Source organism: Sinohyriopsis cumingii, chromosome 2 (assembly GCF_028554795.1).
Source record: "Sinohyriopsis cumingii isolate HCF-2022 chromosome 2, ASM2855479v2, whole genome shotgun sequence".
NCBI classification, from domain to species: Eukaryota; Metazoa; Mollusca; class Bivalvia; order Unionida; family Unionidae; genus Sinohyriopsis; species Sinohyriopsis cumingii.
The window spans coordinates 146,222,219-146,349,063 of record NC_142962.1 but is presented as its reverse complement, the minus strand read 5'-3'; the positions used below and the strand labels follow the sequence as shown (position 1 = coordinate 146,349,063).

The 126,845-nt window shown below is 36.8% G+C and overlaps 1 protein-coding gene across 1 annotated transcript; it reads right to left on the bottom strand.

Annotated features, from left to right (window-relative positions):
• Nucleotides 1–5,495: 5,495 nt before the first annotated feature.
• On the bottom strand, nucleotides 5,496–96,585 carry LOC149806025 (uncharacterized). Its single transcript, XM_089950874.1, has 14 exons — nucleotides 96,405–96,585; nucleotides 92,063–92,449; nucleotides 90,426–90,584; nucleotides 81,403–81,594; nucleotides 68,087–68,232; nucleotides 62,801–62,978; nucleotides 57,752–57,890; nucleotides 49,693–49,857; nucleotides 47,603–47,696; nucleotides 43,109–43,297; nucleotides 31,541–31,610; nucleotides 22,700–22,846; nucleotides 21,720–21,776; nucleotides 5,496–18,950 (listed from the first exon to the last, which is right to left on the bottom strand). Exons 1-14 carry the CDS (start codon nucleotides 96,424–96,426, stop codon nucleotides 18,595–18,597), a joined length of 2,301 nt encoding a protein of 766 aa, XP_089807000.1. The 5' UTR covers nucleotides 96,427–96,585; the 3' UTR covers nucleotides 5,496–18,594.
• Nucleotides 96,586–126,845: the final 30,260 nt, after the last annotated feature.

Genomic DNA, 126,845 nt, shown 5'->3' with positions numbered 1-126,845 from the left:
GGAGGAGAAAAAAAAAGAAGAAAAAAGGGTGTAGGTGAGAAAATAAGAAGTTGGTGGAGGAATAGAAGAAATTAGAAGCAGAAGAAGAAAACCCAAAGGCCCTTTTCAGGGCCAGGCATATTTCTCGAAAAGAGATAGCCTTTCCATTGCCTACCCCTTTTTTTAAAATTTAAATTTAAAAAAAAAAAATCCCATGTTCAATTCCCTTGTCGCTAAACAGTCCCACGATTTTTCTCCATATTCAATTCCCTTGTCGCTCAACAGTCCCACGATTTATTCCCATGTTAATTTCCCTTGTCGCTATATGTTCCCACGATTTTTCTCCATGTTAAATTTCCATTGTCGCTATATGTTCCCAAGGGCGTTTTTAATGCTAATTCCCATTGTCGCTCTAGTATCCCCATTCACTACTTACGTGATTCTAATTAAAAGTGTGGCTAACACAGAACTGGCAATAGGTAATACCCATTTGTATAACTGGGTTGAATTTGACTTATTATGAGTTTCATGATGTACCAACTGTGGCTTGGTCTCCCATTCCGGGTCCCTCTGCTCTCTTCCCTCTCCAGATTATTAAAGATGAGTGTGTGGGCCGATTGCCACTCATCTCTAACAATCAGGTGCCCCGAAGAGCGTGTAAGCACGGAACCGTGGTGGCGCTATGAATGGGTTGGCATTCCCAATAAGCGTCCTATAGCAGGTGCAGACTACAACGATGGGCTTGTGTGTACCTATTTCCGCCCATCGTATGTCCTGTGAAGAATCAATGCTCTTTGAATCGGACAAATTAATCACCAAACTTTGTGTGCTTAAATGCGAATGTGGCTCTATTTTCTACGCTCCCGTCAACAAGAATAAATTGGGAGAAGGATTGGAGTAGACGATGTGTGTAGTGCTAGACCCGGAAGGTGCGGACATTGACCAGGTGCATACGGAGTTCTCAAAACAGCCCTTTTCAGGGCTAACCATATCTCTAGAAAAGAGAGATCAATTTGCCTTTTAAAAAAAATGTTAGTGTGTCTGTGTGTGAGTGATTATGCCTTGCCATAACAAAAAATCTATTTCAATTGTCTAATGAATGTTTGTGTGTGAGAGTTGAGTAGTGCGACTATAAACACTAACTCACTTTGCTTGTGTGATAGCGTGTGTTTGCTAGGATTGGTGATTGTATGTGATGGTTTTGAGTATGACCTTTTTAAAAAAACAATCCTTTTCAAATATGTGTTGGAATGGAGTTTAGTGTCGTTTGTTGGTAACTGTGTGTTGGTCTGTGAAAAAATATGTAAAACAGTTTCTTTTAGGTCCGCTCTCGCATATCTTTAGTATGTGTAGCTTGTATAAGGGAATGTTTTCGTTCACGACCGTGTTTGAGTCATATAAATCGGTGAGATCGACAGTCGTGCCATCAAAGTAATGCGAAGGATAACCCACTACTACCATAAATACTAACAAGAACAGCAACTACAACAGTTTCACCAGCCAATACAGAAACTTCTACACAAAGTAAAACATTACAAGCCAAAGAAACTAAAGAAACAACAAACACTACACCAATATATTCCTCAAAATCCAGGAAAAGACAGTAGGGGGACAAACCCAGAACACTCGTCTATTTACCCAGCGGATCTACAACCAATTACAGGAAACAAATAAAAAAATGACAACAAAACGGAACACAAGACTTACTACAGAACAAAACGCTGATGTGGTTAATTACATCTTTGACCATGCAGAAGAATGCGGGATCAAATTTATAATCAACAATCAAACAAAACCGTTGACATATATTGAAGACTTGAGAGTGGTGTTGGAAATATATAAGACATCAGGAAGTCAAGGAGATTTGTTTGCCTCCTGAAAAACTTTTTCTAAGGGCAGCACTAAGCTTAAAAAATCTTACAAATTGATTTACCTTGACAACGGTACCCTTGACAGTCTTGATCTTTAACGAAGTACCATTCATCCAGCCATTGACAGAATGTGAAGAACTAGTCATAAGAGATATCATCTGTCCAAAAATAATGGAAGGAGGTACCAGAAGGCAGTTTCTACCACCTGACCACCTATAAAAGCTCCTGTTTCCGGACGAGGATTAACCTCAGCTCTTTCAAGGGCTTAACCAAGTTGCCTCTAATTAAGGGATTTCAATTTCAATTAGGCACGAAATCCCCACCCGATAATACTCTGTTATTATGATCTGATTTGATCCTTTATATACCACCGTAAAAATTTAATTACCTCTGATTATCTTCGACGTGACATTAAAACTACAAAAGTCACCAAGACTTTCCAGACTGGGTAAATTTTGGAAATCGAAAATACACTTTGTACACTAAATTCCACTTTAACATATTATTATACGAAAATTCAAAACTACAACGAACTAGGCTAATTACACAGGTGGCTTACACATTATTGGCAGTTAGGGCCGCTAAATAATATAACTGGGCTTGAGTTGACAATAAGTACACCCGTCGTTACATCTTGGGTTCCGTTGAGACCTTTTCCAATCTTCCCTGGCCAAGACCATCTAAGACGAGTTGGAGCCGATTCCCACTCGTCCTAACTGCAGGTGCCCAGATGAGCGGGTACGCGAGAAAACTGGGGTGATGTCATAAGAGTCGTGTCAAATCACACTCGACGTCACATTCTGCTGCTGTGAGCATATAATCCAAACGAGTATGTGTTGGGTTTATTCCCACTCATTATAGCCATTGAACAGGTCGAATGGAACTTTATTATACCACGACCTGTGGCTTAATTAAACAGTAGACTCTGAATAAATGAGTGGGTGATGATGCTCTTTTTCCTTCACTCACTATCAATTAAGTATTCCGCTAATGCGGAAATTAACTAGTCGCAAATGCACATTTTGCAAACTCGACTTTAATCAAAACAAGTCAAGTCAGTCGTGCCATTCATCATCTATCAGTGAAGGATGGCCAGCAGTAACATTCACAAGATGGAAAAGTTGCAAGTGCTAGATGCTCTAGCCATGGTTGAAGAGTTGTTAGAAAAAGTGGAGGTAGGTTTCTTCAGTTCCAGGAGAGTGAAAATGGAGCTGAATAATTTAAGAAAAGTAAAAGGAATATTGAAAGATGTCTTGAAGGAGGAAAAAGAGGAAAAAGAAAAGATGGATAAGGAGAAGAAAGAGGAAGAGAGTGAAAAGAAGAAAAAAGAGGTGGAGGAGAAGGACGAGAAGAAGATGAAGAAGAAAAAGAAAAAAATGTCATGGAGAGGATGAGGAGTTGGTGGAGAAGAAGGGAGGAGAGAAATTAGAAGAAACCCAATGGCCATTTTCAGGCCACTCCATTGCATTGAAAAGATGTCTATTCTATTGCCAAATTTTTTTGTTTTTCCGCTCTATATGTTCGTGTGTGTATGTGTAAGTCTATGTCTGTGTTGTGATGTGTTTGTCCCAATACAACCCTTGACCCTGAACAGGCCCACCCAGTTCCATTCCCCTTGAGGCTAGACAGGCCCACCCAGTTCCATTCCCCTTGAGGCTTGACAGGCCCACCCAGTTCCATTCCCCTTGAGGCTAGACAGGCCCACCCTATCCCATTCCCCTTGAGGCTTGACAGGCCCACCCAGTTCCATTCCCCTTGAGGCTAGACAGGCCCACCCAGTTCCATTCCCCTTGAGGCTAGACAGGCCCACCCTATCCCATTCCCCTTGAGGCTTGACCGGCCCACCCTGTTCTATTTTCGTTTGAGGCTATACAGGCCCCATGTTCAATCAATCAATCAATCAATCAATTCGTTTGAGGCTATAGCGCAACCCATCTATTTTCCTTATATAAAACCTTTGAGGCTAAGGTGCCCCCTATTTTTACTCACAGCTAACCAAAATGGTTACTCCCATGTGCTCGCAATATCAGGCAGAATTAGTCTAAAGTACACTGTATATAGCAGTTATTAAAATAGGGAAAACGAATTTTGCCAGAATAAACAATACCAGATTCTGAAGAGCAATGAATGAATTACAAAATATATAGAAAATAAAAAAGTTGTCGTGTTGATTTTTGTTTTTACATTTACTTTTGAAGTCCCGTAAGTTAAAATTACCATGCAGGGCTAGCAGTTTTTTGAGAGATGCACATGTGAAATAAGGCCACCCTGTATACTCTACAAGCCAAATTAACACCCAACAATCATACACCAAAAGTTAAGGGAATTAAAAGTTCTTTCAACAATACATACGATCTCTAAGGTCTTTGTTTTCTTAAAATAACAGGATAGACCAGTGAGTAAATCCTGGGAAATTCATTTTTCCTTCAAAATATAACCCTATGCAAATAAGAAACTGTAGAGCGTCACCTTTGCACTTCAGTAGTCCCTGGTTTAATTCCCCTGTACGTGTTGTGCAGTGGTATATAGTTGCCCATCCAAGCCGGATGATTTCTGAAGGGTTATCCAGTTCTCTCCACCATCTAAACTACTTCATACCTACATCTAGTAGTAGTATAGGACGGTATATATGGGTCAAATGGGAGTCCTATCTTAAATAGGATAAACAAATTTATAGAGGCAAATGAGAAATTGATTGGTATATGTTTGTCGGGAAATGTAGCATTGTAAAATTTGGATATGTCTGAACTCTAATTGAAATTCTATAGGGTCTGTGGAATATAGGAAGAATGCGAATTAAAATTAGGCTGCCACTGCAAACAAACCATTTGTGGGACAATGGGAAACTAGGCAGCCATGTTTAAAATCTATAGGGAAAATTTTATTGTCCAAAACTTGCTTCATAGCTTTTATTTATGTGTGTTGAGTCTGTCTGATTAGAAATTGTAACAATGTAACAGAGAATGATTTTGTTTGTGTCTTAGGTCGTTAAGAGAGAGAGAGAGAATATAATGTTCCAAATCCAAATAGCCATTTTTCACTGCACGCCTAGATCTTTTTTTTTTGCCTAATGTTAATTTACTGTTTGTTTCTAGAATAATTTTACCCAGTTTAACACGGCAGTCTCATCTGACTCAAGAGCCATCTAATACTACTTCTAGTCCAGTAAGAGTATATTTTTCAGTTGTAAGAACGTGATATAGACATAAATGCATTATCAGCTTTGTATTCAAAGATGATTGTATTCCAGATGATGCCTTGAGGAAGTATGTTACTGGGACAAGCAAATCTATTGGTACCAAGAACAGTTTTTTATATTTAGTTGGTCTACCCGGTAATAGCAGGACAGATAGTGACATAAGAAAGTACCATTTTTACTCACATATAAGTCAAGTCAAACTGCAGACAACAAAGATGCCATCTGTAAATCAGGGCCTAAGTTGTTTGTTCTACTGATTACTCCTAGAAAACTGCAGACCCTGATCTCCTGGTGCACAATGCAATGGCAGATTCGGAGCTGTGCAGTTTGCAGTTGGACTTGACTTAATAGTGAGTATAAACAGTATGTTATCAGGTAAAACAAATATACAGGTGGCTGGTCTACCCAGTCATAGCTGGAGAGAAAAAGTATATAAAACACATACATTTAATCTATTTCTTTTTAATTCCTGTGCAATATTAAAAGATAAAACACAAAAGTACAAACTTTTCTTGAAAATGTAAGAAATCTAAAAAGTTTTATTTCTTTGTCTAAATGCTGTAAGTCTTTGATGCTTTATTAAGACAAGCTCCAGTGTAATGTAATACAGGTATAAAAAGAAAACATAATAATAATAATAATAATAATAATAATAATAATAATTTAAAAACATAATAATAATAAAATAATAATAGTAATAATAAAAATAATAACATAATAATAATAACAATAAAATAATAATAATAATAATAATAATAATAATAATAATAATAAAATAATAATAATCATAATAATAATAAAATAATAATAATAATAGATTAATAACATCTAGATTTACATCATGTTGAGAATACAAGTTCTTGATTAAAAGTCATGAATGAAAAATGACCCTGAAGTGCCTCCAAGATTGGGCTTTCAAAAACAGAAAATGTCTGTAAATGTACAATAAAACTTTGTCAGGGAATTATTTCATGCCGGGGATGAATAAAAAAGCTATGAGAATACAATTAATTACTAAGGAATGTTAAGGCCACATTTCCCCCCCCAAAAATATAATGGCTTCTAGCATGATGTACTGGAGATGTTCCTTGTAGATTTTTGTAATTTATCATGGTACATGTATTATATCAATGAAATCCATTTGGCAATTTGGATCATTTATTCAAATATTTTACAACACTCTTGTGTTGGTGATACCCAGCAGTTTGATGAAGAAAAAAAATCCATTTTTTTTATCTGTAGTTGTTGAAGATAATCAGCATTTACAGGCTATCAATAAAGTCTGCATATATCCAACTACGGCAACAATGTGGAAATATTCAAACATGTAGTTAGCCTGGGTACCAGATTTCGCCAGTTTTCTCAAAGGACTATATTGGTGGGATTTGACCTGTATAAAAGTGTACAGAGCTATATATACATGTGTATGTTCATGTACACTTCACTGTTTAATCTTAGTGTTGTGAACCTTTTCTGTTAATATCACCAAAACTGAACCCGTTGCCAAATGTATGCCATACTGTACAGAAATGGAAGTGGGCTTTTTTCAAAATTCACATGTTACCATATGTACTCACTTATAAGATGAGGCCAACTGCAAAATGCACAGACCCAGATCTGCCAGCACATAATGCACTGGCAGATCTGGGTCTGTGAAGATTGTTAGTTGTAATCAGTAGAACAAGCAACACAGATGCATCATGCTATGGCAGATCAGGGTCATTGTTGTTTGCAGTTAGACTTGACTTGTAAGCGATTAAATTGGTACTTTAGCAGCATTAGTAAAATAATTATCAAACAAGCTGGACATTGCATGGATGGAAGGTCTGTAAGTGTTCCATCATCTTCTCCCAAGCTAATTTCCTCTCTAATCAGGAAAATAGCCAGGAAGAACCTCCCTCCTACCTGTGGCAGTTTTACTCATTAGTTATTCCCCTACCCCCTCCCCCGAAAAAAACCTACTACAGAATATGTTTTCACACAGGGACAAGTTGTTCCAGGATTATTTTCCCCTGGTGTTAATCAACCCTTTATCCCATTCTCATTCACCCCTACCTCCTCACTGGCACAATATTTTCCTGAAATGCATCAACCAGTTCTCAAAAAATTGAAACTTTAATCATGTGCAAGACATATGCAAAATAAATTAACCTTTTTCTCTAGTGACAGACTACTTAATTCATTAATTTTGGAGGTGGGGTGGGATTTAAAAAAAAAATCCATCCTTTAAATGCTTTGGAAAAAAAAAATTATTGCCTTGGTTTTTAAAAAACAAGAACCTATTATATTCATTGAATTAGTTGAAAAAATGAATTATCTTGAGGTTAATTAAAAAAAAAATCCTGGCTCGAATAAAATCCCCCTACATCAATGCAGTGGTCAGATCTTTGGATATGCCGCTTTCTTCTAAGATGCAGCAATCTGTTTTAAACCAGAGACATGTTAATACATCTAAAATACAAATACTACTGGTGTGTATTCAATGTATATAATAAATAAAATTAGAGTAAAAAGTAAATAGTGTACATTAATGAGTATGAATAACAGTCATTTTCCCCCCTCACAGAGGTGTCCACTGAAGCTCATGTTTGAATTCTCATACATCATCCCTCATAGAAAAACTTTCACAAAAGCAATAAATTTGAAATTGAGGTCTAATTACAATAGGCATATCTGATAGATACCTAATAAAGGTTTATGTTCTGTTGACCTTTTGAATTCCATGTCTGCCTATATTAGTAACCAATCAGATAAAGCATTACATTTCATGTTAAGGAGGTTATTTTTAGAAATGTTATGTTCTTAATAATGTTTACCACTTCCATAAATGTGAAAGCTGTATACTGATTGGTGAATCAAAAGGTCAGCAGAACATGACCTCAAAACAGTATTCATAAGATCTCTTTTAATTTAGAGATCTATTTGAATTAATCAGCTTGATAAGCAAATTTGACAAAATGGAATGAAAAATTGGAAATTGTACTCTTGTGATATCATGTACATTTCTTTCATATTTGTCTGAATCTGGTCTTCACTGCGATGTTTTTGTCCACCCTTAATTTGTTGCTGATAAAATTTCACAATTGTGTTTCCAGGTATCAAAGTATTTTTAACAAAAAACATATTGAAAGCATCAATACAAGGTAATTTTCAGAACAAAATTAAAGATTATAATTTGCATGAGGAAGATTTGTAATGGAGTTACTTGAGATAGCAACAACCATAACAGGTGAAGAAAAAATTTGTAAAATATGAGTTCAAGAAATATTTCAGATTCAAGAGCCTCTATTTATGGCACAAGGTTGGTAATACATTTTTATTGCTAACAGAGGGTTGTATCCATTTGCATATAGCCACACTTGATATTTTCGTAAGAATGTACATGACTAATAATATAAAATATGTACACATATCAAACTGTATTGCATTCAATATCACAACAAGACACATTATAAAGTTAAATATTTATAAAAATATAAAAACATTAAAATTATAATTGAAATTCTCAGGATTATCTTCTTGGTAGAAAAAATATCTGAATAACACATTATGCACTTCTTAAGCAGGTCATATATAACTGTAACAACAAGTTTGATCAATTCAGAATTTTCATTTTAGACATTTCCAGACACCAAGTTCTCTTTCAAGATGCACAAAAAGTTTTTTTAATGATATCAAGCCCTCTCAAAAGTTTTGACTGACAAAAGAATTTTATGCAGCACAACCATGCTCTTTCAAGACTTGAATACACCACAACCATGCTCTTTCAAGACTTGAATACACCACAACCATGCTCTTTCAAGACTTGAATACACCACAACCATGCTCTTTCAAGACCTGAATACACCACAACCATGCTCTTTCAAGACTTGAATACACCACAACCATGCTCTTTCAAGACTTGAATACACCACAACCATGCTCTTTCAAGACTTGAGTACACCACAACCATGCTCTTTCAGGACTTTAATTCAACAAAACCATGCTCTTTCAGGACTCTTGATTCAATGAATTTTTATTTAACTACACCAATCTCCTTCAAGAGTTTTGATTTGCTGATATTCTATTTAATGATACCAATCTCTCTCTCTCTCTCTCGTTTTGATTGATGTGAAGTTTATTTCCTAAACTCATAATATAAGCAATTTTGGTTTCTATGGAAACTTTGGTCTGGTTACATATAGTCTGATCTGTTTCTAAAGAAATGGTGAATTCACTTTTATTCATACTGTACCATGGGTCTTGTGGTTCCCATAAACCTTGAATTAATGCAATAAACATTTATTCATTGGTGGAAGTAATATGATGCCCTACCTAATAAGAATCTGTGGAGGTAATAGGACACCTACATAATACGAGTCTGTGGTGTTAATGGGACACCCTACCTGATAAGAGTATGTGGAGGTAATGGGACACCCTACCTGATAAGAATCTGTGGAGGTAATGGGACACCCTACCTGATAAGAATCTGTGGAGGTAATGGGACACCCTACCTGATAAGAATCTGTGGAGGTTATGGGACACCCTACCTGATAAGAATCTATGGAGACAACAGGACACTATCTATTAAGAATCTGTGGAGGTAATAGGGCACTCTACATAATACGAGTCAGAGGTGGTAATGGGACAATCTACCTGATAAGTGTCTGTTGAAGTTATGGGACATGATACCTGATAAGAGTCTATTGAGGTAATAGGACACCCTATCTGATAAGAATGTGGAGGTAAGGAACACCTTACCTGATAAAAGCCTCATCTGTGGAGGTAATGGGACATCCTATCTGATCAGAATCTGTGGAGGTAATTGGACAAAGTACCTGATAAGAGTCACATCTGTGGATGTAGCAGTACACAGTACCTTATAAAAAATCTATGGAGATAATAGGACACACTACATGATATGAGTCACATCTGTGGAGGTGATGGGTACCTGATAATATTCACAGCTATTAAGTACCAATAAAATGTTAAAATCATGAAAATTAATACCCAGAAAATAAATGAAATCAGAGTAACACCAATTAAACAATGACAAGTAAAATCTAAATATAATGTATACCAGATGCATACATCACACATCTACAATCTTTTTAGTAATCGTTTTACCAAAGAAATAGAATATAATTAAATTATTTTAATGTGTTTTCATCATAATAAATGTAACATTGGCAGACTCTTACATCTTGTGATTTTGCTTTTAATGGGGAACTAATTTCCATGGGATACCAATTTTTATGGATTTTGTGGTTATTAAAAGTTTAAAGGTCTTATGAATAACGATACTTTTGTGGATATAATAGTACCATCTCACTAATCCACAAATTTACATACAGAAAAAATGTAAGTTTCATAAATCCACAAAACTTGGTATCTACAAATACAAACAACTTCATAATACCATCTTTAGCACAACACAAAGCATTCATCAAACAGTGTCCATAACTATACCATTATCTGTACATGCACAACACAAACCATAAGTCAGTGTCAATACTATATACCATTTACTGTACATGCATAGCACAAAGCATTCATCAGTGTCCATAACTATATCATTATCTGTACATGCACAACACAAACCATACGTCAGTGTCAATACCATATACCATTTACTGTACATGCATAACACAAAGCATTCATCAAACAGTGTCCATAACATGTACCATTTACTGTACATGCACAACACAAACCATACGTAAGTGTCAATACCATATACCATTTACTGTACATGCATAACACAAAGCATTCATCAGTGTCCAATAACACGTACCATTTACTGTACATGCACAACACAAACCATACATCATTGTCATTACCATATCCCATTTACTGTACATGCATAACATAAAGCATTCATCAAACAGTGTCCATAACATGTACCGCTTACTGTACATGCACAACACAAACCGTACATCAGTGTCCATAACTGTACATTTACTGTAAATGAACATCTAAAACAGATTTGATACAAACAGAAAAAAGGTCTTTCTGTCATAGTCTATATTGGTAATTTGTGATGATTTATTCTACAACTGATTTGTTGAATGGAATATTTTTTTAATCTTACAGGTATACAAAACAAATGGCCGGCTTTAACTCAAGACAGGTAAGTCAGAGACCACAGGGGCTTAAAACTGCCTTTTAGAATCTCCTGACAAGTACATAATCCTAACAAAAATTCTTTCTATGTAGATATAATATGTTTTAGAAGGCAAAAGGTCACCACAGACAATAAAATGAGTTATCTAGACTGGTCTTATTTCTCTGTTCTATGAAGACAAACACTGACAATGTCCTACAGTTAAGCACACTCAATTTTTATACTACTTTCACTACTACCCTAAGGTCTAGTATTATCTGTCTGAATGTTTTGCTACAGCCATTCACATTGTGTAATTAATTTTCATATAGTGTGTGTAATTAATTTTCAAATAGTATGTGTAATTAATTTTCATATAGTGTGTGTAATTTATTTTCATATAGTGTGTGTAATTAATTTTCATATTGTGTGTGTAATTAATTTTCATATAGTGTGTGTAATTAATTTTCATATTGTGTGTGTAATTAATTTTCATATAGTGTGTGTAATTAATTTTCATAGTGTGTAATTAATTTTCATATAGTGTGTGTAATTAATTTTCATTTTGTGTGTGTAATTAATTTTCATATAGTGACTGTAATTAATCTTCGTATAGTGTGTGAAATCAATTTTCAATAATAAATTTTAAAAAAGGCCAGAATATCAGAAGGCTACATGAATAGCTATATCAGAATATGCTGACTAGTTCATGAACTTTGCTCATTACAAGGACCTGCTGTAGCAGAGATTTTTTAATATATATATATATATATATATATATATATATATATATATATATATATATATATATATAATATATATATACACACACACACACATATATTCAATATTTTATAATGAAATACTGAAAATGAAATCACATAAACTAAGCAATGTAACATGAAAGAACTTATTAAACAGATGGTTAATAACCTGGGATAAGAAATTTCCAGTACATGTTATTGTCCTATTTATCAAAATGTATCCAAAAATATGTAGCAATCATATAACTTGCTTGCAAAGAAGCATTTGTGTGAGAAAATCCACTTTAAATAAAATAAAAGGTTGTTTTACAAACAAGACTTTACCCCCATATCTTTCATTGTTAAAACAATAAATATTTTCTAAAAGCAAATAAAATCATTAAAAAAAAAAGATTGTTTTAATCATTATATCACAATAACAAGTGTCTTAGAAATGAACTACATGAGATTATAATGTGAATACATTTATTTTTGTGTCTATGGCTCGTCATAGTTTTATTAAAAAAAAGACATCGTCAGCCATAGTTAAATTTGTTGCGGTGGGATTAGGGTTCTATTGTAACCACAGAATGATCACTGTTTTACTGTAACCACATAACTATTGCTGTTCCATTGTAACCATATAATTACTGTTTTACTGTAACCACAGAATGATCACTGTTCATTTATAACCACAGAATATTCACTTTTTATTGTATCTTTCAATTCCTGCTTTTTAGCAACCATGAAAACCATAATAATTGGTACCCCACCAAAAAATGGTTAAATCTGGAGTATTCAGTGAAATTATGTTTCTATGCTATCAAATATTATCTTGAGTAATACATAATGTATATACTAGCTTATAACTTGGGTCCAGCGGCAAACAGCATAGACCCCGATTTTCCATTGTAAAATGTACTGGCAGATCAGGGTCTATGTTGTTTGTTCTATTGATTACTCCTAACAAACTGCACAGACACAGATCTGCTGGTGCATTATGCAATGGCAGATCTGGGTCTGTGCAATCTGCAGTTGGACCCACCTTATAATTATATATGATGTATAATTATCATATGGAATATTATACAAAATAAAACTCGTGTGTATCTACACAATGATATGTACCATGGAAGAATTTGCAAATAAAAAAGATAACAAAATATTTGCAAAGTATAAACTTTCTTAGTATTTCTTTGTAAAAATTTGTGGACCTTGATAAATTAGCAAATATTCATGAACATAAAAGAAAGACATGCTTCTTTAAAGGAATAACAATACAACAAGAATAAAAGATTTATATAAAATTCAACATGGCTTGTTCACTACTCCTTTGGATACAAATTTCATTAACTGTAGTCAGCAAAAGTCAATTTAAATTGTGTAATAATGTTTGCATCATAAAATCCACTGTGGCACCTAAACAATCTGGATCAATCAAGACATTAAGGTATTCTCCAATGCTGTATTATCTCTGGCACTGTATTATCATCACAAAAAAGGGTTTCCCAAATAACTTTTTGAACATGTGCCATCAGTTGTTCACAGATGCAAAGCTGTAGCCAGTAAGGATGCAAATCTGTCATAGCACAATTTCCTCAAAAATGTCAACATTTTTGGTAAGTCTACATTGAAAAACAATGAACATCACTTCTTTATTAAGCGCGTACAATTTCAATGATTATCATATACAAAACTTTTGTTGAACTTACTATATCTGCATTGGTCTTGATTATGAAATATACTCAGTGTATTGTCTGATGTTAGATGATTATAGGTCATATACCGATGGTGATGTGCACATCCTCACAATATTACACTTGGCATTTTATTCCACTGAAGCCAACATGGACCAAAATGAACAAAATGATGATTATGATCCTATTTATTGTACATAAATATGAAAACAATAACAGTTAAACTTTTTTGAAAGTCAGAAACATTTCAATAATACTATTAATAATAAACGAGTCTTTAATATCTTTCTATTTCTTTGCCCACATGCAAAGTTAAATATTTTTTTAATTGGTACTGTTGTTATTCATGGATTTCAACTTAATACATTTCTGTGTTCAATTTAATCGGATCTTTACAGTTTTGCGGACATTCATTCTTATAGGTAAGTTGTAATTTACGTTTATTATAATAAGTGCATGCTATATACCCAGGTTAGGCAAATATCATGATAATACAGAGTTGTTCCCCCATGGTATGCTAATCTGGGTCAGCCATCGTATGCTGTTTTATTTACATTTACGCGCTTTGATTTGACATATTTTTTTAAAGGAATTGATACAGGGAAAGTCAGACAAACTTTACAAATTGTGACCATGCAAAAACAGCAAAACAATTTTAATATGTACTGATAACAGCATTAAGTACTGCAATAATACAGCGTTCCAGGCTAAAGTTTTAATAACACCAAATTTATACTACAACACCGAGACACTATTCCATAACGCAAATACACTGTTCCGTAACTAAGATACTATTCACTTTTTAGGAATGTAACAGGTGTTAATAAATAATTATTATATGTATCTATATTTCAACCGTTTTGCAAGAAATTTCTCATTTTGTTTTGATTTTATTGCTTGGTATCATACACATAAATATTTAAGAAAATAAAATATGAACTCCATCTAAAAATTCAATAATTTTGAAAGAAGACAATTTTGAATCGAGTCAGAATTTCTAAATTTAAGAATTAGATTAATATTGTTTGTTCTGCACAACTGCATATTTCAATTACCATGGGTCCTTAAATTGAATTCTTGGGCCTGAGTTCAGAATGTTTCCTTAAAAAGCATGGGGCCTGCACTTTTTACTTCAAAATTGTATTGAAAATAGAAATAAAATGTAGACACAGGGTTGCTTCTAGGATTCATTAAATTTGGGTGCGCTGTCTTCCCTTAAGCTGAAAAATGATTAGGCAAATCTGGCCTCTCCAATAAAATTGAAAGCCGAACAAAAGTGAGCATTATAATATATCCATTTTTTAACCAGTGTTAATATCTGAAAACAAAAATTCATATTCTCTTTCTTAAGCTCATTTTTTAAAATAGTTTTTGGTTTTCTTTAAGAAAAACATTTTCCAGGAAAGAAATCTTAACCAGGCTCCATTTCCACCATACTGGTTATCACTCATATACCCATCATTAAGTTCTGAAACAAAACTGTTTTAACTTTGCTGTCACATGAAAGTACAACTGAAATGAAGAACCTCCAACAACACATCTAGTACAGATTTCTTTGAAAGTATGAAAACAGTGAGTCAACATATAGCTGAACATCATGTATGATGCACCAGCTTTACCATCAATAATGTCTATGTCATTTCAAATTACTGCAGTAAAATGACACAGATTAAGATCTGTCTGCACAGTAAATTATGGTAGTCCAACAGCATAAGATGTAGACACTGCTGCGGAGGTGGGGAGGGGGCAGGGGTGGGCAACAGCAACCAATTCAGTAGAGCTCTTTTCCAACGAAGTCTACTGAAAAACTAGAGGATAAATTTTAAAGGCTAAATCACATAGTGAACAACCCAAATTGATGCTGTTGTACAGCTTTGTGAGTAATTGCTTTATAAATATTGATGCTGTTGTACAGCTTTGTGAGTAATTGCTTTATTCATATTGATGATTTTGTACAGCTTTGTAACTGCTTTATTCATATTGATGCTGTTGTACAGCTTTGCGTCCAATTGCTTTATTCCTACTGATGCTGTTGTACAGCTTTGTGAGTAATTGTTTTATTTTCACACTGATGCTGTTGTACAGCTTTGAGCCCAACTGCTTTATTCATATTGATGCTGTTGTACAGCTTTGTGAGTAATTGCTTTATTTTCACCCTGATGGTGTTGTACAGCTTTGAGTCCAATTGCTTTATTCATATTGATGCTGTTGTGCAGCTTCATGAGTAATTGCTTTATTTTCACCCTGATAGTGTTGTACAGCTTTGAGTCTAATTGCTCCATTCATACTCTACTTGCTCTGATGTCCTTATCCTTACTGTATAACATCCAGGAGCAATCAAGTGGTTTTGTTTTTCAATCTCAGTTGACCACATTTCAGTTGTTTGAGGATCATTGATGCCCAAGCAAGAGCCAAGGTCAGTTGAACAAGAAGTACAATTTCTTTAACATAATGAATATGTCAAATTGCATTCAGCCAAATGTGATTAGACATATTCATTTTGTTAAAGAAACTTAACTCTCACTTAAAGCAAACAAAGTATTACACAACTACCATTGCTCTTGAACCAAAGGAAATGGCACTCCACAATAGCAACATTGTATAGGTTTGTTGTTTTGTGGGTTTAATGCCATTTTCCAGTACATGATAGGCTGTACATGGTGGCCACTATATATGGTGGAGGAAGAACCCAGGAAAACCATAGGAAGAACCATTGACACATGGGAAGCTACTGGCAAGCTTTCTCAAATAGGTATGTTGGCCAAGCCCAAGACTCAAACCCATGTGGACAGAGGTGAGATGCCAGTGATCTATAAAGGTGAGTACCTTAGACCTTTCGGCCACCAAGAGTCCCCAACACCATACAGGAGCAAAATGGGCAATTTCCATATTTTTTAAAAAGTAAAGTGCTTGTTTCATGACTATTTGCACTCAATCCTTATTTTTCATATGAATATACCTGAATGGATTCAAAAACTGTGTGCCACATAATCCCTTTTCATGGGATTTAAAAAAAACAAAACACATTCTTTGATGCAATCCTGTGATTTTAACTCTTAGGATGTTCTGAGAAACAGCTCACATGATTATAAAACTTGCTTGTGTTACTTAATTTGTGGCAGTTTAATATAAAATGATGATTTTGCTTCTTTTCATCTCTAGCAGAGTTATATACTTATTTATACTAAAACACACAGGTGACACTTGTTATATGCCAACTCAATTTATGAGCTTTCATTTTAATGCCATTTATAATGAAATGACATTCAATTTGCACCACTAAGCTCATTGTTATGCCATTGCTGGTGTCATGTGCTTTGACTTTTATCATATATATTAATTTGTTTAAAAGTTATGCACAAATAATCATCATATGAAAACTTAGAGTTATAATTTGCCCAAGAACGTCCTTAATATACATGTATCATATGGGAAAATTACTTTTGATTTATGCCATAACCTCAGGAACACATTTATGGCATAAATCGAGTATCACTGGTATTGAAAGCAAGAACAATTTTTTTTACATCATTCAAAGTTCTTTTATAACTTTTGTATATCATGTACCATTCTATTATAAATAAAAGGTACATAAATGGGATAAAGATTAAACGTAAAAAGTAAGGTCGGGACCTGCATGTTATACACATGATTAAAGTACTATGTGCTATGTGTGACCTTGACCAAGGACAAAAGTTAAATCAGCATGTTGCAGAATGAAATATATTAGTTTCACAATGCTACATATGAAGTATCACCAAAATACATCAAAGGGTTTAATAAATGTAAAAAAGCAAGTAAAAATTTAAAAAAACTTAAAGAATTTTTTTAAAATGCAAATTCTCTATGATTATCACCTTGACACAAGATCAAAAGGACAAGCGATTGTGAAGCATAATGAACTGTCTTTGTGTCATAATGATTCATTCCAAGCATAAACAAAATCCATCAAAGAAATCTAAAACTTTAGTAATAAATCACTGCAAATGTTCCATAAAATAAAATTCATCTATATATAATTGAATAAAAAAATAAAGTTGTTTCAGATCACAGGTAATGCAGACAAGAATCCAATTAAACAAAATTTGATGGCATATTTAAAATATGGGATTTCGTATAATAATCAATACTATCATTTGAATTTTTGGGCAAGCAAAGTATCAAATATATATTTTGAGTGAAATACTTTACAAATCAGAGATGAATTTCAGAATAGATGTATGTTTCTTTTGTATATCTATTTGGATTTCATATTGATTTGAGCATGGCATAATTGCCATTATCTTCAAATGAAAAATGTATAATATATTGTCAAGAATGTATAAATAAGTCCTTCATTCTTCAAATCTACACTTTTGTAAACACACTTAAAAATATATCTGACATCCATCAAAAAGAACAAAAATCAAACAGTAATCTCCATAGCTTTTAAGTTTAAATTGTTTTGTTGTTGAACAATCATGCATTATTGACCAAGCTATTGCCTCTACCATTTTTCTTGGTGCTGTAGCAATGTCAAAAACAAAGATATGTTACAACCTTGAAAAAGTCTTACTATGGCTACTAATGAGTTCAGACCTTCTGTTGAATAACTTAAAGCATATTGTCCCAACACAAGGCACATTTTCTATTGAGCATAAAAACACATTTTTAATGACTGCAAAGGCAGAACAGGCTTTGCTGCCAAAAACATGGAGTGTCACTACAGCTGTACATCAAGCCTGATATTAGAAAAACTTCTGATAATTCCCAGTCTCTCTCTAAAAGTGCATTAAATATAAACTTGGTGAAAATATGGACCATAAATGAATATCTTTGGCTTTAACCTGCTATATACATGGCAGGCATCACTCATTTTACAGGCAAGATGATGTAAACAATATGGCACAGAATTATCAAATATTTTAATTTCTGATTAATATTAATATATAGATTTTACAGAAAGCAAGCAGTGTTACAATTGTATCCTTGGATTTTTAATAATGTTAGATTGTCATAGAAAAAAACCCAAACCAAAATAAGTCTATTATTTAGAAAAGTTGCAAACCCAAAACTGACTGCGGTCAGCACAGTTCCTTATACTACCACTGTAGAAATAACTGTCTGTATTGTTGCCAAGGTACTGTGTCCACTGCTGTTTATCAAAGGGAAGTATTCCAACTTTGTCTATGCTTTTCTCTTCAGAGTTTTCTTTGACTGGTGTGGTTGCCTTTAGATTTATTCTCTCCAGTTTACCATTATCTGGATATATATTTACCTTGCTGATCTTAGTTACATATTCAATCCCAGTCATGGTATACTCAGAACTGATCTTTGTCCCCGTCATTTGAATGATGGACAGATAATCAAGTGTACCGTCTCCATCAACATCAGCAATTGCTCCTGTTATGAAAAATACACATTTGTGAACATTATTAGATGTACATGAATTTTAGTGAAAATTCTGATTTATAGCTTGTTAGTATATACCTCAGTGAAGAAGTAGCTAAAGTCAAGTAACTAAATTTAAGACCCGATGTTAACTGTTCTTCCTCTCTCCTACCCAAACCCACCAGCAGCAATAAAACATACACTCAATAGTTTTTGCCGGAAACATTAGAACTACTGCTACTGCATGAAAGTTTGAGAATGTATAAAGTATCCCATTCATACAGTATGGAGGAGTTTGAGAATGACAAACTGTACAACATTCATACAGTATTGAAGAGTCTGAGAATGACAAAATGTACAACATTCATACAGTATGGAAGAGTTTGGGATGACAAAATGCCTAACATTCAAACAGTATGGAAGAGTTTGAGAATGACAAAATGTACAACATTCATACAGTATGGAAGAGTTTGAGAATGACAAAATGTACAATATTCATACAGTATGGAAGAGTTTGAGAATGACAAACTGTACAACATTCATACAGTATGGAAGAGTTTGAGAATGACAAACTGTACAACATTCATACAGTATGGAAGAGTTTGAGATGACAAAATGTACAACATTCATACAGTATGGAAGAGTTTGAGAATGACAAAATGTACAACATTCATACAGTATGGAAGAGTTTAAGATGACAAAATGTACAACATTCATACATTATGGAAAAGTTTGAGAATGACAAAATCTACAACATTCATACAGTATGGAAGAGTTTGCGAATGACAAAATGTACAACATTCATACAGTATGGAAGAGTTTGCGAATGACAAAACGTACAACATTCATACAGTATGGAAGAGTTTGAGAATGACAAAATGTACAACATTCAGACAGTATGAAAGAGTTTGAGAATGGCAAAATGTACAACATTCATACAGGATGACAAGATTTTGAGAATGACAAAATGTATCCCATTCAGACATTATGAAAGAGTTTGAGAATAACAAAATGTACAACATTCATACAGTATGGAAGAGTCTGAGAATGACAAAACGAACAACATTAATACAGTATGGAAGAGTTTGAGAATGATACAATATATCCCATCCACACAGTATGGAAGGATTTGAGGATGCTAAAATGTATCCCATTTATAAAGTATGGAAGAGTTTGAGAATACTAAAATGTATCCATTCAGACATGAAAGAGTTTCAGAATACTAAAATGTACAACATTCATACAGTATAAAAGAGTTTGTGAATGCTAAAATGTTTCCCATCCATACAGTATGAAAGAGTTTGCGAATGCTAAAATGTCTCCCATCCATACAGTATGAAAGAGTTTGTGAATGCTAAAATGGATCCCATTCATAGAGTATTAAACAGCTAATTCTGATGCCTTAATTGAAAATAAAAATCCTGAAAATGTGTACAACAGTTTTTTTTAATGATACTTCTAAAGAAATAACACTTAGGTCTATATGGAAAAAATCTGAGATATTTCCATTGCCACAGTATGGATCTGACCAATTCTGAATTGCACCCGAACAGTCGATCTTGCAAAACTATTTCCTGGTACAGTTAAAACCCTACAAACCTTGCAATTTCAAATCAATCTTTACCATATCCATGCACACTTTTGGAATCTGGGTACAGTTTATATGAAAGGCATGTGCAATGTTAAATCCATGTTAATCTTGGGAGATTTAGCAGAAATACATGCAAGATATATAATATTTCTTTGACTGAATCTTTCAAGTTATGTAGCATTATTATTTCTACGCATATCATGGTTGCAAGCTTGGCCTAAAAGGTGGTGGGCATACTTTTCTAAGAGAGGTTGACCTGACTGAAATGAGAAATATCTATTGGGTATAACTGATTTAACAACATACAATTAAGCTGAACTATTAAAAACAGTTTTTCTAAACTGGTCAGCTTCATAGGCAATTCTGGAATAAAAGCTACCACTTCCTGTTGTTCATTCTTACATATTTTCTCAAAAGCCCTTCTGCCTCCTCTAAACATTCAGCAGATGACCTATATATTAGACAGATTAAATAAGGCTTTCCCATACAAACTGTTATGGTCTGAAATCTTAAAACACTTTCTTATGGCCTAGTATTCCTAGACAAACAGACTGTGTACCAAGCAAACACTAAGCATGACTAGATGAAAGTAAACTGTAATATCTAGATGATATAAAAAATGTTTCAAGTCATTTCGTAATTTTTCTCATCATCATGACGGTCATAACATATCCCCCCCGAAAAGAAAAAAATGGCGAGTGGATGTTGCCACTTTGTTGACTGGCTGTTTTATTACAACTATATTCTTCTTCTAGATCCTCTTGTATGCTTCAGGAGAACAAATACAAATGGATAAATGTGTAAATTACAAGACAGATGCTATTTTACAGAATACAAGAAAACTATCAATGGCAATATGGCCAAATTGCAAGCCATGAAATATAGTTCATGGTGACCTAATTTTCATTGATTGCTTTCTCTGAGAATATAACCTAAATTCAAACTAACCTCACAAGCATTAGTACCTGAAAAAATAACATAAACGCAAGCCATAAATTCAGTGTTGATTCCAGACATGAAATTCGGCCATGATCCATCCGGAAGCCACATTTGTTTTGCAATCAGGCAAAAAATCTTAACATTTGATGCATTATAGACAAAGTGAAAATTGTGCCATCATGTATAAAGCACTATAAAACTCTCTCAGTACTTGACAGCTAAATGACAACTTGTGCTAATTCTGAACTTACCTGTAGACCTTTCATCTGTCTGCAAGACAATACAAAATTCGCCTCCATCTGTCCTGTCTGTAATTAAGACAATGGAGATAATTAAATACAGACATTGCTATTTTGGCACACAATGTATCAATCCATTTAAAATCTGGATTTGTATTCATTTATTAATTATTTTTGGTAAAGAACAATATATTAGATATACTGCACTAAATATTTATAAAAAATTCTATTAAATTTGCTGATTTTTAGTAGCAACTGATAGATTTTAGCCTCTAGTTTATTGATTTCAAGAAACCATTCTTTCTGCCTTTTACTCCAAATAATGCCAATTTCTGAATGCAGGACATGAATGAAATGTCGCAGCAACAGTCACACTTACATCTGTTCTATCTATGCAAAATAATTCCACAGATTCATTAGATTTTATTTAGTTTTTCTCTTGGATTTCTCCAAAACACCTCAGATGTCTGAAAGGATTACTTTTAAATCTAAATTTCCCAATCAGTTCCATAAATTGCAAGTAAAAGACACAATCTAATCATGGTATACAATACACAATTATAACCAATAGCATTTTTAAGTAATGTTCAATAAACCTTTAAAAGAAGGTCACAGTGACCAAGACTTGGTGCATAACAAAAATTCATCTTAAGATTCTCCCTCACTGCAATTTATCATGTAGGTTGCAACAAGCAAAGAGGTGCTGAAATCAGAGCCCAGACAAAATTTGTATGCAGTGTTTAATAAACCCTTAAAAGTGGGCCATAGTGACCCAACTAAGTTGTGCAGAACAAATTTATTCCATGATGCACAATGCACAATATATATATATATATATATATATATATATATATATATATATATATATATATATATATATATATATATATATATATAATGCCAATTTCTCAATGCAGGATATGAAATAAATGTCGAAGCCCTTAGAAAAACAATGCAAATTTATTTGCATATTGTTTGTATTTTAAACTCACTGTATATTAATGGCTCGTAAGGTTCCACTTTGATACGAATTCCATCATGTGGTGTAGTCCTGTCAATCATGAATACCTCTCCTATACTTGGGTTCAAATCTGAACATTTCATGTGTCTGCTCTCATAATCTTTCTTTATAGCCTTTACTGTAAATAAAAAGAAAAACCATATAGCAAGTCATCATATGGGAGAATTCACATTCTCTGGGAGGCTAGAATCTAACTGTAAAAACCTGGTTTGTTTGCGCATATTTTTTTCTTTGACCTGTGGCAAAAAACAATTTTATGGGTAAAATATGTTTCCATGATAATACTTAAATGATCATAATACAATACAGCTAAAATGACCACCTCACTAATCCAGCTCTCTAAAGCAAGATTTTAGCAACAAATGAGCTAAAATTCACCTGCCCATCATGATGGAAGTTAGACAAGAGTGATCTCCACTGGACTGGAACCAAATCCCATCTATACTTAAATTTCTACTGATGTGGATACGTATGCTACGTCAAGTTTTAAATTGTAACTGCCAGGAGGTTTTATGGTCTTTGCTATATTATGATCATGTATTATCAAAGAAACAAAATTTTACTCCAAAAATTGATTTCTTCAAATACACCTCCTGATAATATATATAAGGAGGCTAGGTAAGAAGTGATAGGAGTTACATCCTTTTACCCCAGCAAAGGCTCAATCTCCGATCCCTTAATGTACATGGAATAGCTTCAAACCGCATGGGAGGCACTGACTAGAGTTAGCATTAAGATATGCCTGAATATGGCCTGAAGGGAATTTTTTTCAATAAAAACAATTTGGCAAAAATGGAATGGGCACAATTACAACGCTTCTGAATGACCTTGGAAGGAAGCCTGTTGTACTATAGGTCCCTCCAGATCAACATAAGTCCTTTGTAATGAAAGGTTCCAAATTCAAAGCTGAAAAAAGTAATTTCTGCCTCCATCCCACCATTTGGATAATATCAGTTAGGAATTCTAGGCCAGTGATGACTACCATGAGCTGATATGTGTTAGATGTTTATGACTTAGTTCTTTAAGTGCCAAATGAATAACCCATTATACGTAGGATGATACAGCTTAATGTCAGTTATATTTTCTCACATTTTTATATGTGTACAATCATGTTTTTAGTGTGGAACATCGGTGCAGGATAGCTCTACCTCACACAAGGCCTTTATCCTGATTCATGGACTATTTTGACCGTCTATTGCAAGCATAGTGCAAACAAAGTAACAAACCTTTTCCGATTTCCATCATAACATTCTTTCACAATAATCAATATAAACATTAATTGCAAGACATTTGTTTACTCAAGTGACAAGTGAATGAAGTTTTGTCCTGCTAACAAGCCATTTTGCACTGATTAACCTGGATACATGTATGGTATGTTGGAAACTATGGTAGTGTGTGTGTAATTTGCAGTTTTTAATGTAGCTTTAACAATTTTTCAGTCATATTGCTACAATGTCTGCAGTGTGGCAGTTTATAGTGATGTCTAACACTGGGGAATCATGCCGCAGACATGTAGCATGATGTCCCACCCAGTCACATTATCCTGACACCAGGCCGACCAGTCCTAACACTAACCCCTTAATGCTGAGCGCCAATCGAGGCAGCTGTTAGTACCATTTTTGTAAGTCTTTGGTATGACTCAACCGGGGATCGAACCCATGACCTCTCTTATCCAAGGAGGACACTCTAACCAGAAATCCACCGGAGCGGTGAAAACTATTTTGAATAAGGAGTCAAATAGTCAAGTTAATCAATGATTGCCACAAGATAGGTTTCTGATTTGTTCTACTGCCTCTGTTCCAAGATGATGAAATGTTTCTGAGATCAAGGTATGATAACCTTTTATAGTGATGTTGGCTAACCCTTTCTATTCAAAGAGCCAAAGGAGAAAGTTAGTTACTTGTGGTATCTAGGCTTTTAATGGAGTGAAGTCCAATTCCCTTTGTATACTTTCTCAGTGATGGACCTTCTTGCCCATGTAATTCTGTTCATCACTTGTTCTGAGAACTGTCTTCCCATGCGGGCTAACTTGACTCAAAATTTTGCTTCATTTGAAACATCCACATTTGAGGTTGCTCAGATAGGTGGGGGAAAAAACAACATTTTGCTGGGAATTTCAGCTCTTAATAAATTCTTGATCAGTGATTTTTCCCATTGTGGGGACTAGAAAGCACATTAATTCCCTTGCTTTCAGCATGACTTTGGGGATCAGAGAGGTAGAAGGGAATCCAAACAAGGAAAGAGCATCAACTGAGTTTTTTGGATCTGGGATTAACAGTTTTGCATTCCATCTTGTCAAATTTAGGTCCATGAGTAGTTGACCACAGCAGGTAGAGATTCATCTGAATGTTGAGGAGTAAACAAACCATTTGGTTTAAAATAGCTGATTCTTCCAGTAAACTGTCTGTTTGGAATGTGGTGAACTTTCATGCTGATGTGTTTATGACATCACCTGAGAAAATCCCAAACCAGAAAGCTGACAGAGCCTTCTGATGCAACTTATCATAGTGGAGGATGAAAATGCTCCTTCCAGATTGTGTCTCATGCCATGACTGACATGGTTTTTTTTTTTTCACTATGGCCTTCATCGCCAGGAAATTGTTTAATGAATGAATGCTTCTAAAGGTGGCAGATCTTATAACATCTTTGTCATGCTAGTATCATAATTCCTGGCAGCTGAATCAGCAAGGGTATATCTGTCATAAACCATTTGAGTCTCTCCAATTTGCTGATATGGAACTGATGTATCCCAAAACAGCAATCACTTGATCTAGTGGGAGAAGCTTTGGTCACCAATGGATCCAGAGAATCATCTGCAATGGTCTCATACACTGGTGGCACAAGATATGATCTGCTGCCGCATTAAGGAGACCCAATAGGTGAATCAGTTCCTGGTCTGAGACGTGATTCTTTGAGAGAATAGAAGAAACTGTCAAAATGATTGTAAAGCAATGTTCTCGAAAGAGACAGACCCTAACCATGATGCCTGATGGTTGATAGAGCTTTAGCTAAGATTTGTGACTGGCCATGCATGCCTTAGGCCTTTAGCACCAAAAACAGCCTGGAACAAAATACCCAGGGGTTCAGGTTTTGAACAATTTCCACCACTCTAACATCAGCACTTATTTGATTTTTGCAGATGTAAGTAGCAACAGGGGCTCTTGACAATAGGGCAAACCCTTAAAAGATGGTTTGATGGATCCATTGTCATTAAAGCAAATGATTTTCCATTGCATAGCAAAGAGTTTGAGTGCCCCCATCACCTGACACCCTTTTTCAGGTGATCAAAACTGAGGCCTCCTGAACATGTCTGCAACCCATCCATAATCATACGCAATTGTTTAAAGTCCCTATTGTAAATACTGCAGGAAGAGCAGATAGCAATAAATATGGAATCAGGAATGCACACATTAATGATCAATGTGTGTCACATACATGTTGTACATGCTATTTTAGTTTTTTTTCAGATGCATTGTTTTGCCTACTGAACACTTGTGTCCATAATAGCAAGGTTCCAGATTGTATGATTGTGCCTGCTGAATAGCCATATGATCCATTGTGAGTTTTGTATGTAGACACTGGCTGAACAATGACCTTTTCCAGCGTTCAGACCAGTTCATATCTGAATGCATTTTCTCTTTGGCAGTTCATAAAGAAAATTGAAAACCCGTCAGTTACCAAGAAGCTTGAATTAGCAATGAAGTAAGCTCTATGGCCAATGAATTTGTCTTCTGTTCCATCAACTTAGTTAAACAACCTATATAGTGCATTACAATCAAATGAAAATCAAACTGGGGAATGAACAGAAAATTTTTATTATTTTCTTGAAAGGGCTAGAACAATGAATTATGCTAATGGATGCCTCTCATTTCAGAAGACTAATGCATCTCTCTTTCCTGCACCTTGATTGTTTGCTTCCTATGATGGCTAAAACCCTAAAATTTCAAATCTGCATGGACCCAGAAAATCAGACTAGAACAGCACATCATCCTTGTTATTGTTGCTGTTGTAGGGTTTAATGCCATTTTTCAGCACACGATAGGTTATGCATGGCGGCCAGTATTAATGGTGGAGGAGGAACCCAGGAAAACCCCAGAAAGAACCACCAACCCACGAGAAGCTACTGGCAAGCTTTCTCACATACCCACATTGGATGAATCCATGACTCGAACCCACACAGACAGAGGTGAGGTGGCAGTGATCCATAATGGAGAGCGCTTTAGAACACTCTGTCACTCACGGCCCCCACATTATCCTTGAAATAGGGACTTATTTTTGACAAAATTTTGTCATTCTTGGAGGACTTAGTAAAAATTCTTAGTGGAAGACCGACACTTATAATGCTAACTCAAATGCAAACAACAAAGACCCATGCATCTGCTTTTTGTTTAATGCAGCAGTTCAGGATCTAAGCTATTTTCTTAAGTAACAAGATGTCTGTGGACTGCCATGTCTTGATTTCTCCACTGAGACATATTCCAAATATGTAGCAAGCCAAAAGAACATGAAAGTAGGTTACTGTGACCTCCTTTAAACTATGAGTAGTATTGTTATGATAAATACACCAATCAAATTTCATGAGTTAAATGCAAAACATAATGACTTGATGATGCATACATAACCACCAATTTGCCCAAAATTTTCCTTTTAAAAATCATCATTTTATTTCCTCAGGAAACCAAAACCCTTCAACTCTGAACATCAAAACAAACTTCAATCCCAAATTTCAATTTTACACTTAAAAATGCCTCACAGAATTGAAACTTGATACTTGGAAATATGTTTAGCTACTAAATTTTGAACACATGCTGGAACAGATTAATTACAGTTAACAGGTCCTGTAGTGGTTCATCATCAGGTTCCATGTAAATGGCATGTTGATAAAAAAAACTTTTTCATGTAGTTCTCTTTGACAAGGCATATCCATAAATGATTCACTAAATTTAAAATGAGGAATTATATTTTGATCATATTTATGCCATTAAGCTGTTTAGTAAGATTTAATTTTACAAAAAGGTATGAACTGGACAATGGGAATCAAAAATTATTTTTAAATGATTTAAGTTTCATTGCAATGTTAAACAGACAGCTGTGGTGGCTCATAGGCTTGAACACCTGACTTGTGACCAAAAATGTGCAGGATCCAATCCTATCATCATATCTGTCTAGGTTGGCTACCATTTGTCCCTGGGCACTTTACTTCAATTGCTTCAGTATTAAAAAAAACATTGAATATTGCTGTGTCATAAAACAGCAAGCAAACCAAGTCTGCGTTAAAAACCAGTAAGAAAAAAGCCTTCCTGCAATATCATTCATGGCACACATCCATCATGTTGTAAACTCAACTGACACGTCTGATTCCAGTATTTAATTTAAAGCTATTCATATAGTGCAGCTTGATGTTGAGGACACTCTGCTAAACTGTATCTATTATTTTAATATTAATATCCTAACAAAACAAACAAAACATTACTTAGTATTAACTTGTTTTTATTTCAGGAGTTCTTACTATTCTTCCACTGTGACAGATGAGTCTCACAACAGAATATGAGCATAAATGGCTTCATTCTTTTATTTATTTTAATTGTAAGCTAATAAGATCTCTACTGATTGCAATTACAATTGCAGCATTGCTTGGGGTGAATGCAAATAACATGCAAGATATTTGCATATGTGCTAGGGGGTTATAAAAAATGTCTTCTGTAAAATATAAGTCCTTCAAAGGAAATGATATTCAAATGCCTGAAATGAAATTAAAGGCATTTGGATATGACCATTTCAACAACTGAGCATTTAAATCATCTCTGATATTCTTGAGTGATAGATTTTCAAATTAGCTTCTATGGTGGCAGTACTGGATGTAAGATTAGCATTATTTTCATTTAGCACAAATGGACATTGTTATAAGACTTTTGGTGAAAAATGCATGCCAACATGACCACAGCAGCCAAATATGATACAAAACTGGCACCATTTACATTTAGGACCTTTTAAAAGTCTTTTGGTGAAAACCATATGTCAATATGATGATGCTTCTCAATTAGTTATAACAAGATTTTCTAGATGGCTACTGTGTGGCCATACTGAATGTCAAATCAGCATCATTTAACAAACTAGACATCACACAAAGTCCTCTGGTGAAAACCCCATGTCAATAAAACTTTCCATTGAGGAGAAGTAGCAATAACAAGATTTTCAAGATGCTGCCATGGTGGCCATATTTGACAACATATTAGCATCAGTTTCATTTAGGACCAATTAAACATCATAATCTGTCTTTTGCTAAAAGCCCTATGCCATTATGACTTTCTTTTTACCAGAAGTAGTGAGAACAATATTTTCAAAATGGCTGCAATTGTAGCCATATTGGAAGTTGGACTGACACTATTTGCATTTACGACCAATTAATCATCATATGAAGTCTTTTAGTGAAAACCCTATTTTGATATAACCATCCATTCAGGAAAAGAAGCAATAAGATTTTCAACATGGTTGTCTGAGCAGTATCATTTTCATTAAGGATTAACTTGACCTTGGAAAGACTGTACGTAAAGTTTCATAGTAATCATCAATGAAGCTTAAGTGGAGCAGCAATAAAAAAAAACTTATGCTGATGAATGGATGGATGATGGACAAGGGCTGACAGAAGGACAACAGACAGCAGGTTATCACCATAAGCTCTGGTCCTAATTGCTCTGGAAGGTTGTAATGACTCTAAAAATACAGAAATCTAGCAAAATTTGAGGATTTGGATTCACATATGCCTGCTTAGGAACAAAATGAACTGTTCATTTCACAGTGTTTCATTATATCCTGTGTAAATATGTTGCAGTGAATATGTACTGATATGGTATATTAAGCCATAACAAATACTCTTATAAACACTTTAACTTATTACTAATTTGGGGGACAAAATTAGTCCTTAACCAACCTTGTCCTTTACATGTTAGGGGACATTCTATTTCTTCAGAGTGAATAATGTATCAAGAACCCCTAAGATGTGCTGGGACACGTAGTCCACCCATTATTCTGTAAAAGCTTAGAAAGAACCCCTAAGATGTGCTGGGACATGTAGTCCACCCATTATTCTGTAAAAGCTTAGAAAGAACCCCTAAGATGTGCTGGGACACGTAGTCCACCCATTATTCTGTAAAAGCTTAGAAAGAACCCCTAAGATGAGCTGGGACACATAGTCCACCCATTATTCTGTAAAAGCTTAGAAAGAACCCCTAAGATGTGCTGGAACACGTAGTCCACCCATTATTCTGTAAAAGCTTAGAAAGAACCCCTAAGATGTGCTGGGACACGTAGTCAACCCATTATTCTGTAAAAGCTTAGAAAGAACCCCTAAGATGTGCTGGGACACGTAGTCCACCCATTATTCTGTAAAAGTTTTTAGAAAGAACCCCTAAGATGTGCTGGGACATGTAGTCCACCCATTATTCTGTAAAAGCTTAGGAAGAACCCCTAAGATGAGCTGGGACACGTAGTCCACCCATTATTCTGTAAAAGCTTAAGAAGAACCCCTATGATGTGCTGGGACATGTAGTCCACCCATTATTCTGCAAGCTTAGAAAGAACCCCTAAGATGTGCTGGGACACGTAGTCCACCCATTATTCTGTAAGCTTAGGAAGAACCCCTAAGATGTGCTGGGACACGCAGTCCACCCATTATTCTGTAAGCTTTGGAAGAAAAGTTAATTCAATATGTTTAACTAGGGTTCAGTGGAACTTTACATCTCATCCACTGACAGCATGATGATGTATATCATAGAGTTTTCTACAATTTTAACACGGAAAAAGAATCATAACAGACTCAAGATAAAGTGAGCATTGCTACCACCACTGTATCTGCCAGAAAAGAGATACCTAAATCTTGCTACCTGCAAACTCAACAATGCATTTGACATAATGCAAGCACATGACATAATAAAAGTACATCCTTCTTTGTGGTCAAAAACAAACAAAAATATCTAATGTTTACTGCATATGTCTGTGTTCCAACTTGCCTCACGGGAAGGAAGCAGTAATTATAACTTGCCTAAACAGTCTGATTACTTAAAAACTTCTCACTAAGCATGCATAATGATTTGTTACCATACCTTTGTTTGCTAAATCAGTCTCAAAAGTGGATTTTACAAAAGCTTTGCCATCAGTGACATACTGATAATTAATACAGATGTAACTCGGTGCAGAGGAAAATCTTGTCACATGTACATGTACAGGGGTATAGCAGACTATACGCAGATATGCAACTGTATATTAAATTTTTTACAAGAAAAACAATAATGCATTTCAAACCAATTATTTTAATGACTTGTATTGCAATCAACCTTGATATGAGTAAAATTACTCCATTATTTCATGACCAGTGTGTACAATGAATATACACAATCACATTGTTTTTCGCTATATTATGAGGGGAATGCCTTCTTCATTCTATATTTGCATCATCTGGTCTGGCTATGTGCCTGATACAAGTGATGTAGACACTGCTGATGACTATTTTGGCATTTGCTTATTATAACTTTAAACTCATGAAATTGACCCAGAAAATAGTTATTTTAGCAGACGGAGAAAATATTACACTGAAAACAGTTAAAGTATGCAGTGCAACTATTACACTGAAAACAGTTAAAGTACACAGTGCAAATATTACACTGAAGACAGTTATTTAAGTACACAGTGCAAATATTACACTGAAAGCAGTTAAATACACAGTGCAAATATTAAACTGAAAACAGTTATTTAAGTAAGCAGTGCAAATATTATACTGAAAACATAAATAAAATAAAGAAAAAGATAGACTTACGTCTCTCTTCCTTGTTGAATCCCGGTGGCATATTGATGTGTTTTCCGTCATCCTCTTCCACATGTCTCCTCTGTCAGTAATACATATAATATATTGAAGTAAAAATACAGTGAAAAAAGTAGATATGAACAGTCTGACTCATATGGGTTGTATGCTAATATAGTGAAATTCTGAATATTCAAATACTGGATATTCACTCATAGATCCCATGGGCATTTAATGTACCATATGTTGTTGTTGTTGTTGTTGTTGTTGTAGGGTTTAACGCCATTTTTCAGCACACGATAGGCTATACATGATGGCCTGTATTAATGGTGGAGGAAGAACCGGGAAAACCCCAGAAAGAACCACCGACCCACGAGAAGCTACTGGCAAGCTTTCTCACATACCCACATTGGCTGAATCCGAGACTTGAACCCATGCAGACAGAGGTGAGATGGCAGTGATCCGTAATGGAGAGTGCTTTAGACCACTCGGCCACTCGGGGCCCCACACCATATGTTAACTGCACCTGATGTTATGACAACTTATAATACATACTGTTATTATTTTTGGACTACATTTCTGTGGTTTTGTGAAAAATTACTTCCTCATCAGTATATAAACTTGCCAATTCAAAAAGGTTTATACAGCTTCAACAGACAGATTCATCGGTTCTTCAAAGTTTGGTTCATATCAGCCAAAAATTAAAGAAAACTGTCAGCCAACAAAAAGTGGCAAGTTTACAGTATTTTTAATGGCTAAGACGATGGTGTGCAGTGTTGTGCTGTCAGCTGGAGGAAACTATAGAACAAGAAGGAAACCACAGATCCTATTCAGACAACTGTTATTAATGGTTGTTCCTGGAGGTAAATGGCATGGAGAGGAAACCTGCCCTTCTAACAGCATATAACACTGCCCAATCAGTGCACCCAGTTGCTCTGGCAGTGCACCCTATTATCCCAACAGTACAATCTGTTGCCCAATCAGTGTACCCAGTTGCCCTTATAATGAAACTGCCAATATGAAAGCTGAATCTCAAAATAAATCAATATTTCACATGTATCAATTGCTTTCATTTTGCATCATCCATGTCTTATGAAAAAATGGATGGAATTTACACATCTGAAATTGCTTTATGGCAAAAAAGAAGGAAATCCTCACAGCAAAGTGTTGTAATTACTGCCTAACCAACAAGCAGTTTTGCCTCAAAAGTGTTTTACCCTGCCTCAAGTGTTCTGAAAGTGAAATTGCATTCTGCTTTAGTTGAGAATGATGGGGCCATACTGCATACACAAATCCATGTGTCAGAACTACAACTGAACCAACATTTATTACTGTCTCACTAATTAAGTGACCAACACTATACTAATCATACAGATGATTAATTATATTGAAAAAGATCTCCTCTGACAATACAAAGAAGTGAGATATTCTTGCATAATTTTACATTAGTCCTTCAGAAATCAAAGTACTTAGAATACTGATGGCTTGGAGAGTTCTAACAATATGGTACATCAAAACTGGATGATGGGGTAAGTATAAACTGTGAGATCAGACAATATGGTACATCCAACTGCAAGGTGGCACAATTATGAACTGTGAGATCTGATGATATGGTACATCAAACTGGATGATGGAACAAGCATGAATTGTGAGCTCTGACAATATGGTACATCAAATTGGATGATGGGGCAAGCATAAATTGTGAGATCTGACAATATGGTACATCAAATTGGATGATTGGGCAAGCATAAACTCTGAGATAAAGATTTTCATGTTCTTGTTAAGATCATAAGCAAATGATAAATATATATAATCTGAAATAAATGTTTCAAGTATGTTCTTTCTGAATTTCTCAGTGGAGAATTTATTAAAAAATTTAAAATATTTTGAAAGGAAATGTTTATGAAATTATTTTTTAGAAGTATTTACTATTGAAATGATGTATTGTTGTAAATAGTACAAATAAGCTGGAAGACAATGCCAAGAGAGGTAACAGCTCTGAGTGTAAATATTTCAACTTAGGATTATAATTTGAGTTTGGTCCCTTATACAACTTGACTTTTTCAAGGCCACCAAAATAGCCTACCTAGCTAAATATAGAAAAATGCATATTATTAGGAACACAACTAATAAAGCATGTCATAGACCTCATTCCTCCAAGCCAAAAATTATATTTCACACTTCCCTTGGGAAAGTTATTTTATATTCACTTTATTAAAGATATTTTTGAAGATAATATTATTTCAATATTATGTTAAAGTATAAACAAATCTGCTCTTAATTTATTTACAATTAGCTTATATTTTAGTTTCCTTGAATGTATTCTTTTTTTTAAAACTTATTTTTGAAGACATGAATGAAAATGACACTTAAAGCAACGTATGAATAAGTATTTATTTCATATCATACTCTTATCCTGCATAAAAAAAATATTTTTGAAAGGTAATTCTGTCTTTTATACTGATCATGACCCAATTTTATTGTATCTTATTCTGGATTAACATGCATCAACCTATTACTGAGATGTGTCATCTTCAAAAGTAATCTTAATGTAACATGTGTCAACCTATTACTGAGATGTGTCATCTTCAAAAGTAATCTTAATGTAACACGTGTCAACCTATTACTGAGATGAGTCATCTTTCAAAAGTAATCTTATGCACAATATCCCACAAATAAGAATATTTCTTTTCTTGGTATTCCTGTAAAACTGTATTATATTGAGTCTATAACAATTTAATGGTTCAAACATTGCAAATACCATGTCCATGGTGACACTGCATCCTATAACAATTCATACAGTGAAATGAGAAAATGTGGCCATCAATAAGAATTTGTACAGTGGAATTGAGAAAACACAGCCCTCAATAAGAATTCATATAGTGAAACTTGAGATCACATAGCCCTCATAAAGAATTCATATAGTGAAACTTGAGATAACATGGCCCTCAGTAAGAATGTACACACTGGATCTTGAAAGAGCCCTCAATAAGATTTACACTGAATGGTGTGTTTTTTCTGCTCTGATAACACTTATTCAAAATTCCCAGCAAAGTTATTGGATTATAAAAAGTAGGTCACTAGGATGACCTTTTGCAGAATAAATACACCCATCAAGTTTTTTGAATGTACATAGAAGAAAAACTGGAAAACTAATTTTTTTCTAGTAAATTGTTTCTTCACAAATACTTACCTAATCATAATACTTTAGGAGAACCACTACTACCTTGCAAATCCAACTCTCCCAGGTTAAAAACTTGTAGCTACAAGGCTAAAGGTTATCTGCCCAGTTTAAGTATATGTGGGCAGTTTAGCAGAGTGATCTCACCTTGGTAGAATTGGCACTAGATCCCATGAATATATCAGTTACTACTGGAGTGGAAGGCATGCTCTCTATATGGATGTAACTGGGGGTGGGGGAGGCTGGGAGGGTGTATGTGTATTATGATTGCATAAGTATTTGCACAGAAACATATTTTACTAGAAAAAATTAGTTTCTTCTTTAAATACATTACCCAATCATAAGTCCTTAAAAGAATAGGTAAGAGGTGGAGGGAGGTAAATCCCCTTACCTTGGAGATGCCATCTCCAGTCCCCTAAGGCATGTGAGACAGCTTCTAGGTAACCCAACTGGAGAAGACTCCATCTGTTGGAGAGTGGCAACCAAAAGAGAAAATTTTCCCTCCTGCAAATCCAGAAGTCATGAAGCCATGTCATATGAAGCTGTTGTATGACCCAGAATGGTGATCTGTTGTGCCACAGCTTTAGATTGTACCAGATTTAGTTGAGCCCTTTGGGATGAAAGATCTCGGAGGTAAAAACTGGAGAATGTGTACTCAGATCTCCATTCCATGGCATGGATAATATCAGAGATCAGTTTCAGACAAATGCTATGATCATGGTAATAATTCAAAGAGCTATTTCTTGATATGCAGAGCAAAAAATCCACTTAATTGAGGACAAAATGATGTGTTATATCATCCTGTCCCTGTCTGAGTGACAAAAATAAGTATGACCTCCCTTTATGCAACGGCTCTGATATTTGTCAATACCACTTCAAAGCTCAGACTGGATCTTGTTTATGGTCTTGAGCTGAAGTGTCCAGAGTAGAGACTGATTTCATTACAAAAGTCAGGTTAACTATGGATGGGAGCCTGCTCTTGGCAAAGAAAGAGGCTATCATCATGAGTGAACATGACCTGTCTTGTCAGAACTTCATGTAATTTGGGTCCACTAATAAGGCATGCTGATTCTGCCTGCTGTTGATAATGCAAATGACGAAGCAGGTCTTGTATGAGAGGTGATGCCCTTGCAAGTGGGGCCTGATGAGCAATATTGATCCATCATGTTGGAACTGTAAGTAGATGGGTCCACCAAGAAATCTATGCTAATCTGGCCTGCTGACAACCAAAGTAGTGACACAGCAGGACTTGTATGATAGGTGAACTATTTCAGCTCTTGGGAAGAGTTTAATTGGTGTCTTGTTCAGCCAGGTTAATCCACTTGAAAAGTTTACTTGGGCAAGGGTCCAGTGCCACTGGCCAGATGAAATCCGAATAAATAGAAGATAGACAGGTCTTTGTTCTGTGCAATATCCTCTTTTCTATGACAGCACAGTGTGCTAGTGATGGTGGAACAGTAAGTTTAACTATGATGGGTGCTAACTGTTTCTCATCAAAGAGCCGAGAGCCACTGAGATCATATTTCACTGCCTTCCTATATTGACCTGGTTGGTCCTGTATTCCCTATTTTAGTAGAAGAATCTGGATGAAGAGATACATAAATACTTTTAGTTTCTGCATTTAGCGACAAAGGTTGGGACTGTTGGCATTTCACCTTGTCTTTAATGTCCATCATGAGTCAATCCAATCGAGCATGATTGTATGAAACTGAGGAATGAAAAGGTCATTCCATAAATCCCAGCTTGCAGAATAATGAGTCTGCCAACACAGTGTCCAACCTTGGATATGTTGAACTGAAATCTGGATTGTCATTGAGGACACCACTTAAGAAAATACCAAACAAGAAAACAAAGGTCTGAGTACTTGTTCCACTATGTTGTTTGTGATCAGGCACAACAGTAAACTTATTGGGCAGTATGAGAACTCAGTTCTCATCCATGTAGGTTTGACGGCCACCAATGACAGGCTTTCAAAAAGGGCATCCATTTAGATGATGATCCTGAGAGGGCCACACTCCTATGTCAGTCCAAAAAGGTAGGAGACTTGCTCCCGACAGCCTTCTGTATTTGCATCCATAGTGATCATTATTGCTGGAGGATGTGTTTGCAGAGGTATCATTGATGTGAGTCCAAAGTGCCTTCATGATACAACCTCAAACAGTTGTCATCTAAGAGAGTTGGTCCGATTGTCAAGGTTCAGGCTCCGCTTGGACAAAGTTATCATTCTTAAAAGAGCCCAATAAAGCGACCATGGACTAATACATCCAAAAAACTCAGCTAACAAATGAATACTATAGCAGATGGATTGCTCCAAAGAGGCATAGAACTTAACATTGTATGAATTCAAATCTCTTTTCTCAGCAAACACATGCTTCTTACTTGAACATAGAGTCCAGTCCTAAAAGAGTATGAGATCTAAGATGTTCTTCATTGCAAGAAACTGAGAATGAAAGGAATGTAGTACATAAAATCATGTCCTGCTTCAAAATATAAAGAGTCTGTTGTATGCAGCTGTTGTTGGTGAATGACATAACCTCTGAAAGCCGTTTGAAGGGGGCGTGAAATCACATCTCTTGAAAGTCCACATTGATTGCGCAGTCTTCACAATTGACAGCATTATGACCTATTGTTGTATTCCATCATAAACCCAAGAGTATAACAGAGTTGACTGAGGATCATCTAAAAAGTTCTGTGTTGTACCTGAAGGAAGTGAGGCCAAAGGCTTAGTATGTGTGCTCAACATGATAGAGAGTCCACAGGAACTACTTCTGGATCTACATGTTGCCATGGTAAATCTTCTCCAATCAGCCATGAAAGAGATAGGGATGGTCTCATGGAAATGCTGGTGGAAATGATGAACCTCCCTCTGACTAATACATTTAGTTCAGGAGTTGTGGGACTGTCTCCCAGTCACATGCACTCTAGGGACATCCCTGCGACCTTGTTGGTTGCCTAGGAAATTCCTCAAATATAACTGAGATTGAGAAGTACAGTGGTTTTTAGCAAATTCCATCAACCTGATCATTAAGTTGAAATGGATGATGGAGGTTGTCAGCATACCTTGGGCCAAAATAGGGCTGTAAGGTGGGTAGAGAGCATTGAATCTCTTCCACCTGATGTAAGGTCACAGTTGCTATTATGGCTATAGGATGTTGTACCTCTATGTCATGAAGTGGATGCTCCTATGAATATGTACCCACTTATTCCACTGAGATTTATGGTGGAAGAATATAAGCTGTGGTCCACATATTGAGGATCAACAAAATATTGGATACAAGGTTGATCCCATGGTCTTGACATTGTGAATCAACTCATGAGTATTCAGGTGGAAAATAGAAGGCATTTGTGAAATAATACACCCATAGATGCTTGGAACTCATAATAGGCAATGTACATAGTCCCAAAACGTCAATAACTGTTCAGCCTTTGGAAGCAATTGAAAGTAGAATCTTCCATCTAATCTTCCATAGATAATTCTCACCTGACGTCAGAACTGTAGACCCAGCAGGTGGTATAATGAGGACAGAACTCATCTAAGTAAGATCAAAAAATGATGAGGGATCTAATGCCCATTTCATCATCTATAGGCTGAGGTAGTTAAGTCAATGTCTCCTGTCTAATGCCCATTTCATGATCTATAGGCTGAGGTAGTGAATTCAATGTCTCCTGTCTAATGCCCATTTCACCATTTACAGGTTGAGGTAGTGAAGTCTATGTCTCCTGCCTAATGCCCATTTCATCATCTATTGGTTGAGGTAGTGAAGTCGATATCTCTTGTCTAATGCCCATTTCATCATCTATAGGTTGAGGTAGTGAAGTCAATGTCTCCTGTCTAATGCCCATTTCATCATCTATAGGCTGATGTAGTGAAGTTGATATCTCCTGTCTAATGCCCATTTCATCATCTATAGGTTGAGGTAGTGAAGTCAATGTCTCCTGTCTAATGCCCATTTCATCATCTATAGGTTGAGGTAGTGAAGTCGATGTCTCCTGTCTAATGCCCATTTCATCATCTATAGGTTGAGGTAGTGAAGTCAATGTCTCCTGTCTAATGCCCATTTCATCATATATAGGCTGTGGTAGTGAAGTCAATGTCTCCTGTCTAATGCCCATTTCATCATCTATAGGCTGAGGTAGTGAAGTCAATGCCTCCTGTCTAATGCCCATTTCATCATCTATAGGCTGAGGTAGTAAAGTCAATGTCTCCTGTCTAATGCTCATTTCATCATCTATAGGCTGAGGTAGTGAAGTCAATGTCTCTTGTCTAATGCCCATTTCATCATCTATAGGCTGTGGTAGTGAAGTCAATGTCTCCTGTCTAATGCCCATTTCATCATCTATAGGCTGATGTAGTGAAGTCGATATCTCCTGTCTAATGTCCATTTCATCATATATAGGTTGAGGTAGTGAAGTCGATATCTCCTGTCTAATGTCCATTTCATCATCTATAGGCTGAGGTAGTGAAGTCAATGTCTCCTGTCGAATGCCCATTTCATCATCTATAGGCTGTGGTAGTGAAGTCAACGTCTCCTGTCTAATGCCCATTTCATCATCTATAGGCTGAGGTAGTGAAGTCAATGTCTCCTGTCTAATGCCCATTTCATCATCTATAGGCTGAGGTAGTGAAGTCAATGCCTCCTGTCTAATGCCCATTTCATCATCTATAGGCTGAGGTAGTGAAGTCAATGTCTCCTGTCTAATGCCCATTTCATCATATATAGGCTGTGGTAGTGAAGCCAATGTCTCCTGTCTAATGCCCATTTCATCATCTATAGGCTGAGGTAGTGAAGTCAATGCCTCCTGTCTAATGCCCATTTTATCATCTATAGGTTGAGGTAGTGAAGTCGATGTCTCCTGTGCTAACTGCAAAGTAGCTAGATAAGAATGTCAATAATGATGACCCACTATACACAGCGTTTTATAAGCCAGATCCCATTACTTCTAACATGTCACTTAGTAAGTAGATTCTCTTATGTGGCAGAGGCTTGAGGGTGAGTAAAGAGACGTCCCTTGTAAATGGAGGCCCCAAGATAGACATCATATGCTGGAAGTGTTTTGAGGTATTGTTGCAGGTAAGACTGATCCATGAGAGTGTCTGTATAAACTGTACGTCTTCCACAGGAAGTGCCCAGCAGCACTATCTGGTTAGACTGGTCCATAAGAGTGCCTGTATAGACTGGGCACTGTCCACAGGAAATGCCAGGCAGCACTGTGAGTTAGACTAATCCATGTAGAACTGGTTTCATGAAGTGGGTTTGTTGGTATAATGGCACTAAACTGAACATCATACTCATGAAGAGCTCTATGTGAATGGTGGAAATGAACAAATTTAATTTCTTGTGGCTGATACTGTATGATTGATTGTGGTTGTGGTCCTTTGTGATCAGTTATATAGCCAAGTCTGGTTGTGAAGGAACATGCTCATCATGGTTGGCATGTCACAGTCCAGTTTTTGAGGTTGGGACAGGTTACAATATGTTTGATCCACATATTCAATCCGTAATTCTGAGACACTGTAACTGATGCTTATTGCTGCCCAGGAATGATACAGTGTGAACACTTGTGTGCAAGTAATGTTTTCACCCACTAAACTATGACTGACTTCTGTCCATAATAGGCAAGTCTGACATGTATTGCAGGAATGACAACCAGAGAAAATTACAAAATCATGTTGAATGGTTGTCAGACTGGGTCTATATCTGCAAGACAAAACAGAACAGACCCAATACAGTGTATATTTAGTGAAGTGAGCATCCTGCTTTGAACTTATAAGAAACCATAGAAAAATATTATCAGTATTAATAATTAACGAAAATATCTGAGTCACAAATGACTTGTAGGCATGTGAATTTGACTGCCTATCCAGGTAGAAGCACTGGAGCATTGCTTATAGTACTTATATGAACCAAATGGAAACAAAAAATCAATTCTAGTAACAGACTACCCATAGGAAGGCAAATTATTGAGATGCCTATACAGATAAAAATCACTCAAGCATCACTTACAGTAACACTGCATGAGCTGGATGCTACTGAGAAAACCATGTATAAAAAACTGATCCGCACTTATCCGACCTGAGAGGAAATTATACAGAAATGTAAACAAACAAAAACCTGCATATAAATAATGACCTGAAGCACCATAAAATGTAAGTGCTACAATATCCATTTTGAGACAATTTACCTCTAGAAAGAGGACCATGCCATTCAATACAGTCAAGTAAAATTAATACAATGCCAGCAGACAGTCTAATGGAGGAAACAGAGCATCAATATATTATATCAATTCACAATAAAACCTGTAGGAAGGTTCTTAGTGATGTCCTGTACAGGAAAATCCATGAAACTTGGCACCAGATGCAAAATGCATTGGTATAGTAAACTTACCTGTATCTGGTCATAGTGGAAATTATACACACAGTAAGAGTTTTCTGAAACCCACTACAGACTTGCAATCACATATAAATTAATGCTATGGTCAGAACTATTGTGAAGTCTCATTGGCTACAGGTACATGTATATAAATACCAGCAAGTGATGGCAAAGTGCTTTAATGTAAAGGCAGAATTTTCTCATCATAGGAAGAAAGAAAAGATGGAAATACAAATTAGTATACTTCCCTTTGTAGTGAGGACTTCTCCAACTTGTGAGGGTAGGACTTTCAGAAACTTGGTAGAGGATTTGTGCAGGGTTCCTCTTGACAAGAGTGTGCTACGTGGCATGAGCAGAAGTAATAACTGATATATTCATTGGATTTGGCACCAATCCATGTACCAAGATATCACTTACTGGACCACCACCTAGGTGGGCAGATAACTTTTAGCCTTTTAGCTAAATGTTTTTAAGCTGGGAGGGCAGGATTTGCAAGGTAGCAGTGACTACCCTAAGGTATTAGGATTGGGTAATAAAGATGTCATGTCTCCAAAAAGATAAACTCATTATCTAAAAATGAAATGTCTGCCTCAGCTATGCTTTGATGGTGAGGCAACAATGTATTACTGCCTATCCCATATGTTTTTGCGACAAGAGGGTGGAGGTGGTCACAGACTCCTTTTTCTCTTGTTTCATTAATTTAAGTAATTGCCAGGATCTTTGGTCCCATTCATGAAGGGTCTTCCCAAGTTACATGGTATTTACTATGATAAAGAATGTAACATTTACTCTGATCCATTATGCAGTTTTAAATCCATCACCATGAAGTGTTTGAAGGTCACTTTCTCAAAAGAATACATCTGACAGGGCTCAAGAGAATACATCTGATAGGGCTCAAAAGAATACATCTGACAGGGCTCAAAAGAATACATCTGACAGGGATCAAAAGAATACATCTGACAGGGCTCAAAAATACATCTGACAGCGCTCAAAAGAATATATCTGACATGGCTCAAAATAATACATCTGACAGTGCTCAAAAGAATGCATCTGACAGTGCTCAAAAGAATGTATCTGACAGGGTTCACACTGATCAGAAGCAATGAAATTCAGTAACTTTTCAATAACCTTTTTCAATGACCAGTTTTAATCTGGGACAGGGGCCTGACACGTGTTTGTTTTTATATCTGTCAATAGTTGAAACAAATATCTTGCTGATTTACAGCAAAATAACACCATATTATATCCATTATATTATCTGAAAAAAATTATTCATATTGAAATAAAAAAAGAGAAAATACTCAGTGCAAAAGAAAATTGCAGCCCTCTCTCACTGACAACTAAATGATGAGTACCTTACAATGAATAAATGTGCAATGTCAATGTTAATCGTTGCATAAGTTTTATTATATACAAAATTAATTTGTCATGAATACAACCTCTTTAAAAAATATATATTTCTTGAATTATTCTGCCATGTAAAATGAAAAAATGATGTTAATATCTTTGATTCATAATAAGATTACTGGAGAATTTCCATATATTTCTTTTTGAAAGAAATTAAGTACTGCTACAGTGAGAAAGTACCACAGTATGTACCACTGGAAGAAAATACTGTGATAAACTGATGTGCAAGTAATACCATGCTCCAGATGATCACTCTCTTGCTAATAAAATATCCCTGCTTAGCAGAAACATGTGAAGTAATTAATCAAATCATAAAAATGGGATGCAACGCACATCTTATTACTTCCTGTGGATTCTGATAAATGGCAGATGAGTTAGCAGGTGACAAAAATATTCAAACTGTACTTCCAATCCTCATACAATGTTATATAAATGACTTATATAAATGACTTATATAAATGACTTAAAAGCAAATTTACTGTCATATTTTATTTTTAAACAAAATCTATCAAATTCAGGACTTTCACTGACCTAGGCAAAAAATCAGACTTTCAAGGACTTGAAATGAGGTGTTCATTTAAATCACTTTAATGGCATCAGACAAATGGCAGATAAAATGCTTACCTTCTTTGAGGTTATGATCATGCTATCTTCATTATTCCACATCTTAGGGGCATTTCTACCCTTCAGTCTGAAGACGAAGATGTCTCGATTTTTCTGATCAGTCCGCATTATGAGGTCAGAAGACATTATAAAAATGTTGGACCTAGCTGACCACAGTTTGCTTCCATTCCTGCCACTAAGTATCACTGTCTGCAATGTAAATAATTGATTTGGCTGAAGTTGCTAAGCTGAACGAGCATAAAGTCCTTTTCCAACCAACTATTTTTTTTAGCAGATTAAAGACACCATTCAGATGATCTTCAAAGCATGCTGCTTAAGATGACAGACCTGTTCACATGTGTTTTGAACTTAATTCTCAAATATGTGAAATGCTGAGATGGAACAAAATTGGATTCGTCCTTGCTGACAAGGAATCCATGGTGGAGCTGTAGTGAAGCAAGGTAATTCGTCTTGACTTAAAAAATCTCACCTGTTGTTTAAGTATCATAATCTCGATGCAGCTGAATGTCATGGATGTGGAGGTGGTCCTGAAGTGAAATACTACTCTGATTATCCTTTCTGTGCAGTCCCTGAAAGTAAAGTCCCTCCCCTGAGCATCATTAAGAACTAGAATCCCTCAAAGGACGTATCCTCAACTGTATAAAAAGAAGGTCCAGGAATTCAAGATAATTTCATTTTTTAACTGCAGAGTGTTGGAACTATCACTGATATTCTGTAGTGATAGGATTTTCAAATTAACCACTGTGACAGCCATGCTGGATGTTAGGATCAGCACCATTTTCATTTAGGACAAACTAGACACAATAAGAAAACTTTTGGTGAAAATAATGAATTCATAATTAGTTTTCTGGTGAGAACCTAATGTCAATATCACGTTCCATTAGGTGATGTAGCAACAACAAGATTTACAAGACTGCAGCAATGGTGGCCTTACTGGATATCAGATGAGTGGTATCTTTGTTTAGTACCAACTAGGTATCATAAGAAGTCTTCTGGTGAAAACCCAATGTCAATATGTATTTTTTTATCTTGGACAAGTAGCAATAAGATTTCAAAATGGTCACCATAATCACCATTTTCAATATCAGGCACAATAGTTAGTCCTCCAGTGGGAATCCCATGCTAATATGACTTTTCTTTCAAAAGAGGTTGCAATAACATGATTTATACGATAACCTCTGTGGAGTCTAACCTCTCTGGAGTCTATCTTAGCTGGCATATCTGCACCGTTTTCATTTAGGACCAAACCAACATCATATGAAATCTTTAAAGAAAACCTCCAAACTGAATTGATTCATGAGGAGTTGTGATAAAAATATTTTCAAGATAACTGCTGTGGATTGCCATAATGGCTGTCAGACCATTTTTGTCTAAGGACATTTAGACCTTGATAAATATGTGAGAAATGTGAAATGAGAAATGTGATGAATGCACAAGAAATGTTTCATGTTAGTCCTCTATGTAGCGATAATAAATCTGAGCAACAGGTGGACAACAGGCCATCCCATAAGCTCTTCTGATCAATGACCAGTAGAAAGCTAATTAAAACCTGGTGATTATGTGTTCCAAACTATCTCTGCCACCCATTTTATATAAAAAAAATTGCAGGGCATAATTTCTTTCAGGATGGAGGTTGGCATGAAGAAAAACTGGGGCAAAAGCAATCTTCTTAGCTCTGTTTCTTATCATTAGTGACCCTTGAGAACTGAGTGTCTGAATGCATATAGGGCCTTTAGGACTGCTTCCCTACTGAGCATCCCATGGGGCGAGGGGGTATCGTTTCTGTCTTTCTGCTCCTTATTCTCAAAAAATAACTCAGTTCTCTGAATCAGGACCCATGGAGGATTTGTCTCTTTGGAGGCCTGATTACTGCCTTCCTCCACTGGACCACTGAAAAGCATGTTCAACAATAATGGCTGTGATCTGAATGTGAACTTATGATGATGCTTTGTGGAAGCAGAAATGGAAAGCAGCATATATCTCTTTCCATGAGCTGTAGATTTCCTGTTGCTGTCATGGCACAGGCAAGATGTGACACGTGTGCTGTACTGTCATGGCACAGGCAAGATGTGACACGTGTGTGCTTTGCAGCCCTGTTCAGCATACTAGCCATTCACAAGATTAACTCTTAAACATGGTCAGTAGGCATAATGGCAGATAAAGCTAGGTTTTGTTCTGCCTGCTGGAAAATTCACATGGATGCCAGGTCAAGCAAAGATCTTATTGCAATGACGCTCGAGTATAACTGTTGTGTGTGATTAAAATTAAGCAAATGGACATGTTTTCATGTTCTGTTGGCCTACATTTCAGTTGGTTGGAATGCAATGGAAGCAAGGAATACCAAAATTAGTTCAAAGAATTATAAGAATCATGAACAAAATGAAGCTATCCAAACACTTTCTTCGATATTAATATATTTTTATTTGTTAAAAAAATATAATTCAACTTAACCTTATTTTGGCATAATCATCGCATTACAAACAAATGAAATGTTGTTGTTGTTGTAGGGTTTAACGCCAATTTTCAGCACACAATAGGCTATACATGGCAGCCAGTATTAATGGTGGAGGAAGAACCCGGGAAATCCCCGGAAAGACCCACTGACCCTCGAGAAGCTACTGGCAAGTTTTCTCACATACCCACATTGGTTGAATCCGAGACTCAAACCCACGCAGACAGAGGTGAGATGGCAGTGATCCATAATGGAGAGCGCTTTAGACCACTCGGCCACTTGGGGCCCCGGTCAACTGAAATGTAGGCCAATGAAATGCGAAAACAGGTCCATTTACTTGCATGAGAATTTGAATTTATTAGAAAAAAGACATCAGAGTAAGTAAATTCTGACTGAAACATTATGACTTTAATTTATAGAAAAGCACTGATATGGCTGCCAAGTGCGAAATAATCCTGAAAATTTTACTTTTGTTGTAATGTCAGTTGACATCAGAACATGCTACACAGCACCGTTATTTAAGCAGTAAGACCTCAAATCCCAAAACAATGTCTTACACTGTAGGACTATCGTGCTCCTCAGCATGTGACAAGGTATCAAACCCTAACATGCAAATGATGATGTCCTCATCCCACTAGGTGTGCCTTCCCCTTTAGCACCCCCAGTACTGCCATCCATTGACTTCTATCCATAATATGCAAATCTGACATGTATTCTAAGATTGGCACCCGGAATAAGCTACACACGTAGATTGGTTGTCAGTCTGGTCTTGCCCATGGTCTAAATCTGTTTGACAAATCAGAACAGACAATATATACAGGTGTAGTGTGGCATGCATCCAGCTGTATGAACTTCACAGTACACATGCAGAGCAACACACTATGACAACTACCTGTAAAAAGGAATAGGTGGCTGCCCATACCAGTAGAGTTTTGAAGCTTTGCTATTAATACTTATTAAGTGGATGCTAAATTATCAATTCTAAAAAAGTTACCTGGAGAAAAGGCCAATTCAATGTCTACGAGAGTAAAACCACCAAAGAGTCGTTTAGAGTAACTTTAACTAAACTATGCATAGAAAAATGACGTGTATGTATCCAACCTCGGTGGAAACAATCCAGCAATATAACTATGTTTTCTACAGTACACACGATAAATGTACTGAAGCATCATTATTGATACTTATGAAGTGGATGCTATAATATCAATTGTAAAACAGTGTTACCTGTAGGAAAGGCCAAATGACGGCCTATACAGGTAAAATCAGTAGAGTGTCAAATATGTAACTATGAAGTGGATGCTTATACTAGATTAATATATCTGTATGTATCTTACTGTAGCAGAAAGTATATGGTAATATCATATGAGTTTTTTATATCACACACCAGACCTACACATATTAAAATATAGCAATGTGAGAGGAAGCAATCATGACTTTGCATGTATGTACCAAGGGTGCCTAAGTGTGTGACAAAGTGATGACATGAAAAAACTAGAAATTTTGTTGTCAAAGAAAGAAAGAACAGAAAAGCTGGAAATTTACAGATGGTGTATACTTCCCTTCCAAGAGAACATGTCTCCAACTTACGTAAGGGAGGAAAGCTTCCAAAATGCGTGTATGTGGATTGTGAGGACTCTGTGTCTGTAAAGGGCATCCTACTTGGCATGAGTGGAAGTAGTAACTGAAGCATTCACAGAATTTGGCACCAAACCCTGTATCAAGGGGATATCACTCTATCTAACTGTCACCTAGGTGACAAAATAACTTTTAGCTTTTTGACCAACAAATTTTAGCCTGTGAGGGGTGGGAGGGGTGGATGTTAGTGGTAATAGTAGTCCCACCCATTATATTATGATCAGGTAAGGTTTGGCTATTTTATTTATTTAGGCAGATTTAAAGGTTTTGTGCTCAAGAAGATCTGAAATATTTTTTTTTACTTTAAGTTTTTGAATGTACTATGGACCTACACAGTTCAGCAGTTCACATCTTATGAGAATGCAACTTACACAAGAGTGATTTGTGAATTTTTCTTGACAACTTACATCTGAGTAGGTGTAAGCCGGCCAGGCTCCACGGGAGTAATGCACCATAAAGTCAAGGAACTCGTCATCATCAAAATAACCTGGGGCAGGAGTGCTGAAAATAGAATGTATCAGTTCAAGAACTTGCACATGAATGATTTTCATCTACAATACCATATAAACCAACATTATAAAGGGTTAAAAAAGATCAGAGGTCCAATGTTGCTTTTAAGTGTTTTCCCCCGTTTTCAACTCATACACAAGTATCTTCCATGCAGTCAATAAAACATGCTCAATGGTCTAAAATGTCCAAAAAAGATGTAGTGCATTGATGGGTAGGCAGACATACTAGAGTAAGGTAGAATTCATGAGCAGGCAGATCCACAGACAGACATATGAGAGAACGGAAAGCAAATCCAAAAGCAGACTTTTGAACTGACACGTGCCTCAGTTAAAAAATGCCAAGTTTTGTTAAGATACTGTGTGTGTGTGTGTGTGTGAGATTTGGATTTTTAATGTAGCTTTAACAATTTTTCAATCATATCACTACAATGTCTGCAGAGTGGCAGTTTATAGTGATGTCCAGCACTCGGGCATCATGCCACAGACATGTAGCATGATGTCTCACCCAGTCACATTATCTTGACACCAGGCCGACCAGTCCTAACACTAACCTCACAATGCTGAGCACCAAGCAATGCAGCTGTTAGAACCATTTTTGTAAGTCTTTGGTATGACTCGGCCGGGGATTGAACCCACAGCCTCCCACATCTGAGGCAGACGCTCTAACCACTATGTCACTGGAGCGGTCTGTTAAGATACAACCAACATATTTATTCCAGGAGCCCCCCAAAAAAGATTTTTTAATAATATAACCCTACTTACTAAAGAAAATAACAAGAACAAAGGCAGTGTGGCAGGACTGCAAATAAGAATGATTTAAATTCATTTTCATTCATGGGTTACCAATCTTTGCAGATTTGGGGAGTTTTCTTGAACAAAGGATAGGCACATCTAAATACCAACTTATTTGACTCCATGAGCAACAGTACCTGAGAAAATGACCAAAAAAAAACTGTAACTTAGAGAAAGTTAAAACCAAAGTACAAAACACTATACCAAGAAAAATAGGTAACATTAACCCAGTTTTCACTTACGGCTATAGTGCTCCTATAGATGCAATCACATAACTAATTATTTGACTCCATAGGCAATAGTGCCTGAGATGAGCTAATCGGAAAGCTTAACAAATATTGATTTTAATTGAAAGGTGTAGTACTCCATATGACTAAAAATGAACTAATGTGACTATACAAGAAATAAAATTGGTGAAATTGAAATAAATAACCCTAACCCAGTGAAAGTGTGCACAAAGTCAAAGAACCAATATAGGTCACAGTGCCCTGGTTTTCATCAGTATCTGTAGCAATCCTCATGATGCAATGATATACCAAGTTATCTGACTGCACACAAAATAGTAACTGAGAAAACAAGCTAAATGGGAAGGTTAATCAAAATTAGCTATTCAATGAGACCTTATTTTTACCAAAAGGTGCATTGTTCCACATGGTATAACTAAACACCAATTTGTTCAGTTCTGTGGGGTAACAGTGTCTAAGAAAATGTCACAAATCAAACCCTACCTAAGAGAAACTGAATTTAACCAAAATAAACAATAATCACTGAACCGTTTAATGGTTCATATTTACCTAACTTTACTGATATCTATACTTCTCCTTGTGATGCAATAACATACCAAATTAGGTGACTCAATGGGCAATAGTGCCTGAGAAACTGAGTGTAATATAAAGATAACCCCAAATCACTGGACACAGACCAGGGTAACTTTATTTTCACTAAAATGTAGTATTCCATGTGATGCATCTAGTAAATAAAACTTGCATGACTCTATAAGTAACTTTAGCTGAGAAAATGACCTAAACAGCAGTCAGAGATGGAGTCAGATGTATCCTATGCAGGTAGTTACTAATCAACAATGGCCAATAATAATACAAACTGATCTGCAAATAAACTGGAGTAAGATATTGTATAGGTGAATTAGTCCTGTTAAATGTTGCACTATTATCAATATTATCAGAGTTTTCTTTTACCTGTAAGATTCCATGTCATCAAATGGTGTTGTCCAGACTTGACGGAGGTTACTACCATCGAGCAGCACAACAGAACCGCCATACGAGTTCACCACAAGGTCATCTGCTCCATCTCTGTTAACATCGACTATCAATGGTGGCACCATCACACCTTTCTTTAAATCCCTGAATGATACAGGTCATAATTAACAGTGTCCATACTACAAGATGTCATGCTAAAATTAGAATGTCAATGCATGGTTTGCAACCAGAGAAATGTGATCTAAAATAAGGTATTTTATATTTCCAACTGATCTGCAATTCAGTACTCTCTTCATTTATTCACTGGTAAAGAATACATTTACGTCAACTCTGGGACTCCTTAACAGCAATGACAAAATACAACAACATCAATAATAATAATAATAATAATAATAACAACAACAACATAAAACAATAATTACAAAATGTTTTAAAATTTACAACTGGTATAATCCATGTAACTAATTATAACTAATCTCTCATGAGATCCTCAGGATGCTTACATGTACAAATATGAATTCAAGGAATTCAAAATATGCAAGATAATTATTATGGATACATGACATAATTTAATTCACTCAGTTTCAAAAAGGGAAATTAGAAATATATTATCTCAAAAGACAATTATAAGGTAAGAGAAATATAATCATAAACAATGAGTATACCCACACTGAATGGGGAAAATTCCATTATCACACAATTTCCATGAAACTGATTAACCCTTTGCTTCCCATATAAAAATCTAACCCTGTTACCTGTGCCTCCCAGATGATGTTCACGACATCACAGTCTGGTTCCCATTTTAAAAAAAATGTAAGGCAATGTCATCATGAGGAAATTATATTCTTGCATTGCTAGTAGAGCTTCAAAATAAGCTATTCATTTCCACTGAAAGTTAGCATTTGTTATCATTGTTGGATTTCCGCAAGTTATTATTTGTCAACATTACGTGATGAAAATAAGTTTTGAAACAAAAGTTGCATTGTTTTAAACACAGCAACTTGTGCTTCAAAACTTAAAACATCAATATATAAATATATATGTATTTAATGAGCATAACTGGTGAAAGCATTCTTAAAAATATTTTAGAGAAAATTTTCACTTCTGTGCTTGCGCTATATTCTTCCTAATATAAGTCTGAAGCCACAAGTAAATCGGTCAACTGGCAGTTACGTAATAATGGTAGACATTGCAGTATCTAGTACCTCTTCATTAGACTGGCCGTATTTGTAACTCATTGGACACATACATCAAGGATAATACCGAATTTATAAGAAACATAATATAAACCTTCGTGTGATTGAATATTTAGCTATTTTAAAAAAAATTATGGTCCGAAATATATTGGACAATGCGAAGTTGGAGATTTAAATGTGCTATATAAGGTCAAGGTTATTTTCTTACATTAATTATTTTATGTGTGTGTACGTGATTTATATTTTTCATGTAGCTTTAAAAAAAAAATCTGTCATATCGCTAATATGTCTGCATTGTGACAGTTTATAGTCATGTCTAGCACTGAGGCATCATGCTGCAGAAAGGAAGCATGATGTCCCACCCAGTCACATTATCCTGACACCAAGCTGACCATTCCTAACACTAACCTCTTAATGCTGAGTGCCTAGCGAGGCAGCTGTTAGTATCATTTTTATAAGTCTTTGATATGACATGGCCAGGGTTCAAACCCATGACCTTCCACATCAGAGGCAGATGCTCTAACCACTAGGACACCAGAACAGTCCACTTGTTTTGTGATAATAAAATAAAGCAAATCATGTCTAACCAATAAGCAACAATATTACAAGTACATACTAATTATTAAAACCTATACTTTGCAATCCTTTTTGTAAGAAAATTAAAACGTGCGTAGTCATATTTTAAAAAAAAACTTTCTAAAAATAGATGCAGCCGCAAGGCATGCATGGAGCCATTTCACTCTTGGTTGTAGTGTGATTTAATGGAAAGGGGGATCTATTTCATTCAAGGACGGACTTTAATGTTTCAATTCACTGTCAAAGAATAGCTAAGGTAATGTTTTGTCTACAACAATGAAATAAAACATCAAAGTTTTGAGGTTATTATATATTTGGAGCCTTAAATATTTGTACTTTAGGTGTTACTAATTACAGATTCTTCATGTGCAATTAAATCACTTTCACAAAAACATATTTTCTGAAGTTGTTCATTAATTTGGCCTGTTTTCCATACTTGGGCACATTAAAGGTCATCACAAACATATTTTTAAGTGTGTTCTTGTTATTTGTTAATTATGATGTGGTTACAGATAGGTAAATCTATCTAGTCATACATGTGTATATAAAAAATAAAATGTCTAATGTTTCATTTCAATGAAGAGCTAATATCGAATATAAATATAAACTATTTTGGAAATCTCTTGTTTTCAGACTTTTGTTTTGAGGAAAAATACCCAAACATGACAACAACAAAAACTTTCAACAATTGTATTGAAGCACATCATAGTTACTCCTCTACAATGAACATGCTTTGATGAAAAGTTTCTCCCTTTGGCAGGGGTCTGAAGAAACTTAATAATAAAGACATGCCCAAGCACAAACAGACCAAGATCTTGGAAGATATTAACTATATATATATGGAACTCATGGAGTCAACAACTTTTGCATTTATGATTAAAACTAACTGGGTTTTATAGTTTTTACTGCATTACTATATTGAGACAATAAGATTAATTGCCCAATGGTCTGTGGTCTTCGCGTCTTCCTGTCTTGAGATATGATTTTTACTGGATAAATAAACTCAAATGGCTTCTGAACTCATTTTTAAATGCGTGCATTTCTTTATTACACCCAATGATGTAATCAAGAGCACTCATTAACGACGTTGTTCAGCTGTTAATGAATAGCAGTATATATATTGTAATGACAACAACAGAACAAATACATCAATCATTATATTTTCTCGCCGATACAAAAGATGAAGAAGGGCAATAAAATGAATGTGAATAGATTCTCAGTTAACAAAACAGTTGCCCTTTCCGAATAAGCTGAGCAAAGGGCTTTCTACATACTTATAACTGGTGAATATGTCTTTAGTTTCTTTTTTTCTTTTTCATTATTAGATGCCTCGCGATACACATTTATGCAAAGATAACAGATAATTTGGGTTTGTGTTTCATTGAGGAAACAAATATTTATATTTCTCATATGGGATTATACCAAATATACTCGGCAAAGAATAAATTAGTCATTTTGCATATCTAAGTGATACATCAGCATTTTTTTCTGATGCCATTTGAAACATGATGCAAATAAAAACAAAAATATGCAGTGAAATACAATAATAAAAGAAAGAAATTATCAATGACCTACATGCATGATTATAAACAACAATTGTTATATTGCATGAATCTTCTGTTTTACTATTCGATGCCTCAGTTAAGAACATGCCCAAAGTTAGTCACTACTCATAACCTGCTTAGCAAAACAATACCCTGGTCATTTGATGTATCTAAATCGAACTTTGGTATATTTATTTCTGTTTGAAATGGGAGCTTGTCTTCAACTTTAACAAAATGAAATAAAAATAACAGATAAATAAAAATGCAACTAAAACAATGATTTTATCTCTTATTCTTAGCTGTAAAATTTAAAGGGCCATACTTTTTTTTATATCACTTTGGCAAAAGTAAATCTTCACAGTACATCATTTTATGTGCGAAAAATAATAGGATGACTGAAAAAATGTTAAATTTTGTGTACGAAAAATAGATAGAATTAATTAATTATTTTATGGCCTGATGGTGTACGAAAAATTAGAGTATGAAAAATAACATAGTGAAATAAATGAAGAAATTGTGAACACATATTTTAAAATATTTTTTTTATCTGCCTATACTGCCCTTCTCCTAGTAGAAAAAAAAAGCTAACTAAATCTCCCTTTTTGGAGCAGTTTCCGAATCTCCTGGAGTATGGAAATTCGATAGGTGGCAACCTGATTATTCTTGGAGATTTCAACTTTCACTTTGACAGACACCCAAATACATCAAAACTCCTAGTTTCCATTAATGTTTTCAACCTCAAACAGTCAGTTAACCAATCCACCCATAAACATGATCACATTTTAGACTGAATTCTTCACAGACCCGATGATATATTCTACGGTCCTCCCTGGTATCCCACAAACTTGCATCAGATCACCTCTGCATTATATGCCATCTTGACGTATCAGTTCCTAACTCTCCACCTTTATTTGCTACTAAGAGAAACCTCTGTATGATAAATAGAACCAAACTAATGCATGACATCCAAGCAAACCTAACAACTTGCTTACCTCCTACAGCAGAACAACTTAATAACTGCCTGCGTTCATTGCTTGACAAACATGCCCCAGCCACCAAGTGCAGAGTATCAATTCAAAAGTGTTCATGGTATAGCTGTGTTAGGGACCAGCTTCGCACTGCAAAATGAGACTGCCGTAAAGCTGAGAATCTTTGCCTTTCCACCAGACTCACTATTCAAAAGCAAATCTATGATGACGCTAAGAAGAATGTCACAAACATAGTCCATACAGCGAAATCAGCCCACTACACTACTAAGATCATGGAAAGTTCCAGCTGCAAAGAGCTCTTCGAGATTACTAACAAGCTAATGTCAAGGAACAAATCTACACCACTTCCAACTACCTTCTCTCCAGTCAACCTTCCGGACATGTTTGCAAATTTCTTCCGTGACAAAGTACAAACCATTAGAGATAAGCTTGACACCACAATTTCAATTGACTCGTCACCATACAGCTGGCATACAGAATTTGAGTGGCAACCATTAGCAGCATTTGAACCTGTCTCTATGGATTTCATATGTACAATCCTGATGAAGAGTGCACCAAAGTCATGTGAACTTGATCCAATTCCAACATCACTGCAGCTTGAGTGCTTAGATCCAGTATTGCCTTCACTAACTGATGTTATTAATACCTCTCTCTCATCAGGAGAATTCCCATCAGTTTTCAAAACTGCCATTGTAAAGCCTCTGCTGAAGAAACCAACACTAGACCATAACGATTTAAAGAACTACTGCCCAGTTTCTAATCTCCCATTCATATCAAAAATCTTAGAAATGGATGTTTTATCACAGCTTGTATCTCATCTGAATTCAAACAGTCTTTTTAGCAATGTACAATCTGCATATCACCCTAGCCACAGTACTGAAACTACTCTTCTAAAAGTAGTTAATGACATTCTCTCTGCTTTGGATAGCAAAAAGATTACAGTCCTCACCCTCCTTGATTTGTCTGCAGCATTTGACACAATAGACCATGATATATTACTTCACCATCTCCAGCATGTATTTGGCATTCATGATACAGCCTTACTATGGTTCAAGTCCTACTTGGTCAACAGGACACAAACTGTGTCTGCAAATGGAATACACTCCAACCCAGTTAATCTACTAGATTAACATAGTATGTTGTGGTGTTTCACAGGGGTCTGTTTTTGGACCTGTTCTTTTCATTCTATACACTCAGCCACTCTCAAGTGTCATAGATCATCATCCAGTGTCTCACCAATTGTTGTACACTGACGACACCCAAATATACAAATCTAGCCACCCAACTGAAGTTGATGCTACCATCCAAGGTGTAGAGAGGTGCATTTCTGATGTGAAATCATGGATGACATGTAACAAGCTGCAGATGTATGATGATAAAACTGAGACCATTCTGATCACAACACTGAGAATTTCTCAGCCAAATCCTTTACCTCAAACAATAAATATCAGTAACACCAACATTAAATTCACACAGTCAGTATGAAACCTAGATGTCACTCTGGACAGTGTTCTCACATTGCACCAACATGTCATGAACATATGCAAGGCTGCATATCTTGAGCTGAGACACATCAGCTCCATTCGCAAATATCTTTCAGTTGATGCCATTAAAACACTTATGTGTTCATTAGTACTTTCAAGACTAGACTATTGTAACTCAATTCTGTCTGGTTCATCTCAATATCTACTTCAGAAACTTCAAATAGTTCAAAACACAGCTACTCAGATCATACTTAGAGTACCACGATCAGAGCACACCTCCCCGCTGCTCTGTACCCTACACTTGCTATCCATTCGATCCAGAATCAAACACAAAATTTGTTCTCTGTGCTACGTTTCACTGACGGACTCCAGTCCAACATACCTATCCGACCTCACCCACGTGTACACACCAGCAAGATACTTACGCTCCTCTTCTGACAATTGTATACTCATTAATCCCACTACAAAAACGAAGTCATATGGACAATGTTCTTTTGCATACCAGGGCCCAGCAACATGGAATGAATTGCCCACTGAACTTAGACAAAGAGACACAGTGATCTCATTTAAGATTGTTCTTAAAACTCACTTATTTTGACTGCAAGAACAAACTTAAAGACCTAATAATGTTTCCTACCTTAAATATTTCAGCATGTTTTTTATGTTTTCTAATTTCTTGGTGTTTGGTATTTGTAATCATGTCATTAAATATTTTTTATGTTATAGGTGTTGTCTAATGTTGTAAAGCGCTTAGAGCTTCTAAAGATTAGGCGCTATACAAAGTCATCATCATTATTATTATTATTATTATATTCTTAATTTTGTATTTTTATTTTCTATGCCCTGCAATTATGGCAGATTTTGATTTAAACACCTAAAAGCTCCATTATATATTACAATGTATAGAAGACTTGCCGTATTTGCTGCGCTATTTAAAAATGTGATTTTTAACAAAAAGAACATAATGACATTATTAATTTATACTAATAATGTAAACTTCAGCATCATATTTGGAAAACATTAAACTTATAAGTAACTTACATTTGTGAAAGAGCCATAATAGTTCAATCAAATTGAGGCATTACCATCAGCTAACATTGCCATTTTGGACGAGGCATTAGAAAACCTGTCTGCATATAATTTTTTGCTTAAATTTAGATTTATATGGTCTAGTATTAGGAAATACATCATTCATTAAAATGGGACGTTAGTAAAGATGATTAGTTTTGACCTGCATTTGGTTACCATGCGGTGAATCAACATTTAACTGGAAGATATAACCTATTCATAGCATGCACAGTGTAAAGTGTAGAAATGAGTGGGGGGGGGCCAATGGTAAAAGCATAGTTCTGCGTCCATTAAATTGGTTAAACAATGAATGGTACATTTTCCATAAAACTGATTCAATACTGGTACAATTTCCATGAAATTAATTAAACAGCAGTACAATTTCATTAAATGTATTAAACAATGGCACAATTTCCATGAAATTGGTTAAATTACTGGTACAATTTCCATAAACTTGGTTAATTTACTGGTAAAATTTCCATAACATTGGTTCAGTAGCAGCACAATTTCTATGCAATGATTGGACAGTGGTACAATTTTCATGTAATTGGTTAGATGCTGGTAAAATGTTGATGAAACTGGTTAAATACTGGTACAATTTCCACAAAATTGCCAAAAATTCAGAATTACACCTTTACAAAGTGAAATGACCAATTAATTAACAATTACATACCTCTCTGTTTTTACACAAGAACCTGCAGAGATTTTAAAGAACATGAGACCTAAATTCCTCATGTTTCTTTTATCTTACTGTCTTTGATCATTACAGATTTTACACAATAGAATCCACTGAATGGTAAATCTTCATCCTTCTCCCCTAAAATGAAACTCACAAGCAGCTAAATAATCACGTATACTTGCTTATAAGACAAGTCCAACTGCAAACTGCAAATACCCAGATATGACATCACATAACATGCCAGCAGATCTGGGTCTGTGCTGTTTGTTTGGAGTAATCATTGGAACAACACTGACCCTGATCTGTGTGCACATTATGCTATTGGAGATCAGGATCTTTGCTGCCTGCAGTTTAAATCGACATATAAATGAGTATATACAGGAGTATATTTCAATATTGAAAAGCTTTAAGTTATGGGTACAAGGGTACTCTAACAATAAGCAAAATTAAAATGCCATGAGTAAAATCTCAGCAATTCTCATGTTGCATAATATTAAAATACCTGAAAAGGGTGAAGATGCCTTCTTTAGTCCTGTCTTTCTTTTGCCAGATAATGTCTTTCTCTTGTGGTGGACAAACAGAGGCCTGAGAACCCATGATATAGTTACAGAAGTCATGAAGGGAAATGCCAAGGAGCTCCCCTAGAGATCAAGGTCAAAAGGTTTTGATCATGCAAGGAATAAAGACTCATGCAAATAATAACATATTTAAAAGAAAAACCTTGATAATTACACAAATATCAATCAATCATGTACTCGGTGTCATTCTAACACCTTGATAACACAAACACCATTCAACCAAATACTTGGTGTCACTCTAAAACCATGATAACTCAAATATTCAACCAAATACCCAGCATCATTCTAAAAGCCATGTTAACAAAAGAATCACTCAACCAATTACCCAGCATCACTTTAAAAGCCATGTTAACAAAAGAATAATTCAGCCAAATACCCAGCATCATTCTAAAAGCCATGTTAACAAAAGAATCATTCAACCAAATAATCAGCATCACTCTAAAAGCCAGGTTAACAAAAGAATCATTCAGCCAAATACCCAGCATCTGTCTAAAACAAATGTAAACAAAATTCATTCAGCCAAATAACCAGCATCACTCTAAAAGCCATGTTAACAAAAGAATCATTCAGCCAAATAACCAGCATCACTCTAAAAGCCATGTTAACAAAAGAATAATTCAGCCAAATACCCAGCATCATTCTAAAAGCCATGTTAACAAAAGAATCATTCAACCAAATAATCAGCATCACTCTAAAAGCCAGGTTAACAAAAGAATCATTCAGCCAAATACCCAGCATCTGTCTAAAACAAATGTAAACAAAATTCATTCAGCCAAATAACCAGCATCACTCTAAAAGCCATGTTAACAAAAGAATAATTCAGCCAAATACCCAGCATCATTCTAAAAGCCATGTTAACAAAAGAATCATTCAACCAAATAATCAGCATCACTCTAAAAGCCAGGTTAACAAAAGAATCATTCAGCCAAATACCCAGCATCTGTCTAAAACAAATGTAAACAAAATTCATTCAGCCAAATAACCAGCATCACTCTAAAAGCCATGTTAACAAAAGAATCATTCAGCCAAATAACCAGCATCACTATAAAAGCCATGTTAACAAAAGAATCATTCAACCAAATACCCAGCATCTGTCTAAAACAAATGTAAACAAAAATCATTCAGCCAAATAACCAGCATCACTCTAAAAGCCATGTTAACAAAAGAATAATTCAGCCAAATACCCAGCATCATTCTAAAAGCCATGTTAACAAAAGAATCATTCAACCAAATAATCAGCATCACTCTAAAAGCCAGGTTAACAAAAAAATCATTCAACCAAATACCCAGCATCTGTCTAAAACAAATGTAAACAAAAATCATTCAGCCAAATAACCAGCATCACTCTAAAAGCCATGTTAACAAAAGAATCATTCAGCCAAATAACCAGCATCACTATAAAAGCCATGTTAACAAAAGAAGCATTCAGCCAAATACCCAGCATCTGTCAAAAACCCATGTAAACAAAATAATCATTCAGCCAAATACCCAGCATCACTATAAAAGCCATGTTAACAAAAGAATCATTCAGCCAAATACCCAGCATAATTCTAAAAGCCATGTTAACAAAAGAACCATTCAACCAAATAACCAGCATCACTCTAAAAGCCATGTTAACAAAAGAATCATTCAACCAAATACCCTGCATCTGTCTAAAACCCATGTAAACAAAAATCATTCAATCAAATACCCAGCATCACTATAAAAGACATGTTAACATAAGAATCATTCAGCCAAATAACCAGCATCACTCTAAAAGCCATGTTAACAAAAGAATCATTCAACCAAATACCCAGCATCACTATAAAAGCCATGTTAACAGAAGAATCATTCAACCAAATACCCAGGATCATTCTAAAAGCCATGTTAACAGAAGAATCATTCAATCAAATACCCAGGATAACTCTAAAAGCCATGTTAACAGAAGAATCATTCGGCCAAATACTCAGCATCACTCTAAAGCATTGATAATTCAAGCATCATGAAACCAGGTACTCAATGTCACTTTGAAATCTTAAATACTCAAACACCATACATAAACTCAATTATTCAACAATAACATTAAGTATCACTATAAAACCTGCACAACTGAAAACAGCATTCAACGAAATTCTCAGTGTTACTGTAAAATCTTAATAACTAAAAATCACTCAACAAAAGAATTGATGTCATTCTAAAACCTTGATAACACATTTATTCAACCAAATTCTCAGAACCAAATAACTTAAACATTATTCAACCAAATACTTGGTGTCACTCTAAAACCATGATAACACAATTATTCAACTAAAATGCTCAGCTTCTCTCTAAAACCTTGATAACTCAATTATTCAACTAAAATACTCAACATCACTCTAAAACCATTACAATTCAAACATCATTCAACCAAATACATGCTCCAATAACCAGACACTTCAGAGGAAATAAACAGCCAACATCACCATGAGTTTTGATAAATTCTATTATATATTATTAAAGAAAGTTCATTCACAGACTCATGCAAGATGACAATTTGTATCATTAGATCCAAGATTATTTTTTTATTAAAGATATTTACCAAGTTCATAACTATTTTCAGCTAGTTCAAGTTTTTCTAGTTCAACAAAGCTACCAAAGTAAGATGCCCAACAAAAATAATGTTTGTAAGTGATAAAAGTGGATGTGAATTCTGATTTATATCTATAAAAATAGATCAGAGACAAATCTATTGCAACAATAAAACAAAGATATAAAGTCTATAAGAGACAAAACTTATGAGTTATTATTATGATGGAAATCCTAAGGACAGACATACAATAATCAAGAACCACTCTCCTTTAATCAAAACGTTTAGCAATAAAATCCGAAGAAAATATTTAACAGCTGATAGTATCTTTGAATTTAGGTGGAATCTTTAACACAACATGCATTAAGTCATATCCTATGTTTATTGAAAACATTTGGGTTTTGGAGCTGGGAGTTAGAATCTCTTTCAATCAAAGTTTGAAGTCACTTGAGAATGTATCCAATCAACTGTCTGAAATTTTCACAAATATGTTACTAAAATGTAACCAACCAACTGTATCTGAGTTTTTCAAAAAATGTATACTAAAATGTAATCAATCAACTGTGTTTGAGTTTTTCACAAAAATGGTACTAAAATGTAACCACTCAACTGTGCCTGAGTTTTTCACAAATATGTTACTAAAATGCACCCAATCAAATGTGTCTGAGTTTTCACAAATATTTTATAAAATGTAATCAATCAGCTGTGTCTGTGTTTTTCACAAATATGTTACTAAAATGTAACCACTCATCTGTGTTTGAGTTTTTCACAAAAATGTATACTAAAATGTAACCAATCAACTGTGCCCGAGTTTTTCACAAAAATGTAAACTAAAATATATCCAATCACTTGTGACTGCTACAGCCATGTATAAGCAGCTGGAGGTGATTTTTCCCCAATTTTCTTTATGAGGCTAGTTGTAAGTGGATGGGTGGGTATATGCATGTTGAAAATCATTTACGGGGAAGGGGTAGATGTATGGATGCATGTTGAAAATCATTTAGGGGGAAGGGGTACATGCATGGATGCAGCATGAAGGTTGTTGTAAGGGGGAGAGGTAGATGTATGGATGCATATTGAAAATCATTTATGGGGTGGAGGTAGATATATGGAATCAGCATGAAGATTGTTGTAAGAGGGAGGGATAGTTGTATGGATGCTGGGTAAGACTACATGTTTAAGCAGATGTCTTGCTAAAGATGGCAAAAGAAAAAACAATGTCAACTATAACAAATTCCATATCTGCTGTAATACAGTAGGGTTTTGCACAGGAGTTCCATGTTTACATAATAATGTAGGGTTTTCTATGGGAGTTCCATATCTAAAGTACTACAAAAGGGTTTTCTATGGGGGTTCCATATCTGTTGGGTTTTCTATGGGGATTCCATACCTACTGTAATACAGCTGAGATTTCCATGGAAGTCCCTTATCTACTATAATACAGTACAGATTTCCATGGGAAGCTTCTAGAGAGGAACTAGCATAAAGCAAACAAATAATATACAATACGGTTAAATAACAGATAATCATTGGTGTACCCCATCACTTAAACAAATAATTTAGGTACAAGCTATTTTTTTCTTTTTACAACAAAGCGTTTGTCACTAAGGTACATGTCTCTGAGCAAGTAAACTGTTGTCTATACAATATGATGCATACAAGAAAGTCTGCTTAAACAAGGGTTCCACAGAATAGTCACCTGTCTATTTAAACAAGGGTTCCACAGAAAATAGTCTCTCACCTGTCTGTTAAACAAGGGTTCCACAGAAAATAGTCTCTCACCTGTCTGTTAAACAAGGGTTCCACAGAAAATAGTCTCTCACCTGTCTGCTAAACAAGGGTTCCACAGAATAGTCACCAGTCTATTTAAACAAATGTTCCACAGTAAACAATCTCCAACACGTCTTTTTAAATGAGGGTTCCAAAGAATAGTGACTTGTCTGTTTAAAGATGGGTTCCACAAAACATATTCTTTTCTTTAAAATTTGGTCATTTTCTTTTGAGTTGTTTTTGTAAAGCCATGGTCTAATTAAGCAAAGGTTCCAATGAATACAGTGTTCCACCTGTTTATTCAAACAAGGGTTCCATAGAATACAGTGACCCACCTGTCTATTCAAAAAAGAGGTTCCACCGAATACAGTGTCCCACCTATCGTTGTCAACGAAGGTTCCACAACACACTTGTCTAATTTGAACAAGGGATCCATAGAATAGTGTCTCACCTGTAACCCTTTTAAGTATGTACTGCACCATTATCAGACTTGCCATAACTTTTCACACAACCTTTAAACAATGATTATTAATGCCAATGAAAAACACATTGCTAACATTACTCAAAATGTGATACTTATACACAAGTGATACAATGAGGGGTCCCAGGATTACTTGAGAGTAAGGATGAAATATTGTTCATGGAATAGGTTTTGTACCTTCCACAGTCTCGCCACCACTTCCAAATAAAATGTACTTGCTGCCACTTTTGGTTTTGTAGATGACAGGACTCATGTAAGTCTCCTTGCTGTGGGGAATCTCCAGGTATCGCTCCCCTAGTTGCTTTCCAGTTGCCCCAGAAAACACCATCAATCTGCCAGCAGTACGATTGTGTACCTGAAATCATATAGGTTCAATATACTGTCATAGATAAATTTCAACATGACCAAGTCACATGCTGCAAGAAGGATTTGTCACAAGCTGCAAGAAGGAGTTAACCTTACAGAATAGAAAATAATATTTTGGAATAATTGCAGGATTGACCACATTAAATGTATTTTTAAAAATCAGATATTAAATTTTTTTAACAACATGGAAATTTCTCCAAATACAGTATAGTTATGACTTTCAGAACAGAGATTTAGAAATATATAAGTGATGAGTGTAATAATTTCTAAGCTGATAAAGAGTTTTCCACAGTACTAACATAATGGAAACTGGCCTTATTCCTAATTGGACTTCCAGAGTGCTAACATGATGGGAACTGGCCTTATTCCTAATTGGCTTTCCACAGTGCTAACATGATGGGAACTGGCCTTATTCCTAATTGGTTTTCCACAGTGCTAACATAATGGGAACTGGCCTTATTCCTAATTGGACTTCCACAGTGCTTACATGATGGGAACTAGCCTTATTCCTAATTTGTTTTCCACAGTGCTAAAATGATGGGAACTGGCCTTATTCCTAATTGGCTTTACACAGTGCTAACATGATGGGAACTGGCCTTATTCCTAATTGGCTTTCCACAGTGCTAACATGATGGGAACTGGCCTTATTCCTAATTGGCTTTCCACAGTGCTAACATGATGGGAACTGGCCTTATTCCCAATTGGCTTTCCACAGTACTAGCATGATGGAAACTGGCCTTATTCTTTCAATGGATAATTGGCTTTAAACTAGCATCCAGTTCAAATGGTTGACAGACATATCTTTACCAATTTTTTAATTTACTATTTCAGTAACAGTTGCCATATCTGAAGACAAATCAGCATCACTAACACAAATTTTAAATCCCTTTATGCCAGGATGTTTTTTTCTTCTTCACATTTGGAAATATGTTTCCAGCAGTTTTTGAGAGAAGTCACTTAAAGCTTTTTAGTCACAGTGGGCATATATGATAGTAGCTTGGAATCATTTTGTACAAAAGTTTTTTTTAAAATTATGCCAGGATGCTGTCAAATTTGGTCACATCCTGTTGAGTGCATTTTTAAAGGTTTTCTACTTTCAGCAATGATAATCATATTTTATGGTGGATCAGAAATATTTATAAAAATCTGAAAACCCTTCATGCCAGGATGCATTTGTTCAATTTAGTCAAATTCAACAATTTCTGAGAAGAAGCTATTTAAGGTTTCCCTCTTTGTAGTGACAATGGTTAGTTTGGTGGCTGATCAGCTTCCTGTGTCAAAAAATTAGTTTTTCAAGCCACAATACTTTCTTTCAAATTTGGTCATTTTCTTTTGAGTTGTTTTAGTAAAGCCATTTCTGTTCTTAATTATGGTAACCATATACCAAATATTTGACAGTTGATAAATGATACATGGCAAACATGGGGTCATACCATAAGCTGACTTGGTATTAGGCCAGGTAAGCTAATGATATCAACATATATTGTAATTTGTCAAAGAAATGCTACCGATACTGTCAAAATTATTGGGAAGAAGTGCGATTTGGATAAATCTTGGCATTAGTAATCATTATCAAAACAAACTATTATGACCAGAATTTTGAGCATCTGATTCACTTAATTCAAAAAAAGAACAGCAATATATCTGCTGGTGACTACAGATTTAGGGTTGGGCTTGTGTTACAACACAGTAACACTTTCAAGGTTTTATTGTCCTCAGACAAGTAGAATTAAGTGTCTTGCCCAAGGATATATGACTGTAGCTGATTCAGCACAATCTGATGACGGGAATCAAATGTGTACCCTCTGGCAAGTGATCTCGTACCTTAATGGGAATCAAATATATACCCTTTGGTCAGCGATCTACTACCTTAATGTGAATCAAATATGTACTGTCTGTTCAGAGATCTAATACCTTAATGGGAATCAAATGTGTACCCTCTGGTAAGTGATGTCATACCTTAATGGGAACAAAATGTGTACCCTTTGGTCAGCGATCTAATACCTTAATGGGAATAAAATGTGTACCCTTTGGTCACCGATCTAATACCTTAATGGGAATCAAATATGTATCCTCTGGTAAGTGATCTAATACCTTAATGGGAATGTGTACCCTCTGGTAAGAGATCTCATACCTTAATGGGAATAAAATGTGTTCCCTTTGGTCAGCGATCTAATACCTTAATGGGAATAAAAATGTGTACCCTTTGGTCAGTGATCTAATACCTAATTGGGAATCAAATATGTATCCTCTGGTAAGTGATCTAAAACCTTAATGGGAATCAAATATGTATCCTTTGGTCAGTGATCTAATGCCTTAATAGGAATCAAAAATGTATCTTCTGGTAAGTGATCTCATACCTTAATGGGAGTAAAATATGTATCCTCTGGTAAGTGATCTCATACCTTAATTGGAATAAAATGTGTACCCTTTGGTCAGCGATCTAATACCTTAATGGGAATAAAATGTGTACCCTTTGGTCAGTGATCTAATACCTTAATAGGAATCAAATATGTATCTTCTGGTAAGTGATCTCATACCTTAATGGGAACAAAATATGTACCCTTTGGTCAGCAATCTAATACCTTAATGGGAATAAAATGTGTACCCTTTGGTCAGCAATCTAATACCTTTATGGGAATAAAATGTGTACCCTTTGGTCAGCAATCTAATACCTTAATGGGAATCAAATATGTATCCTCTGGTAAGGGATCTCACACCTTAATGGGAATAAAATGTGTACCCTTTGGTCAGTGATCTAATACCTTAATGGGAATAAAATGTGTACCCTTTGGTCAGCAATCTAATACCTTAATGGGAATCAAATATGTATCCTCTGGTAAGTGATCTCACACCTTAATGGGAATAAAATGTGTACCCTTTGGTCAGTGATCTAATACCTTAATGGGAATAAAATGTGTACCCTTTGGTCAGCAATCTAATACCTTAATGGGAATCAAATATGTATCCTCTGGTAAGTGATCTCACACCTTAATGGGAATAAAATGTGTACCCTTTGGTCAGTGATCTAATACCTTAATGGGAATAAAATGTGTACCCTTTAGTCAGCGATCTAACACCTTAATGGGAATCAAATATATATCCTTTGGTCAGCGATCTAATACCTTAACGGGAATCAAATATGTACCCTCTGGTCAGCGACCTAATACCTTAATGGGAATCAAATATGTACCCTCTAGTAAGTGATCTAAAACCTTAAAGGGAATCAAATATGTACCCTTTGGTCAGTGATCTAATACGCTAATGGGAATCAAATATGTATCCTCTGGTAAGTGATCTAGTACCTTAATGGAAATCAAATATATACCCTTTGGTCAGAGATCTAATACCTTAATGGGAATAAAATATGTACCCTTTGGTCAGTGATCTAATACCTTAAAGGGAATCAAATGTATACCTTTTGGTCAGCAATCTAATATATTAATGGGAATCAAATATGTATCGTTTGGTCAGTAATCTAATACCTTAACGGGAATCAAATATTTACCTTCTGGTCAGCAATCTAAAACCTTAATGGGAATCAAATATGTATCCTTTGGTCAGTGATCTAATACATTAATGGGAATCGAATATATACCCTTTGGTAAGTGATCTAATACATTAATGGGAATCAAATATGTATCCTCTGGTAAGTGACCTCATACCATAATGGGAATCAAATATGTATCCTCTGGTAAGTGATCTCGTACCTTAATGGGATAAAATGTGTACCCTTTGGTCAGCGATCTAATACCTTAATGGGAATCAAATATGTACCCTCTGGTCAGCGATCTAATACCTTAATGGGAATCAAATATGTACCCTCTAGTAAGTGATCTAATACCTTAATGGGAATCAAATATGTACCCTCTGGTAAGTGATCTAATACCTTAATGGAAATCATATACCCTTTGGTCAGCGATCTAATACCTTAATGGGAATAAAATATGTACCCTTTGGTCAGCAATCTAATACATTAATGGGAATCAAATATGTATCATTTGGTCAGTAATCTAATATCTTAATGGGAATCAAATATTTACCCTCTGGTCAGCAATCTAAAAGGATCAAATATGTATCCTTTGGTCAGTGATCTAACACATCAATGGGAATCAAATATATACCCTTTGGTAAGTGATCTGATACATTAATGGGAATAAAATATGTATCCTCTAGTAAGTGATCTAATAACTTAATGGGAAACAAATAAGTACCCTCTGGTAAATTATCTAATACCTTAATAGAAATCAAATATGTACCCTCTGGTAAGTGATCTAATACCTTAATGGGAATCAAATATGTACCCTCTGGTAAGTGATCTAATAACTTAATGGGAATCAAATATGTACCCTCTGGTAAGTGATCTAATACCTTAATGGAAATCAAATATGTACCCTCTGGTCAGCAACCCAATACCTTAATTGGAATCAAATATGTACCCTCTGGTAAGTGATCTAATACCGTAATGGGAATCAAATATGTAACCTCTGTCCAGTGATCCAGTACCTTAATAGGAACATAAATATATACCATCTGGTCAGCAATATAACACCTTAACCATTGAGACACCATGAAAATTTAGGGTTTTGCACTGTTGTCTTCATATTGCTGCCTCAATGTCACTGATGTCAGCTAGGATAATTATTTTCATGATTGTGTACATGATGTAAGCGTTTACATTTCTTAAAAGAACAAACAGAATGCACCATTTAGCAATAAATCAATGTTCTATTATTTTGAAAAGACAACTTTCAGTAAAAGGGAATTAACACATAGGCAATGGCTTAAGTTGACTAGAGGTCATATCCAGAATGGAAAATAAGAGGATCACAACTTTTGTCTGATACAATAGATAATCAAGGTTATAAGGACCTTTGAGAGCAAATTTGTAAAAGTGACCACCTGGGAATTTATAGTGCCAACAAAGACAGAATTCATAAAGTTTATAGTGCAACTTTTAATGTTTGTTAAAAAAATCCATGATGTTCCATCCAACCAATCTTGATTATAGATTTGTAAAAGTCATTTTCATGGAAATGTTTGCCAGTTTACTTAGATTATAGGACATTAAATCTCATTTTCTCTATAATTTCTTACAGCTGCAGGTATGACAGGTGATCCTCCATTAGCTATCAGGACATCTAGTACTCCATCTCCATCCAAGTCAGGCAACGCTCGTGGCTGATATGTGTTCCAATCAGTCCGCAGGAATTTTCCATCTTCTGCCTCCCACAGTAATTCACCTAAAAAGCAAAAACATTTGCTGATGATACAGATGATCTTGAAAGAGTGAAGGTTTCAAATGAATAGGAACCATTCTAGGGGCTGACCAGAACACACAAAAATTCTGGAGTGTCAAATTTTGCTTGAAACAAAGAGCTGGCCATGGTCTTCTTGTTGAACATATCCATGAACGTTTGGTAAACTGGTATAGTGCAGATCAAGATCAACCGCATACCATATAATATGATTCTGTGGACAACTGTACTTAAGAATCTAATCACAAAAGAATGGTTAAAATTGAGGCTAAGCTGGAAATCAGAGATCTGGATACTGGCTTCTATCTTGTCTTTTGAAATAACATACCACAGTTGAGAGGACAGAAAAAATGAGAATGCTCTTTCCAGATAGCATCTTCACCACAAACCAAAAAGCATTTGCTACAGCCTTCATGTCCAATGGCTGAAATGCATGCATTCATGAAGGGGCCAAACCCTTGCCACTTGAAAGGATGGCAGGAGGTGGGCACCCTAACCAGTTGTGTTGGCATCCATGCAGATTATGATGCCTGGCAGTTGACACTTTTGGCAAGCAACATGATGCAAACCAGGCATGGTTTTCTCATTTGCTGAGATGGTATCCATATAGTCTGAAACTTTGATCACTAGTTCTAGAAGGCAGAGTTTTGGTTGCCATTGAGAATAGGAGGGTGATTTACAGAGGTCTCAAGAACTAGTGGCATAGGACAGAAGATTTTGCAGCCACACTGAGAAGACCCAAGATGAAGATGGCTTAGATGAAGACAACAAACAAGACTGAATAAGCTAGGATTTGTTCTAAGAAATTCCCAAGGCAAGATATGACTCTACATATTGAGGGATGTCACCACTAAGGTGATCTTCAAGGAATGTCTTAGATGAAGACAACAGACAAGACTGAATGAACTAGGATTTCTTCTTGTTGACCAGGAATCTGAGTTGAAGCAAGAGCAAAAAAATGGATTTCGAGTCTTGCTACAAAATGATGTTCATCCTGTGCTTTTGGTTTCCCTTCCCAGCATCAATGAGGACCCTCTTTGGTTTAACAAAGCTGAACTCATGTGTCCAGATATGTTGGTTGAGAGAACTGGTATCTTGAAAGGGCCTGAATAGGGCTGTGTTGCAAAGAAACTCAACTCTTTTATTGAGGAGAGTGTATATTCAAGTCAGAGCCAAAGGTTGTCAGGGCAGGGTGTCTCCAATTCCTTTGTGAAGTATGAAAGAATGAAGACTTCACCCTATGTGGGTATCAGATAAAGGGCAACATGGGCATGGCATCATTGTCTCTGAAAAGGTTTTCAATGAGATGATGGGTCAAAACTGGATGAACTAATTATGTTTTAGGTCAGAGGGCCAATGCGAGTTTTTTCTCTTTGGTATCATGTTTTAACAGCTTGACCAGGCTGTAGTAGCTGTCTTGAAAGATATACTGGTCTTTTGTGTCAAGCAGATTTATTGATGCTAAAAATGTCTAAGAGGCCATTGACAGAGCAGGAAACGAAAGCAGGAAGAGGAAGCAAGTTGGTGCTTGTGAACATGTTTCCTTGAACTTCTAAGAATGGGATGGCAAAGAAACATCCTGTTTAAACTGGCAAAGCTGGAAGTTGGGGACTGCGAACTAATTATCATCTGAAAGATAATCACAGACAGTATGGTGTGTCTACATTGATGGTAAATCTACAACTGATCCAGATGGGCCCCTACACAATGCTAGACTTGTGTCTAGGAGACAAAATAAAAAGTAATATTCCAAAGGAAAACAAATAATTTAGAAAATTATGTTTCTTCTAGAATGTTTACCTAATCACATCAATGTTGGGAATATAAGGCCTATTACTTTCTGAATCCAGTCCTCCCAAAGACAAAATATTCATCTTTTCAGTCTATAATAGACAAAGGACAATAATTCTTGCCCATTAACTCCCTTGCCATTCACAGGTGGTGCTGCTTTAAACTGAGTGGAACACTGTGTAACAGGATGCTCACATTGCTGTGAAGATGACAGGGTATTAAAGTAATGTGTACAGATAAGTATTCTAGGAGAAACATAATTTACAAAAAAGTTTCTTTCTCCTTTGAATACGTTCCCTGATCAAGTGAACATTAGGACAATAGGCAATAAGCAGAGGGCATGTTGAGCATCCAATCTATATTCCAGGTAACCTCTTGGGGGAGAATATTTGATTCCTCTTAAGAAGGTTAATCCACTCCCCTAATATCGAGCAGCACAACCGAAGGCAATGTAGAAAGAAGAAATAACAAGGTCTACTTTACTGCATAACATTTCTGGTCAAACCCAGCGAAAGCTGCACAAGGTGCTTGTCCAGAGGTTCAGCTCATGTCAACTGAGTCTGGTAGCCACTTGGTGAATGAGTTAACCAGATCCAGAGTTTGTTCCTGTGGAGCCAAGTCTCACAGTTAAAACTCAGGAAGGTTGACTTTGTATGTGCATGCCAACCAATGGCATTGACAGAAATATGATGGTGAAGGCAAGGCTCACAGAAATTACTCTTATCTCATGAGCAGAGATCTTCATTGATACAGTGGAACAGTTTCATAAAGACACAATGACTACGTTCAGACTGGGAGTGCATGTGAAACTTATATAAATTTCCTCTGTATGTAAACTGCAACAATTTGTAAGGACTGATGGAAGGGAACATGAAAATATCTGTATAAGATCAAGGCAGATGGAAATTTTTTCAGACATATGGTGAGGCAGACTGATCATGCTCTCTCCATCGTGAATGCCGCTGACCATCCTAATCAGAAAAGGATTGGAGGAAAAATCCAGAGAATGTGGATTCCAAACAATATCCATTGACCACTTCTCAATGAGTGTCTGGATCTCTTGCTATAAAAGTGTGTCCTCTACTGAGACCAAAGGTACTTCCATCAGGAAAGGAGAGGACGAAAGGGGAGGGGTTGGCAAAATGAGGACCAAAGCCCCTCTGCGACAAGTTGGATTGCCCACTCTCTTGGCTGAAAGAGACTGGTCCAATGCTCTTTCAAAAACAAAAAAGAGTTGGGTGCCTACCAGATAGTTGTCTGTGGGACATCAGGGACATGAGTCAAAGGCGAGAAAACAGAGGTGTTGGGGTGGAGAAGCTTCGTATACTATTGCCTTGATAACACTGTCTCTGAAAATGATTAGCATATTGTCTGCATGCAAAGGATTGGGATCACAGCTGGCTTTTGAGTTGAAGGTGAATCAAAGATGATGTATAAGGCAATGGCTGCTACAAAGAGAGATGGTGGAGCGGTTCTACCTCCAAAAGTCCTTTATCTTGCCATTGAACAGCAGAGGAAATCCCAAATGGAGGTTCACTGGGTCATGGAGGGATGTGCATTGCTGACCTAGTCGGAAAGCCTGAAAAAATGAGAGACACCAAGACCAAGAACAAAAACATGGCCACTATAGTGCGAATGAGCTTTCAAATGGTGTGCAGATTGTCTTTATCCATTGTGCAGAAGCTCTGAAATGGTGTGCAGATTGTCTTTATCCACTGTACAGTAGCAGGTGAAGTCAGATTGACTTAAGTGTAGTTCTTGTCTTATGCTGGGAGATCTGTGACGAAGGCATTAGAATATGTCTTATACCAGCAAGATTGCAAAGAACATGGAAAGCTGACTCTCAGAAAAAAAGAAAGGCTTTGGAAATGCCTAGGTCACTGGGCTTGGCAGATAGACTCTTGGCAAATTCCTCAATTTTTTCCCAACTGTGAGCAAGAGAAGGAAGGAACGACATCCTCTTCATAAAAAAACAACTGAGATCTTGACCCTCATAAACTAATGTAGAAGACAGGGTGTTGGGCATACAGATGGCAATCTAGTTAGCTGTACTAATGAAGTAATGGTAATGTAAGCCAGACAGATGGATCTATCAATAAGATCCCTGGTAATGTTAACGTTCCATGGCTCAACTTGACAAGGCATTTGATGATATGTAATGGAAGGCAAGTTGTCACTTTAAAAAAACTGGATTGATGGCTGGATGGTATGGTTGCTAGCTAATACAGTATCAAAACTGAAGCATGACTGGATGGTATGGATCAAGAGTCCTATGGTTGATAGAATGGTAAGCAGCAGACCTGGCATCAAAACTGATGTGCAGCCAGATGGTATGGATCAAAAGCCAGTCAGCAGCCAAAACAGCATCAAAACTGAGGTGCAGCTAGACAGCACAGCTCATTCAAGTCATTTATAAATTCCATGAACCAAGACTTACATACCCAAAAGAAATGCTCAATCATGCAAGGGAACTTATGCCTGCCACCTGGGCTGCCTAAAATTGGGTGGAAACACCCTAAAGTATTTATTTACAAACCCTTTGAGACTGGATGTACAGGCCCTAAAGCCATTCTTGGACATGCAGGGAACTTGTGCCACCTGAGCTGCCTAGAACTGAGTGGAAACTCCATCAAATTATCAAAACTATCTAGATGTAACAGTGTCCCAACAAGTACTCTGGCTGAAAACATCAGTACTCTTGGTCCTTGAATTTCATATATTCAAAACATTAGTCCTCTCTGTTACCATATTTGATTTCCCTCACCAGTCCCTGCTTCTTAAGTTTTCCTTAGAACTGTCAACCATGTAATTGCTGACCAACTGTCATGCATGCTGTACATAGCTGATGACATACACTTTGTATATGCAAGGGTCATGAGATTCTCACTGGTTTGCATTCTTGCATTTAGCAAGCTTAGCATTCTTAGTCATCGTAGTTCATTCTGAAACAACAAAAATGGAAGAGAAGAAAGAAAAAGAAATGTGTAGTTTATTGGATCAAAAAACAGCAGACACTTGCTATAAAAGGGGTGATAAATAAATAGTGTGTGTGAAGACAAAATTCAACATATTCTAACACAATGTAGTCATGAAGAGCAATGTGGTCAGAGAACAAAGAACCAAGTCTGCATAGGCCAACAGAAATCACATAACCTTCTCTGCTGAATTTTTCAAGTCTAATTATACTGTCAATTCTCTCTCACTAGACTTATAATTGTACTTTCTATGATGAATGTTTCAAGTACTAGATGGTCAACTGCTTCTGTGATGAATATTTCAAGTCTGACTTGTCTGTCAATTGTGCTTCTGTTATGAATATTTCAAGTCTAACTTGTCTGTCAATTGTGCTTCTGTGACAAATATTTCAAGTCTGACTTGTCTGTCAATTGTGCTTCTGTGATGAATGATTGAGATCTGATAATACTGCTTCAGTGCTGAATGTTTCGTGTCTGACTAGACAATCAATTGTGCTTCTCTAGCATCTGAATATACACTGAAAATCTGATGGTAGTTTGATGGATTCAAGATACCAGAGCTGTGTGCGTCTTTCTGTTCAATGATTATGCAAATACAATTGTAAATACTGGGGGATGATAGCTGGAGAGGTTTGGGTAATGTTTTCAACTGTTGCTTCTTGCCACAATGGCAGGAAATCACCTGTTTCCCTGATTTTACTGAAAATGTTTAATGGTGTATTGAGATACTGAAAGCTGTAACCGGTAAATGTTACAGAACTTGACAGAGTACAGTATATGGTACTGCTGAAATGTTACCAGCATCATGTGATTTTCTGACACTAAATGATTTAATGCAATCTTCAAGGATCAAGTTCTTTCAGACTTCTGATGTATACAATTTGGTATCGTGTGACCAGTTTATTAGATTTCAGGTGGAGTAGTCACCAGTTTATCTGATTTCTGGTAAAGCAGTTAACACTTTTATAAGATTTCTGGTAGAGTAGTGATCAGTTTATCAGATTTCTTTAAATGTTTGATACAGTTGTTTTTTTTACTTGTACCAATGATCTAACATAGTTTTATACTGATTAAACAGAGGAAACAGAGTTCAACTTTGAGACATAGGATCTGCAATTTGTTCTCTCTGAAGCTACACAGAACTTTATCCCAGTATGTAATAGGCTACCAATCTGCATTGATGAGAACCATGGTCAAAATAATATATGCTACAGGTGGAAAAGTCATTTTGAAGACTTACTCAGTAGTATTTAAATGAATCGAATAAGAAGTGTGTTCTTTCAGCATTGAATACTCCTTCCTATCATACTGAAATAATCACACTATCTGAGATCCAACATGCAATAGCAAGACAAAAAGAAGGTAAATGTCCAGGATTGGATTTTTTATACATGGAACATATTAAATTTTCAGATACTAGACTTTATGTCCGATTGATGATTTTATTTAATTGTATGTTTATACATAACCTTGTTCCAGATTATTTCACAAAAGTTACAATTATACTGCTACTGAAAAGCAAAATTGATAAACTGATGGACACAAATAACTATAGATATATAGCTCTTACGACAATTATTTAAAAAATATTTGAATGCATTATACTACAAAGACGTGAAGTCACAATTTCTGATAATCAGTCTGGTTTCAAAAAGCAACACTCAACAGATTTATGCCTCTATGCCTTTAAGGAAACTGTCAGCTATTATATAGAACATGACAGCCCTGTGTCAACATGCTTTTTGTTGTTGTTCTTGTTGTTCTAGGGTTCAACGCCATTTTTCAGCACAAGATAGGCTATACATGGCGGCCAGTATAACTGGTGGAGGAAGAACCCTGGAAAACCCAGGGAAGAACCACCGACCCACGATAAGCTACTGGCAGGCTTTCCCACGTACCCATGCTAGCCGAGCCTTGGACTCTAATCCATGCAGACAGAGGTGAGATGGCAGTGATCCGGAATGGTGAGCACTTCAGACCTATTGGCCACTCGGGGCCCCTCAACATGCTTTTTAGATGCTAGTAATTCATTTGATAGGGCCAATCATTGGTCACACTTTAAAAAAAGTTGCTTGATATTCAAACACCTGTCTACATAGTTCATACTTTAGTTAACTGGTATGACAAACAGTTGTACTAATGTGCTGGGGAAGTGTAATATCCTGCTCTTTCTGTGTAGCCAATGGAGTGAGGCAGGGAAGTTTTCTTTCCCTTTGTTATTTAAAATATACACCAACTGTGTCATTTGTAAACAATATTTAGTTTGTTAATGATCTGTCATTGATAAGTCCTTCTATCACAGGTATAATACAAAATAATTAGTATGCATGGTCTTTCAGTCAACTTTGTTCAAATTACCATCTCCTCCCTCTGTATATTTTAACTGCCATGCTCTTGCATATGCCAATAGTCATATGTATTTGGGTCGTATTTTAAAATCCAATCAGTCATATGTATTTGGGTCATATCTTGAAATCCAATCAGTCATATGTTTTTGGGTCATATTTTAAAATCTAATCAGTCATATGTATTTGGGTCATATTTTAAAATCCAATAGTCATATGTATTTGGGTCATATTTTAAAATCTAATCAGTCATATGTTTTTGGGTCATATCTTGAAATCCAATCAGTCATATGTATTTGGGTCATATTTTAAAATCTAATCAGTCATATGTTTTTGGGTCATATTTTAAAATCTAATCAGTCATATGTTTTTGGGTCATATCTTGAAATCAAATCAGTCATATGTTTTTGGGTCATATCTTGAAATCCAATAAGTCATATGTATTTGGGTCATATTTTGAAATCCAATAGTCATATGTATTTGAGTCATATCTTGAAATCCAATCAGTCATATTTTAAAATCCAATCAGTCATATGTATTTGGGTCATATTTTAAAATCTAATCAGTCATATATTTTTGGGTCATATCTTGAAATCCAATCAGTCATATGTATTTGCGTCATATTTTGAAATCCAATAGTCACATGTATTTGGGTCATATTTTGAAATCCAATCAGTCATATGTTTTTGCGTCATATTTTAAAATCCAATCAGTCATATGTATTTGGGTCATATTTTAAAATCTAATCAGTCATATGTTTTTGGGTCATATTTTAAAATCCAATCAGTCATATGTTTTTGGGTCATATCTTGAAATCTAATCAGTCATAGGTTTTTGGGTCATATTTTGAAATCCAATAGTCATATGTATTTGGGTCATATTTTGAAATCCAATCAGTCATATGTATTTGGGTCATATTTTAAAATCTAATCAGTCATATGTTTTTGGGTCATATTTTGAAATCCAATCAGTCATATGTTTTTGGGTCATATTTTAAAATCTAATCAGTCATATGTATTTGGGTCATATTTTAAAATCCAATAGTCATATGTATTTGGGTCATATTTTAAAATCTAATCAGTCATATGTTTTTGGGTCATATCTTGAAATCCAATCAGTCATATGTATTTGGGTCATATTTTAAAATCTAATCAGTCATATGTTTTTGGGTCATATTTTAAAATCTAATCAGTCATATGTTTTTGGGTCATATCTTGAAATCAAATCAGTCATATGTTTTTGGGTCATATCTTGAAATCCAATAAGTCATATGTATTTGGGTCATATTTTGAAATCCAATAGTCATATGTATTTGAGTCATATCTTGAAATCCAATCAGTCATATTTTAAAATCCAATCAGTCATATGTATTTGGGTCATATTTTAAAATCTAATCAGTCATATATTTTTGGGTCATATCTTGAAATCCAATCAGTCATATGTATTTGCGTCATATTTTGAAATCCAATAGTCACATGTATTTGGGTCATATTTTGAAATCCAATCAGTCATATGTTTTTGCGTCATATTTTAAAATCCAATCAGTCATATGTATTTGGGTCATATTTTAAAATCTAATCAGTCATATGTTTTTGGGTCATATTTTAAAATCCAATCAGTCATATGTTTTTGGGTCATATCTTGAAATCTAATCAGTCATAGGTTTTTGGGTCATATTTTGAAATCCAATAGTCATATGTATTTGGGTCATATTTTGAAATCCAATCAGTCATATGTATTTGGGTCATATTTTAAAATCTAATCAGTCATATGTTTTTGGGTCATATTTTGAAATCCAATCAGTCATATGTTTTTGGGTCATATTTTAAAATCTAATCAGTCATATGTTTTTGGGTCATATTTTAAAATCCAATCAGTCATATGTATTTGGGTCATATTTTAAAATCTAATCAGTCATATGTTTTTGGGTCATATTTTAAAATCGAATCAGTCATATGTATTTGGGTCATATCTTGAAATCCAATCAGTCATATGTATTTGGGTCATATTTTAAAATCTAATCAGTTATATGTATTTGGGTCATATTTTAAAATCCAATCAGTCATATGTATTTGGGTCATATTTTAAAATCTAATCAGTCATATGTATTTGGGTCATATTTTAAAATCCAATCAATCATATGTATTTGGGTCATATTTTAAAATCCAATCAGTCATATATATTTGGGTCATATTTTGAAATCCAATCAGTCATATGTATTTGGGTCATATTTTAAAATCCAATAGTCGTATGTTTTTGGGTCATAGTTTAAAATCCAATCAGTCATATGTATTTGGGTCATATTTTAAAATCTAATCAGTAATATGGTTTTGGGTCATGTTTTAAAATCCAATCAGTCATATGTATTTGGGTCATATTTTGAAATCCAATCAGTCATACGTTTTTGGGTCATATTTTAAAATCCAATCAGTCATATGGATTTGGGTCATATTTTAAAATCCAATCAGTCATATGTATTTAGGTCATATTTTGAAATTTAATATAGTCATATGTTTTTGGGTCATATTTTAAAATCCAATCAGTCATATGTATTTGGGTCATATTTTAAAATCCAATCAGTCATATGTATTTGGGTCATATTTTGAAATCCAATCAGTCATATGTATTTGGGTCATATTTTGAAATCCAATCAGGCATATGTATTTGGGTCATATTTTGAAATCCAATCAGGCATATGTGCTTGGGTCATATTCTAAAATCCAATCAGTCTGATGGTGAAGATATGATGAGACATTACACATTTTTGTGTACTCGAACAAACAGGCTTCTACATAAATTTAAGACTTGAATATCAATATTAGATTTTTCAAATCTTACTGCTGCACAATGTAATATGCTCCTCTGTAGTCAAAATTTACTGAATGTATGAAAAGCAAACTAGTTATTGTTCACAATAATATTCTTCGTTTTCTATTAGCTCTTCCAAGATGGAACAGTGCTTCCAACATGTTTGTAAATTATAACATATTCAATTTTGATGAAGTCATGAGAAAGTATGTGTTCTCAATGACGACAAGCATTATCTAATAGTGAGAACTGTATATTGAAATCTCTGTGGAACTATGATATTCATTTAAATTCTCATATTATTAGTGGATGAAAAAAAATTACTCTTTAAACGTGCTACTTGATTTCATTCTTAACAATGCAAGGGGGTCCCCGAGTGGCCGAGTGATCTAAAGCACTCACCATTATGGATCACTGTCATCTCACCTCCATCTGCGTGGGTTCGAGTCTCGGGTTTGGCCTATGTGGGTACGTGAGAAAGCTTGCCAGTAGCTTCTCATGGGTTGGTGGTTCTTTCCCGGGTTCTTCCTCCACCATTAATACTGACTGCCATGTATAGCCTACCTTGTGCTGAAAAATGGCATTGTAACTCACAACAACAATGCAAGGCACAGTCCATTGTTGTAGATGTGTCTGTAGATTTGTACATATGATATATATGATCTTTTATGTTTACAGTGATTTTACTTTATATCTATATTTTAATTTTGATGTATGGACTATGTAGTCTGAATTAAAGAACTCTTATTCTTATATATAGTATATATAGAGAATTTATTCAACTTTTCAGTTTTTGGATTGGCATTAAAACCCTTGAAGACCTTTTTACACTCCCTGATAAAATCCTTACCAGCATCATCAAGTCAAGGTTTGTTTTCACATTAGAAGCTGCGTACATTTTGGACATTGATTTCTAAACAGAGTCGAGGAGTATGTTTGTAATTAGAGTACAGGATCCACTCTGTGTTCAAAACAATCATCTGCCTCAGGCAGAATGGAATGTGTGCTTATCTACATTATTCCAGGCAGAACAAAAGATGATGATAACTGTTTAAGGTAAAAAGATAATCAAGAGCTGATCAATTGATTGGTGTGCTGGGGGGGGGGTAAGATATATTTAGCAAAGTGTAGAAGTGTTGTGTCTAGACACATCAATGGCTACAGCTTGAAATGTAATAAGTGTAGAAGTGTTGTGTTTAGACATATCAATGGCTATTGCTTGAAATGTAATAAGTGTAGAAGTGTTGTGTCTAGACATATCAATGGCTATAGCTTGAAATGTAATAAGTGTAGAAGTGTTGTATCTAGACATATCAATGGCTATAGCTTGAAATGTAATAAGTGTAGAAGTGTTGTGTCGAGACATATCAATGGCTATTGCTTGAAATGTAATACTGAGATTAGTTTGTATATGAGCAGGATTCTCTCCTGTCAAATGGTTTAGATTAACTTTACATTTTTCTTTCAGGTCTCCTAAAGACAGACTGATATTGGATCATTAATTTTTCAGGTCATCCTGCTGTACCAGAAGTGACTTCTCCCTATTCTGGGGATAGAGGATAGTCTCTCTATTTCCGGGACCCAGGAAAGCCTCTGAATTAACTACTAAACATAGTATTGTGAATTGTACATTAGATGCTTGCCATGTCAAGTTATATTTTAGAAACAAATATCCTTCTCTCAGTCTCTGTAATCTTGACCAAAATTAATTGGCGCCCTTTTTGTCTCAAATGCAGGCATCCACAAAGTTTGGTCATGGTTTGTGGCATAGGACTTTTACGAAAACGTTTTTCCTTTCTAGAGACTCTTTGACCTTGATCTATGATATTTTAACCACAAAATCAATAGGTGTTTCCTTGTCTCAAATGGAAAACCATGAACAAAGAATGTCAAGGCATATGGAACATAATCTGAATAATTTCATGGAAATCATTCTTTGTTCTTGCCCTGTGATTTTGACCTTTGACCTTTTGACTCAAACATGAACAGGTGCCTTCCTTATGTCAAATGTATGCCATTCAAAAGGTTTGATATAAATAGGTGATAGAGTGAGAACTCAAGATATCATACAGAACAACCATTATTTTTCTTAGCATACATGTGACCTTGACCGCTGTCTTTTTGACCACAAAACAACAGGTATCTTTTTTATATCAAATACAAGCCATTTACAAAGTTTGGGCAAGGTATGTGGTATACAATTCATGTTACTGTGTAGAAACAGTTTTCCTACTTTCAATCAAGTGACCATGGTTCTTGACTTTTTCAGCCCAAAGTCAATAGTTTCTTCAGTTGCCCCAAATGTAAGCTAACTACAAAGTTTGCTAACAGTAGGTGGCTACTGTAGGACTCATGGTACTGATTCAGCTCCCATAGTAAACCTATGGAAACACCATGAAAAAACAAACATTCAATAACTTTAAATTTCTGAATTATCATGATCAAATCTAAATTTATCAGTACAGACATCCCTGATACAAGCTTCTGTGTAAAGAAAGCCACATGAGCCATGACATTTTCTGGTTCAACATGTATTTGAAACCTGCTTTCTATTCTGCAGGTGCTAATTTAAGTAAGGAGTTTTTTTCCAAACCCAAGTCAATACAAGAACCAAAATTCTATCATTAAAATACTGTCAATTTTTTTCAGTTAAACTCTAAAAACAAATTCTTTTAACTAAAATTTTATTTTCATTATCAGCCAGTCCTGGCTAGCCAAACCCATATATAATTTATTTTATGTTCACCCATTTCTAGACTGGTTCACATTCTTTCATATCACTAGAACCATGAGTCCTGTATGGGCCATAACAGATATCAGATCAGCACCATTTTCATTTATTGCCAACATCAAGATAAGCCATTTAGTAAAAAACCCATGTCAATATGACTACCCAATATGGAAGGGTAGTGATAACATACCTATGCTAATTGACATATGACATGTCTATTGCATTTCTCTTCTAGACTTTGACCAGTAGAACAATAATGTATGCATACCAATTTTTATGGCATTTTTAAAGTAGATGTTTAAATACACATACAATATAATGATAAAGAATGGCAAACTTCAATACTCAGGTTGTGGCCTGATGCAGTCTGTAAAGCATTGCATGATGTAAAGCCTGAAGAAAATCCTAACAAAAGCAGTAGTAACCATTAAGCCTTGCACAAGCTAGATACATGAATGAAACTCTGTGAAAAGTAAATCTATGGACCATCAATCCATGCATATACCTTTATAAGGATCAAAGGCAGTGAGAGATGCCTGTCTGCCTGCCCCTATACAGTCCTTCTTCCCATCTTTGTTGATGTCAATCTCCTCACAGTTGATAAGAAAAATCTCTGACTTGGAATGTGTCCTCCAAAGCTGCTTGCCATCATAACCACGGAAAGCAGAAAGAATACCCATGCAGGGATACTTCAAACCTGAAAAGGAGAAACTTAATAAAAACATATTCCACACAATGCCTGTATGACAGAATGCCAAGAATGACGTAATGCCAAGTATGACATGCAAGCAAGAATATGATGTTCCTTTATGACATAGTCTTAACAAATGCCACTAAACTTGTTATCAAAGTGCCCAAACAATTAGTACATGTTTCACTCCTTTCTGTTTTACCTCTGTGAGAAGCTATATGGCTTATATTCATGCCATGCAAGTACCCCTTATTATACAAAATCTAGTTTTTATTGCAGGGGTTATATTCATTCCATGCAAGTACCCCTTATTATACAAAATCTAGTTTTTATTGCAGGGGTTATATTCATTCCATGCAAGTACCCCTTATTATACAAAACCTAGTTTTTATTGCAGAGGTTATATTCATTCCATGCAAGTACCCCTTATTATACAAAAACCTAGTTTTTATTGCAGGGGTAAAACTAATTTTAATGATGTAATACTTACCTTCAGAGCTGGTACTTTTCCGGTTGAAAAATACCATGACTGTATGATGAGAATTGGCCATAACAACAGGGTGAACCAGAAGATTCCAAAATGCCTGGGCTGCCCAAAAGATATTCTGTTGATTCTCACTGTCTTTTTAGGACACAGCCTAACTTAGTAGGACATGAATGTGAATTGGGAGCAGGGAATCTGGCATAATCTACAGGTAAGTAATATATCATTAGTTTACTAATTTCCAATGAACCTGTAATATCCCTGTTTTACATATAAAAAAAGCTTGCTCCTTCATCTCACAGGCACTAAGGACAGCAAGTAAACCATCTTGACAGTAATGCTCTCAAAGGAAGCATTGGCCAAAGGTTCAAGGTTTTTAAGACACAAGACACAAGAAAGAGCCCATTCAGAGCTGGGACTTTGAAAGTTTTAGTGTTGGATAGGGTGGCTCTATAGCCCTTGATAGTAGAATCTGAGCATTATTTGACTTCAGAAAGGAACAGGCAGGGGTGGAGTTTCGGAATGTGCATGAGGACCACAACCAGAAACCAGTCCCTATTTGTCTACCAAATCAGATAATTGTGGAAATCCCAACCTAGAGAAACTGAAGCATTCAGTGGATCCCTGTATGGCTTGGAGACTGTCAAAAGGAGAAGCTAGAAGATGCAAGTGATGTCTGCCTAGTGGAACCAGGTCTACTGCAAAGGTCCACAGCAGAGCAAGAAAGAGATGAACTAACAGTGTGATCTTTACTCTTAAAACCTCCAACAGGGTCAGTATATTGTAATATGGACCAATCCTGTGTTTGTGAGGAAATTTATCCTCACAGACAAAATCCTGAGATGGAGTGAATTCAATTTTCTCTAGTTCTGGCAGAAGGCCCAGCTTGGTCACTGTGGACCAGCAGTGAGATCTAGTCTAAAGGACTCAAGCCAGCCATTGTGGATCAAACCAATCATCAAACTATTGGACAACAGGAATACCCAGAGAATGGGCTGCAACTATTGCCATGAACCTGCTCAAATTTATGGGTGCAGAGGCAAGCTGAATGTCAAAGCCTGAAATTGGAAGACCTCCCCATCCAAGTAAAACTGGACATATTTCCTGTGTGAACTATGTAAAAGTATGCATCCTGAAGATTGATGGAGACAGTCCAATTGCCAAGTCTATATTCCTGACTGAGGATCTGCTCTCCATCTTGAATAGTTCCTCAACAAGTAATCTGTTTGGAGGACAAAAGTCAAGAATCTTTTACTCTTTCTTGGGAACCAGGAAGATCTGGAAAAAGGAGAAACTGTGAGAGAACTGTGTTGTTAGTCTCTCAAATCCTGACATGGAGGGAATGAGCCTCTAAAGCAAGTCTCTGCCTCCAGTGGGGCACCCACACAGAAGGATCTTACTGTGCTCTAGTCAGACCTAGGATGTATCTAGAGCAACAGGTGACGGAAAAGATGTTCTGCTTACAAGGCCACGGAAAAGTACAACAAAAATGCATGCACATAACTTTTGCAACTGCTTCTAACACACGATAAAGGGCCATTGGAAACAGAGATTCCTTTTTCAGCAGAAACAAGGTCAGCTTGCAAGGCTACAGTTACTAGTGACCTAACCTATTGTTCTAAAGATTTTCACTGGAAGATGAGACCAGGTACCCATGGAAATGTCCACTTGAGCCACTTCAAAGTAGGTGGTTTAGTGGTTTAGGAATGGGTATGAACATCATAGCAAGATGCAGCTACCAAGGTTTGCAACATAGATGGGGGGAGAGAACACCATCTATGTTGTCAAGCAAACCTTGCTAAACATTTGAAAGAGCTTCTTAATCATAACCAAGTGAGGAGGTCACAAGACATCTGGTCCAGAGTTGCCCCAGAAACTTTATTCCAACTGGGAAGAATTTTAGAGTCAGCAGAACCTGTAGGCTGGGGACACAGGTCACTGGACAAGAGGCATTAAACCTCATTTACCACTCTGTCAAAAAACTAGTTCACTTCTTCCTCTGCTGTCTTTACCAACAGGTCAAAGAAGGCAGGGAGATGATATGCTGCATAGGCCTGTTTTGTGTCAAACTCATGCACATAAAAAGGACAGAATGGAATTCTTCATACCGCAAATTCATGGGAGGGAGGACCATGTGACCCAATGTCTCTCTGCTGTGTGAGTGACCTGGGTGGATGAGGAACATGAAATAGCAACTCCTCTCATGGAAGTAATAGATATTTAGTAGGTGGGTGAGAGCAACTCCCTACCCTCCCAGAACATTTGGAGGAAGAAGATCTGTCCCCACTCTATTTTTTGACTCAACTTCATAAGAAGATAAAGGTCCACAGCCCACAGCATTGACCACAGTACCATGAGGTCAATGCCCAGAAGTCTATGGCTGCATGCAGGGAAAGGGCCAATCACTCCCCGGTGATGAAAGACTAGATATTTCTAAGTTATCTGGAGGGTTAATAGAGAAGAGATGAATGTTGATACGATCCCTTTAGCTACTCTGGCATCTGTTAGCTCCATACTGCATAGCAATTTAGAGGGATAATAGGGACAAGGCAGATGGTGACATGATCCCATTCCCTAATCTAGGTAGGGGTCTCATCCCAATCCCTATGCCCATGTGAAGGGGGCTCCAGTGACCAGTGCTGGAGACCATTGCCTTGTAACCAGCACCTGGTGACTAGAAAAACCCTTCCCAAGATCTGAAAGACTTAGATCTGAGCTCTCCCTTTATCAGGTGGCCCAATTCCATTGATGACAATGGGCCCCAGGGACTGAAAGGGTGCTGCTTCTCCCTTAACAGTTGGGGTTATTCACTTTCAGCCCATACCAAGCTCTGGGAATGTAAAAAATGCGATTTCCTCCTTATGGGGGTTGGGTGCAACTCACTCTCTACCATTCTGTACAAAAGAGGGTACTGCTCCTCCCTGAGGGGAGCATGACTGTCCTAGTGGAAGAAAGAGGGTGCTGCTCCTCCCTCATGGGATAGCACAACTTGCTCTCTGCCCTTAAGGTGGCACTATACAGTTTCGCATTTTGCATAGGGTTAAGATTTTAAAGAAAAAGAATTTCCCCGGCTTTCCTCACTGGTTATACTGGCTATTTAAAAAAGACCTTGTATATCTTAGGTATAATGCAAAGAACCTTTAATTCCCTTTATTTTGGTGTATGATTGATGGGTGTACTATGGGTTATAGAGTATACAGCTTGGCCTTACTTCAAATGTGCACCTTTCAAAAAAGTGCTAGCTCTACTTGGTCATTTTCACTTCCTGAACTTCAGAGGTCAATTGTATAAAAAAGAGCCGATAACTTTTTTTACATTTTATATATTTGGTAATTCATTCATTGCACTTTCAGAAGCTGGTATTGTCTAGTCTGGCAAAATTCATTTTCCCTATTTTAATAGCTGCTATGTATAGTGCACTTTAGACTAATTCAGACTGATTTTTTAACACAAGGGAGCAGTCATTTTAGTTAGCAGTGTGCTTAAATCATGTAAAATTTCCAAAAGTACAATATCCAAAAGAAATATCATCCACATTACATTAATGTAGCATAGAGATATAACAACATTCTCTCCACTGTGCATGTTTTAAATGTGAACTACTTCACCTTACATACATCACTCTCTCAAAAGTACATATTATCTGGTGAGCGCCACCTAAGGAAAAGTGGAGGGTGCTGCTCCTTCCTAACAGTAGGGCTGGATTCGCACTAACCCATTTATAACTGCACTTGGGAGGGGCCCACTAACACCAAGAGCCTCTGAAGAAAGCTGGGTAATCCTCTTCTGAAATCTGAGTGAATCCAAGAATAAAAACCTAAAAGGTTCTGAGGAACTAGAATTAGAGCCCATACATAAGTGTAACCAACTATTTTTTACTGCATCCTGAAAAAAAGGCCAAATCGGCCCAGTAATGCCACATTACACATGCTCATCCCAAGATGAACACCAAGTGAAAGTTTGGTGTCCATTGGTCTAGTACAAGCAATGAAGCAGGAATCTGGACCAAGAGGATGGAACTGAAGCACCTCAGTACCAATATAAACCTTGGTGTAAGCATAACTACATTAAATTAAAATGGTTTTGAACTCTGAACACATTTTTACCAATTTTTAATCAATCTACTAACGTAGTTCCCAGTGACCCAGTTTTTGGTGCATATTTATTTATCCAAAATGCACACAAAGTATGTTTGTCATCAAAATGTATAACAATAAAGGAGCTACTGTGTGGACATGAGGGATGGACAATAAATGAGCTACTGTGTGGACATGAGGGATGGACAATAAATGAGCTACTGTGTGGACATGAGAGATGGACAATAAAGGAGTTACTGTGAGGACATGAGGGATGGACAATAAAGGAGCTACTGTGTGGACGTGAGGGATGGACAATAAAGGAGCTACTGGGTGGACAATAAAGGAGCTACTGGGTGGACATGAGGGATGGACAATAAAGGAGCTACTAGGTGGACATGAGGGATGGACACAATTTAGGTCACAATGACTGACTTTTGGTGTGTGACACATCCATTTTAAGATGCAACCTCAGTTTCTGGTGGCAGTAAGTGAAACAGTATTGGAATTTGAGAAATTTTTTAACCAATTTCTGTGTTTGTAAAACATATCATGCACTTCACTGCATGACCTTCAGACCCATGTTGGAGCTTCATTGGTAGGTCTCAAACAGAACATCATCTCTTTCCAATGTGAGTCAAAGAACTTAAATTTTTGGAAAGAGACTTCAAGGTAATTATTGCAATACTTCCCAAATTCTAAGATTTTGGCAGATTAATATCTGGCTGGCTGTGCAAAGAATAGATCCTTATAAAATAATAGGTTCTGACAGCAACACTTGATGTTTCAGCCATCAATGAGGTATCAGCACTGTTAATTTTTAAGTCTGTTCTTGCATCTTTTTAAAATAATACAACTAAAAAGAAATCAACAGCTTCAGACTATTGCTTGCACTGCTATTAGTGATGACATGACATTAATTTGTTGTGACATCAATTAAGTTATTATGATGTAATACAATGTAACAACCATGGTGAAGTTATTATGATGTAATATGATGTAACAACCATGGTGAAGTTATTATGATGTAATACGATGTAACAACCATGGTGAAGTTATTATAATGTAATACAATGTAACAACCATGGTGAAGTTATGATGTAATACAATGTAACAACCATGGTGAAATTATTATGATGTAATACAATGTAACAACTATGGTGAAGTTATTATGATGTAATACAATGTAACAACCATGGTGAAGTTATTATGATGTAATACAATGTAACAACCATGGTGAAGTTATTATGATGTAATACAATGTAACAACCATGGTGAAGTTATTATGATGTAATACGATGTAACAACCATGGTGAAGTTATTATGATGTAATACGATGTAACAACCATGGTGAAGTTATTATGATGTAATACAATGTAACAACCATGGTGAAGTTATTATAATGTAATACAATGTAACAACCATGGTGAAGTTATTATGATGTAATACAATGTAACAACCATGGTGAAGTTATGATGTAATACAATGTAACAACCATGGTGAAATTATTATGATGTAATACAATGTAACAACCATGGTGAAGTTATTATGATGTAATACAATGTAACAACCATGGTGAAATTATTATGATGCAATACAATGTAACAACCATGGTGAAGTTATAATGATGTAATACAATGTAACAACCATGGGACTGAAGGCAATTCAAAAGTCATGGCATGAAAAGGTTCATAAGTATTAGAAAAACACATAACTACACCCCTAATGCAAAGGGACACAACTATTGGTAACTACTGGTGGCAATGTGTCTTTTGATACAACAAATTTTATCAAATTTTATTTATTTATTTATAATATATGTAAAATGAACAAAAATTAATAATTTAAAATATATATATTATTGACTTTATATATTTTGGATTCCTCAAATAAGTTCAAGATGTCTGAGGCTAATTTCTGAAAGTTTTTTTCAAGACATTCACTGGTTTTTTAAGATAAAAACAACTTTGTAAAAATTCAAGTTTTCAACACAAATCCTCAAATTCAAGGATATAAGACACTTGGTACTATATTTATGTAAAAATGTCAATCAGAAGAATATGCAGATCCACTGTATAACATTACTGGCCAAGACTATTACAAATATAAATAAAAAAATTTGTTGACAAATTTCACATCCACTAACACTGACATCTGATTTATCAATCTGACACAGGTTAAAGATTCACATCCTCTAAGACCAATCACAAACTGAATAGGGAGCTGCCCTTAAGCAATATCAATCACAAACTGAACAGGGGGCTGCTCTTAATCAATATCAATCACAAACTGAATAGGGAGATGCCCTTAATCAATATCAATCACAAACTGAATGGGGGCTGCCCTTAATCAATATCAATCACAAACTGAATAGGGAGCTGCCCTTAATCAATATCAATCACAAACTGAAAAGGGAACTGCTTTAATCAATATCACAAACTGAATAGGGGGCTGCCCTTAATCAATATCAATCACTAACTGAATGGGGGCTGCCCTTAATCAATATCAATCACGAACTGAATAGGGAGCTGCCCTTAATCAATATCAATCACAAACTGAAAAGGGAACTGCTCTTAATCAATATCAATCACAAACTGAATAGGGGGCTGCTGTTAATCAATATCAATCACAAACTGAGTGGGGGCTGCTCTTAATCAATATCAATCACAAATTGAATAGGGGGCTGCTCTTAGTCAACATAAAAAAGTGAATAGGGATCTGCCCTTAATCAATATAGATCACAAGCTGAATAATGTAGCAGCCCTTAATCAATATCAATCACAAACTGCATAGGGAGCTGCCCTTAATATCAATCACAAACTGAATTGGGAGCTGCCCTTAATCAATATCAATCACATATTCAATAGGGAGATGCCCTTAATCAATATCAATCACATATTCAATAGGGAGATGCCCTTAATTAATATCAATCACAAACTGAATAGGGGGCTGCTCTTAATCAATATCAATCACAAACTGAGTAGGGGCTGCCCTTTATCAATATCAATCACAAACTGAACGGGGGCTGCCCTTAATCAATATCAATCACAAACTGAATAAGGGGGCTGCTCTTAATCAATATCAATCACAAACTGAGTAGGGGGCTGCCCTTAATCAATATCAATCACAAACTGAATAGGGGGCTGCCCTTAATCAATATCAATCACAAACTGAACAGGGGATGCCCTTAATCAATATCAATAACAGATTCAATAGGAAGCTGCCCTTAATCAAAATAAATCACAAACTGAATAGGGAGCTGCCCTTAAGCAATATCAATCACAGACTGAATAGGGAGCTGCCCTTAATATAAATCACAAACTGAATAGGGAGCTGCCCTTAATCGATATAAATCACAAACTGAATAGGGAGCTGCCATTAATCAATATAAATCACAAACTGAATAGGGAACTGCCCTTAATCAATATCAAAAACTAAAAAGGGAACAGCCCCTAATCAATATAAAAAACTGAATAGGGAACTGCCCTTACACATTATCAATCACAAACTGAAGAGGGAACTGCCCTTAATCAATATCAATCACAAACTGGTTAGGAAGCTGCCCTTAATCAATATCAATCACAGACTCAATTGGGAGCTGCCCTTCATCAAGATCACAAACTCAGTAGGGAGCTACCCTTCATCAAGATCAATCAGACTGAGTCAGTAGGGTGATGCCCTTTGTCAAGGTCTATCACCTATTCAATAGGGAGCTGCCCTTTGTCAAGATCAATGAATCCCTTCCTCAAGTGTAAAGCAACTATGAAGGTGAAAACAACTTAGTATGGAAAATTTGAGAAAAGTGGAAACAAAATTATGTGGAATCCAAATTCACAATTTTAGTTCCAGTGACCTTGAACTTTTACCTATTGGCACAAGAATGAAAACTGGAAAACAAACAGTAACAATATTATCTGATCCAGTGTTCTTGTCATGTGACCTTTTTGCCTCAGAATGACTAGAGAGTTTCCCCTGCCCAAGTATAGTTTATGAATAAATTTATGAAAATTAAGCAAGAAAACCTGACTTAACAGGCAGGAAGGAAAATTGCATTTTCAATTGAAGTGAAGTTAATCTTGGACTTAGCAGCTCCTAAATCAACAGGCTTCTTTGTTTCTACCAATGGGTATGGTATATATGAGGCATGAAAAAAAGAAAAACAACTTTGGAAACTGGATGGAAGGATGAATGGATGAATGGATCGATATAATCAGAGGGATAAAAATGTAAAGAGTTTATTTAATGATAAATACTTCCAGAAAATGATTCACACTAACCTTGATCTTCACAATATTTTGTATGTTGTTCTTTTGTAACCTGACTGCCACCCATCTCACGTGCAGCCTTTGCAACTAGAGGTCCTGACGCTGTTGCTGCAACAATATCCAGCAATCCATCTCCATCTACATCCACCAGTCTCACACATGACTCTGACCCTGAGAAAATTAAAAGTGAATGTTATGGAAGCAAAATTATTAAAATACTTTTAAAAAAGGAAGAAAGGAAGAATCAACATTTTCTGGACTACCAAGATCAGTTATACAAAATTTGAGATAAATCATATACAAAAAAGACCATGAAACACAGAAAAGAAGGAACACAGACTAAAACAACTGAATACTTGCATGTTCACTTTTCCTTGAACTGCTATGCCTACTTTAAAAGCGATGCTGAAAATCGACTTCTATTCAGACTTATTATCTAAAAAATCTGTGACCTTGACCCTATGGTCACTAGTCAATTGGTTGGTTTTACATGGCACTTTCAACACATTTTTGGCTACATCATGCCCAGGAAACAGAAACAAAATGCCTTTCACAATGATAAACCAAGACAGCTCATCTAGGCTAGTTTCTTACTGGGTATTGAACTTAAGACCATTAAATTAAGAGTCTGAAGCTGTACCAACTGAGGTACCACAGCTCCCTACCTCAAAGTCAAACAACTGAGCAAGTGTACCACAGAACTGATTCCAAATGCTTCATAATGAGACATTCCAAATAATGGGACGTCAAAAGGTTAATACTATGAACAGAATCCATCAAAAGGTTAATCATATGATCAGAATTCATCAATGGCTTAATCATGAACACAATCCATCAAATGTTCAGCATATGAATAGAATCCATTGAGTTAAACATATGAACACAATCCATCAAAAGGTTAATCATATGAACAGAATCCATCAAAGGGTTCAAAATATGAACAGAATCCATCAAAGGGTTCAAAATATGATCAGAATCCATCAAAGGGTTCAACATATGAACAGAATCCATCAAAGGGTTCAAAATATGAACAGAATCCATCAAGGGTTCAAAATATGAACAGAATCCATCAAAGGGTTCAACATATGAACATAATCCATCAAAGGGTTCAACATATGAACAGAATCCATCAATGGGTTCAGCATATGAAAGCAAATGTAAAACTGTATGTATTGTCATTTAGTGAACACTAGCATGGTATCACTCAGACAGAGGTTCATCTTCAGACATGTGTGTCTTTAAGCCAAAACTATAACACCAATCTTTTATGTCTAAGACACAGACGAATGAATTTGTAGCTGTATTTGCATAATAATGAAACATCCAAAGAATCCATCAAGGGATTAATTAAAAAGGAAGCAAATGAAAAACTAACCAAAACCTAAATAAAATGTAGTTGTCAGAAAAGTGACAATGTTCTGTTTTTCTACTTACGTGAGCTCAACATAAATGCTTCTATTTAACATGCATGCCAAGCCATCAGGTACTGTTGGACCTAATCAGCAAATGTCTCAGTAACAACAACGAAACCCAGCTCAAGATTAACAGGAATAAATCATATTTATATTGACACATCCGAAAACAGCACATTACCAGACAGAAAAGAACTCTAACACAAACTTCATTATCAAAAAGGCTTCATAACTTACCCTCCTGTGAAAGTCTCACTTCCCAGTTTTCTGTCTGTTTTTGTACAACTTTTGAAGCAGCCACTGGATATGTTGACTCCCTGTACTCTGGTACCTGTGCTAAAATGGTGCGGACCAGTAATATAATTACAGTAGCGACTATGCAAAGTGCTACAGTGAGACCCAAAATACTTAACCATCTGTACTTCTTCTCCCGCTTAATCATCACATCATCTGATCTATGCCTTTTCTTTTTCCCTGTAGAGCTTCCTCCATTTAATTGGTCCCGAGTGGGAAGTAGATTAAGTTCAAGGTCACCTGGTCTTGAAAAGATTTCATCTTCCCCAGATTCATCATCATCAGTAAGATCAGTGGTTACAGGGGTGTACTTTTTCACTTTACTAGAATCTGCAGAAACAAATAAATATTTAGTCTTACTGTAGGGTAAAAAGTACCAAACAAAAGCTTTTGATAAATATTATACAATGTTTACAAAAATAATTTGTTTTGCCAGCACACAATTTCTAAGTAGAATTTTTATTACTTTAAAATCTGATTATAATTTCAGATTGCCCACCTTAACAATTAAATAACTGTTGAATGTAGACTTTGGAAAACTAATTTTAAACTAGATGTACAAGCAATCACAAACATGTATATACTTGCACTTCATAAATGCTCTTCTGAAAGTGTTTTTCTTATATGACAAATATCACCTATTTCTTACATGATGAATATCACCCATTTCTTACATGACAAACATCACCCTTTTCTTACATGACAAACATCACCCATTTCTTACATGACAAACATCACCCATTTCTTACATGACAAACATCACCCATTTCTTACATGACAAACATCAACTATTTCTTACATGACAAACATCACCCATTTCTTACATGACAAACATCACTCATTTCTTACATGACAAATATCACCCATCTCTTAATGGCAAACATCACTCATTTCTTAATGGCAAACATCACCCATTTCTTACATGACAAACATCACCCATTTCTTAAATGACAAACATCACTCATTTCTTACATGACAAACATCAACATCACCTGTTTCTTACATGACAAATATCAACATCACCTGTTTCTTACATGTCAAACATCAACATCACCTGTTTCTTACATGTCAAACATCAACATCAACTGTTTCTTACATGACAAACATCACTCATTTCTTACATGACAAACATCACCTATTTCTTACATGACAAATATCACTCATTTCTTACATGACAAACATCACCCATTTCTTACATGACAAACATCACTCATTTCTTACATGACAAACATCAACATCACCTGTTTCTTACATGACAAACATCAATATCACCTGTTTCTTACATGTCAAACATCAACATCACCTGTTTCTTACATGTTAAATATCAACATCAACTGTTTCTTACATGATAAACATCACTCATTTCTTACATGACAAACATCACCTATTTCTTACATGACAATTTTTAATATCACTCATTTCTTACATGGCAAACATCACTCATTTCTTACATGAGAAACATCACCCATTTCTTACATGACAAACATCAACTATTTCTTACATGACGAATATCACCCATTTCTTACATGACAAACATCACCCATTTCTTACAGTAATGATGAAATCAGTTAAATGGATGATAAATATCTTGAATGAAATGAAGCTATCTAAACACTTTCTTATCAATTATACTTTTATTCATTTCAATCAAGAAACATACTTAAACTTAATCTGATTTCAGCATTCCCAGCTACCATCACATTCCAGCCAACTGAAATGCGGGCAATGGAACCTGAAAACACTTCAATTCGCTTATGTGAGAATTTGAATTTATTAGAAAAAAGACACCTGAGTAAGCAAAGTCTGATGAAAACATTATGACTTTAATTTGTATAAAAGTATCAATATAGGCTGCCAGGTGTGTGAGATATTCCTAAAAATTTGAATTTATTAGAAAAATGACACCTGAGTAAGCAAAATCTGATGAAAACATTATGACTTTAATTTGCAGAAAAGTATCGATATAGGCTGCCAGGTGTGTGAGATATTCCTAAAACTTTTACTTGTCATTCCAACATTAATCGACATCAGAACAGGCTACACAGTGATGTTATTTAGGCAGTAAGACCTTGACCACCAAAACATAAATATCAGGCTTTATGTATAACAATGGAGGACTATGTCAATATGTGCTGCCAAGTAAGTGAGATATTCCAGAAAATTTGACCTCTCATTCTACTCTTGGTCGACTTGGAAATATGTAACAAATAACAACATAATATCAAGTGAAGCGTCTTACATTGTAGGACTAAACAGAATGTGACTGACATTGCTAAACTATTTTGCTGCTGAACTGGTTGAACTTTCTGCAAATGGTGCCTGGATGTATATACTGTTAAACCAGATGTTATTACAAAAGACATTCCATAATTATGAAGATATCGTTGTGAAATCAATTTTGAAGCATCATGTGTTTCAGAGTAGGCATTTTAATTTGTTGGTATCACAAAATAACATGTAGCTAATGATGCAATTTTTGTAAGTTTTCTTGACAGTATTTTCATGCTTTGCTGCAAGTAAAGTAAATACTTCAAGTCTGTATAAATCACATAAGTATGTATATTATGTACATCAATGACCAAAACACATCAAACTGCCTAATACACCTTCATACCCACTCAAAATACCTTATTTATCATTAATGTCAATGAATTGAAACCTCTGATGCAACTTGTTTGTTGTCTTCTGTAAAATTAATAAATTCGGCTAACTTCTTATCTCTGCCAACATCACATTTTTTCCTCCTCTACTGAAGCCCATTAATGAAATAATTATTAATTTCACTATTGAATTTAATGACATTTTATTTCTTTCTTTCCTTTTTTCCAGTTTTAAATAAGGAAAGAAGGGTAATCTAATACACTGAAATCAGTATAACTTTTTTAAAAGATATATATTTATAATTTGGTACATTAACGTTTACATAATTTTAGAAAGAAAACTGAATTTCATGTTTCTAAACCTGTCATAAATGCATTACATGCAGTTTACATGATTTTCTGAATGGTGGCAAATTGTATTGTTGTTATGACTAAGAAGCTTTAAAAAAAATGTACACAGATGTTAAAGAAAAGAAAATATTGATTCATATTAAGATTACTGTTGTATATTCACCATGTTTGCCGTTTCGTGTGACCATACATTTCTTTTCTCATCTCTTAGTCCAACAATGTAAGACATAGCACATGTTGGTTTTGTTTTAGTGCTGTCTTACTATCCAAATAACAGCCTTGTATAACATGTTACGATGTTGTTGACATCGGAACGAGTAGTCAAACTTTCAGGAAAATCTCACACGTTTGGCAGCATATATCAACACTCTTCCACTAATTTATGTGTATTTAATATATTTTCTGTGCTGTCTTTATCCTGGCGAAATGAAAATATGACACTTGCAAATGGACATATTTTCATGTTGTATTGACATACATTTGAATTTGTTGCAATGTGATAGTAGTCTAGGTATGCCGAAGTATGTTTAAGTACGTTCATGTGGTGGATATGTTTCTTGAACAAAATGAAACATTGCTTTACAGTTCCAATAGGCATAATATATTTTTATTCGTTTTGTTAAAGAATAATATTTCAACTTAACCTTATTTTGGCATTCCCGGCTTTCATCGCTTTCCAGTCAACTAAAATGTAAGCCAACAAAATTTGAAAACAGCTCCATTTCTTTTGTGAGAATTTGAATTTATCAGAGAAATGACATCAGAGTAAGTAAAGTCTGACTAAAACATTATGACTTTGTAGAAAAGCACCGTTATTTTAGTTGCCAGCTGTGTGAGATATTCCTGAAAATTTTACATTCATTACAATGTTAGTCGACATGAAAACACACTACACAGTACTGTTAGTTAGGCAGTAAGACCCTGACGCCAAAAACATAAATATCAGCGTCAAGGTCTTACATGTAGGACTACCCCTCTTTATGATAGCCGCGAACAATGCTGTGATCAACCGCGTGACAGTGTTATATGCAACTGCTATAAAACAGATGACGTTATAAGCAAGGTAAGCAAAGCGTAGTACTCGTCAATAATAAAAAAAAAACTGTCACAGAACAAATGTCTGCAGTCATGAATAGTTTTAAGTTTTGAATTTCAGTACAGGTATATGACGAGTCACAGTATAAATGAACTTTTAATAAAACTTAGATTGGTTAAGAATCATTTCGCGATTTCTTCCTAAGAGCTCCGAAACTGATATCGCTAAGATACATGTGCCCGACCGGTATAAAAAAAATAATTAAAAAAATGGCCAAGCTTTTACGCTTGCTTCATACCTTTACCAAACAGCCACGCCATAATTTTGTTTCTCAACGTACAATCTTTGACATTGACAGACTATAAAAGGCTGTTGTTTGGTGTAGTTGATATATGTGAAAAAAGGAAACGCCGTCGCATCTGAACAAAGAATTTTGGTGGATAACAATTCTTGTTTTCTATGTCTTTAGCTTCCGTGTCGACAACGTTGACAAGAATGCAATGAAAGTAAACGCTTTTCATAAAATGTCATCAATATCAAGCATTTTACGAAGCATGAATTTAATGCTGGATCTCTGTATTTAATTACATGATATAGCAAATGGAGAAATATTTATTAGAACCAGTCTGAAAGCAACTGGGGAATGATCCAACATGATTTATGTCCCTTCGACTGCATACAGGGCTTTGAAAACGTGAAAAATCACGAAACGATTTTTAAAAAATAGAATTGAATTAAGACAGTAAATTAGCTTTTAATTACATTATTATACCCGAATTCTCATTCAGTCGAATACAGTGTAATAAATTCTCATATATATTCCCAGCCAACACGGGTCATCGATTTTCTTCATATATTCTTGTTTTGTTCTTTATAAACAAATACGATGTCATACCAGGATTTGCTGACCATGAAGCAGTTTGCACAGAGTCCAGCTTACAACCAAAGAAACTGACTAAAGCACCTCGTACAGTCTTCCAAATGCTGAAAGGTAGACTGTGGTCAGATGTGTGAAGAACTGAAAACCTCGCAAGAGTCAACAGTCATTCATGCGCGAAACAGAGAAAATTTCTGCAAACGACACATGGTAACTTTTGAGAAAAAGATAAAATGGTTAATGGACAAATTCATATCATCCAGGACCATATCTGGAAACAAGAAGGTCACTTGACCAGACATGATTCCAGCAAGGATCCTGAAAGATCTTTAAGAATAATGTGCATGATTCTCGAGTATATTTACAAAACGTACCTCATAAGTGGTTTAATACATGATGTGTAGAAGAAAAAAAAAAAATGCCGCGACTATCTTTAAGGGGGGGGGGGATTCAAGGCCAGCAACTATCGATATGTCTTCCTTAAACACATCTACTGCAAAATGACTGAACACATCATTGTCAGCAATATGATGCTTCATCTAGATCACTTCAGCATCCTCATAGACTACCAACATGGTTTCCGTGCGAGACGAAGCAGTGAAACACAACTCTTAATCCTTGGGGATGAGATTGCCAGATTCTTAGAGGAAAGCAGCGCGCCCTTGCGTTCCTTGACTTTGCTAAGAATTTCGACCATGTCTACCATTAAAGACTCCTATGTAAGGTGGGCCACTATGACTTCAGGGGTAATACTATGAAACGGTTCATAGATTTTCTGACAGACAGATCCCAGAGGGTTATCTTAGACTGAGCAACATCAGACCCAGCACCGGTTGTTAGAGACGGCGAACCTCACAGAGGCGTTTTGGGGTCTCGTCCTCTTCCAGATGTTCACCAATGCTATTTCATCAAGCGTAAAATCCAACACAAGGTTATCTGCAGATGATCGTGGTCTTACTTAAAATCAAAGCATCCAAGGGCTTCAAGCTTATTCAAGAAGTCTTGAACCGATTGGCTCTCTGCGAAAGAACTTGAGGTATGTCATTTCACCCAGAAAAAAGTCGCTTGCATAGAGTTTACATGAAGAAAACTCCGATAATGTCCAACTGTACCCTTAAGGGGCATAACGTAGCCACTAAACACCGAACAAACTATTTTGGGGTGGAATTCTGTAATGACTTCTCTTACAAACTCCACATAGATAATATAGTGAAAAAGTTAACATCCTTGGTTTCCTGCGCCGCAGCCTCCGAATCAGCAACGAGGAAACCAAAACATAAGCCATATTTCTTTTGTGACCTGGCCTAAAGTATCTGAGTATTGCTCAACAGTGTGGAATATATATATGCCCCCCTTCTTCTCTTCAGTGGTATAGATATATGTAATTTAAACGAAATCGTATCTTTTGCAATTCAAAATTTCCTATTCCCAAATATGGGAAACATAGCCGGATTCCTTGTTTTTGAAAACACTTACTGATACCTGAACCGTAGTACTATTTCAGTGTTTTTTCTAACCATATTATTGCAATTAAAATTTCAGTCCGATATACGAGGATATTAAAATGAACAAATCTTGCTTCAAGGAAATAACGACAATATTTTTGGACCACTCTTAATTTTTTTAAAAATACAAAAGTACTCTCAAACTCATGAAACTATATTAGTACTGTGTTTTTGCAGTTTTAGATCTCGTATCACAATACAAGGAGGTTTTAAGATGTGATTTGGATTTGTAACGTAGCTTTAACAATTTTTCAGTCATATTGCTATGATGTCTGCAATGTGGCAGTTTATAGTGATGTCTAGCACTGGGGCATCATGCCGCAGACATGTAGCATGATGTCCCACCCAGACACATTATTCTGACACCAGGCCGACCAGTCCTAACACTAACCTCTTAATGCTGAGCGCCAAGCGAGGCAGCTGTTAGTACCATTTTTGTAAGTCTTTGGTATGACTCGGCCGGGGATCGAACCCACGACCTCCCGCATCCGAGGCGGACGCTCTAACAAGGAGGTTTTAAAGGAACAACTGTTTGTTTCAAAGATGTTGTTGTTGTAGGGTTTAACGCTATTTTTCAGCATATATGCTATACATGGCGGCCAGTATTAATGGTGGAGGAAGAACCCGGGAAAACCCCGGAAAGAACCACCGACCCACAAGAAGCTACTGGCAAGCTTTCTCACATACCCACTTTAGCCGAATCCGAGACTCGAACCGCCGCAGACAGAGGTGAGATGACAGTGATCCGTAACGGAGAGCGCTTTAGACTATTCGGCCACTCGGAGCCCCTTGTTTCAAAGAAACAATGAAAACAATTATGGACAGCTCCTATTTTTCTAGCAAAAGAATACCCGAAAGAACCTGAACCAAGGTCTACACTGACCTGTCTAAGTCATTTATTCAATTTTAAATCTCGTACAACCCTTTTTTCAAAAGAAAGGACGAGAATATTTCTAGACCACTCATACTTAATAATAAAATACACTCTTTAACTTAGACCGCAACTTTGACTTCTGGATTGTACATTGGACAGAAGACGAACAGGCCAATATATACGGCATGCAGAGCGAAATCAAAACTCAATAAGTAACGCATCCCTGTGTGACCGCCATATTGTCTGTGAGCATATTAATCTGTTAGGAATTTTAGTGTTATTAAGCACTGTGTTATTAAGCACGTGCGGTAACTCAGATGATTCGATCGAAATCTGTTGTTCGAAATTTTCTTCTTTTCTAATATATTTTCCTATATAATTGATAACCACGTCAGAGATGAATGCATTTAAATATATATTGTACAATGGAAGTAGTTAAACTATGGCTCAAATCATATCATCCCATGAAATATATGAATAAAACAGAACTCAAAGTATGATTAGCGTACACGAAACTTGAGAAAGTCGATCATCGAATTAAGTAGTATCTCTGAAAGAGAACGAAGACTCAAAAACTCAATGAACCTTGCGTATATTATTTACTGAATGTCACAAAACTTATTGTAAGCAACCATTAGTGACTAACTTCCTATTAGAAAATCTAAGAAAACGTTGACTTTATTACGCGTGTGTGTGATTTAGATTTTTAACGTAGCTTTAACAATTTGTCTGTCAGATCATTACGATGTCTGCAGTGTGGCAGTTTATAGTGATATCTAGGACTAGGGCATCGTGCCGCAAACATGTAGCATGATATCCCACCCAGTCACATTATCTTAACACCAGGCCGACCAGTCCTAAAACTAGCATCTTAATGCTCACCGCATAGCGAGGCAGCTGTCAGAACTATTTTTATACGTCTTTGATATGACTCGGTCGGGGTTCGAACCCACGACCTCCCGCATCCGACGCGGATGTTCAAACCACAAGGCCACCAAAGCGGTCGCCTTTATTGCGCTTCAGGAGATATCTTATCTGAAGATATGACGAAGGCGCATCAACGCGTTGTTACTCACACATGTCGCGTTCTGCAGGTATCGTTATATACTGTTCATGTGTAATGAATTTTACTTTATCCACGTGGAGTATAAACTCCTCACACATCATCAGACTTGGGTTAATTTTCAGGTATTTCTTTATGACTGAAGATTTCTCGATGTGTTAAAATAAAATTTGTATATGGTACAAGGTTTGTCACTGATAAAGGTAATGCTGATTATTTATTTGTGTGAATTGCTGAGATACCGTGTCCTAAATGAAATGGAAATGTCTAAAAAAATAGTAACAGCATCAGTAATTTTTATTCTTATTTCTTTAATAATGTCATCTATTACACTGCTACGATATTACGTACGCTGTAGTCGCATGATCACGTTTATCACGTGCACCGGTTTGTTGCTTACTGGTGATGTTATCTGATGCATCATCTCTTTTATTTAATCTGGTTTTGCGATTAACGCAAATTTTCGTGCTCAACGTGTTTTAAATCTGTCTTGCTCAGAACGCGCTGCTTGTTTCCACACCTGTTGCATTCTAGAAACTCGCTGCCTTTCGAGCACTTCAAGTTTTCATTGTGTCTGATACGTAGTTCGTCCGTACCCGATTGTGTTGTTGTTGTAGGGTTTAACTCCATTTTTCAGCTCAGGATGGGGTATACATGGTGGCCAGTATAACTGGTGGAGGAAGAACCCTAGAAAACCCGGGGAAGAACCACCGACCCACGAGAAGCTACTGGCAAGCTTTCTCACATACCCACGTTAGCCGAGCCTGAGCGCTTTAGACCACTCGACCACTCGGGTCCCCGATTTTTTTGTGTCGTTTCTGGAATGGAGTTGGTTCCTTTGGAATATAACTTCATTTAATGACAATAATTTGACCATTCACATGTATGACGTATTTATCTGCTATGACCAAGGGTATGCATCGCTTATAAGTCGAGTCAAATTGCAAACAACAAAGATACTGATCTGCCATAACATAATGCACTTGCAGATCAGGGTCTTTGTTGTTTGATATACTTATTACTCATAACAAACTATACAAACCCAGATGTGCCGGCGCATAAAACGCCGGCAGATCTAGTCTGTGCAGGCTGCAATTGGACTTGTCTTATAAGCGAGTATAAGCAGTAGATAGCTCATTCTTACTCGGTATATACTTTATTATTTATGCGCAAGCTTGTTAGCCATACTTACCTTTTGGTTAATCTAATTTTTGTTGTTGAATTTTTTATTCATATTTTTAATAGCAATATTTTTACTATTTATTAGCTCATAATTATTCCTGTTTGCAATGATTCTATATTAATGTTAATTTGTATCATAACTCTATGCAAATGCCCACCTTGGTATCTAAAGCTCTTGTCCATAGGGGTAGTTTTATCAGAACATTACAACTCATTACCAACAGAAACAGATAACATTTTCTATAATTTTGTTTTTACGCTCAGGATAGGACTTTTAATCGCAGCATATATACTATAACCTATGTTATGCGTACACTATAGCCTGTGTTATGCGTACACTATAGCCTATGCCAAGCGTACACTATAACCAATGTCAAGTGTACACTATAGCCTATATCAAGCGTACACTGTAGCCTGTGTTATGCTTCTGTATGCTAGCCATACGATATATTTTGTTGTTTGCATGCCATTTCTAAATCCACATGTTTCCCAATCACTATGTATCACATTTCTGTATAAAAGCCATAAGATGAATTTTGCTGATTTTTATTTATTTCTTGTTAACACGTCTTATTAAAAACCCTATTGTATCCCTTTTTTTATCGTAGAGTTAATATTTGATTTGTTTTTAATATGTCCTGATTGAGATAACTGACAATTATATAGAGATTTAGGTCCGAGAGCAGGACTCAAACTGCAGACGTCTCCATTTGAAATAGACCGCTCCGGTGACCTAGTGGTTAGAGCGTCCGCCTCGGATGCGGGTGGTCGTGGGTTCGATCCCCGGCCGAGTCATACCAAAGATTTTTAAAAAAATGGTACTAACAGCTGCCTCGCTTGGCGCTCAGCATTAAGAGGTTAGTGTTAGTCCTGGTGTCAGGATAATGAGACTGGGTGGGACATCATGCTACATGTCTGCGGCATGATGCCCCGGTACTAAACATCACTATAAACTGCCACACTGCAGACATCGTAGCGATATGACTGAAAAATTGTTAAAGCTACGTAAAAATCAAAATCACACACACACACACACACACCATTTGAAATACAACCTTATACTGTTTGAGCTACTAAACTTGCTTCAGAGCAGTGTGAAATTTCCTATAAACTTCAATCATATTAACATCCAGTATTTATTGTTGTGATTTGCGCCGACTTCAACCAAGCGTGGCTTTAGCATTCCACGGGCTGCGCCGTCGGTTGAGTTAGCGAGACCATATTTTTCTTGTCAGCGTTGCAATATGATTGTACTTTAATAATTATAATTAGTGTTAGTAGAATTATTGCACGATTGTGATATCGCATGTGTCAGTCTGGGCTCTGATTAATTCTCAGTGAGATCTATGTTTCCATTTCTTGTGCAATTACATACTATGCAAAAATAAGATGAATCGTCGTAATAAATAACTGTCGGTAATTATGCTGTAAAATGTTACATTACGAGCATATGTAGGTTAAAAATAGATGACGCATTAGATGACTCATATACCCGTCACAGAGCGATGCGTTTACTTCTTGGTTTTTATGTGTGTTCTGCATTTTGCATATCTTTTCTGCTTTAGATCAAGTAATTACACGATCTATGTTATCTAGGGGGTTGGAGGTAATTTTGTTTTTTATCAAGATGAGTTCAGAAATGATTTCGTTGCTCCAGTGAAACGAGTTGCTCGTTGCGAATATTATCATATAGGGTTACGAGTATTAAATTTTTTTAAAGTACTTGAGATACGAGATTTAAAATTCAACAATGACCATGACAGCACCAATGTATAGTCCGGTCCAATGATATATGGGTATTTTAGTTTTCTAAAATGATATGAGTTGTCCCGAAAGGTCTCTTTGTTTATTTGCAACAGAAGTCTTTTTTTTTCATTTTTAACGTCATCGTATATGGATACCAGATTTAAAATTGCACAAATATGATTGGTCAAATAGTTAAAGATCACTATATAATCCAGGGACCTTGGAGTATTTTACATTTAAAAAAAATAAAAGTGGTGATATGTTCTCCTGTGGGGATAAGAAATATTAAATATGACTTGTCCAGTAATCGCGATACTTATGATAATGTCCACTGTCTATTTCTTCATTGTCTTTATGTCACCAGTTTTTATTATTCCCTCTTTTACGTCCAATCGCTCCCACCCAATCATTGTTTTAATCGTTCTCTACTCAAACCTGATCCCATCAAATAGTATCGATCTTTTCCATCTTCTTCCGGCTATTATCCCTCGAATACCGTTTAATGTCCTTATTGTTTAGATGAAGATTCTTATCAGACTGTGTAAAACTTCACGACCATTGCTTCCTCATCACTGAGAGCATAACAACTACAGGCAAAGAGGTCCATAACATATTATTCGTATTGTTTTACCTTAAAAAGCCAATGCTTATAAGCTAAAGCATTAAAAACAGAGTGGCTTGTTAAACAGTTTATTAAGTCTGTAAATGAATGTGCAGGAAAAGTATCGCTAAACTAGTGGGATCATTATCTGCGAACTGCTCTCCATCGCTGACTTCTGTATATCAGTAAAATTTAATTTTCACCAAACAAAACTAAAGCAAAACTACAGCAATTGAAGGAAATAATTACAAAACATACAGAACTAAACGTAACTCTACATTACAAGTATTTAATAGTCAGACAACTAAAAAAAATCCGATTCAGTTTGATGATTTTTGCAACCTAACAACTTATTAATTTTCCATGCTCGACCAAGCAATATTAAAACAAAATATTGTAACGTCTACTCTACTTTATTAGAGTGTCTACCAATTAAAAATGTGTTTTTGTATAATTTTATATTTTGCGATGATAATAGCCCATGTAAGCTATTACAAGGAGGCTCTATAAACAGATTTAATATTAGCATTAAAGATGAAGATTGGAACGTAATAGATTTTAATTGTATACCAATAACAGATATGTGAGGGTGGGGTGTATGCTGTTTGATCCCCCACTTCTATGGTGCTTTGGTTATCATTATCTACAAGATGTTCGACCACGGTGTTATTGTCCCAGTCGAGCAAACAATGAAATAAAATATGAAATTAATGGGTTGAGTAACAGAGATCTGAGTATATATAGAATAGAATAGAAGAACACGAGCCCCCGTATATAAAATATAATAATTTAATCAACTACATAAGTAAATGAAATTGAACATGCCATTTGAATGATACACTTTCTCTTAGAAATAGAATTACATAATTAATACGAAATGCAATCAGCCGTTTTGTTATACAGATAAAACAAAAATATCATAGAATTGAGTGAATTATCGAACTCAGATTGCTGGTATATCGGTATAACCTGACTGCTTCAGGTCCTTTTCAAATCACTGTTGGTGACAGGTCAGCGTTGCCGTTTCTTTTCCTCCTCTACTCTTTCTCTGCCCAACCTCTTCGAGTCTTCAACAGTAACTTGGTTGCATATTTTCCTACTACAGGGTGCAAAGGTAGGGATCTATTTTTCATCAGATACACGAAACGCTAACTAATTATTTGTCATGTATTTCTTTTCTGGCGCCCAACAATATTCCTACTCTTGTTATGTCAGATATCGTCTTATCGTAACTCAACACTTAGGTTATGGTCAGTTTGCTACCTGATATTCATACGCAATCCTATTAACATAAATTTAATGTCTCTCTAGCAGTTACTCGCATTCTTAAATGAAACTATGACATAATGAGACCTATGTGATTTCTGTTACTTCCCACCGTGGGTTGTAAATTACAAGCTAAACGGTGTCGGTCGATACACACTGATTCTCTCGGTTAAGAGAATTCACAGCTTAATCCCACAAATAAATTAATAGACTTCCTGTCTTGTCTTAACTAAGTTATTTGCTAACTAGCGATTCATCGACATAAACATAGTAAAATAAACATACGTGCTATATATCTTTTATGACAGATAAATTAACTCTCACAATACGTATCGGTGTATTGCATGAAATTCCTACAATACATGATTTCTAATACATCTGAACGAAGTAATTTGAACAAATTCATATCAGTTGGAACAAATTCATGTAATACATAATCATATAAATCAGAGACAAATGCATGCAACACCTTAACTTCCTATCTCACTAAATATTGATGTATGAATTTAAAACGAATAAATTCAACAAATAATTACAAAATAATATCAATGAACATATTGTATGCGATTGAGACAATACCTTGTGCTTTCCCCAGACTCGCTCCCTTTTTACGAAGCTGAATCTCTCTGTCTGGTTCCGGGTTTCTCAAATTCCTGCAGACCCAGTCCCTTTGACGATTTGTTTAACGAGAAAAATTACTTGTTCATTTCCTCGGAGTCCCTCAGACTTCCGTTTAGGCAGAAAAACTTGGACAGCCGAATTTCATAAGGAAGCTACTTAATACCTAAAATTTCGTATAGGAAACACCCCTTCCTCTTTCTTTAGCTTAGTCAGCCATGATTAACTACCTCTAATTGCCTCAATTTCAACACTCTGATCGAGGTCAGCATAATTTTCTCTATTCCGCCTCTATTCATAACTATTCTGGAAAATATAATGTTATGACACCTATTTCAAATGTCCAATATTTGCCTAAAATTTTATCTGGCTTATCTCAACTTTGTTATTTTTTCATTTGACAGTACGTTAAAATATCTGTTGGACCGTTATCATAGCGGGTCCTAATAAAATCCAATCCTTCTCCCAAACAAGACAGGTTAACCATCACAAGCTACTAACTGATGGCGGTCCTAGCCAATCTTAATGGTTACGTCTCACGCTGACCACAACGGAGTATAATGCGTAAATATCTACAAAGTTGTGCACTATTACAATATATCTTTTGAGTATCTCGGGCAAATTAGTTTGTAGTTGCTTTAGAAAGATCATTAAATACATTGTTAATATCTGTAAGAAATTGTAGTGATTTTAGCTTTCAATTAACAGATAAAGAGATTGGAAAAACTAGGTCAGACGTTAAGCAACGATGCAAACATGAATAACAACCGCTTTACAAACTTAGGAGATCCTATAAAAATGCTGATGCAGCTAATGCACGTTATATAAGTAGTAAATGGGGCCACCCTACGTACAATGGGAATTAGCATTACAGGGACCCCTGGGCCACTCTACGTACAAGGGAAATTTAACATGGCGAAAAATCGTGGGCCACTCTACGTACAAGGGGAATTGAACATGGTGAAAAATCGTGGGTCACTCTACGTACAAGGGGGAATTTAACATGGGGAAATAGAGTTTGGGTTTCTCCAGGGACAAGGGGAATTGAATATGGGATTTTTTTTAAAAATTTTTTTTAAAATTTAAATTTAAATTTAAATTTAAATTTAAAAAAAGGGGTAGGCAATGGAAAGGCTATCTCTTTTCGAGAAATATGGCTGGCCCTGAAAAGGGCCTTTGGCTTTCTTCTATTTCCTCCATTTACTCATCCAGCCCCTAATCTTTCCCCAAATTCCTTTTTTCTTCTTCTTTTCATTTTCCGGTATCCAGTCCGGGTGCCCCATGGCTCGGAACTTCTGTTGGATTTTTATCCAGTTATTGTTCAGTCTCTCATATTCTTCTTTTTTCTTTCTATTCTCTTGTTCTTTTCTATCTTTTGCCCACCTGTCCTTAATTTTCTGCACTTCTTCCTCTATTATCTTTTTCATCTTTTCTTCCGCTTTCTTTAGTTGTTCAATGCCCCTTTTCACGAACTTCCACTCTGACCATTTCTCTAGCTCTTCTAAATAGCATCTCACTGCTTTTACCTTGTCCATAGACTCTTTTATAGTCCCTACTCTTACATACTCTGGTTGAATCAATTCAATCAATCTCTTAACTTCTTCCTCTATCATCTCCTCTATCATCTTCCTCGCTAATTGTAGTTCATTGACATAGTCAAGACTTTTTCTCAACCTCCATTCTCTTTCTATCCTTTCAATAGTATACTCTCCATCCATCATCCAAAAGTAAACATTTCTTAAGTCATTAAACAACGCCGACACTTCCATCTTGTATCTTATTCCGTAGAATGGTTTGAAAGACGAATACTGTGGGTTCTTATACGAAAAGCGCGGACGTGAAGGAAAACATCCCCCTAAAAACATAAAATTGATCTTACCTAGATCATGACCAAACAACGCGCGGACGTGAAGGAAAACATCCCCTACTTTCTCATTTCATATAATAAAACCAAAACTATACTCTTCACATACGCTAATAAACAATAAACAAACCCATAATCTACTATTTACACAAACTTACGTGAGCAGTTACAAACACAAACACAAACACACAAAATAAACAATAAAGAAACCCGTAATCTACTATTTACACCAACCTACGTTAACAGTTACAAACACAAACACAAACACACAAACACATACACTCTCACTATTAATAAAGAGTTAGTGTTTATATTCACACTACTCTACATACACACATTGGCAAATCGATAGTTATTTCTTTTCTAGAGTATTGGGTAGCCCTGAAAAGGGCTGTTTTTTTGGAACTTCATGGACACCTGGTTAATGGTGGCACCATCCAGGCCTGGCGCCGCATACACATCTTGTCCCCCAGTTACTTTTTACCTTTTTGGGGGAGAGAGCAGAGGCAGGATATGTGGCTTCAGAATCCCAATTTTCGGTTTCTGGGATTCTGAAATTTTTTCTTCTCTCCTTTTCCTCCTCCTCCTCTTCTTTGTTTCTTCTCTCCTCCTTTTTATATCTTCTTTCTTCTTCTTCTTCTTTATATCTTCTCTCCTCCTCTTCTTTGTTTCTTCTTTCCTCCTCCTCTCTTATCCTTCCCTCCTCCACAATGGCTTCCGCGGCCAGTTCATTTAATATGCGCCTGGCATATTCCTGATGCACATGAAGTTCCAACAGTTTCGTCAGTCTCGTGTTCATTTTTGGTGTTGATCAATCAACAAGGGTAGTTGGACTGCCGAACGAGTTTCAATTTATACTGAAAGCGCGGACGTGAAGGAAAACATCCTCCTAAAAACATAAAATTGATCTTACCTACATCATGACCAAAAACAACAACTCGCGGACCTAAAAGAAACACTCACTCACTTTTTATGCTACCCATCACTATTTTAAATTTTTTTATAAATCACTTCAATAGACTATCCACATACGCAAAGCAATCCAATCTAACCGCAAATATACACCTCAAACACCAAAAAACATTATTTTAATCTACTATTCACACCAACTTACTTTAGCACTTACAAACACAAACACACAAACACATACCCTCACATTTTTAAAAAAAAAGAGTGTTTATATTCACACTACTCTACCTACACACATTGGCAAATTAATAGTTATTTCTTTTCTAGAGTATTGGGTAGCCCTGAAAAGGGCTGTTTTTTTTTGTTTGCTATGGCATTCTTTTTTTAGTTTCTAAGAATGCGATGTCCTCTGAGGATAGACTTTCTGGCGATAGGTCTGCTTCTTCGGAAAGAGAAGAAGAACTCTTTGGTGTCGATACGACAATCGACAAAGCCTCTGTCAGCTTCAGGTTGCTGCTGCTGTTGTTGTTGTTGCAGTTGTTGCTGCTGTTGCTGCTGTCTCTGAAGTCTGTACTTCTCTGTCCATTCTTCTTTCTCCCTGTTCATTTCTTCTCTGAAGAGCTCTTCTATCAGGTCTTCAGTGACTTTTAACATTCTCACATTCTCTATTTCTTCTGGCTTCGGTATCAGACTGTGTCTGACCCTATGCAGATTCAAATAGGCTTCGTTGAGCTTAGCTAGTTTGGAGCACATTCTCGTAGGAGGATGAGTCGACAATGGATGGTTAGACTGGAAACAACCCCGGTTCTTAAAGTCAAAGCGCGGACGTGAAGGAAAACATCCCCCACACGGTTTCGAGCCGCAACGTTCAGTGAGTGTCATGAGAGGGATAGTAAGAAATGAAAGAGCATCAATCCAACATTCTTATAGCTAAACAAAAGACAAAGGCATTTTTTTCAAAACACAACATTTTTTATTCAAAAATCACTTAACACTAAACAACAACTCTAACATTTTTAACAATAATCCAACAATATAACATCAAACAATTTTTTCAAATCACTAACATTTTTTTTCTCAATTGACAATCTACTTTAAACAGGGCTGACAACGTTGTGAATGAAATTGTGATTTCCACTTTTGGAAATCATTAGGCCATTGATGGACACTACGTTTCCTAGCTTGAGACAAAAGATAAGCATAATGGTCACAAAACCATCGATCTACTTTCACATCGTTTCTAGTAGAAGAACGAGGATCAAAATGAGTCAGTAAATGTTCTAAGGAATAGCCCAGGCTGCGATGATGCAGAAAATCCACACAGTACTGTCCACACACCAAGGAATCTGTGCCTTGTCATTTCACATTATTGAATCGGGTGGTCTGAGCATTTCTTCTCATAAAGTCGATGATATCGTCTTCCAAAGGGGGTAATCCGTACGAATCGAAATATTCCACACATCCTTCTTGAGGAAAGTAGACGGCTACCCAGTGGGTTCCTGGGAGATGACTTTCGTCCGTGTTGATCACGTAAGCTTGATGGTCTTTAGGTTTGCGATGAGGGAGTTCATCTTTAGCACAGACGACAGGATTCCAAGAAGCCGTATACGAACTGTGGTTCAAAAGGTAATAAAGTTCCCAGGTATCCATTGATTTGTGTGTGTGTTTTCTTCTTCTTCACAGGTAATAATAAGTCGTCAGTTCGATCCTGACTTTTTGCTTGAACATGTCTGACGAATAAACGGTTATTCGTTCTGTTTTCCTCACTCTGATTCAGGAGAGCTTCGATACGATGGATCTCTTGAGTGGTTAATGGTGGACAAGAATGTTCACGCAAGTCTTTATACCACTGGTACAACACGTCTTTGTCCGAGATGAGACTCCAAGCTTCGTCCAGATATTCGTTCAATTTTTCTTCTTGACTTAACATCAGGCATTTATCGTGTTGAATTTGACTGGGATGATCGTTTTGACATCCATAGCAATTTTTCTTGATCAATTCCGTCATTTTTTCGACCAAGTGTTTGGCAAAACAGGAGACTAAATGGGCTTCTTGTTCTGGCCATCTCGACTTCATCATGATCACTTCTTCTTTTTCCACGGTCTCCTCACATTTCATGTCCAAAGTTTCTCCACTAGGTAAAGAGGGATAACAGTCTTCCATGGTTTCTAGTAATCTAGGATGACTTCTCTCAAACTGTTGATTTCTATGGTATTATCGAATTCTGCATACAGGATGACGTTCACCGTTTCATCAGGGTCTCGGTCTTTAAACTGAATTTCCACACGAATCTGGCCGGATTTTATAGGGTGGAAATGTCCTTCGTCGCTGCCTTGGTCTGGAGTGAAATCAAAAGCCCACAAAGCGTAGCCTCCTGCATAATCCTCGTACGTAATACCGTGACTGGTGTTGGTTCCTAACTGGCCGGTGGCTTCGTACAGGGACAAGTACGATCTCAAGTAATTCTTCTTGGCAAAGTCAGGTTCGAAAGGTCGGGTACACAAGGTTTTGCCATCGCGACTGACTTCGATCTTGGACACGCCAAAGTGTTGAAAGTAGAAAGGATTTTTTTCGGCAGCTCCGTTGAAGGCTGTATTCTCGACGATACCAACGATCAAACGTTTGGGTAACTGTCCTTGGAACAGATGATCTTCGATCATGGATCGCTGTCCCTTGGGAATGATGAAGGTTTTCACTTCCACGCGTCGTATGGGATACTTGGCAGTCGTTCTGCTCAACGTCTGATTGATGTCGTTTCCCACTTTAGGTAACACTTCCACACGGCGTACGTAGAGTCTGGCTTCTAGGATTTTGGTTTTGTAACCGTCACTATCAGCCATCAAATGGAAAGCGGCACTGCTACAATTCAGTCTCAGACGGATATCCACCCCGTTCAGCAAATACTTTTCTTGCAACCACATGTCCAAATGCAAACGATCCATCAGTTCTAAACTTGTGTCGACTCCCGTGATTCTCTTTCTTCGTTCTACAAATCCGTCATTGTTCTCTTTCTTTTCATCAGTTTCCAAATTTTCAAACTTGGTAGGTTCATCAGCTTCCCATAGCACACAGGCATTGAGATGAGTGTTCTTGGCATCTATTCCGTACAAGTCCACTCCACTGAACAAGGAATGCATGAAATTGTTGACGGGAGCTACTGCTTCATCGTCTATAGGACCTCCAGTCTTATCTAGAATTTTGACTTTCAGGTACAAGTAACTGCTATTCAGATCGATGTAATCTTCGGGCTGTCCTTTGATTTCAAACTCGATCGGAGCGGAATCGGCCAGTGAGGAGACGGGATGAAATTCCACCCATTGGGATTCTCGCATGGTCATCATGGTGGGGGGCATGGCAAACAGATCCAGTTCCGTCTTGGAACAAGCGCAAGACTCTCGGTGCATCATTTTTTGTTCTTTCTCAATAATCGAAAACGTCTAAGTCTCGAACGGTTCTTCTTTTCTTGGCCTTTCTCGCTTGAAGTCTGGTGAAAGGGTGTTTTCTGCGTCGTCTCTTTCTGCCTTGTCCTTGCTGAATGCCTGACTCGGTAGCGTGCAGGGCATTTATAGGTGTGTCTTGTCGGCCTAAAATGTCTTTGCCCGTTTGCAGCAAGACATTTTTGCCTGCCCTCATGAAGGCTTCTTTAGGGTTTTGTTTGTCGATGATGACATTTTGGAGAAATTCTTTGCCTTGCGTCAGTGCCGCATCTTTCAAGGCGTGCAATCCGCGTGTCACCATCGGTTTCAACACCGGGACCACCGATCGAAAGGCCGATTTTAACATATCTCCTAAACCGTGTCTTCGCTGTCGAGCAACCCCTCGGTACACTGGATACATGACTTACTTACGAGTCGTGAGAGAACCGTTTTCGAAAATGGAGTTTCGCCGTGACTTTTCCTTTGGTGAATGGAATATTTTGTCCCAAATTTCCTTTTATAGCAATGTTGACCGTGTCCAAATACGACTTGCTGACCGGCAAATAGTGAGGATGGACAAATTCGCGATGGACGTGGTAAGTGTTTCCACCTTCCTCGTCAGCGTTCGTGACAGAATCTACTTTGAAAGAAATGACACGCAGTAACGGTACGGAGGTGTGTCCCACCACGTTGTACTCCATCACATCGGAATACACGAACATCAAATTCAGTCCTTGGTTCAGTTCTACCGGGGCACGAAATAACTTGGTAAAAGACTCGTTGTCGTAAACGATGGGTAATTCGTTTTTCTTGAGCATGGTCTTTCTCATGTCCATGTCTCCGCCCAACATGTCAAACAATTCAGGACAAAATAAAATGGACATGATTTTACTCCGTTCAAATTTCATCAAGAAGCGACGAGCTGCTTTGTGGTACTCCATGGTGACACTTTTGTTGACATGCTCCAAAGCTTTCAGAAACACGACATTAAACCTGGAGGCTATGGTGCTGACCAAATGTTGACCACTAAAATAATAGCCTGGAGGAATGAACAAGTGATAGGTGGTGTACTTTTGTGTACGGGTTTTCTTGTCATATTTGACATTGCTATCCATCCACTGTTGCATTTGCTCGTCATGAACTTCCACATCAAATAAATTTTGATTGGGAAGGACATTGAGGACTTGGGTCGGGTGAATGATTTCTACTAAAGCCACTTCCCAATGGGCTTCGTGATCTAAGGGGATGGCCTGAGGTAATTTGGCCGTGTAACAGCACAACGTGTTGTGGGGAAACACCTCCATGGAACTGTCACTGGGTAAGGTTAAGTAAAATTGGTTTTGGTGACTCATAATTCCAGAGTTCTGTGGCTGTCTGAGGGGTTACTGGACGTCAGAGGCGTGTCTCCGTCTAAAATGGGGTTCTGATTGTGGTTGAAGTGGTGACTGGCACTGGCACTGGACACAAGGTTCCCGGGGTTCCCGTTCGAGGAGAATTTCAGGGAGGGATTAGGAAGCAGGTAACCCATGAAACTGCTGAATAAAATGGTCCACAATTGTTTGTCTCCTTGTTGCAAACTCAAATTGGCAATGGCTGCCCCGATGACACAATACACCACGAAGATTTGGCAGAAAAAGACGATTTGCGTTTTAGGCACACGTTCTCCACACCACACCCACAAGGGTTGTTTTTGTAAATCTTGCACAGAAGAACTAGGTGAAGAAGGAGTGGTCGACGTAGCTCCGTCTGCTGTGTGAAAGGGCATGATGGTCACTTCTTTTTATAGTCGATGACTTGCGAAGCGTCGATCCAAGAATCAAAACTGGGCGGATATCCTTTCCAACGTACTTTGACTTCTTTGACACGTCGTTTGCCCACTTTACGGGTTCTGCGTTCGAGAATGCTTTCGATGTCGTACACGTCGTCTTCTTTTTTGGTCACACGTTGTAACTCGGGCAAATAAAACGTTCCTTTGAGCACTTCTCCGTTCATGTCTTCCAATTTATAGACGGCAGGATCACGGCCATGCACTCGTCCAGTGACGCGAAACAATTCGGTCGTCCAGTTAGGTAAGTAACCTTTGTCGAAAGTGCGTTTGATTTTGCCAATGCGCACCCAATCTCCTACGACCAACTCTCCACTTTTCTTGGGGACAGCCCTAGTCGGGGACGTACCGAACAGGCGCTCAAACACCAACACTTCGTTGTCGGGAGTCACGTCTTGCGGGGCACGTCCGATGCTTCGATGGTAAGATTGGTTGTACGCTTGCACCAGGTGTGGTAAGATGTCGATGTACTTCAGAGTGTGGTGATGCGTAAAATATTTCCACATGCGTTCTTTCAAAGTGCGTTGAAAACGTTCCACGATTCTGGCTTTGGTTTCGGGATTCTCGGTGGTAAAAAAATGAATGTCACGTTTCTTTAATTCTTTTTGGAAAGCTTGGTTCAGAAATTCGGTGCCTTTGTCCGTTTGCCATCGAAGAGGGTGACGACCGCTTTGTTTCAACACCCGTTGCAGGGCTCGCACTAACTCGCTGCTCGATTTGGAAGTCAAGGGCACGACCCAGGCAAATTTGGAAAAGACGTCGATGACACAAAACAAATATTTGTAGCCACGACTGTAGCTGGCCAAATGAGAGACATCGGCTAAATCGGCTTGCCATTGATGATCGATGCCTTCCACTCGGGTGCGACTTCTGGCAAACTTGCGTCGAATGGGTTTGTGTAAAGTGTAGGTAGCTTGTTCTTGTAACCATCATTGCACTTGAGGTAAACGGAGACTTTTCAGTCGCGTTTTGGCAGCACGATACAATTTTTGAACTCCTGCGTAACCTGCAGGATGCGAGGGATCGTAGTAAATGCTGGCAAAGACTTTTTCCATTTTTTTGTGTTGGTTGGTGTTTTAATAAGACACCCACTCTTGGAGGATGTTACACTTTTTCTCTTGGGGTACTTTCTTGGATTGCAATGCTTTGCGTGTGCGGCCGGCAATAGGTGTCGAAGAGGAGGATGTCTGAGCGGGGGATATCGGTTCTTGTTTCACTTCTGTCTTCACTTTCTTTTTCTCTTGTGATGAAGAAGGGGTGGCCATCATCTTTTTAATCCATCCAATTCTGGAGGTAGGTGGTGTTGTTAACTTGCGTACTTTTTCTGGTGGAGTTTGAAACCCTTCTTCTTCTTCTCCTTTTTCTGTCTTGGTCACGGGTAGTGGTGGTACTGGTACCGGTACTGGTACTGGTGATGGTGCTGGACTTTTCATCAAGGTCTTAAAATCTTTCAGAGTGGGTAGAGCTGTTTCGTCTAAAGCAAGAGTTGACCGTACTTTTGCGATTTTTCTGTTTCGGACAAATCTTGGCGATCCATCAAGGACTGCAATTCGTGTTGTAACTGGGACATCTCGCTCAAATTGGGATTGGGAGGTAAATGCGGGGTGCGTTGTTCTTGCCACCGATGGTATTCCATACATCGTTTGTAAGGCACTAAAGCTAGTTTTCGTCCTTCCATGGGGTTGTCAGCGGTCGATTCTGAGATCTTGGGACTTCCGAAGGCCTTTTTATCTTGCTCCCACCAGTCCTCCCAACATGGTTCCCAAGACTCCTTTCAATATGGGGCCTAACAAGAGAGGCAAAATGCCTCCACTTTGGACCAACATCTTGTTTTTTTGACGAATGGGAATTTTCTTTTGAACCATTTGGCGAAGAACGTGACGATGTTTGCCTAAGCATTGTTTCTGGTGTTTGGACAAAGGGATCGTGCCTTTCAAAACGTTCAAACAACATTCGCACACGGTATCGATGACCTCTTTGGAGGCCGTTTGAATGAGTTTTTTTCGTAGGGGTGGAGAAGCTTTGGACAGGACAGATAACATGTCCCCATGTTTGGCTAAACGTGGTGGCAGTCCTTTCCTTTTCTTTCCTTGGGGTTTTCTGGAGGGTGACATCTTTGAGTCTTCAGGAGCACCAGAAAAAACACTGATACCCTACATGGTCACAGGCCTTTTTTATACTGGAACGCGTCGCCACTGATTGTCTTGAGGTCGTATCAGTTTGAGGACAAGCATGACACGTCGTGCAGGGGTACGCAACGGACTAAATCGAGCCAGTTCTTGCTTGGACAAATCCAGTAAACTTTGTAACATGCCCGATCTCTCTTGGACTTTGATTTTGGGAGAAGGTACTTTGTGAGCAACAGCCACTGCCACTAAATTGGAGGGTCCTGCCACTGGGGAAGTTCTTTTGGGGGTCATCAACGGAGAAGTTCTTGGTGTGATCAACGTCTCCAAGTACTCTTCAGTTCCTGGTGTCATCAACGGAGAAGTGGACAAACGTGAGGATGCCGGAGACGCAGTCACTGCCGTGGCAGATCTTGGTTTGCGAGTGTAAAGTTGCGTCCTGGCCGAAGTGCCTCTCTTGCGACTAGTTTTCTTCTGTGGACTTTTCTTTTTCTGGGGACTTTTTCTCTGTTTCTTTTTCTGGGGGTTTCTTTTCTTTTTCCGGGGTGGTGGTGTCTGGTAAGAGGAGGGTCCTGCCACTGGAGAAGTTCTCCTTGGGGACCTGGTCTTTTTCTTCTTGGGACTTCGTTGGACTTTTGTCTTGGGGATAACTTTGGGGGCATTAGGATCCCATCTTAAGAGAGAGCGAATGATGACCCCTCCTAGAGTACCGCTCCGTCCAGGTTTCAAAATGATTTGTTTTTTGGTTTGAGTGTCGATGCGAGGATCGGCCAGTTGGACCAAAGCGACTTTGTTTCGATCGAAAAAGCGTTTGGTTTGATGAGGAATCTGAATGATTCCTTGGAGTAATTGACGTGCCGTCACCGTGAACCATCGTAAGACTTCTTTGAGACTAGCTTCTAAGACACGAGCTCGTGTTTGTGGATCTTTTTCTCGACTGATGCCATACAAGGCACGAATCAATTTGACGGGAAGATGCGACTGAAGGGACGTCATGTTCACACTGTGTGAGACAGACGAAAAAGGGTCTGAGGTTTTTATAGATTTTTTTATGAGGAGTGAAATGAAGTCGAGGACGGAGACGTGTACAGGACAGGCCCTCCGTCTTGGCACCAGTGGTGAAACAAGTGGGTACGAAATCGCAAATCCTCTGGAGTCGTAGGTTTCAAATCGACGAGTAAATATGCGTGTGGCGTTTGAGTGGCATCGTCGTACGCCTGAGTCAGCCAAGGCGTTCCTAACTGTTTGGCTAAGACTTGCACTTGCGATTTATCTCGAGGGCTTTTAAACAAGACCACGTAATGCGCATTGAGACTGATGGTGCGATGGGCTTTACTTTGTTGAAACAAATTTTGGGTGATGTAAACGACACTGGCATTACGGTGATGCCCTTTGCGCGTGAACCACAATTTAATTTCTTCTTCGTCTTCTCCTAACATGTCGTCGAAAATGACCAAATGGGTTTGACGGGAGTCAGAGACGATGCTGTCGTCTTCTTTAGGAATGCCTTCCACAAACACGATGGAATCGCCTTGACTTTCTCGCAAGAGGTTGTACGCCGATTGCCACTCATTGTAACACCACACGATCCGTTGAGGTGGCCGATCGATCAAATGATGTTTATGTTCGATCAAACGTTTGACGAATTCGGTTTTGCCTGAACCGCTAGGTCCAGCAATGAGCATGTTAAAGGGATGGCGAAGATACAAAGCCTCCCAACTGGCACGATCTAAGTGTTCGTCGATGACTTTGACAGTAGACGAAGAGGGAGCAGAGACAGCAGAGGTAGCCATAGTGTTAGGAATTTCACTTGTGACACGAAAACAGACAAGACAAGAGTTTATATACTTTTTTCAGAACACGTTTATTGAATGTTTTTTTCAAACATGAATACGAAAGACAAAAATACATAAAAGCCAAAGGCTTAAGTACAAGAATAAAAGGCACATGATAACCATGAACGTGGAATAAAAACAAGTGTCTGTACAACAACCACATGTTTTGGGTAAAGTTCTAACCAGTTCTATAGTAGGGGGTAAGGTCACACAAGTGTCCTCCCGAAAGGGTCTTTCAGGCCTGTCCACGACAGTCCCGTCCTGGGTGACGGGTTCTTCTGGCACCGTCACTAATACGGGTTGAAAAGTAACTTTTTTCCTTGAATAACTCTCGTGCATACTGGGCCACCTCTTGGGTCCAAGCCAAACCAATCTGGTTTCTTCTTCGTCAACGACATGGTAAGTTACTTCAATGAACAATGAACTATCGATCTTGCCTAGGGTTCCTTTTTATATACAGACCAATACCGACGTGACCGTACGGCAACGTAAAGTGATTGGGAAGTCGCACTCGCTTCTGGTATACAATTTGATAGACTTTTTCCAAGGGTCGACTGACGATGTGGGGAGTGGGTAAACGTACAATCTTGTTCGGTTGATAGGTGGTCACTTTAAAGTTTCCATCCTCTCCCGATTGCAAGGCTTCTTTCAATACCCCAAAGTTGACCACTCGACTGGTACGATGATTCAGAGTCAGTCCTTTCACTTTGCACGTCGTGTGCACTTCTCCTTGTTTATCCCGGTATTCGTAGCCGTAATTTTTGGGGCCGCCACTGACGAAACTTAGAATCTTGTCGTCGGGATGCTCGTCTGTCCAGGCTCCTAAACGGTCTCCTTCGATGTCAGGGTGATGTTGAATCGGGTGATGGATGTAAATGCAACTGTCCGTGTCAAAGTACAGGACGCGTTCTTCTAACAGTTCTAAAGCTTCGTACAATTTTAAGCGAGCATGAGCTGTCACGTAAGCCGCAATGATGACATTTCCAAAAGGGTCGTCTTGTACAAAGTCCAGATCTTCTTCGTAATTGACCAAGATCAAATCCTCGCGAACGACGTCCACGTGTTTCATGTATTTGGTTTTGTCGTGAATCATCTGGAAGTAGCGAGAAGGTTCTGTCAAATATTCCGTCTTGGGTAAACACGGTCGTTGTGCCATTTTACCCCACAAGCAATTTAACATCACTTTGGCAAACGATCGCCTGCCTTCGTTTTTCTCGATGTGGTCTAAAGAGATGCCTTCTTGTTCGTAGTATTTCTCTTTGAATTGTATTTGGTCTTCGGGAGTGTGACACCAGGACGGATAGCCGCTGGCTTCTTGCTTCAGTTTCAAAAAGGCATCCACGTAGTCGGCGAAAATGCCTTTCTGCGTGGGGTCACCCTTGTGGTATTGTTGTGTCTTAGGAAAGTGGTAAATTTCGTACACTTCTAACAGTTGGTATCCCATGTCCAGAGCTTTGAACAATTCTACGCTGACCCAGGTTCCCGTCAAGGCACGTTCTTCCTGGGTGTGATGGCAAGGTTGGTCTTGGTTGCACGTTTCGGCACAAGTACGGCACAAGGGAAACATCAGTTTGCCTTGACAATGGTGAGGTAAGACGGGATGGTATAGGTTCGTGGGAGGCAAAACTTTGCACTTGATCAAGCCTTCGTATTGTCGAATGTTTTTCAGGTCGATGTGTTCCGTCAGCAATTGTGGGTGTCCTACAGGAAAGTGACAATATTCGCACACGTAGGGATACAGCGAACACACGTCCAAGTATTTGATTTCTTCTCCTTTCTCTTCGTCGGCTTGGTACAGCAAACAGGTGGCATTGGTCCTTCCTCCGTACAAACTATCCCTCGGGTTCAGTGGGTCCATGAACTGGTAACTTTCCACGAGGCGTTTAAACTCGGGATCGGTTTTCATACGGTGATCGTACTCGTGTTCCCACATTTCCACCACTTGGTATCCTTGCTGTTCTAACTTTAGGCGTCGCTGACAAGTGTCCTGGTACAAGTCTTCCATGATCCGTTGTAAAAACTGATTTTTAGTGTCACGGTCAGGGTAACAGACAGGACATCCGTGAAATAAGCAACCGTTAAACTCGTACACGATCTTGGGGTTTTCTAAGTCCCAGCCATCGACCGAATACGTTCCGATGGTCTTTTCACCCCCTCCGTTGCGGGCATGCTGAATCCATTTGTCTTCCTTGTCGCACAAGTAATGTAACCAACGTAGGGCTTTGACCGAGTATTGACGTTTGACAAAGTGGGTCGTTTGAGGACTGATGACAGCCACGGTGTTTTCAGGCATGAATCGTTGTCGATACACTAAGGAACACGCTTTGGCAATGGTGCAAGCTTCTTTCAAAGGATCGACCCCTCCGTGTTCCATGAACAGTTCTCGAAATTTTCCACAGCAACGTCGTAAAATGTCCACGTCGGAACGACAATACTTTAGCATTTCTTCCTGAAAGTCGAAAGGGTCCGATGCGTGAGCCTGGTACCAAGCGTAGAAATCTTCTCGTTGTTCGGTACGCATGTTGTCGGGGTCGTAATAGTGAGCCTCAGGTAAATGGGGTAGAACGGCGTGTTGATTGGCTTCCGTATTGAAAAAGTGTGGAAAGTACCCTTTAGCCATTTCTGTCATTCCAAACGTTTTAGGCATTCGGCTCAAAGGCATGGCCAAGTAACTCATCGAATCTTTAAACTGCACTTGTCCCACTTGCATGAAAATGATTTTGGCTCAGTTCAAAGTCACTTTAGGACGCTCGGTGCCTTGTTCCGTATATTATCTGAGAAGAAACTGTCCATCGTATCCGGAGAAATTGTGAGCCATCACTGTGGCATGACGATGACAATCTCCGTAACGTTCGATGTCCTCTTGGCTCCACGTCTTGTCGATGGGGTCTAAGACCCATTGGGCAAAATCGGCTAACGTGTTCGATCCTCGAAAGATTTTTTCACGCCCTCCAGGAATCTTGCTGCAGTGAGGGCAATGACTGAAGGTAGGTTCTTGAATGCACTTCTCGCACGCTCGATGAGCCACGCAGAAATTAGGAATGTGAATGCCGGTCTCTTGCATGCATTCGAAATCGAAAAAGATGAAATTGCCTTTCTTCTTGTGACCGTCCTCTTTCTCTGGTGGGGGTTGGTATTTTTGCACGTAACATTCGTGTTCCAAGTCCACGATGTGGTGACAAATGTGACATTTTTTCTTTCCTCGACATACGTGTGCCTTGGTACTATTGGTACGTATGCCTTGTCCACAGGTAGGGCACAATCTCAGGAGTTGACAAGCACATTTCTTCTGTGAACCTTGTGTTTTCAAATGTTGTTGGTAACAGGTAGGGCTGACAAACGTGCGCAGACAAGTCGAACAAGGCACTGGTTCTTCGCTCAGACAGGGTGGAGAGGCCAAACATCCTGGGCATTTCCATCCACAATGCATGTGTTGCTCTCGATTGTTATAACCATAATCACATTTCTCACAGTAATATCTGTATCCCAGGAATCCGGTGATAGTGGTAATGGTATCGAAATGGTCATCGTGATAATAAACATGAATGTATTTTCCGTCCTTAAAGTCTTGGCCTCGAAACAACAGAGGTCCGCGCATTTCTTGAGGGTGCACTTTCAAGGTGTAGCGTGGAGCTAGGGCATCTTGCAATTTTTGCATCTCAGGAATGCCACAGGGTGTGTCTTTGGACAGTCCGGCTTGTTGCAACAGGAGTTCTGCTTCATTTCGTTGTTTGGCTCGATGGGAACGTTGAATAGTGTTCCAGGCTCTTTTCCATTCTGTCGTGTCGTTCTTGTTGGCATAGGTTCGTCCCACCACGATGGCTCGAGCTAAACACATCTGGTCTTGAGGGTTGTTAATTCGGACGAGACTTGTTCTGGTGTTGCGAAGGTCGTCCACCAATAACATCTTTTTGCGTCCAGTCTCTTGAGGAGGAGAGACGTGGGCCATTTTCAGTGTGGCTTTACCATCGGTGATGTCAAACTGGTCATTAGATTGTTGTACGTGTTGAATCTTGTCCATGACTTTGGAAGGGTTTAGTTCTGCGGGTCTGCTAAACTCGATCCAAACAGGGGATTTCAAACCGTCGTGATCTATGGATAGTGTCAAGCGATCGTCTTCTTTGGGTTGACATTGTCGCTTGAGTGCGGTGAGCAAAGAATCCCACATCTCGGTGATAAACCCTTCTGCTTTCTCTAAGGGTACGTCGGACTTGAAATCTTTAAACTTCACCGTGTAGGTGTAAGCCGTGGTTCTAAATTTTCTAGAGGAGCGCTTTTCCGTCTCTCGAATGGAATAGTACTTTTTAGGGTTGACTAAGGGTGGTGAACTTGGTTTAGAGGGTTCGGATTCTGGTTCACTCATGTCCTCTTCAAAATCACTGGCATGAATTTGTGCCAAGATTTCAGCCCTGGTACGAGGCGATAGATCACGTTTCTGCCTCTTACTTTCTTCTTCTTCTTTCTTCTCGAATGAATAGGATCGTTTCATCTTGAGTGCAAAACGTCAAATGACTCAAGTTTAAACACCATAGACTAATTTATCTTCATGGCAGACCAGCGTATATAAAAGGGTGTGTGTCTTGTCCTTTTCACTATTCATTTCACTCTCAAGCCGAGCACAACGATGGAAGAGACTAACCAAATCGAACGTTTCGTCAGAGCTTTGCGAGGGGTCATTAGAAAATTCTCTTCAGACCAGCCCACGGACTACTCTCCTTCCTTTCGAGATAAAAGTCAAGATACTTGCTATATCTGTAAGAAGAAAGGACATTGGTCTTCAGAGTGTCCAGACCGTCAAAAAAGAAAAAAAAAACAGGGGCTAAAAAAGACAAAAGTCAAGATACCTGTTATTATTGTAAAGAAAGAGGACATTGGTCTCCAGATTGCCCAAAAAAGAAACAAGAGGAGTCAGAAGAAAAGAAGGATTCTTCAGAAGAAGAGAGGGATTCTTCGGAAGAAGAGAGGGATTCTTCAGAGGAAGAAGAGGAAGAAAGAAGACAATTCTATTTACAAGAGGCAAAGAAACAGGAGAAGAAAAGAAGAAGGGAAGAAAATGAGGAAAAGACGGTGAAGAAATTCAAAAAACAGAAAGACTAAATAAGGAGAAAGAAGAAGTCATTGAACTTTTAATTAAAGTGTTGTGTTGTGAATTGTGAATTGGATTGTAAAAAATGGAGAAAAGAATACATTAATGATACAAGGTAAGTGTCTTTGAGTTTTGATTTTAAAATAAGAAGCTACACTCACGCACTCATACACAGACACGTACTATAAGGGTAAAATGAGTGGGTTTTTTTTGAGTTAATGGCAAATTGAAATTGTATTTCTTTTCGACAAATGTGGGTGGCCCTGAAAAGGGCCTTTTTTGGTGTAGGGGTGAGTTTAACCAATCAACTTTAACTGCCTTAAGCCTTTGCCACGGGCAAGGCCTACTTCTGAACTGCGTAATGTTGATGATGATGATTGAGTTGAAATCACTAAGGGTGGTACGGCAGGCTTAGTCACAGGGTTGACGTGTTTAGCTCGGGAAGGTCGTATTCTCTTCGGTCGTGATAAAGAAGTCTGATACATTTGTTTCAGACTTCTTAACTCCGCTAAAATGTCTAACAGTACCGTGACCGTTTGACTTTCACACCCTTGTTTCTTTGCTGCTGCTTCTTCTTGTTGTTGTTTTTATCTTTCCGCTTTTTCTTGCTGTTGTTGCTGTAGGAGAAAAGCTTGTTCCGCTTCCATTTGCTGTTGTATAAATTTCTCAAATTCTTCTTTCTGTCTCTGTCTTAAATTCTTCACGTGCGGTAATGAAGGAGAAGGTGGCGAAGGTTCCGGAGCAAATTCTTGCGAGGTAAGAAAATCCACAAAATCCCAATGTACCTCTTCTGAAAGTAAGTCCGGGTTCCCTTGGGCAGTCTCCCCTGCTGGTGCACCCCAATGGATCGTTTTCTGAGTTTCCGTCATGTTGAATCACTGTCGCATAGATTGACTGCACACAGGCGCTAGCGAATCTATATAGACTACGTGACGTCACAAACTGTTCTCTTCGGATTGGATGCGAGCTGACTGAATTTTGTAACGCGTGTTCGGATTGGTGAATGAACTCAATCCGTTTCAATCCTACCTCTGCCTATAAATAAGCGCAGTTCACTACATTGATTCACCTGTTCTCGTCGCTTCAAGATGTGGACCACAGTTGAGTCATCCACCCTTGTGTCTTCCATGATGTTTAGGACGGACATACCCATGTATGTCCGATCCAAGTGGACCGTTGTCCACAGGACAAACACCAGTCTGTGGATACGTAGGATCTACGTTGAAAGACAAGGATGCCTGAAAAGAGTGCTGATTTACGGACCAACAGTGAGACGCAACCTAAGAACAAGAAGAAGAAGACCAATGCGGTGCCCTTTATGTTAATGGATACATTAACATAAACCCAAAGGCCCTTTTCAGGGCCAGCCATATTTCTCGAAAAGAGATAGACTTTCCATTGCCTACCCCTTTTTTTAAATTTAAATTTAAATTTAAATTCAAAAAAAAGATTTAAAAAAATCCCATATTCAATTCCCCTTGTCCCTAGACAAACCCAGACTCTATTCCCCCATGTTAAATTCCCCCTTGTACGTAGAGTGACCCACGATTTTTCACCATGTTCAATTCCCCTTTTACGTAGAGTGGCCCACGATTTTTCGCCATGTTAAATTTCGCTTGTACGTAGAGTGGCCCAGGGGTCCCTGTAATGCTAATTCCCATTGTACGTAGGGTGGCCCCATTTACTACTTATATATATATATATATATATATATATATATATATATATATATATATATATATATATATATATATATATATATATATATATATATATATATATATATATATATATTGTAACAGATTTGGGGGTGTTTATGGGATAACTTGTGTAAACGTAATAATAAATTGCAAGAATGCTTAAAGTCAGGACCTTTTTATTTTTGACTATGAAAATTGTGATAAGATGCTTAGTACAAGAAATAGGACTAAAACATGAATGTATGTGTTTGGTTATGTGTAACGTATGCAATACACAAATGCTATAATACTTTTATATTAAGCTTGAATCAATAGCAGTAAATTGAATTTGTTTGAATTGAATTGATCCCTATTGTTGTACTATATATAATTCCAGTCTATTTTTGAGAATAAAGAAATCAAAATTTGTAGACTTTTCTTTTTTTATAAGTATCTATGAGCTTTTTAATGCCATCCAATAAAGTTGTAATTATAACTACCTCAATGCAGTGTTCTTTTGTACGGTGGAGAGATGTTGATTTAAGCGCTAATGTTGACAGCTATCTGCCGAATTTCGAATTTCACTCCTATTTATACTCTTTGGAAAGTAGTCATGTGATGTAAACATAACCAATCATTGCTTGTCCGGGACGCCGAACAGGTCTGGTGGTACCGAACAGATACTCTACAACCAGCGACACAAACTGAGGGTTAATATACAATTTAACTATCATCACTTGTCCGTTCACACTCTGTCATTAGCAAATATATAAACATTGCGTATTTTGTCGTGTCCGTCAAACGTCAACGTACTTGAAATCGTAACCAAGACAGTTAAGCTTGGGTGAAGAGTACACAACTACCGATGAACGCTGATAACATTGAAAATATATTGACCAGCATAAAAACGAAGAATACACCATTAAATATTCAAAACATACTTATTCTAGTATAAAAGAAGGCCAGCATTTACAATCAACAAGTGAAATTTAATAAAAAATGTGCACTTGACAAATTTACTGTGTGGAACCGGTCATGTGATCTAGTGTCGGCCATCTTGCCTGCAGACGTATTTTCGTGATGTCAACTGTTGGAGTCATAGAGCTTAGTGCTATTCAAATGATGAGTTGACATGGGAATTTAAGGGTGATAAACATATTTCTTGGTGTGACAAATTCATATGAAATAAGATTCCGGAAGATTTTGTGAGTATTTAACGATGTGCGAGGTTGAATTTCATGACGCATGTTACCACATGACCGGCAATCACAGTTGACATAAACATGAACGGTTTAATACAGATATCAAGGTAAGTCGTGATCTATACGCTTCTGATACATTACAATGTTTAAATTCATTCTTTCAGCAGTTTATATGTTCATTGACATGAACAACATATTAAATTTATGACATAGAAAAACCACCCTTCCCATTCATCCTATTACAGCTTTAGAGCCCCAGGTCTATTACAATATATATAATGCGTAAGACTTTGAAAGAAAATTTCAAAGATATGAAAACATGGAGGAAGACCATGGATCAGGATATAGCAGAAAATCTAAACTTTCAGAACTGCAAAAACGGATAATTAAAAAAATAATAATAAAGATTTTAGATGCCCAGATTTATTTTCCGAGACATTAAAAATTGAACAAGGTACAAATGATGAAATGTCCTTCCCAGAGTAACTTGGAGGAAATACAGACTATTAAATTTTTGTAAAATTTTAATACATTATGATGAGAAACTTCAGTCATCAGGTTTATGTGTAAATCTTGGTTTCTGCGTGTTTGGAGTTTTATTTGTAATTTACGGTATACAGCCAGTATTTTGATAGGTGCCGTTAAACTCTAATGCATAGATATAATCACATTCTTAATTTATCTTTATTCTTTCGATTATAAATGTGCAATAAATGTTATCCCAGATACAATTTGTACAAGCGAATACTGACATGTTATTATTTTTCTTTCAGTCATTAAAATGGGTTACACGTGGGCAAGCTAAACACATAAGAGCGTTCTTTCCAAATTGAAATACCCAATTTGTCAAAATTTAAATAGTTCAAAGTATGGGTTATGTTCCTTTGTAAATATATATTAGGATCATTTTCTCTGATTTTGGCTGAAACCGGATGCAAATATATATTTTTATGTTGTCCACCTTGAAAATGGGACCAGGAGATGTCGAAAGAGGTTGGCCACTTTCACGTACATGATGCACCGTGCTTTGTTATTTGTTGTTATCTCTATAATGCTTCCTTGAC

Coding starts and splice junctions, on each gene's coding strand:
- LOC149806025 (XM_089950874.1), bottom strand. CDS start 96,426: ATGGCGTGGCTGTTTGGTAAAG. Junction 68,233..81,402: donor TGCCTTTGATCCTTATAAAG/GTATATGCATGG, acceptor TTTGCTTTTTAG/GTGAATTACTGTGGGAGGCA. Junction 43,298..47,602: donor CGGCTTACACCTACTCAGAT/GTAAGTTGTCAA, acceptor TTTACATTGCAG/ACAGTGATACTTAGTGGCAG.